We start from the raw sequence: 144179 nt of genomic DNA on the forward strand, positions 1-144179 counted from the left end.
ACTGGGACCCATCGGACGGGCCACTGTCTTTTCCGAAAAAACGTTCCCCCCGCTGTCAGCTCAGACACACTGGAAGTGCCTCCTTATTATGCAAAAAAATGAATACTCCCCCTGCTAGCTGGGACCCACCTTGGTGGGAGGCTGACTTGTGGGCCTACTAAGTTGACGGAGACGAATGGCTTTGTCAACTTAGTCAATATGAACGATTCTAGCTCCAGTGATCGTACGATGTCCATCCAACGGCCGTAGTGCTTCTTCAACCTCTGGTCTTGTTGCTCCAGCCGCCCAAACTAGCGCCGGTCGTGCCGTGTACTCCTGCCTCCCGTGGCCGGCTGTGATGCCGCGGAGGCCTCACCGCCCCCTACTACTCCCACCGCTGGCCAGACCATCCCTCTACTCACCCACAACCCCTGTTATTCTACGGCAACGGTAGCCTCACACCGTAGCCGAACCAGTGAACCCTCATACTCCTCTACGCGTGGGCATCCACTGCCGCGTCTTCCCCGTCTCCGCGTCATCCCCTTCCTAGGCCTCGTTGTCGTCCACCGCCCTGGTGCTCTCGGCGCGGCATGGTCAACGTGGTCAAGGAACAGCTTCCATCGGACGTGGACTATACGTGGAGAGGCTGACAGTTGGGTCCACGGCCGCAGCAAGGAAGTGCCTCCTTATTACACGGAAAATAATGATTCCTCCACCTGATAGCTGGGACCCACTAGACGGGCAACCGTATTTCACGAAAAAAAGTTTCCCCCCTGACTGCTGGGACCTACCAGCTACATCTTCGCATGCAAGGAAGTGCGTTCGGGCAAAAAAAAACGATTCGCCTCCCTGACTGTTGGGACCCACCAGCTACATCTTCGCACGCAAGGAAGTGCCTGACAGTCTGGACCCACCTGGTCGAAGCGTACATAGCGTTGTCATTCTGGTCACGAACGTGTACGTACATACTGGTCGATGTAGAGGCGCGCACGTGTCGTAGTAGAGGCACGCACGTAGCATGTACACGTACGTACAGCGACCAGTGTGCAAGAAAGAAAATACAGCCACGTACGTACATACGGGCGGGTCACGAACGCCTACTCGCGCATACGTACGACCAGGGCTCGTGTACATGGCTGGGTCGGAATGGAGAAACTGCGTCGTCGTCGTGTTCATGGGGAGGCAACGGAATGCGTCGTGTTCATTGGGAGGCAACAAAACGCGTGGGAGCCAACCGGCTTGGACGGAACAACCAATCGAAATGAGGCCTGGCGTACTGCACAACGGAGGAAACGACCTTGTGTTCGACCGGCCGCGTTTGAAACGGGATCCTATTCATCGGGAGGGGTCTGGCGTACCGCAAAACGGAGGAAACGGACCTCCTATGGTCAAAACAGGGGTCAGGTTCATCGAGAGGGGTGTTGCGTAATGCAAAACGGAGGAAGCAGACTTGTGTTGCAGCGCTATGGTCGAAGGGGGGGTCCTGTTCATCGGGAGGGGTGTGGCGTACCGCAAAATGGGACTCCACGGGATACTGTTCATCTCCACCGTCGACTCCCTCTAGCCTCCACGGGCTACTGTTCATCCACCGTCGACCTCCTCCAGTCTCCACCTGTGACTGTTCATCCACGGGCTCCTGTTCATCTAGCCTCCACCGCGCGCTATTCCACCAGCTACTGTTCAACCAGCCCTCTCCATGGGCTCCTGTTCAAACACCCCTCCACGAGCTACTGTTCATCCAGCCCTCCACCGACTACTGTTCATCTAGCCCTCCACGGGGTGGTCCCGTTCATCCAGCCCTCCACGGGGTCCTGTTCATCCAGCCCCAACCGGCTCAATCGACCGGGGTCCTGTTCATCCAGAGGCAACACCACGGGGTCCTGTTCATCTACCCCCACCGGGAACTGTTCATCCAAACCCCCTAGCAACACTCACTGTTCATCCAGAGGCAGCATCGATCGGCTTCAGTTAGCAGCAGTAGCGAAGGAATCGCTCGATCGGGTTCAGTTAACAGCCATCGATCGATCGCTCGGGTTCAGTAACGCGTAGCCTGCAGTGCAATCGCTTGGGTTCAGTAGGCGAGCGCCTCGCTCGGGTTCAGTTAGATCCCAACGCCTCACACCCATGCACGTGCGTGTACGAGAAAAACGCGCAAACCTCCGAGCATCACTCGGCCCCGACCACCCACCATAACCGGGAACACCCCGATATTTTCCTTGCCCTCGCTTCTACCACGGTTTCTGCTGTCATATATGGCCCAAGGAATGTCATGCAGCTGCGTCTCCGCCACGCCTCGGACGAAAAGCCCATTTTCTGTCATGACTTTTTGTCATAGAAGTTGGAGCCCACCACATCTATGATGATATCGGGTTTTGTCACAATTATCGTCATAGAAGTGTCATAAGTATGACAAAAAAATTCGTTTTGCCCAAAATATCACGGATGTGTCTTTTTTTTGTAGTGCTTCTGTTTGCCGGTATTTGCCCCCTCTCAGTAGACGTGGTTCCGACGATGAGTTCGATTACATAGATGAAGAGCTATACTATCTTGAGAAGTGCTAGGCAAGCAAAAACCCCTTGTTCATTCCTATACAATCCCACTCTCTCACTCCTGCTCTCTTTTACTGCATTAGGACAACAATGATTCAACTGTTACATGCTACGGTAGTTGAACCCCTTTCCTCTGCATGACCTGTCATTGCCACAGTAAATAGATGAAACCCACTAGCATGAGTAGGAGTTGTATGAGCCCTGATGTGCCTACTCATTCATGCTTGTTTGTCATGCCTGCTATTGCTTAGAGTTGTGTCAGGTTTGATTCATCGGGGATGAATTGGAAAGTTGTGAACATGTCATACTATTGAGAACTAAGTGTGTGAACACGATTTGGTAAAGGTAGCGGTGAGAGGCCATGTAGGAGTACATGGTCGGTTGTCTCATTGAAACCATCCTCAGGAACTGAGTTCTGTGTTTGTGATCCATGAACACCTACTACCACACACTGGGACCCTTAATTGACTCTCTCGACTTATTAACTGCCCCTGTCCTCTGTCCAGGAGTTGCATGTAGTTTCTGGTGTTTGTAGTATGCTGGAGGCCGTGCACAGCGCTGACCCGAGGGGTGGGCTGTGATGCCTAGGCACGTGGCACGGTGTACCAGGATGCTCATTTGGTGGCTAGGGAACCCTGCACAAATCGTTCGGGGCCGTATGTGGAAACTTCGGTCAGACTCCCTGCGGATGGAACCTGAATAGGTGATAAACCTGGACTAGGGACTTGTGTGGTTAGTCAGATCATGGTCTACACCCACGTCGGCTTTCACTTGAAGTCTGCCGAGCACATGTCGTGTGTAGAAGCTAGGCGGTGGAAACATGTGTGAAGAAGTACACCCCTGCAGGGTTATAAATGATCTATTCGAATAGCTGTGTCCACGGTAAAGGACCTCTGGGTTGCCTATACAATTCATGAGTGCTATGGATGGCCTTCTCGTAGGGAGACGGGAGCGGATCCATAGTGCTGTATTGATTGGGGAATATGTGGACTCGTGTGCGCCACCTCAAAAGAGTTACTTTCAGACGTAGTTCCGGATAGCCACTGAGTCAAAGCTGGCTTGCTGCAGTCAAACTCCACCACCCACTTTGTTGATACTGATGCATATGTAGCTAGTTCTGATGTAAGTCTTGCTGGGTACCTTTGTACTCAAGTTTTCCTAATTTTTGTTTTTGCAAAGAGACTTCAGTCTCACTAGCAGTTTCGCGTGGACTTTGATGTTTAGCTTGTTACCTCAACTACGATCTTGTGCCCTCGGCAGGGTTTTGTAGATAGTCAGGCTTCTCAGCCATTTTTATTTTGAGTTGTGTGCACTCATACAAGTTAAGCTTCCGCATGTGCTTACCGCTTGTATGACTTGAATGCTGGGTCATCAGACCCATGTTTGTAATATCTGGCTCCTCGGAGCCTAATGAATAAATACTTTGAGTTGTAGAGTTTTGTTGTGATGCCATGTTGTATTTGCACATATCGAGCATATTGTGTGTATGTTATTGAAATGCTTGGTATGTGTGGGATCCGACAACCTAGTTGTTTATTCTTGGTAGCCTCTCTTACCTGGAAATGTCTCCTAGTGCTTCCACTGAGCCATGGTAGCTTGCTACTGCTCCGGAACACTTAGGATGGCCGGCATGTGTCATTATTCGTTCATGTGTCTGTCCCTTCGGGGAAATGTCACGCGTTGTTCCTTTAAGTCCTTGTAGCTTGCTACGACTTGGGTTCATACGTTGATGACCGACACGTTCGTTTCAGGGTCATGTATGCCTGTCCCTGTAAGTTAGTGCCACTTTGGATTCACGACTAGTCATGTCGGCCCAGGTTCTTTGTCATATGGATGCTAGCAACACTATCATATACGTGAGCCAAAAGGCGCAAACGGTCCCAGGGCAGGTAAGGTGGCACCCGTGGGAATACTGTGCGTGAGGCCGCAAAGTCATATGGTGTGTTACATGCTAGATCGGTGTGACTTAAGATCGGGGACATGACAACTTGGATCCGACAACCTAGTTGTTTATTCTTGGTAGCCTCTCTTACCGGGAAATATCTCCTAGTGCTTCCACTGAGCCATGGTAGCTTGCTACTGCTCCGGAACACTTAGGCTGGCCGGCATGTGTCCTTCTTCGTTCCTGTGTCGGTCCCTTCAGGGAAATGTCACGTGTTGTTCCTTTAAGTCCTTGTAGCTTATTACGACTTGGGTTCATACGTTGATGACCGACACATTTGTTGCTGGGTCATGTATGCTTGTCCCTGTAAGTTAGTGCCACTTTGGATTCACGACTAGTCATGTCGGCCCAGGTTCTTTGTCATATGGATGCTAGCGACACTATCATATATGTGAGCCAAAAGGCGCAAACGGTCCCGGGCCAGGTAAGGTGGCACCCGTGGGAATACCGTGCGTGAGGCCGCAAAGTGATATGATGTGTTCCATGCTAGATCGGTGTGACTTAGGATCGGGGTCTTGACTGATTTGGTATCAGAGCCTGACTGCCTGTAGGATTACCAAGCCAAAATGGTCAAAGTTGAGTCTAGAAATGCTTTAGTTATATAAGGGAAATGATTGTGGAAGGGAACATAAGGCTATTTTTACTCCTTGTACCTTATGCCTTCTGATCTGGGTTATCCTGTCTTTCCTACGGGGTAAAGGAACTAGGCTTTCCCTTCTTTCTATAAGGATCACGTGTTACTAATCCGTAGACTTATAAGATTGATGGATTCAAGTCTCAGTTTAGTGCCTACTACTTCTGTGTGTTCATAGCTAGCCTCAGAACCTGGATATTGTGATGTTGAGTTGTTATGCAACCAATTTGTAGGATGTCTCAAATATTTTTGAGCATTTACATTCATTACGCTGTCCGAGTCATCCTAGGTTTCTAAATAGTCTGATGCATTTGCAACTCCCTTCTTTCCATTTCCGATGTTGTCAGGACCCCGATTCCAAGTCACATCGATCTAGTCGGTAACACCTCATATCACTTTGCGGCCTCACGCACGGTATCCCACGGGTGACGCCTTACCATGGCCCGGGACCGTTTGCGCCTTTTGGCTCATGTATATGACAGTGTCGCTAGCATCCATATGACAGAGAACCCGGGCCGACATGGCTAGTCGTGAACCCAAAGCGGCTCAGACCTATGGAGACAGGCATACATGAATCACATCGAACATGTCGGTCATCAACGAGTGATTCCGGGCTGTAGCACTGGGCTAACAGGACTCCGGGGAACCCCGGGCTGTAGCAGGCTAGGCAGGACTCCGGAAGTCACCGTGTGAAATTTCCCCGAAGGGACAGACATAGGGACGAAGTGAAACACATGCCGGCCAGTCAAGTGTCCTGAGCAGTAGTGCTGGGCTAGCAGGACTCCGGTGAACCGGGCTGTAGCGGACTACTATGGCTCGAGGAACACTAGACTACATTTCCCCATAAGAAAGGCTGTCAAGGATAAACAACTAGATTGTCAGATCCCACTCATACCAAGCATTTCAATCATACACACAATATGCCTGATATGAGTACATACAACATGGCATCAAAACAAAACTCTACAACTCAAGTACTTTATTTAAAGGCTCCAGAGAGCCATACATAACATGTTCATACAGATAGGGGTCACATGACCCGACACTCAAGTCATACAAACATACAAGCACATGCGGAAGCAACTAGTCTGGGTACAGACTCTAGAAAGAAAGAAGGCATCTCGAAGCCTGTCTATCTAGATAGGCCCTCCATGGCCAGGGTCACCACCTGGGTGGCTAGTCACTCGTCGACGTCAAGGTCTACATAGAACCCATCGGAGGGGGCAGTGTTGTCGTCTGAAAACAATAAATAAGAAAAACATGAGTACAAAGGTACTCAGCAAGTCTTACATCAGAACCTACTATACATGCTTATTCTCAAGAAGGCGGTGGGGTTGATGCAGCAAGCCAACTTTGACTCTTGGCTAAGCTATCCTACGGAACTTCACCAGTAAAATAGTTTTCGCACACGAGTCCACTACTCAACAACACAATACTCCACCGGGGATCCTCCCTCGTCATCCTATGAGAGGGCCATCCTCGGTACTCACACTTTATCTTGAGTCTTTTAGTAGTATCCATTAACTTGTCTATGAACTGTATATGCAACCAAGTAGTCCTTTACAGCGGACGCGGCTATTCGAATAGTTTTATACCCTGCAGGGGTGTACTTCGTCACACATGTTTCCACCACTTAGCGTCTGCACACGACATGTGCTCGGCAGACTTCAAGCGAAAACTGACATGGGTGTAGACCCGACCTGACTAACCTCACAAGTCTCTAGTCCAGGTTTATCGCCTATTCAGGTTCCATCCGCAAGGAAATCCGGCCGGGGTGTCCTCAACGGCCCCAAACGATGTGAACAGGGTTCCCGCGACACCAAACGGGTGACTCGGTACACCGTGCCACGGTGTATCTACCGCAACATAGCCCACCCCTAGGGTCAGCGCTACGCACGGCCGCCAACACGTGTCCTACAAACACCAGAAACTAGCTGCAACTCCTGGACAGAGGCGAGAGGGGTCAGTAAGTCGAGCGGGATCATATTTCAGGGCCCAATGTGTGGTAGTAGCTGAATCTTAAATCACGCATACAGATCTCAGTGCTTAGGGACGGCCTCAATGAAACAACCCACCATGTACTCCTACATGGCCTCTCATTGATACCTTTACCAAGACATGTTCAACGCATCCATCACATTACCGGCATAAGCATTTCACTCTAGCCCATCTCCCAGATGAACCAAACCTGACACAACTCTAAGCATAGCAGGCATAGCAAGGTAAGAATCACATACATGGCTCAATCAACTCCTACACATGCTAGTGGGTTTCATCTAGTTACTGTGGCAATGACAGGTCATGCAGAGGATAAGGTTTCAACTACCGTAGCACACAGCAGTTTGAATCGCGTTGTCTTAATGCAGTAAACAAGAGCAGAAGCGAGAACATGGGTTTGTATCAGAATGATCAATGGTTGCTTGCCTGATGGAGTGGTAGTGGGATACTGCCCTTCAGTTGGATACTCGTGGATATCATCGGAGGCAGAACCTACCACGAAGAACACATCGTAATACAATCGACACATGACGATATGCAACAATATGATGCATGCTATGACATGGCAATATGAATGTGTCTTGGCCTAATGCAAGTTATATTAGAAAGGAATGAACTCATCTGAATCAAAGATTCAAATATTAGCTCATTAAACATGGCCTTAATAGTGCTTTTCCTTATTCTGCCTAAATAGCAAGGTAACTTGTTTTGTCATGCATGAAACCATTACAGTTGGATAGATTGAATTTTCTGATAATTTTTCATATATAATTTATCTCATTTGGAGCTATGGTTGAATTTCTATGAATTTTTGAAGTTTGAACTATTTTCTGGAATTTCCTGAATAAGAATAAATCCAGAAAATCAATTACTACGTCAGCATTGCGTCAGGGTGACGTCAGCAGGTCAAAGGCGCCAGCCCAGGTCAAACCTGACTGGTGGGCCCCTTCTGTCAGCCTCTCAGCTAATTAGCAAAATTAGCTCAACACTAATTAGTTGTCAGTGGGGCCTGGGCCCACATGTCAGTGACTGATTTAATTAAAATTAATTAAGACTAATCCTAATTTAGTTAGCCGACCGGCCCCACCTGTCATAGGCTCAGGGGGGTCTTCCTGGGCCCACACAGGGGTCAAACTGGGTCAACTCGCCGGCGGCTCGACGCCGGCGAGGCCCGAGACGGCGGAGGGCTTCGGATTTGGTCCTCCGGTGACCAAATCGACGGCGGAGACGTGCTACGTGTAGCTGGGGCTCGTGCGCATCTAGTGGGGCAAGTGGGAGGAGCTGGGGTGGTGCGAGCTCGCCGGAATCGAGCTCGTGGCGGCGGCCGGAGTTCGGGCGAGGTCGGTTTCGAGGCTACGGTGCATGGGAGGAAGAACTGGTGGTGGCTACGGGTCCCTGGTGCTGCGCTGAGCACGGTGAGGCGCTCGGACGCGTGCTTGCACGGCCGTAGCCACGACGGCGGCATGGCCGGTGGCGAGGAGCGCTCGGGCTCGGAGGGGGCGGTGTCTACGAGGCGTAATCGAGCACGGGAACAAGGGGGAAAGGAAGAGGAGCTCACAGCGGAGTCGGAGAGGGGGTCAGCGGGCTCAGGGAGGTCCTGGCGGCGGCGAATTTGACCGGAGATGGCTCGGGTGCCCGAGGTTGAAGACGAGGGCAAAGGCGGCGATGCAGGGCCTCCGGCGATGCGTGGCTCGGTGGGGAGGACGAGGGAGTCGAGGCGGAGCTAATGGGCTCGTCGGAGGGGCGAGGGGGTGTCTGTGGTGGCAACTACGGTGATCGGCGGCGAGGTACGCGCTCGGCCGTCGCGGGAGAGAGAGAGGGAGACGAGGGGGAGAGTGAGTGAGTGCGAGAGGGAGACGTGGGGGGTCGCGTGGCACTTCAGGGCGTCTCCCGGGCGTCGGCGGAAGCAGGAGGTGGCCGGCGTGTGGCAGCGGGCGCCGGCCACGCGCTCCGCGTCCTTCTGGCGCGAGGAGGACGACGACTGGCAGCGCCAGCAGGCTGGGCCGAGCCAGGTGGCTGGGCCAACACAGGTAAGGCCCAGGTGGGCTTCTTTCTCCTCTTTTTTTATTTCGTTTCTGTTTTCTATTTAACTGCAACTGTTTAGCTTTAAATAAAATACTAAAAGATTTCCAAAAATCCTGAAAATAAATGTGGCCTCTGTTTAGATTATTTCCAACAGGAAACATTTATTCCCAGAATTATTTGAGCATTTAGATTATTTTATAGCATTTAAATGCCCAAATTCAAATACTTATGATTTAATTCAATGACCTTCTGTTGACCTAGAAAATTGTGCACCAATTTTGCCAGAGGTTCTAACCTAAGACAAAGAGGGTGAACTTTTTAGAAGGGCATTTCAGGTTCATTGAAAATATTTTTAGTAAACCCTAGTTGTTTCCAAGGGGGGTGTGTTGGGGGTTCTGTCTTCCCCAATTCAAATTTAAGAGGAATTTAAACATGATGCACATTCTAATGCTTGAACTAGCTATTGTGTGACAACTCACCCCCACTCAAAAGAATCTCGTCCCGAGATTTAGGATCCTCCGGGAAGAAGGTGGGGTACTCAAGTCGAAGACGATCCTCCCTTTCCCAAGTGGCTTCTTCCTCGGAATGGTGTGACCATTGAACCTTGAGAAACTTGATATTATGACGTCGAGTGGTACGCTCGGCTTGATCAAGGATACGAACGGGATATTCCCGATAAGAAAGGTTATCTTGTAGATCAAGCGTTTCGTGATCCACTCCACGGATAGGATCCGCGAAGCAACGCCTGAGTTTTGAAACGTGGAAGACATCGTGAACTCTGGAAAGATGCGGAGGTAGTTCCAATTGGTAGGCAACTTCTCCTCGTTTGGCAAGAATGCGAAAGGGTCCAATGTAACGAGGAGCCAATTTGCCTTTGATACCGAAACGATGGGTTCCCTTTAACGGAGTAACCCGAAGGTAGGCCTTCTCGTCGACTTCATAAGTCATAGGTTTATGTTTACGATCATATTGACTCTTTTGACGAGATTGGGCTGTTTTCAATTTCTCACGAATAACATGAACCTGCTCTTCTGCTTCCTGAATCATATCCGGGCCAAAGAGCTGTCTTTCCCCGGTTTCTGACCAGTTAAGAGGCGTTCGACATTTTCGTCCATAGAGAACTTCGAAAGGAGCTTTCCCCAAACTAGCTTGATAACTATTGTTATAGGCAAACTCCGCGAATGGAAGGCATTTCTCCCAACTCATTCCGAACGAGATAACAGAAGCTCGGAGCATATCTTCCAGAATTTGATTGACTCGCTCTACTTGACCACTTGATTGAGGATGGAAGGTGGTACTAAAAGAGAGACGAGTTCCCATAGTATTTTGGAAGCTTTCCCAAAATCGAAAGGTGAAGAGACTCCCACGGTCTGAGTTAATTTCCAATGGAACACCATGAAGAGATACTATTCGGGAGATGTATAGATCAGCTAGCTGGCTAGCAGTGATACTCTCACGAACAGGTAGAAAGTGGGCTACTTTGGAAAGTCAGTCGATCACAACAAAGATGGCATTATTCCCTCTCTTGGTCCTGGGAAACCCAGTGATGAAATCCATACTGATTTTATCCCATTTCCATTCAGGAATAGCCAAAGGTTGAAGGGTGCCAGCAGGCCGTTGATGCTCTGCTTTAACACGACGACAGACATCGCAGCTAGCAATGTATTGAGCGATTTCTCTCTTCATCCTAGTCCACCAAAACCTCTGGCATAGGTCTTGATACATTTTAGTACTACCGGGATGAATGGTGAGAGGGGATTCATGAGCTTCCTTAAGGATCAACTGGCGTAGATGTTGTTTCTTGGGAACCACCAAATGGTTCTTGAAAAAGACAGCACCTCGCTCATCCATGGAGAAACATTTAGCAACTCCGCTAGCGATGTTTTCCTTAATCTGGGATATGCCCTTATCACGCTTCTGGGCAGCTATGATTTGATCCATAAGGGTAGGTTTCGCCACCAGGGTGGATAGGAATCCTTGAGGAACAATGTGAAGATTAAGCTTATGAAATTCCTCATGGAGAAGTGGTTGACTTTGTTGTAACATCAGGTTGTTACAATAGGACTTACGGCTTAGCGCATCAGCCATGACATTGGCTTTGCTTGGGGTGTAAGTTATTCCTAAGTCGTAATCCGAGATCAACTCGACCCAACATCTTTGCCTGCAATTCAAATCTGGTTGGGTGAAGATATATTTCAAACTTTGGTGATCGGTGAAGATCTCGCAACGATTACCGTGAAGGTAATGTCGCCAGGTTTTAAGTGCATGGACTACAGCTGCAAGCTCTAGATCATGTGTGGGATAATTTTCCTCATGTGGGTGTAATTGCCGTGAAGCATAGGCAATTACCTGAAGATCTTGCATGAGTATGCAACCTAGTCCTTGTCGCGAGGCATCGCAATAGATAATAAAGTCCTTGGAGAAATCTGGTGGTACCAGTACGGGAGCAGATGTCAGGCGTCTTTTCAGTTCTTGAAAACTGAACTCGCACTGTGGAGTCCACTCGAACTTTTTATCCTTCTTGAGGAGTTCAGTTAGAGGTTTAGCAACCTTGGAGAAATTTTCGATGAAGCGGCGGCAATAGCTCGCTAAGCCAAGGAAGCTCCGAACTTGCTTAACCATCTCAGGTGGAGTCCAATCAAGGACGGCTTGAACTCGCTCGGGATTGACAGCAATACCCTTACCAGAAATTACATGGCCTAGATAGGTCACTTCTGGCAACCAAAATTCACACTTGGAGAATTTGGCATAAAGGCGATGCTCTCGAAGTTTCATCAATACCAGCCTTAGATGTTCGGCATGTTCTTCATTCTTGGAGTAGATGAGTATGTCATCGAGGTATACTACGACAAATTTGTCCAAGTACTCCATGAAAACCGAGTTCATTAACCGGGAAAAGGTGGCTGGGGCATTGGTTAAACCGAAGGACATTACGGTGTACTCGTATTGGCCATAATGAGTAACAAAGGCCGGTTTGGGAATGTCCCCGTTTCTGATTTTGATTTGATGGTAGCCCAACCTCAAATCCATCTTGGAAAAGACTGAGGATCCAGCGAGCTGATCATACAGATCGTTGATCCTGGGAAGCGGATATTTGTTCTTGATGGTGACCAAATTGACAGGTCGGTAATCCACAACCATTCGATCCGTTCCATCCTTCTTCTTGACGAAGAGGACGGGGCAAGCCCAAGGAGAGGAACTAGGACGGATGAAACCCTTTTTCAAGGACTCATCGAGTTGGTTCTTAAGCTCGGCTAGTTCTAAGGGTGCCATCTTGTAGGGTCTTCTAGAGATTGGAACGGTTCCTGGGACAAGGTCTATCACGAACTCAACATCCCTGTCAGGTGGAACACCTAGCAGTTCTTCTGGAAAAACATCCGGAAAGTCTCGGACTACCGGAACATCCTCAAGGTCTGGAAGAGGGTTAGAATTTAGAGAGTAAAGCTGGCGCTTGGCCACTCGAGTTAAGACATTGACTGTCTTGCCCGATGGGTGAGTAAGTTGAACGGTTCTAGTGGCACAATCGATCTTAGCATAATGAGATGACATCCAGTCCATACCCAAGATGATATTTATGTCGGAGGACTTGAGAGCTATTAAGGATGCAAGGAAGACAAGTCTGTCGACAAGAATTTCGTTCCCATGGCTTACTCTAGAAGTTTGCCATTTGGAACCCAGGGTTTGAATTACCATGGAAGTGGGCATGTCACAGAATGTCGTGTTATGCAATCGAGCATAGCTCTCGGATATGAATGAATGAGATGCTCCAGTATCGAAAAGAACGGATGCCGGATGGCAGTTAACAAGGAGCGTACCAAGGACGACGTTGGGATCCTCATGAGCCTCCTCGGCTGAAACATAGTTGACATGGCCACGTGTAGTGGTGGCCGGCTTGGCGTAAAATGTTTTCCCCGCTGGCTTACCACGGCCAATGGACCTCCCAGTTTGATTGGAGTTGTTGTTCTGGGGACACTCTCGGCTATAGTGACCCGGCTCTCCACACTTAAAGCATGTCACCACATTGGGGCGTGGAGCAGCATTAGCAGCGGGGCCACCATAGGGCTTGGGCGGTGAAAATTGCTGGTTGGGACGAGGCGCCTCAAAGGATGGCCTCGGGATGAACCTGGGTGGCAGTGCCGTGCTTGGGATCCACACCCGGCGCTTCTGAGCTCCCGAGCCAGATGAAGAGCCAAAATCATGGGAGTGCTTGTGTGAAGCGTCATAATCAGTCTGGCATGTCTCAGCGCTGATGGCTTTATTGACCAGCTTTTGAAAAGATGTGCAGACGGAGATCGCGGTGAAGCTCAGGGCTAAGTCCCTTGCGGAACCTTGCCTGTTTCTTAGCGTCAGTAGAAACCTCTTCAGGGGCATGGCGTGCCAGATTCCCAAATTCATGACTATATGCATCCACAGTCAGTCTTCCTTGGGTGAAGTTGCAGAACTCCTCCCTCTTGCGATCCATGAGACCTTCCGGAATGTGATGCTCACGGAAAGCCTCACTGAATTCAGCCCAAGAAGTGATTTGGCCGACCGGGCGCATAGCTTCGAAGTTTTCCCACCAAAGGCTAGCATGGCCTTTGAGGTGATAGGCAGCATAGGTAACCTTGTCGGCTTCGGCTACGTTGGCAGAACGTAGCTTGTGGGTGATGCTGCGAAGCCAGTCATCCGCGTCGAGGGGCTCGACGGAGTGATTAAACTTTGGCGGGTATAGCTTGATAAAGTCATTGATTGACACCAAGTCATTTCGCGGGTGGCATGCAGTGTTCTGCTCAATCCGCTCTAGCAGGCGGTTAGTCTCACGCTTGTTTCTTTCCGCCTCTAGCATCACTTCGGCCAGAGAAGGCGGGTGAGGAAGATTCTCACCTCTAGCTGCACTGGCTTCCCCCTGCTCCGGGGCAGCAGGGTTGCTGCGGGTGTTGACCATCCTAAGAGGAAACAAGACAACGGTTTAGACAAGGATGGCTCAAACTTAGCAAGGAAGTGCAGAATGTAATGGATAACACAGAATGCCGAGATGTTCATCCGTATGTCATGGTAATATAAAACTGCCATATATATACCAACGGTCATACACATCACACATAGTTCAGTACAAGCCCAGGCTACAGTACAACTATGATGAAAGACATTACATCTCATTAGAGGCATTCCAAGCTCCTATACATTATTTGTCTACACCTCCGGAATTGATTACACACAAAGTCATATTCCACAAGTCACACAGGACAGTGGAGATACAACTACTACAATACTAGTGGTACTACTACTAACTCAGACAGCTCCGTAGTAGTTCTCATAGAAGTCGCCTCCATAGCCTGGAAGTTCAACATGACCATCCGGGAACAGACAGTCCTGAGGAGCCTATGGACCAAAGGGGCTAGGATGAGGTCTTGGACCAACAAACGGTGGCCTGCGGGGACCACGGGGTGGGGTGATGCCTCCCACATCACGCCAATCCACCATGTCTGGCAGAGCTGATCTCACAGGATACAGATCCCTTGTATCCATACATCCAGCTTGCACCGCAGGTGCAAACCGAGTCAATGTGGCCCAATGATCAGCACGGGTATTAAAAAGCTCCAACCTCAAGGCCCGATTCTCTCGGTCCTTATCTTCGAGCATCTCGGCAGTGGTACGAGTTAATGAGTCCTCCTGAGTGGAGTCAGCATAGATAGCCTGAAGATACCCTTGCGCTCCCGGAAGTGAAGCTGGCATGTAACGGAAGTCGGTGTTCCGAAGCAGGCCAGTCCGGACTCGCAAGATGGTCATCATGGAATAGGCAACATCCTGCACAGCCATCTCAACAGTAACCCCGAGTCCATAGGAACAGTGAAGGGGCTCGGTAGATCCAGGATAAGAAGGAAATATCCTGACGGTGCAGAGATATTGGCTTTGATTAAAGTCGCGGAACTGCTCTTCGACGGTGTATTCGGGATACCAACGGTAGCCCGTCTCGATCATTACGCGGACTAACATAGCAGTATGACCGGGCACGTCGAGGCACCGGGTCAGGCGAACCACTTGATTTTGAACATGGTTGGCCATCTGAAAGCACAACCACAATGCAAAGGCATCAGAATTTCTAGGGAAAATTGGACAGCATAACAGCTGTAAATGCTCAGAAAAAGATTTGAGTCATCCACAACAGTTCGCAATACCACTCAACAACATCATATCAAGATTCTGATCCAATTAGCAACATACTAAAGTAGTAGAACTGAACTGGGGCTTGTAACAACAATCCTATAAGCTACTACGGATTAGTAACACGTGAACCTGATAGAAGAAGAGAGCCTAGTCCTTAACCCACGTTGAATGAGAAGAGAATGAATCAGATTAGAGGCATAGGTAAAGGAGTAAAAGAACCTTACGTTCCCTCCCACAATCAATTCCCCTACATATAACTAGAGCATTTCTAGACTCGACATCGACCAGTTTGGCTCAACGAACCTACAGGCAGTCCGGCTCTGATACCAACGCTGTCAGGACCCCGATTCCAAGTCACATCGATCTAGCCGGTAACACCTCATATCACTTTGCGGCCTCACGCACGGTATCCCACGGGTGACGCCTTACCATGGCCCGGGACCGTTTGCGCCTTTTGGCTCACGTATATGACAGTGTCACTAGCATCCATATGACAGAGAACCCAGGCCGACATGGCTAGTCGTGAACCCAAAGCGGCTCAGACCTATGGAGACAGGCATACATGAATCACATCGAACATGTCGGTCATCAACGAGTGATTCCGGGCTGTAGCACTGGGCTAACAGGACTCCGGGGAACTCCGGGCTGTAGCAGGCTAGGCAGGACTCCGGAAGTCATCGTGTGACATTTCCTCGAAGGGACAGACATAGGGACGAAGTGAAACACATGCCGGCTAGTCAAGTGTCCTGAGCAGTAGTGCTGGGCTAGCAGGACTCCGGTGAACCGGGCTGTAGCGGACTACTATAGCTCGAGGAACACTATACTACATTTCCCCATAAGAAAGGATGTCAAGGATAAACAACTAGATTGTCAGATCCCACTCATACCAAGCATTTCAATCATACACACAATATGCCTGATATGAGTACATACAACATGGCATCACAAAAAAACTCTACAACTCAAGTACTTTATTTAAAGGCTCTAGAGAGCCATACATAACATGTTCATACAGATAGGGGTCACATGACCCGACACTCAAGTCATACAAACATACAAGCACATGCGGAAGCAACTAGTCTGGGTATAGACTCTAGAAAGAAAGAAGGCATCTCGAAGCCTGTCTATCTACATAGGCCCTCCATGGCCAGGGTCACCACCTAGGTGGCTAGTCACTCGTCGACGTCAAGGTCTACATAGAACCCATCGGAGGGGACAGTGTTGTCGTCTGAAAACAATAAATAAGCAAAACATGAGTACAAAGGTACTCAGCAAATCTTACATCAGAACCTACTATACATGCTTATTCTCAAGAAGGCGGTGGGGTTGATGCAGCAAGCCAGCTTTGACTCTTGGCTAAGCTATCCTACGGAACTTCACCAGTAAAATAGTTTTCACACACGAGTCCACTACTCACCAACACAATACTCCACCGGGGATCCTCCCTCGTCATCCTACGAGAGGGCCATCCTCGGTACTCACACTTTATCTTGAGTCTTTTAGTAGTATCCATTAACTTGTCTATGAACTGTATATGCAACCAAGTAGTCCTTTACCGCTGACGCGGCTATTCGAATAGTTTTATACCCTACAGGGGTGTACTTCGTCACACATGTTTCCACCACTTAGCGTCTGCACACGACATGTGCTCGGCAGACTTCAAGCGAAAACCGACGTGGGTGTAGACCACGACCTGACTAACCTCACAAGTCTCTAGTCCAGGTTTATCGCCTATTCAGGTTCCATCCGCAAGGAAATCCGGCCGGGGTGTCCTCAACGGCCCCAAACGATGTGAACAGGGTTCCCGCGACACCAAACGGGTGACTCGGTACACCGTGCCACGGTGTATCTACCGCAACATAGCCCACCCCTAGGGTCAGCGCTACGCACGGCCGCCAACACGTGTCCTACAAACACCAGAAACTAGCTGCAACTCCTGGACAGAGGCGAGAGGGGTCAGTAAGTCGAGCGGGGTCATATTTCAGGGCCCAATGTGTGGTAGTAGCTGAATCTTAAATCACGCATACAGATCTCAGTGCTTAGGGACGGCCTCAATGAAACAACCCACCATATACTCCTACATGGCCTCTCATCGATACCTTTACCAAGACATGTTCAACGCATCCCTCACATTACCGGCATAAGCATTTCACTCTAGCCCATCTCCCAGAAGAACCAGACCTGACACAACTCTAAGCATAGCAGGCATAGCAAGGTAAGAATCACATACATGGCTCAATCAACTCCTACACATGCTAGTGGGTTTCATCTAGTTACTATGGCAATGACAGGTCAAGCAGAGGATAAGGTTTCAACTACCGTAGCACACAACAGTTTGAATCGCGTTGTCTTAATGCAGTAAACAAGAGCAGAAGCGAGAACATGGGTTTGTATCGGAATGATCAATGGTTGCTTGCCTGATGGAGTGGTAGTGGGATACTGCCCTTCAGTTGGATACACGTGGATATCCTCAGAGGCAGAACCTACCACGAAGAACACATCGTAATACAATCAACACATGACGATATGCAACAATATGATGCATGCTATGACATGGCAATATGAATGTGTCTTGGCCTAATGCAAGTTATATTAGAAAGGAATAAACTCATTTGAATCAAAGATTCAAATATTAGCTCATTAAACATGGCCTTAATAGTGCTTTTCCTTATTCTTCCTAAACAGCAAGGTAACTTGTTTTGTCATGCATGAAACCATTACAGTTGGATAGATTGAATTTTTCCGATAATTTTTCATATATAATTTATCTCATTTGGAGCTATGGTTGAATTTCTATGAATTTTTGAAGTTTGAACTATTTTCTGGAATTTCCTGAATAAGAATAAATCCAGAAAATCAATTACTGCGTCAGGGTGACGTCAGCAGGTCAAAGGCGCCAACCGAGGTCAAACCTGACTGGTGGGCCCCTTCTGTCAGCCTCTCAGCTAATTAGCAAAATTAGATTAACACTAATTAGTTGTCAATGGGGCCTGGGCCCACATGTCAGTGACTGATTTAATTAAAATTAATTAAGACTAATCCTAATTTAGTTAGCCGACCGGCCCCACCTGTCATAGACTCAGGGGGGGTCTTCCTGGGCCCACCCAGGGGTCAAACTGGGTCAACTCGTCGGCGGCTCGACGCCGGCGAGGCCCGAGACGGTGGATGGCTTCGGATTTGGTCCTCCGGTGACCAAATCGATGGCGGAGACGTGCTATGCGTAGCTGGGGCTCGTGCGCATCTAGTGGGGCAAGTGGGAGGAGCTGGGGTGGAGCGAGCTCGCCGGAATCGAGCTCGTGGCGGCGGCCGGAGTTCGGGCGAGGTCGGTTTCGAGGCTACGGTGCATGGGAGGAAGAACTGGTGGTGGCTACGGGTCCCTGGTGCTGCCCTAAGCACGGTGAGGCGCTCGGACGCGTGCTTGCACGGCCGTAGCCACGACGGCGGCATGGCCGTCGGCGAGGAGCGCTCGGGCTCGGAGGGGGCGGTGGCTACGAGGCGTAATCGAGCACGGGAACTAGGGGGAAAGGAAGAGGAGCTCACAGCAGAGTCGAAGAGGGGGTCAGCGGGCTCGGGGAGGTCCTGGCGGCGGCGAATTCGACCGGAGATGGCTCGGGTGCCTGAGGTTGAAGACGAGGGCGAAGGCGGCGATGCAGGGCCTCCGGCGATGCGTGGCTCGGTGGGGAGGACGAGGGAGTCGAGGCGGAGCTAATGGGCTCGTCGGAGGGGCGAGGGGTGTCTGTGGTGGCAACTACGGCGATCGGCGGCGAGGTACGCGCTCGGCCATCCCGGGAGAGAGAGAGGGAGACGAGGGGGAGAGTGAGCGAGTGCGAGAGGGAGACGTGGGGGGTCGCGTGGCACTTCAGGGCGTCTCCCGGGCGTCGGCGGAAGCAGGAGGTGGCCGGCGTGTGGCCGCGGGCGCTGGCCACGCGCTCCGCGTCCTTCTGGCGCGAGGAGGACGACGACTGGCAGCGCCAGCAGGCTGGGCTGAGCCAGGTGGCTGGGCCAGCACAGGTAAGGCCCAGGTGGGCTTCTTTCTCCTCTTTTTTTATTTAGTTTCTGTTTTCTATTTAACTGCAACTATTTAGCTTTAAATAAAATACTAAAAGATTTCCAAAAATCCTGAAAATAAATGTGGCCTCTGTTTAGATTATTTCCAACAGGAAACATTTATTCCCAGAATTATTTGAGCATTTAGATTATTTTATAGCATTTAAATGCCCAAATTCAAATACTTATGATTTAATTCAATGACCTTCTATTGACCTTGAAAATCGTGCACCAATTTTGCCAGAGGTTCTAACCTAAGACAAAGAGGGTGAACTTTTTAGAAGGGCATTTCAGGTTCATTGAAAATATTTTTAGTAAACCCTAGTTGTTTCCATGGGGGGGTGTGTTGGGGGTTCTGTCTTCCCCAATTCAAATTTAAGAGGAATTTAAACATGATGCACATTCTAATGCTTGAACTAGCTAGGGTGTGACAGATGTTCCTTTGGGTCAGATTAACCACACTAACCAGTGAGTTGAGGTACTTCATTGCCTCAGTGTATATGTTGGAGCTATTATTATGACCCTAGGTATCTTAGAGAACCACCTAGCAATCTAGCCATGTTTCCTGTTCCCAGTGTGATGATTCTAGCCGTCATTCTTGCAAGCATCCCGTGATGCCTGTCGGTGTCAAAACCGGCGGATCTCGGGTAGGGGGTCCCGAACTATGCATCTAAGGTCGATGGTAACAGGAGACAAGGGACACGATGTTTACCCAGGTTAGGGCCCTCTCTATGGAGGTAATACCCTACGTCCTGCTTGATTGATATTGATGAATATGAGTATTACAAGAGTAGATCTACCTCGAGATCGTAATGGCTAAACCCTAGAGGTATAGCTTGTATGGCTATGATAATGAATCTCCCCTATCCGAACTAAGTCCTCCGGTTTATATAGACACCGGAAGGATCTAGGGTTACACTAGGTCGGTTACAAAGAAAGGAATCTACATATCCGGTCACCAAGCTTGCCTTCCACGCCAAGGAGAATCCCATCCGGACACGGGTACAGTCTTCGGTATTCATATCTTCATAGCCCATCAGTCCGGCCCACGGCTAACAGGACGGACGCCCGAGGACCCCTTAGTCCAGGACTCCCTCAGTAGCCCCTGAACCTGGCTTCAATGACGAGGAGTCCGGCGCGTAGATTTGTCTTCGGCGTTGCAAGGAGGGCTCCCTTCTTTCCGAACTTCAAAACAGTCTTCGGTCGTACCGATGTATTCGGACCTGTAACTCACACCACACACAATCGTAGAGAGAATATAATATTTTACGAATCCAATCTGCTGATAATTTTTTACAATATGATATCACGTCTGCCCGGTCACTATATTGAACTGTTTTGTCTGCCATCCCGTGTTTCGAGATGTGGTTTCCATTGGCACGTCTTGTCAAAGCATAGATCGTGTCCCCTTATTATGGGATTCTCATCAATACAGGCGTGGGTAACCCAACCGTGCCGTTTACCCAGCCCTCGAGAATAGGCGAGTTTTAAGGCGAGCAGGAAGGCATTTGATATTCGCGGATTTTATAAGGGGATAATGATTCATCCTCACTCACCCCTGCCTTCTCCTTCCTCCGCCCATCCATTCGAGAACTCCAACACCCAAGCCTTAACTTCCCGCGCCAGAGAAAACACTCCAACCATGTCCTGATCCGGAGCTTGTGGCAAGTGGATGGCTTCTTCTGTCAAGAAGAAAGACATCAAGGAGGTTTGAGAGGCCGGATACCTGTCCAAGGAGATCGTTCACCGTCTCCCGGCCGAAGGACAGATCGTCCATAACCCAGAGCCCCATGAGAGGGTTGTATTTCTCGCACATTTCGTCCATGGGCTGGGATTCCCTCTCCACCCGTTTGTCCGTGGACTGATGTTTTACTACGGCCTGGACTTCCATGATCTAGCCCCCAACTTTATCCTCAACATCTCGGCATTTATAGTCATTTGCGAGGCCTTCCTCCGTATCCCACCTCACTTCGGACTATGGCTGAAGACTTTCAATGTAAAGCCGAAGGTGGTGAGAGGCCAACAAGTAGAGTGCGGAGGCGCCATGGTGGGCAATATTCCCAACGTTACATGGCCCGAAGGCTCCATCGTGAAGACGGTGAAGGGGTGGCAGTCGGGGTGGTTCTACATCACCGAGCCACGCGACACCAACTGCGCGGCGACCCCCGAATTTCGATCCAGAGCTCCGCTGCGGCTTTCCTCCTAGCAAGAGAAGGGCCTCGCCTGGGGTCTTCGAGCGAGCTGACCGGGCTCCAGACATGCGTTCAGAACATGATAACCAAGAGGATCAAACTCGTCAACATGATCCAGGTTATGCTCATTCACCGGATCCTTCCATGCCAACACCGGACTTGCTATTTGTGGGAGTTCGATCCGGCCAAGCACCAGACGCAACTAGAGCTCTTAGGCACAATGCACGAAGATATCTGGAAAGTGCTCTTTAAGGCCGGCGAGACACCACCGTCGACGACCGAAGATTGTGGGCTTAGCTTAAAGTGCCAGGACAATTCGGTAAGTTCTTTCATGTATTCAAGGTATAGCCTTAATGACATATTTTGAGAAGGAGTCTAAGCCTTCCTATCAATTTTCAGGCCTGTATCGACATAGCGGGGCGGATTAATTGTCCAGCTCCACTTCCCGAAGATGAGGAAACCTCACTCCTAACGAAGATTCTATTTCCGGCGCCTTATGATGTAACGGAGAAGAAGGCCAAGAAGACGGCAAAAGGGAGCAGGAGTGGCCTTCGCCGAAAGGGTGCTTCAGACATGTCGTCCAAAGACGGGACTGACTCTTCGGTCGCTGAAGACGACGGCGAGGAGGAAGAAGAAAGCGGCTTCCCCCCGGAGGGGGGAAAGAAGAAAAGAGAAGCCTCCATGAATCTGGAGGCGAAGGCACCCAAGAGGGGGAAAGGCCCCCTTGAGGATAAACCCGCATGAGATGTCGAAAGCAGTCCGGAGCGAATGCCCTGGACCAAGCCTTGGGCTGGCTCGTAAGTACCAAAACCCTATGCACCTCCCAATACCTGGCCTCTCCAATTTATAATATTAATATGTTTAAACTATGCCATTACAGTTCGGCCCGCGATGGCTCCCCGTGATCCTCGAAAGAGGGTTCGCTAGACTCAAAGGAGATGGTTAGCATGTCTCTGCTGCCCGCTCACTCTGCCTCACCCAAGTGTGATGATGAGGTGGCGTCCCAAAGGACCTTCCCAGACCAGGGGGAGATTCCAGAAATCATCAAGGCGACGCCCCAGGATGACTCATCGGTTGTCGGACACATGGGGGAAAAAGGCCCCATGGGGACTGCTACCTCTTGAGCACTGCGTTGGATTTCCCCGAAGAGGAAGGATGATGCAGCAAAGTAGCGTAAGTATTTCCATCAGTTTTTGAGAACCAAGGTATCAATCCAGTAGGAGGCTACGCTCGAGTCCCTCATACCTACAAAAAAACAATAGCTCAACGCAACCAACGCGCTTAGGGGTTGTCAATCCCTTCACGATCACTTACGAAAGTGAGATCTGATAGAGATGATAAATAATATTTTTGGTATTTTTGATATAGAGATGCAAAGTAAAAAGTAAAAACAAAGTAAAAGCCGAAGGTGGTGAGAGGCCAACAAGTAGAGTGCGGAGGCGCCATGGTGGGCAAGATTCCCAATGTTACATGGCCCGAAGGCTCCATCGTGAAGACGGTGAAGGGGTGGCAGTCGGGGTGGTTCTACATCACCGAGCCACGCGACACCAACTGCGCGGCGGCCCCCGAATTTCGATCCAGAGCTCCGCTGCGGATTTCCTCCTAGCAAGAGAAGGGCCTCGCCTGGGGTCTTCGAGCGAGCTGACCGGGCTCCAGACATGCGTTCAGAACATGATAACCAAGAGGATCAAACTCGTCAACGTGATCCAGGTTATGCTCATTCACCGGATCCTTCCATGCCAACACCGGACTTGCTATTTGTGGGAGTTCGATCCGGCCAAGCACCAGACGCAACTAGAGCTCTTAGGCACAATGCATGAAGATATCTGGAAAGTGCTCTTTAAGGCCGGTGAGACATCACCGTCGACGACCGAAGATCGTGGGCTTCGCTTAAAGTGCCAGGACAATTCGGTAAGTTCTTTCATGTATTCAAGGTATAGCCTTAATGACATATTTTGAGAAGGAGTCTAAGCCTTCGTATCAATTTTCAGGCCTATATCGACATAGCGGGGCGGATTAATTGTCCAGCTCCACTTCCCGAAGATGAGGAAACCTCACTCCTAACGAAGATTCTATTTCCGGCGCCTTATGATGTAACGGAGAAGAAGGCCAAGAAGATGGCAAAAGGGAGCAGGAGTGGCCTTCGCCGAAAGGGTGCTTTAGACATGTCGTCCAAAGACGGGACTGACTCTTCGGTCGCCGAAGACGACGGCGAGGAGGAAGAAGAAAGCGGCTTCCCCCCGGAGGGGGGAAAGAAGAAAAGAGAAGCCTCCATGAATCTGGAGGCGAAGGCACCCAAGAGGGGGAAAGGCCCCCTTGAGGATAAACCCGCATGAGATGTCGAAAGCAGTCCGGAGCGAATGCCCTGGACCAAGCCTCGGGCTGGCTTGTAAGTACCAAAACCCTATGCACCTCCCAATACCTGGCCTCTCCAATTTATAATATTAATATGTTTAAACTATGCCATTACAGTTTGGCCCGCAATGGCTCCCCGTGATCCTCGAAAGAGGGTTCGCTAGACTCAAAGGAGATGGTTAGCATGTCTCTGCTGCCCGCTCACTCTGCCTCACCCAAGTGTGATGATGAGGTGGCGTCCCAAAGGACCTTCCCAGACCAGGGGAGATTCCAGAAATCGTCAAGGCGACGCCCTAGGATGACTCATCGGCTGTCGGACACATGGGGGAAAAAGGCCCCATGGGGACTGCTACCTCTTGAGCACTGCGTTGGATTTCCCCGAAGAGGAAGGATGATGCAGCAAAGTAGCGTAAGTATTTCCATCAGTTTTTGAGAACCAAGGTATCAATCCAGTAGGAGGCTACGCTCGAGTCCCTCATACCTACAAAAAAACAATAGCTCAACGCAACCAACGCGCTTAGGGGTTGTCAATCCCTTCACGGTCACTTACGAAAGTGAGATCTGATAGAGATGATAAATAATATTTTTGGTATTTTTGACATAGAGATGCAAAGTAAAAAGTAAAAACAAAGTAAAAGCAAAGCAATAATAAAGTAATGGAGATTGATATGATGAGAAAGAGACCCGGGGGCCATAGGTTTCACTAGTGGCTTCTCTCAAGAGCATAAGTATTCTACGGTGGGTGAACAAATTACTGTTGAGCAATTGACAGAATTGAGCATAGTTATGAGAATATCTAGGTATGATCATGTATATAGGCATCACGTCTGAGACAAGTAGACCGAAATGATTCTGCATCTACTACTATTACTCCACTCATCGATCGCTATCCAGCATGCATCTAGAGTATTAAGTTAAAAAACAGAGTAACGCCTTAAGCAAGATGACATGATGTAGAGGGATAGTTTCATGCAATATGATAAAAAAACCATCTTGTTATCCTCGATGGCAACAATACAATACGTGCCTTGCTGCCCCTTCTGTCACTGGGAAAGGACACCGCAAGATTGAACCCAAAGCTAAGCACTTCTCCCATGGCAAGAACAACCAATCTAGTAGGCCAAACCAAACTGATAATTCGAAGAGACTTGCAAAGATAACCAATCATACATAAAAGAATTCAGAGAAGATTCAAATATTATTCATAGATAGACTGGATCATAAACCCACAATTCATCGGTCTCAACAAACACACCGCAAAAAGAAGATTATATCGAATAGATCTCCACAAGAGAGGGGGAGAACATTGTATTGAGATCCAAAAAGAGAGAAGAAGCCATCTAGCTACTAGCTATGGACCCTTAGGTTTGAAGTAAACTACTCACACTTCATCGGAGGAGCTTGGATGATGATGTAGAAGCCCTCCGTGATCGATGCCCCCTCCGGCGGAGCTCCGAAACAGGCCCCAAGATGGGATCTCATGGATACAGAAAGTTGTGGCGGTGGAATTAGGTTTTTGGCTCCCCTTCTGATCGTTTGGGGATAAGTGGATATATATGGGAGGAAGAAGTACGTCGGTGGAGCTTCGAGGGGCCCACGAGGCAGGGGGCGCGTCCTAGGGGGGAGCCCTCCACCCTCGTGACCACCTCGTGGCTTTCTTGACGGAGGGTCCAAGTCTCATGGATCTTATCTGATGAGAAAATCACGTTTCCAAAGGTTTCATTCCGTTTGGACTCCGTTTGATATTCCTTTTCTTCGAAACCCTAAAACAGGCAAAAATAGCAATTCTGAGCTGGGCCTCCGGTTAATAGGTCAGTCTGAAAAATAATATAAAAGTGGATAATAAAACCCAATAATGTCTAAAACAGTAGATAATATAGCATGGACCAATCAAAATTATAGATACGTTGGAGACATATCAAGCATCCCCAAGCTTAATTCATGCTCGTCCTCGAGTAGGTAAATGATAAAAATAGAATTTTTGATGCGGAGTGCTACTTGGCATAATTTTAATGTAATTCTTCTTAATTGTGGAATGAATATTCAGATCCGAAAGATTCAAGACAAAATTTCATATTGACATAAAAATGATAATACTTCAAGCATACTGACTAAGCAATTATGTCTTCTCAAAATAACATGGCCAAAGAAAGTTCATCCCTACAAAATCATATGGTTTAGTCATGTTTCATTTTCGTCACACAAGAATGCTATCATCATGCACAACCCCGATGACAAGACAAGCAATTGTTTCATACTTTAGTAATCTCAAACCTATAAACTTTTACGCAATATATGAGCGCGAGCCATGGACATAGCACTATGGGTGGAATAGAATATAATTAAGGGGGGTTATGTGGAGAAGACAAAAAAGGATAAAGTCTCACATCAACGAGGCTAATCAATGGACTATGGAGATGCCCACCGATTGATGTTAATGCAAGGAGTAGGGATTGCCATGCAACGGATGCACTAGAGCTATAAATGTATGAAAGCTCAACAAAAGAAACTAGTGGGTGTGCATCCAACTTGCTTGCTCACGAAGACCTAGGGAACATGAGGAGGCCCATTGTTGGAATATACAAGCCAAGTTCTATAATGAAAAATTCCCACTAGTATATGAAAGTGATAACATGAGAGACTCTCTACTATGAAGATCATGGTGCTACTTTGAAGCACAAGTGTGGTAAAAGGATAGATACATTGTCCCTTCTCTCTTTTTCTCTCATTTTTTTGGGCCTTTTCTTTTTTATGGCCTTTCTTTTTTTGGGCCTTCTCTTTTTTTGGCCTTTATTTTTTTATATATACCTCACTTGGGACAATGCTCTAATAATGATGATCATCACACTTCTACTTATTTACAACTCAATGATTACAACTCGATACTAGAACAAAGATGACTCTATATGAATGCCTCTGGAGGTGTAACGGGATATGCAATGAACCAAGAGTGACATGTATGAAAGAATTATGAACGGTGGCTTTGCCACAAATACTATGTCAACTACATGATCGTGCTAAGCAATATGGCAATGATGAATGTGTCATGATAAACAGAAATGGTGGAAAGTTGCATGGCAATATATCTCGGTATGGCTATGGAAATGCCATGATAGGTAGGTATGGTGGCTGTTTTGAGGAAGATATAAGGAGGTTTATGTGTGAAAGAGCGTATCATATCACGGGGTTTGGATGCACCGGCGAAGTTTGCACCGACTCTTAATGTGAGAAAGGGTAATGCACGGTACCAAAGAGGCTAGCAAGGTTGGAAGGGTGAGAGTGCGTATAATCCATGGACTCAACATTAGTCATAAAGAACTCACATACTTATTGCAAAAATCTACAAGTCATCAAAAACCTCGGCACTACGCTTGCTCCTAGGGGGATAGATTGGTAGGAAAAGACCATCGCTCGTCCCCGACCACCACTCATAAGGAAGACTATCAAATAACACCTGATGTTTCAAATTTGTTGCATAAAGTTTACCATATGTGCATGCTACGGGAATTGCATACCTCAACACAAGTATTTTCTCAATTTCACAACTACTCAACTAGCATGACTTTGATATTATTACCTCCATATCTCAAAACAATCATCAAGCATCAAACTTTTCTTAGTATTCAACACACTCATAAGAAAGTTTTATTATTAATCTTGCATACCAAGCATATTAGGATTTTAAGCAAATTACCATGCTATTAAGACTCTCAAAATAATCTAAGTGAAGCATGATAGAACAATAGTTTCTATAAAACAAATCCACCACCGTGCTCTAAAAGATATAAGTGAAGCACTAGAGCAAAACTATAAAGCTCAAAAGATATAAGTGAAGCACATAGAGTATTCTATCAAATTCCAAATCATGTATGGCTCTCTCAAAAGGTGTGTACAGCAAGGATGATTGTGGTAAACTAATAAGCAAAGACTCAAATCGTAAAATATGCTCCAAGCAAAACACATATCATGTGGTGAATAAAAATATAGCTCCAAGTAAACTTTACCGATAGAAGTAGACGAAAGAGGGAATGCCTTCCAGGGCATCCCCAAGCTTTGGCTTTTAGGTGTCCTTAGATTATCTTGGGGGTGCCACGGGCATCCCCAGGATTAGGCTCTTGCCACTCCTTGTTCCGTAATCCATCAAATCTTTACCCAAAACTTGAAAACTTCACAACACAAAACTTAAAGTAGAAAACTCGTGAGCTCCGTTAGCGAAAGAAAACAAAAGACCACTTCAAGGTAATGTAATGAACTCATTATTTATTTATATTGGTGTTAAACCTACTGTATTCCAACTTCTCTATGGATTATAAACTATTTTACTAGCCATAGATTCATCAAAATAAGCAAACAACACACGAAAAACAGAATCTGTCAAAAACAGAACAGTCTGTAGTAATCTGTAGCTAGCGCAATATCTGGAACCCCAAAAATTCTAAAATAAATTGCTGGACATGAGGAATTTATCTATTAATCATCTGCAAAAATAATTAACTAAATAGAACTTTCCAAATAAAAATGACAGCAGTTCTCCTGAGCGCTAAAGTTTCTGTTTTTTACAGCAAGTTCAACAAGACTTTCCCCAAGTCTTCCCAACGGTTCTACTTGGAACAAACACTAATTAAACACAAAAAACACAAAAAAACAGAGTCTAGATGATTTATTTATTACTAAACAGGAGCAAAAAGCAAGGAATAAAAATAAAATTGGGCTGCCTCCCAACAAGCGCTATCGTTTAACGCCCCTAGTTAGGCATAACAAGCAAGAATAGATCTAGGTATTGCCATCTTTGGTAGGCAATCCATAGGTGTCTCTCATGATAGATTCATATGGTAATTTTATTTTCTTTCTAGGAAAGTGTTCCATGCCCTTTTTTAATGGAAATTGGAATCTAATATTCCCTTCCTTCATATCAATAGTTGCACCAACCGTTCTAAGGAAAGGTCTACCAAGAATAATAGGGCAAGAAGGATTGCAATCTATATCAAGAACGATAAAATCTACGGGCACATAGTTCCTATTTGCAACAATAAGAATATCATTAATTCTTCTCATAGGTTTCTTAATAGTGGAATCCGCAAGATATAAGTTTAGAGAGCAATCATCAAAATCAGGGAAATCTAGTAAATCACACAAAGTTTTGGGAATAGTAGAGACACTAGCACCCAAATCACACAAATCATAAAACTCATAATTTTTAATTTTAATTTTAATAGTAGGTTCCCACTCATCATAAAGTTTTCTAGGGATAGAAATTTCCAATTCAAGTTTTTCTTCATAAGATTGCATCAAGGCATCAACGATATGTTTAGTAAACGCTTTATTTTGACTATAAGTGTGAGGAGATTTTAGCACGGATTGCAACAAGGAAATAAAATCAATTAAAGAGCAATTTTCATAGTTAAATTCCTTGAAATCCATAATAGTGGGTTTAGCAACATCTAGGGTTTTAATTTCTTCAATCCCACTTTTATCATATTTAGCATCAAGATCAACAAATTCCAAATTCTTAGAACGCCTTCTAGGTAAAGGTGGATCATATTCAGTCCCATCATTATCAAGATTCATATTGCAAAACAAAGATTTAATAGGGGATACATCAATAACTTTTAGATCTTCATCATTATTTTCATAGGAACTAGAAGAACACGCTTTTCTAAAGGCATCTTTCTTAGCACGGATCCTAGCGGTTCTTTATTTGCACTCGTCAATGGAAATTCTCATGGCTTTGAGATACTCATTGATATCATGCTTAGGTGGAATAGATCTAAGTTTCAAAGAATCAACATCAAGAGCAATTCTATCAACGTTCCTAGCCAAATCATCAATCTTAAGCAATTTTTCTTCAATCATAGCATTACAATTCTTTTGCGAAGAAATAAATTCTTTAATATTAGATTCAAAATCAGAGGGCATCTTATTATAATTTCCATAAGAATTGTTGTAGGAATTACCATAATTATTAGAGGGATTACTAGGATAAGGCCTAGGATTTAAATTTCCTCTATACGCGTTGTTACCAAAATTGTTCCTACCAACAAAATTCAAATCCATAGATTCGTTATTATTCTCAATCAAAGTAGACAAGGGCACATAATTAGGATCAGAAGAAACACTCTTATTAGCAAATAATTTCATAAGTTCATCCATCTTTCCACTCAAAACATTAATTTCTTCTATCGCATGCACCTTTTTAGTAGATCTTTCAGTATGCCATTGAGAATAACTAACCATAATATTATCTATGAGTTTAGTAGCTTCTCCCAAAGTGATTTCCATAAAAGTGCCTCCCGCGGCCGAATCTAAAAGATTTCTAGAAGCAAAATTCAATCCGGCATAAAAATTATGAACAATCATCCACAAATTTAAAACATTAGTAGGGCAATTACGTATCATTAATTTCATTCTCTCCCAAGCTTGTGCAACATGTTCATGATCAAGTTGTTTAAAATTCATAATATCGTTTCTAAGAGAGAGGATCTTAGTGGGAGGAAAATACTTAGAGATAAAAGCATCTTTGCACTTGTTCCATGAATCAATACTATTTTTAGGCAAAGACGAAACCAAGCTTTAACACGATCTCTAAGCGAAAAAGGAAATAGCTTCAATTTAACAATATCATTATCGACATATTTTTCTTTTGCATGTCACACAAATCAACGAAGCTATTAAGATGTGCAGCGGCATCTTCACTAGGAAGGTCGGAGAACGGATCTTTCATGACAAGATTCAACAAGGCAGTATTAATTTCACAAGATTCAGCATCGGTAAGAGGAGCAATTAGAGTGCTAAGGAAATCATTATTATTGGTATTGCTGAAGTCACACAACATAGTATTATCTTGAGCCATCGCGACGAACAAGCAATCCAACACACGAGCAAACAAAAAGCAAACGGGCAAAAAGAGGCAAATAGAGAAAGAGAGGGAGGATAGAGAGAGAGGGCGAATAAAATGGCAAGGGTGAAGTGGGGAAGAGGAAAACGAGAGGCAAATGGCAAATAATGTAATGCGGGAGATAGGGATTGTGATGGGTACTTGGTATGTTGACTTTTGCGCAGACTCCCCGGCAACGGCGCCAGAAATCCTTCTTGCTACCTCTTGAGCACTGCGTTGGATTTCCCCGAAGAGGAAGGGATGATGCAGCAAAGTAGCGTAAGTATTTCCCTCAGTTTTTGAGAAACAAGGTATCAATCCAGTAGGAGGCTACGCTCGAGTCCCTCGTACCTACACAAAAACAATATCTCAACGCAACCAACGCGCTTAGGGATAGTCAATCCCTTCACGGTCACTTACGAAAGTGAGATCTGATAGAGATGATAAATAATATTTTTGGTATTTTTGATATGGAGATGCAAAGTAAAAAGTAAAAGCAAAGCAATAATAAAGTAATGGAGATTGATATGATGAGAAAGAGACCCGGGGCCATAGGTTTCACTAGTGGCTTCTCTCAAGAGCATAAGTATTCTACGGTGGGTGAACAAATTACTATTAAGCAATTGACAGAATTGAGCATAGTTATGAGAATATCTAGGTATGATCATGTATATAGGCATCACGTCCGAGACAAGTAGACCAAAACGATTCTGCATCTACTACTATTACTCCACTCATCGACCGCTATCCAGCATGCATCTAGAGTATTAAGTTAAAAACAGAGTAACGCCTTAAGCAAGATGACATGATGTAGAGGGATAGTTTCATGCAATATGATAAAAAAACCATCTTGTTATCCTCGATGGCAACAATAAAATACGTGCCTTGCTGCCCCTTCTGTCACTGGGAAAGGACACCGCAAGATTGAACCCAAAGCTAAGCACTTCTCCCATGGCAAGAACAACCAATCTTGTAGGCCAAACCAAACTGATAATTCGAAGAGACTTGCAAAGATAACCAATCGTACATAAAAGAATTCAGAGAAGATTCAAATATTATTCATATATAGACTGGATCATAAACCCACAATTCATCGGTCTCAACAAACACACCGTAAAAAGAAGATTACATCGAATAGATCTCCACAAGAGAGGGGGAGAACATTGTATTGAGATCCAAAAAGCGAGAAGAAGCCATCTAGCTACTAGCTATGGACCCGTAGGTCTGAAGTAAACTACTCACACTTCATCGGAGGGGCTTGGATGATGATGTAGAAGCCATCCGTGATCGATGCCCCCTCCGGTGGAGCTCCGGAACTGGCCCCAAGATGGGATCTCGTGGATACAGAAAGTTGCGGCGGTGGAATTAGGTTTTTGGCTCCCCTTCTGATTGTTTGGGGATAAGTGGATATATATGGGAGCAAGAAGTACATCGGTGGAGCTTCGAGGGCCCACGAGGTAGGGGGCACACCCTAGGGGGGCGCCCTCCACCCTCGTGACCACCTCGTGGCTTTCTTGACGGAAGGTCCAAGTCTCCTGGATCTTATCTGATGAGAAAATCATGCTTCCGAAGGTTTCATTCCGTTTGGACTCCGTTTGATATACCTTTTCTTCGAAACCCTAAAACAGGCAAAAACAGCAATTTTGGGCTGGGCCTCCGGTTAATAGGTTAGTCCCAAAAATAATATAAAAGTGGATAATAAAGCCCAATAGTGTCTAAAACAATAGATAATATAGCATGGAGCAATCAAAAATTATAGATTCGTTGGAGACGTATCAGGGACTGGCAATGGAGGCCCAGTTCCCTTCGGCCCTCGGTTGGATACCATTCCAGAGACCTACATGGCTCCGGAGTCCAGCGAACGGCCTTCCACGAAAGGAGGAGGTGTGCCTGTTCCATCGGTGACCTCTGTCCAACCAGAGGCACCAGACAATCTGCTGGAAGCGCTGCGAGGCGCCTCCATTGTGGATGAGCACTGTGTCCTTATGGGTACGGTGATCGAAAAGGTTATGTCCGCCAAAAGCGGACTGACCGAGGCCTGCACTAGCCTTTTAACAGGCTTTGAGGTAACAATTGTAGAAAAAAAATATCACAATGTGGACAACAGCCCATGATGCTCTGTTCGGTGTCCGGAAAGGAAAAGCCGAACAGGGGATCAAAATAATTTTCGCAGGAGTCTAACATAATATGTCTATGTGAATAAGCAGGCGTCGCTGCTGGCTGCTGCCACTCACACTGCGGAGGTCTCCGGACTGAAGCAGAACCTGGAGTGGGCCGAGAAAGAGCTCAGCCTCGTGAAGAAGCAGCTAGAGGGTAGCAAAGGTATGCAGTAACCTGTGTGTATTTTTAGGAAGGATGAATGGTTCGTGCTGACTAAAGTGCCATGAACTTTAGTAGGGGCCACGACCGAGGTGGCGGCCCTCAAGAAGGCATTAGAGAAGGCCGAGGACAAAGCATCCATGGAACGCGCCGCGCGCGAGAAGCACGAGGCCCGGGTCGGCGAGGTTCAGCAAGAGCTCCAGGACGCCGTCAAGAAGTGCGAGTCCTTGGAGCGTGATTCTAAGATGCAAGCGTCCGAACTTGCGAAGGCCCTCCAGAGCGCGCAAGAGGCTCGAGCCGAAGCCCAGAGCACCCTTAAGGAAATCCAAGCGGCCTGGAAGATCGCGGCGGGTAAGGCTTTCATTATGCAAAGCAAGTTTGTGAAGGAAGCGTTCTTTTTACTGACCCGAATTTGGAGCTCTCCAAGGGCGTTTACGGATTTGCCGCGCAGCGTATCAGACGCTGCCGAGTTCTATCGAGCCAAGGAAGGGAGTTCTACGGAGAAGCTGTTCTGGTCTCAATATGTTGGACCCGAACATCCGGTGTCCTTCAATGACTAGCTGAAATAGTTGGTCGAGCTGCACAAGGCGGATGAGCTAGCCATGAAAGAGCTGATAGTCCAACTATGGCCTGCTGCGCCGATACCGAGCAGCTACTTTGGACTTGTGAAGCGGCTTGTTGATGCCTGCCCCCGGCTTGAGGTTATAAAGTGGTCGATCTGTATCGAAGGTGCACGGATGGCCTTTGCTCGTGTCAAAACGCACTAGGCGAAGATGGATGCCAAGAAGCTAATGACCGAGGGGCCACCTGAGGGTAAGGAGCACCGCCGACCCGAGTTGTATTTTGATGGTGTCCTGGAGGGATCCCGCATTGTTGCTGATTACTGTGTGAAAAACACTACCTTTGAATGAATCTATGCGAGCTCCCCCTGCCTTGTATGATGAAACAAAGAGTTTATGCAATATAATGCTTATTATGTTTTTAAATTTTTACTTCCTGTGCGGCCGTGTTGTATGAAATCTGAGGGTTAACCAGTCATTGGCTTCTGCCCCCATGTAGGTAGTACGGGGGTGTTCGGGGTGGAAACTAAACAATCTTGATCCAATTAGATGGTCCTTGAAGGAGTTGTTTAGCGCAACGAACCAGACAACCAGACTATGCGGCTGTAACGCCCTCACTTAGCCATAGGAGTGCGACAATGAAAACATGGGCGTAGCCCCTAGTATCCGAACTAGAGTGCTATAAGCGTATGATCAGGAAGTACCAATCCTTCACATAATGCGGAAGAAATCTCTAACGATTTGCAACCTCCGAACAGCTGACCGGCTCTCGCCGCATCATGGCAGTCAGTTTTCGGCTTTCTCTACTGAGGTGCTCCTTTGGATAAACCAAGGCACAATCGCAATAGTTCTCCCTTTACTACCTTAGCCGATATAGCGGAACGTAAGGTAGCAAGCACAGGAGCCGGGAACCCAACTATTGACCAAAGACATGATTCGGAGCCAATGCAAATAATGCTAAATTCGGGGTGCTGAACTATACTTATAAAAAGTGTTCGGACTTTTGTTGCCGTGATGTGGGGTGCTATGAAGCCCCTGGCAGACATCAAGCGTACCAAAGTGTACGGGTGCTACCTGATAGGATTATCCACAGGGGAGCTGAAGAAAAAAAAGAAAATAGAAGGGGTGCGAAGGTAAAAAGATGGAGTCATACAACTCCAGCCGCAAACTATTCTCATTGTAATTTAATTAGTATGTCAGGGCGCATTGATACAGGTAGTGCGATAAGCAACATGTTATTTGACATGCCGAAACCAAGGGAGAGCTGAATGTGGGTCCTGAAAAATAGGTAAAGTTATCGTTAATGGAATCACCTAAAAAGTCCCCCATATGTCTGCGTTTCTCGCCGTCTTGGTGTGTTTATCCTTCAAGAGGACCGATGACCAGACCAACAGATGGTGCCTGTGGGATTGAGACCTGAAAAGGAAACAAGTAAAAGTGAAAGTATGTGTGTATCCGATGTCAGTTGAGCCGTACTACGGACCATGATCTAGCTATGCCTCCATCGATGCCCATGGGATTTTGAGTGTGTAGTTATGTACGCGCAGCACAAGTGCCATCACTTGATCGGAACTGTGACGGAGGCCGGATTGCTAGTCGAGCTCCTGACGAGCCGAGCTCTCCTACTGCAGAGTAGTTCAGACCCTCTTAACGGTCTCCGTGGGCTCGGCACCCGAATTAAGGTTCTGCTTGAGAAGGCCGCTCTGTACTTCTGCTGCTAAGGCAGCGGTGTGCTCTTCTGTACGAAGGGAGCATTCCGTATTTCCGTTGACTGTTATGACGCGGCGTGGACCGGGCATCTTGAGCTTGAGATAAGCATAGTGTGGCACTGCGTTGAATCGAGTGAACGCGGTTCGTCCGAGCAGTGCTTGATAGCCGCTACGAAAGGGGACGATATCGAAGATTAACTCCTCGCTTCGGAAGTTGTCCGGAGATCCAAAGACAACCTCTAGTGTGATTGAGCCCGTACAGCAGGCCTCTACACCTAGTATGACTCCTTTGAAGGTAGTCCTGGTGGGCTTGATCCGAGATTGGTTAATGCCCATTTTTTGCGCTATATCCTGATAGAGCATATTGAGGATGATACCTCCGTCCATAAGGACGCGAGTCAGGTGGAACCCATCAATTATTGGGTCTAGGACCAATGCGGCTGAGCCACCGTGACGAATACTGGTCGGATGATCCCGGCGATCAAAAGTGATCGGGCATGGCGACCATGGATTAAATTTTGGGGCGACTGGCTCTATCGCGTAGACGTCCCTAAGCGCATGCTTGCGCTCCCTCTTGGGTTTGTGGGTAGCGTATATCATGTTCACCGTTTTGACCTGAGGGGGAAACTTCTTCTGTCCCCCTGTGTTCGGTTGCTGGGGCTCTTTGTCATCATCCTCGCTTTGTGATCCCTTTCCCTGTTTTCGGCATTTAATTTGCCGGCCTGTTTAAAAACCCAGCAATCTCTATTTGTATGATTGGGTGGTTTGTCTGGGGTGCCATGAATCTGGCACGGACGATCAAGTATGTGGTCCAAGATGGATGGGCCTGAATTGTTCTTTTGGAACGGCTTCTTACGCTGACCGGACTTAGAGCCCCTGAATCCGGCATTGACTATCGTGTCCTCGGTGTTATCACTATTGCTTCAACGGTTGTATCTGTTGCGTCGAGACTTGTCTTTGCTAGTTTTAGCTTCAGGGGTGCCGGCATCGCTTGCATTGTTTTTGCTATGGGCCAACCAACTGTCCTCGCCCGCACAAAAGCGGGTCATGAGGGCCGTGAGGGCCGCCATGGATTTTGGCTTTTCTTGGCCGAGGTGGCGAGCGAGCCATTCATCGCGGATGATGTGTTTGAAGGCTGCTAGGGCTTCGGCATCCGGACAATCGACGATTTGGTTCTTCTTAGTTAAGAACCTAGTCCAGAATTTCCTGGCGGACTCTCCGGGCTATTGAACTATATGTCTTAAGTCATTAGTGTCCGGAGGTCGAACATATGTACCTTGGAAGTTATCGAGGAAGGCCTCTTCCAAGTCGTCCCAGGTGCCAATAGAATTTGCAGGCAGACTGTTGAGCTAGTGTCGAGCTGGCCCCTTGAGTTTTAAAGGGAGGTATTTGATGGCGTGGAGAATGAAGTCTCCGATCCACACCACAGGGTCCGTGGTTCCATCGTATGATTCTATATTCACGGGTTTGAACCCTTCTGGGAATTCATGATCCAGGACCTCATCAGTGAAGCAATGAGGGTGTGCGGCACCTCTATATCGGGCTGTATCATGACATAGCTCTGATGGAGTCCATATGCATTTTTCAGCCCGCGCATGACCTAATTTGTCACGTCCGAATTGGTGGCCATCGTCGCGTGTCAAGGCACGTCCTCGCGCTCCATAGATTGATCTAGTATGTCCTGTTCAGGTTTTGCCGGAGGTCATATGTATGACCGTGGGCTAATTTACCTCTGCCCGTGCGATGAGGCAGTGCCGGCTGGTGCTCGGCGTGAGGTGTCATTTTTTCCCGACCACGTGGTGGTCGGTCAGCCACATTGTACGATGGAGGTATGTATTCCGGTGCCTCCTTGTCAAACTGAGGTAGCAATTTGCACTTTGGGTAGCTTTTGGTTGGCCGCTTGAGGCCGTATTCTTCGGCTGCTAGGACATCGGTCCATTTATCATTGAGCAGACCTTGGTCAGCTTGAAGCTGCTGCTTCTTTTTCAGGCTCCTTGCCATGGCGATTAGTTGGCACTTGAAGCGCTCCTACTCCAGAGGTTCCTCAGGCACGATAAAATCATCGGTGCCGAGGCTCACCTCATCCTCGGAGAGTGGGAGATAACTTCCGTCCTATGAGTCTTCGTGCATGGCCTGCTTGCCAGGGCTAGCCTGCCCATCTTCCTGTTCATCTTGTTCATTAGCTATTTCAACGGGGTCTTCATTGTCTTTGGTACCTTCTGGAGTATTATCTTCTCCTGTGCCGGTGTTGGTGTCTTTACTACGGCGTGACTTAGAGCGGCGCCACTGACGCCGATGCTTGGATTGTATTTCGGAAGGTTTATCATCGGCTGGATCTTCCTTGTCATCACCGCTGTTCTCCTTTGGTGCATCCACCATGTATACATCATACGAGGAAGTGGCCATCCAGCGTCCGGTGAATGACGGGTTCTGGGCCCCTTCTTCTCCAGCATCGTCGTCCAAACCGTCGATGTCCTCAGAGTCATAATCAAGTGTGTCGGTCAGATCCTCGACCGCGACAATGAAGTGGGTGGCAGGTGGGAAGCAAAATTCTCCACCATCGGCCCCTAGTTCGAATCGAATATAGTTCGGTTGTGAGTCATCTGCCAAGGACAGGTTCTTTAACGAGTTTAGCACATCGCCCAAAGGCGAGTGCCAGAAGATGTATGCGGCGCTGAACTCGAAGATCGATAAATGATCAAGTTCGGCATACGCGGGCTCACGTGGTTCGGAACTTACAACCGGAGACGAGTCCTGAGTTTCGGTGACAAAAATGTCGTGAGAGGTTAAGTCTATGTGCGGCTCCAACACCATGGAATCCATGGCCTCTGTGGTGGGGTTTATCCTCCCATCCTCAAATGGCGAAGTCCGCTCCGGCTCTAAGGCCAGAGCGGCTATAGGAGCGATCTCCTGGATGCGATCTGATGATAGGTTTAGGTCATGATCATCGGGGTGACCGGGGGTGGCAGCCGCGGTCTCGAATCCGGCGACGATCAAGTCTCCACGGATGTCTGCAACGTAGTTCAAGCTCCCAAATATGACCTGATGGCCAGGGGCGTAGCTTTCGATCTGCTCCAGATGGCCAAGCAAATTGGCCCGCAATGCGAAGCCGCCGAACCCGAAGATTTGTCCAGGGAGGAAGGTTTCTCCTTGGACAGCGTCATTATTGACGATTGAACGGGCCATCAAACCTTTTGGCGACAGCATAGTGGAACTTTCAATGAAAGCACCAATGTCGGTGTCAAAACAGGTGGATCTCGGGTAGGGGGTCCCGAACTGTGCGTCTAAGGTCGATGGTAATAGGAGATAAGGGACACGATGTTTACCCAGGTTCAGGCCCTCTCTATGGAGGTAATACCCTACGTCCTGCTTGATTGATATTGATGAATATGAGTATTACAAGAGTTGATCTACCTCGAGATCGTAATGGCTAAACCCTAGAGGTATAGCTTGTATGGCTATGATAATGAATCTCCCCTATCCGAACTAAGTCCTCTGGTTTATATAGACACTGGAAGGATCTAGGGTTACACAAGGTCGGTTACAAAGAAAGGATTCTACATATCGGGTTGCCAAGCTTGCCTTCCACACCAAGGAGAATCCCCTCCGGACACGGGTACAGTCTTCGGTCTTCGTATCTTCATAGCCCATCAGTCCGGCCCATGGCTAACAGGCCAGACGCCCGAGGACCCCTTAGTCCAGGACTCCCTCAATGCCTTTTAGTTGGTAGGTATTCTACTCATGGGTTTTTGAACCCGAGAATCACTCTACTTCATGTTGATAGTGTTTGCTCGTTCCTTTAGGATGTTAGTAACCTTTGTGATAGTCTTCGAGGTCTGTGGTATATCGTTCTTCCAATAACATGAACCATTAAGGCAGAAGTTCTTTGAACCAAAAGATCACAACTATTGTCCTCTTGATGAGTTCTCCATTAAATTTGTGACTCTGCCAGTCCTACCTTTCTGCATGGGTTATCCGGAAGAAATGTTGAGCCTTGTTCGACATACTAATCTATGCATCCACAACTCAGAAAACCATATGTTCCTTTGAGTTGTCCCTCTTTAATTGTATTCCGACCTCCGTCTATCAATTGATAGTTAGGAGTAGTTGTGCATTCGTGTTCGTCGATGCCTATTATTTTTATGGTCCGTCGGTCCGTTCTATTCCAGAATGACTAGGAGCAACAAACTCCAGTACCTTATCCATTTCTAGGATTGGGTCAAAGTAGTTGTATTCCATAGATCAAATGCCAAACCAGCTTTTGTTCTGTTCTACCTTGGAGTATTACCCTATTTATGTCAAGAATATCATTGGAATTGCACCATCTCTTATGAATTCTTGATGCAGTGATACTTCTCACCATCATCATTCATTCCTCGGTCCTCTTGTTGTTGTAACCAGAATGTCGACAAGTGAATTGTGATGTGTGAAATCAATACTCCGAGCAACTCGTTGCTTGGTAGTAAATGGACATTATTCTTATTCGTAGCGTGTTGGTTGTTGAATCATCATCCTAAGATAGGTTATGCTACCTAGTCCTTATTTCTGGTGCACTCTCTGATCAATGAGTTAGGATTATTCAATCCCTTGCTTATTTGATCATATCGTCTTGCTCTTAAAATCAAGATTCTTCTCGAGCTTAGCAACATATCGGTGGTTTGTGATGTTTCGAATATCTTCTCGGAAGTATTACAAGGTTGTCACCTGACCGCTATGTTGAGTTCGTGATCATGTTGGTTTTCCTCCAAACCACCCATTCTCCAAGATTCTGTATTGGATACCCTGAACTAGTCGGTTGAGCTAAACAACAACTTGGAGAGTTGGAAGATGGAAGCTTTGTCTGACTTAGTTCATTATTAAGGGATATCTTTATGTGTGTATGTTGAAGAAAGATGATATCTTTATCGATTGGTCCTCGTGATCAGTTCTTGGATCTATTGTCTTGTCATACTTTGATTTGAGTGTGGGCTAACGTCAAATCAAATAAGAATGAACGGTGTTCGTAATGTTGTCTTACTCGTGGTTGATCCCTCGAGCATATACCATCATATCCTTTGGTCTGACCAATGCAATCGCCTTGTTCACATAGTTATGGAATTCCATCTATATGGAAAACCCTGGTGACTTGTTGTTGAGCCCCTCAACAACATTTTATCTCCTCCAAGATTCGTGTTGAACATCAAATTAGTTTTGGAAACTTCTGTAGGCATTATCTTCATGTCCCGTTCATGAAGTATATGTTTGGTGTAAGAAGTGACTTTCTCCAGTTCACATGCATTAGGTGAAAATTGCCGTCGTGAAGTTGAGAAATATTGTTTTTGCTTCCTCCGGAATCATCCCAAGTCAGTTAAGCATGTGTGAATGTACTCTATGGTTTGGTAGATTAATTGCCTCCACTCCATACGTATTCCCCAGCACACCAAGCCACTGCCTGATTTGTTCAAGGAGACAAAGTTCCTTGTTAAGAGCAAGACTTATGTAAGGACTTCAATATCCTCGATGGTGGTTCCCCACCTGAACTCGATAGTGTTTTATTATAAGGCCTCTACGTGGCATGCATGTCTTGGACAGTGTGTTCACATGTATGTAGCAGAACCAGCTCATGTTTTGGAGCTTGCTATCGTAGCTCATTTCCCGAGAATCTCGCAATGTCATCTCGTCAGTTTGTGTTGCAAACTTTCTTTTCCAGACATGTTGTCTGAAATATCCTGTTACCAACCAGATCTGAATCTCAAGCAGATATGATGGTTGGACCTTTTCCAAGATCTATGATGTAGGTCCCGGTAAGGTTGATGTTCTGGCCGGCACACCTAGCCGGAAGATCTATCATTGTAGTATCTTGATTGAGATATTTGACCATCTTCTCAATGACGATTTCATGTGACTTATTCTAGAAGTTGTTTCTTATGGATCCTTTGTATCCCGAAGTCCAACCTTTACTTGATCGCTATATTGATGCTTTTAAACATGATCGTGGTATCTAGTACATCAAGGAGAACATTAGAAGCGGAATGCGAAATGTCTCTCGGTAGATCATCTAGATTTCGTTTCCTTGGCGTCGCTAAGGTGAAACCTGAGAAAGTGTTGTCTTCCTCTGTACCTGCATCATCCACCCCTATTCATCATGGTAGTATGGAGTGTTGCCAAGTTCTTGTTCTAGATGTTGGTAAACCCCTGATGGATATGGAAATGCTCAAGTTCTTGAAAGCACACTCAGTCACTAGGTTATATCATCGACATCATCTGGAATGTGCTTTCCGTTTGCTGAGTTGTCTTATAACTCTAGTTTCTTTCCAAACTAAGTATTCCATTTCTCCAAACTCCTGCAAACGATCGTTTGTGATTTCCTTGGGTTGGTTTAGAGAGTTTCAATGATTTCTATATCAAAAGTAATTCTTTTGCCACTTAAGGGAATATTTATATGAGTCACCTCCCCCAAGGTGTCCCATTATGGAGTCATGGCAATTGACTCCCCGCTACCTTGAAACCGCTCACCATCTTACTTTACTGTGGAATTGTTGCTTACCAAATTAAACTTTTGACATCTGTTACCTTCCATCTCTCTCGATGTGTGTTTCGACTCTCAACTCAAGAGGTGTCCCTACGTCTCATTCCGTGACTTGATCGTGAGTTGCTCGATCTCCAAGAAGATAGATTCATGTAGAGTTTCCTTTTGTCACCATAGTGTTGGCATGAATCTCTCGAAAGCAAAGATGTTAAGATCAAGATGATGCAATGAATCAACATCTACGAGGAGAGCAATTGGATTATGAAGATTGTGTTAGCTTTGTGTCCCCTCTGTCTTCTTACCTCACGTCTTGAATATCGGGACGAGATTCTTGTTTAGTGTGGGTGAGTTGTCACAGCCCTAGCTCAGCCCCTGTTGTCTTTGCTTGATCATCATGTCATCATGTTTAAAATTCAAATGGTTTGAATTGGGGATGATCAAACCCTAGCAGATAATTATGTCAACTCGGTTCAAGTTTAAATATTTTCAATGAACCTAGAATGCCATTTAGAAAAGTTCATGGTTTTTGATAAAGGTTAGAACCTCTACCAAAAATGGTGCACATTTTTCTAGGCCATTCTGGATTTTTGAGCTAAATCATATTGTATTTGAATTGGAGCATTTAATGACTATAAATATTTTAAATGCTTCAATAATTCTAAAAATAATTGAGGGTTGTTGGAAATAATTCAAAAGATGTCCACAATTATTTTCAGGAGTTATGGAAATGGTTTAGTATTTTTGCTAAATCGGAAAACAAAGACAGAAAATAGGAAATAGAAACAGAATTAACAAAGAGAGAGAGAGAGAGGCCACTTGGGCCAGCTTACCTGGCACAGCCACCTGGCCCAGCACAGGAGGCCCAACCCACAAGGGCATCATCGTCTTCATCCCCTACCAGATGGCAGAGGCGAACCAGCGCACGACGCTGGTCGTGCCAGCTCCTGCTTCGCGCTGGCGAGCTCCCCTTCATTCCAACCGCGCCTGGAGAACGCCCTGGCCCCTCTCATTTTCCCCCCTCTCTCTGGACCTCCCTCCCCTCTCTGCTCTCGCTCCCATGCAACCACTGAGAGGCTGCCGTTGCCGTCGTTTGTCGTTGCCGTAGCCAGAGCCACCTCCTCGCCCTCCATCCGTATCCAGAAGCGCCGCCTCGTCTGCCCCATCCTCTCCGTTGACGCACGCGACGCCGAATGCCCCCAAGCGAAGATCCCGAGCTCTCCTTCATCCTCGGGTCACCGAGATCTATCTCGCCGCCCCGCTTGCTCCGACGCCACCCCTGAGCTGCTGACCTACTCCTCGACCCCGCTGTGAGATTCTACTCCGGACCCCTCTTCTCCCTCTCTCGTTTGCGCCTGCTAGCCTCATCCCCAACCATGGCTGAAGCTCGCCTCCGCCCGAGCTCATCGCCGGCGTTACTCTGGTGACCTATTGGTCACACCACCGTGTCCAACGGATTCGTGAGCACGTGTACGTCATGTATCTGCCATTAGCTAGTCGATCTGCACGCTATAGAAACGAAAGCGCCATCAACCGAACCACGGCAGCCGCAAACCTCGTCGTCGGCGTTGATTCCGGCGACCCCCGCGTCCAACTCCACTACTCCTTGATGTGGCGGAGCAAGGGCTATGCCATGGTAGCCTCAGCACTTGAACCTGCCACTTGTAGCGCGTTCCCGAGCGATGTCGCCGCGTTTGTGTTCTCGCCGGTGTTCAACTCCGGTGTGCTGACGTGGGAACGTCATTAGCCACTAAGAGCCCCGCTAATTAACCCTGGCCACACTGACAGCTGGTCCCCACTTCCTAACTAACCACAGTTTAGTTCCTATTTAGTTTTAATTAACCACAGTGGCCCCACGCGTCAGCTTTGACTGTGCTGACGTGTCCGTTGACCCGACCCCACCTGTCTGTGACCCTAGGCAGCACTGAGTCACTGACTAGTGGGCCCGACTGGTCAGGTTTGACCTGGGCCGGCTTCTGTTGACTTGTTGATGTCACACCGACGTCATGCTGATGTAGTAAATAATCTATATATTTAAAATAATTCAGAAATTCCAGAAAATAGCTAAAACTACTAAAATTCATAGAAAATAATCTATAACTTAGATTGAAAAGTTTTATATATGAAAAATGATCATAAAAATCCAATCTATCCATCTGTACCATTTCCATGCATGTTACAACTTATGACCACTGTTTAGGACAAATTAAATGAATGGCATTTGAATATTAACATATGGAGTTTGAATTTGAACCTAGGGTTCAAACCAACTGCATTTAACTTGTTTCTAGTTGCATTAGCTCAAACCACAGCATATTGCCATGTCATGATCATGCATCATATTGTTGCATTTCATTGATTGTGTATCCTTTTATTTGCCGGTATTTGTCCCCTCTCAGTAGACGTGGTTCCGACGATGAGTTTGATGACACCGATGAAGAGCTATACTATCTCCAGAAGTGCCAGGCAAGCAAAACCCCGTTGCTCATTCTGATACAATCCCTCCCGCTCTCTTTTACTACATTAGAACAACAACGATTCAACTGTTACATGTTGCGGTAGTTGAACCCCTTTCCTCTGCATGACCTGTCATTGCTACAGTAAATAGATGAATCCCACTAGCATGAGTAGGAGTTGTTTTAGCCCTGATGTGCCTGCTCATTCATGCTTGTTTGTCATGCCTTCTATTGCTTAGAGTTGTGTCAGGTCTGATTCATAAGGGATGAATTGGAAAGTTGTGAACATGTCATACTATTGAGAACTAAGTGTATGAACACGATTTGGTAAAGGTAGCGGTGAGAGGCCATGTAGGAGTACATGGTGGGTTGTCTCATTGAAACCGTCCTCAGGAACTGAGTTCTGTGTTTGCAATCCATGAACAGCCACTACCACACATTGGGACCCTTAATTGACTCTCTCGACTTATTAACCGCCCCTGTCCTCTGTCCAGGAGTTGCAAGTAGTTTTTGGTGTTTGTAGTATGTTGGAGCCCATGCGCAGCGCTGACCCGAGGGGTGGGCTGTGACCTGTGATGCGGTAGGCACGTGGAACGGTGTACCGGGACGCCCATTTGGTGCCTCGGGAACCCTGCACACATCGTTCGGGGCCATATGTGGAAACATCGGCCGGACTCCCTGCGGATGGAACCTGAATAGGCGATAAACCTGGACTAGGGACTTGTGTGCTTAGTCAGGTCATGGTCTACACCCACGTCGGCTTTCGGTTGAAGTCTGCCGAGCACATGTCGTGTGCAGACGCTAAGTGGTGGAAACATGTGTGAAGGACTACACCCTTTTAGGTTATAAATGATCTATTCGAATAGCCACGTCCGCGGTAAAGGACCTCTGGGTTGCCTATACAGTTCATAGACAAGTGAAAGTGGATACTCAAAAATGCGCAAGATAAGCGTGAGTGCTATGGATGGCCTTCTCGTAGGGAGACGGGAGCAGATCCATAGTGGTGTATTGATTGGTGAATATGTGGACTCATGTGAGCCACTTCAAAAGAGTTCTTGCAGATGTAGTTCAGGATAGCCACTGAGTCAAAGCTGGCTTGCTGTAGTTAAACTCCACCACCCCCTTTGTTGATACTGATGCATATGTAGCTAGTTCTGATGTAAGTCTTTTTGGGTACCTTTGTACTCACGTTTGCCTAATTTATGTTTTTGCAGAGAGACTTCAGTCTCACTAGTAGTTCGGCGTGGACTTCGACGTTTAGCTTGTTACCTCAGCTACGATCTTGTGCCCTCGACAGGGTTTTGTAGATAGCGAGGCTTCTCAGCCTTTTTCATTTGTAGTTGTCTGTACTCAGATAAGTTAAGCTTCCACATGTGCTTATCGCTTGTATGACTTGAATGTTGGGTCACCAGACCCATGTTTGTAATATCTGGCTCCTCGGAGCCTAATGAATAAATACTTTGAGTTGTAGAGTTTTGTTGTGATGCCATGTTGTATTTGCACATATCGAGCATATTGTGTGTATGTTATTAAAATGCTTGGTATGTGTGGGATCCGACAACCTAGTTGTTTATTCTTGGTAGCCTCTCTTACCAGGAAATGTCTCCTAGTGCTTCCACTGAGCCATGGTCGCTTGCTACTGCTCCGGAACACTTAGGCTGGCCGACATGTGTCCTTCTTTGTTCCTGTGTCTATCCCTTTGGGGAAATGTCACGCGTTGTTCCTTTAAGTCCTTGTAGCTTGCTATGACTTGGGTTCATACGTTGATGACTGACACTTTCATTGCTGGGTCATGTATGCATGTCCCTGGAAGTTAGTGCCACTTCGGATTCATGACTAGTCATGTCAGCCCACTTTGGATTCACGACTAGTCATGTCGGCCCACTTTGGATTCACGACTAGTCATGTCGGCCAGGTTCTTTGTCATATGGATGCTAGCGACACTATCATATACGTGAGCCAAAAGGCGCAAACGGTCCTGGGCCAGGTAAGGTGGCACCCATGGGAATACCGTGCGTGAGGCCGCAAAGTGATATGATGTGTTACATGCTAGATCGGTGTGACTTAGGATCGGGGTCCTGACATCAGCTATGTTGTTTTCCGCATGGGGTACATGCTTTGTTTGTGTTGGAAATATGCCCTAGAGGCAATAATAAAATGGTTATTATTATATTTCCTTGTTCATGATAATTGTCTATTGTTCAGGCTATAGTTGTTTTATCCGGAAATCGTAATACATGTGTGAATACATAGAACACAACATGTCCCTAGTGACCCTCTAGTTGACTAGCTCGTTGATCGATAGATGGTTACGGTTTCCTGACCATGGACATTGGATGTCATTGATAACGGGATCACATAATTAGGGGAATGATGTGATGGACAAGACCAAATCCTAAGCATAGCGCAAGATCGTGTAGTTCGTCTGCTAAAGCTTTTCTAATGTCGAGTATCTTTTCCTTAGACCATGAGATTGTGCAACTCCCGGATACTGTAGGAATACTTTAGGTGTTCCAAATGTCACAACGTAACTGGGTGACTATAAAGGTGCACTACGGGTATCTCTGAAAGTGTCTGTTGGGTTGGCACGAATCGAGACTGGGATTTGTCACTCCGTATGACGGAGGGGTATCTCTGGGCCCACTTGGTAAGACATCATCGTAATGAGCTCAATGTGACTAAGGATTGGTCACGGGATGATTTGTTATGGAACGAGTAAAGTGACTTGCCGGTAACGAGATTGAACGAGGTATTGGGATGCCGACGATCAAATCTCGGGCAAGTAACGTACCAATTGACAAAGGGAATTGTATACGGGATTGCTTGAATCCTCGACATCGTGGTTCATCTGATGAGATCATCATGGAACATGTGGGATCCAACATGGGTATCCAGATCCCGCTGTTGGTTATTGGCCGGAGAGTTGTCTCGATCATGTCTACATGGTTCCCGAAACCGTAGGGTCTACACACTTAAGGTTCGATGACGCTAGGGTTATTAGGAAGTTTTGTATGTGATTACCGAATGTTGATCGGAGTCCCGGACGTCACGAGGAGTTCCGGAATAGTCCGGAGGTGAAGATTTATATATGGGAAGTCATCATACGGTCACCGGAAATATTCGGGGGTATAACGGTATTGTACCGAGACCACCGGAGGGGTTCCGGGGGTCCACCGGGAGGGTCCACCTGTCCCGGAGGGACTTATGGGCTGTAGGTGGAAGGGAACCAGCCCCTAGTGGTCTGGGCGCCATCCCCCCTAGGGCCCATGCGCCTAGGGTTTGGGGGAACCCGAAAGGGGGGCGCCCCCTTGCTTGGGGAGCAAGCCCCCTCCCCCTTGGCCGCCACCCCCCCTCTAGATATCATCTAGAGGGGCCGGCCCCCTTCCCCCTTCTCCCTATAAATAGAGGGGTGAGGGGAGGGCTGCAACACAACATCCAAGGTGCAGCCCCTCCCCTCCCCAACACCTCTCCTCCTCCGCGTGAGCTTGGCGAAGTCCTGCCGGAGAACTGGCACTGCATCACCACCGCGCCGGCATGCTGCTGTTGGAGCCTTCTTCCTCAACCCCTCCCTCCTCCTTGATGGATCAAGGCACGGGAGACGTCACCGGGCTGCACATGTGTTGAACACGGAGGCACCGTTGTTCGGTGCTTAGATCGGATTCGGCCGCGATCTGAATCGCTACGTGTATGACTCCTCCAACCGCGTTCTTGCAACGCTTCCGACTCGCGATCTTCAAGGGTATGAAGATGCACTCCCTTCTCTCTCGTTTTAGTTACTCCATAGATTGATCTTGGTGATGCGTATAAAAAAATTAAATTTCTGCAAGGATCCCCAACAGTGGCATCATGAGCTAGGTCTATGCGTAGTTTCTATGCACGAGTAGAACACAAGTTGTTGTGGGTGTCTATTTTTTCAATTTACTTGTAGTTACTAGTCTTATCTTGATTCAGCCGCATCATGGGATGAAGCGGCCCGGACCGACCTTACACGTACGCTTACGTGAGACTGGTTCCACCGACTGACATGCACTAGTTGCATAAGGTGGCTAGCGGGTGTCTGTCTCTCCCACTTTAGTCGGATCGGATTCGATGAAAAGGGTCCTTATGAAGGGTAAATAGAAATTGGCATATCACGTTGTGGTTTTGGCGTAGGTAAGAAACGTTCTTGCTAGAAACCTATAGCAACCACGTAAAAAACATGCAACAACAATTAGAGAACGTCTAACTTGTTTTTGCAGCATATGCCGTGTGATGTGATATGGCCAAAAGGATGTGATGAATGATATATGTGATGTATGAGATTGATCATGTTCTTGTAATAGGAATCATGACTTGCATGTCGATGACTATGACAACCGGCAGGAGCCATAGGAGTTGTCTTAATTTATTTATGACATGCGTGTCAACATAAACGTCATGTAATTACTTTACTTTATCGCTAACCGTTAGCCATAGCAGTAGAAGTAATAGTTGGCGAGACAACTTCATGAAGACACGATGATGGAGACCATGATGATGGAGGTCATAGTGTCATGCCGGTGATGATGATGATCATGGCGCCCCGAAGATGGAGATCAAAAGGAGCAAAATGATATTGGCCATATCATGTCACTATTTGATTGCATGTGATGTTTATCATGTTTTACATCTTATTTGCTTAGAACGATGGTAGCATAAATAAGATGATCCCTCATTAAAATATCAAGAATGGTGTTCCCCCTAACTGTGCACCGTTGCTAAGGTCTGTTGTTCCGAAGCACCACGTGATGATCGGGTGTGATACGTTCTAACGTTCGCATACAACGGGTGTAAGCCAGATTTACACACGCAACACACTTAGGTTAACTTGACGAGCCTAGCATGTACAGACATGGCCTCGGAACACGGAAGACCGAAAGGTCAAACATGAGTCGTATAGAAGATGCGATCAACATGAAGATGTTCACCGATGATGAATAGTCCGTCTTACGTGATGATAGGACATGACCTAGTTGACTCGGATCATGTATCACTTAGATGACTAGAGGGATGTCTATCCGATTGGGAGTTCATTAAATAATTTGATTAGATGAACTTAATTATCATGAACATAGTCTAAAAATCTTTGCAATATGTCTTGTAGATCAAATGGCCCATGCTAATGTTGCCCTCAACTTGAACGCGTTCCTAGAGAAAACCAAGCTGAAAGACGATGACAGCAACTACACGGACTGGGTCCGTAACCTGAGGATTATCCTCATAGATGCCAGGAAAGCATATGTCCTTGATGCACCGCTAGGTCAAGCACCTGTTTTCCTAGCAGAACAAGATGTTATGAATGCTTGGCAGACGCGTAGTGATGATTACTCCCTAGTTCAGTGCGGCATGCTTTACAGCTTAGAATCGGGGCTCCAAAAGCGTTTTGAGCAACACGGAGCATATGAGATGTTCCAAGAGCTGAAAATGGTTTTCCAAGCTCATGCCCGGGTCGAGAGATATGAAGTCTCCGACAAGTTCTACAGTTGCAAGATGGAGGAGAATAGTTCCGTCAGCGAGCACATACTCAAAATGTCTGGGTTGCACAACCGCTTATCTTAGCTGGGAGTTAATCTCCCGGATGATGCGGTCGTTGACAGAATCCTTCAGTCGCTCCCACCTAGCTACAAGAGCTTTGTGATGAACTTCAATATGCAGGGGATGGAAAAGACCATTCCTGAGGTATATTCAATGCTGAAATCAGCGGATGTGGGAATCAAAAAGGAACATCAAGTGTTGATGGTGAATAAAACCACTAAGTTCAATAAAGGCAAGCGTAAAAACAACTTCAAGAAGGATGGCAAGGGAGTTGCCGTGCCCGGTAAACAAGCTTCCGGGAAGAAGCCAAAGAATGGACCCAAGCCAGAGACTGAGTGCTTTTATTGCAAGGGAAACTATCACTGGAAGCGGAACTGCCCCCAAGTACTTAGCGGATAAGAAGGCCGGCAATGCCAAAGGTATATGTGATATACATGTTATTGATGTGTACCTAACCAGCGCTCGTAGTAGCGCCTGGGTAGTTGATACCGGTGCAGTTGCTCATATTTGGAACTCAAAACAGGAACTGCAGAATAAATGGAGACTGGCGAAGGACGAGGTGACGATGCGCGTCGGGAATGGTTCCAAGGTCGATGTGATCGCCGTCGGCATGCTACCTCTATATTTACCTACGGGATTAGTTTAAACCTCAATAATTGTTATTTAGTACCAGCTTTGAGCATGAACATTGTATCTGGACCTCGTTTAATGCGAGATGGCTACTCATTTAAATCTGAGAATAATGGTTGTTCTATTTATATGGGAGACATGTTTTATGGTCATGCCCCGCTGGTCAATGGTTTATTCTTATTTAATCTCGAACATGATGTTACACATATTCATAGTGTGAATGCCAAAAGATGTAAGGTTGATAATGATAGTCCCACATACTTGTGGCACTGCCGCCTTGGTCACATTGGTGTCAAACGCATGAAGAAACTCCATGCAGATGGACTTTTGGAGTCTCTTGATTATGAATCATTTGACACGTGCGAACCATGCCTCATGGGCAAAATGACCAAGACTCCATTCTCCGAAACAATGGAGCGAGCAACCAACTTATTGGAAATCATACATACTGATGTGTGCGGTCCAATGAGTGTTAAGCCTCGCGGTGGCTATCGTTATGTTCTCACCCTCACTGATGACTTGAGTAGATATGGGTATGTCTACTTAATGAAACACAAGTCTGAGACCTTTGAAAAGTTCAAGGAATTTCAGAGTGAGGTTGAGAATCAATGTGACAGGAAAATCAAGTTCTTACGATCAGATCGTGGGGGAGAATATTTGAGTCATGAATTTGGCACACACTTAAGGAAATGCGGAATTGTTTCACAACTCACGCCGCCTGGAACACCTTAGCGTAATGGTGTGTCCGAACGTCGTAATCGCACTCTATTGGATATGGTACGATCTATGATGTCTCTTACCGATCTACCGCTATCATTTTGGGGTTATGCTATAGAGACTGCCGCATTCACTTTAAATAGGGCTCCGTCGAGATCCGTTGGGACGACACCGTATGAATTGTGGTTTGGTAAAAAACCTAAGTTGTCGTTTCTGAAAGTTTGGGGATGCGATGCTTATGTCAAGAAACTTCATCCTGAAAAGCTCGAACCCAAATTGGAAAAATGTGTCTTCATAGGATACCCTAAAGAAACTATTGGGTATACCTTCTACCTCAGATCCGAAGGGAAGATCTTTGTTGCCAAGAATGGATCCTTTCTAGAGAAAGAGTTTCTCTCGAAAGAAGTAAGTGGGAGGAAAGTAGAACTTGATGACGTATTGCTGTAACGCCCTCGATGCGGCTATATCTCCCACGTGTCGAAGCACGACTTAGAGGCATAACCGCATTGAAAGCAATGTCGCAAGTGAGGTAATCTTCACACATCCCATGTAATACATAAGGGAAAGACATACATAGTTGGCTTACAATCGCCACTTCACACAATTACATGAATAAAGCATTACATCATCCAGATACAATCAAAGGTCCGACTACGGAACCAAAATAAAAAGAAGACTACCCCAAATGCTACACAGATCCCCGATCGACCCCACCTGGGCTCCACTACTGATCAACAAGAATGAAACAACACAAAGGACAAGATCTTCATCGAGCTCCTCCTTGAGCTTGGTTGCGTCATCTGCACGGTTCAACGGCACCTGCAAGCTGGTTTTGGAAGTATCAATGAGTCACGGGGACTCGGCAATCTCACACCCTCGCGATCAAGACTATTTAAGATTATAGGAAGGGTAAAAGGTATGAGGTGGAGCTGCAGCAAGCGACTAGCATATTTGGTGGCTAACATATACGCAAAAGAGAGCGAGAAGAGAAGGCAAAGCACGTTCGAGAAATCTATGATCAAGAAGTGATCCTAGAACAACCTACGTCAAGCATAACTCCAACACCGTGTTCACTTCCCGGACTCCGCCGAGAAGAGACCATCACGGTTACACACGTGATTGGTGCATTTTAATTATGGTCAACTTCAGGTTTTCTACAGCCGGACATTAACAAATTCCCATCTGCCCATAACCGCGGGCACGGCTTTCGAAAGTTCAAATCCCTGTAGGGTGTCCCAACTTAGCCCATCAGAAGCTCTCACGGTCAACGAAGGATATTCCTTCTAGAGGGAAGACACGATCAGACTCGGAATCCCGGTTACAAGACATTTCGACAATGGTAAAACAAGACCAGCAACACCGCCCGAATGTGCCGATAAATCCCGATAGGAGCTGCACATATCTCGTTCTCAGGGCACACTCAGATGAGCACTACCTAAAACCAAAACCAACCCTCAAGTTTCCCCAAGGTGGCGCTGCAAGTGGCTCTGTTTGGACCAACACTCAGAGGAGCACTGGCCCGGGGGGTTAAAATAATGATGACCCTTGAGTCTGCAGAACCCAAGGGAAAGAAAAGGCTAGGTGGCGAATGGTAAAACCAATGTTGGGCATTGCTGGAGGAGTTTTATTCAAAGCGAACTGTCAAGGGGTTCCCATTATAACCCAACCGCGTAAGGAACGCAAAATCCGGGAACATAACACCGATATGACAGAAACTAGGGCGGCAAGAGTGGAACAAAACACCAGGCATAAGGCCGAGCCTTCCACCCTTTACCAAGTATATAGATGCATTAATTAAATAAGAGATATTGTGATATCCCAACAAAATATCCATGTTCCAACATGGAACAAACTCCAATCTTCACCTGCAACTAACAACGCTATAAGAGGGGCTGAGCAAAGCGGTAACATAGCCACACAACGGTTTGCTAGGACAAGGTGGGTTAGAGGCTTGGCTTAACAATATGGGAGGCATGATAAGCAAGTGGTAGGTATCGCAGCATAGGCATAGCAAAAGAGCGAGCATCTAGCAAGCAAAGATAGAAGTGATTTCGAGGGTATGGTCATCTTGCCTGAAATCCCGCAAGTCAGAAGAACGAGTCCATGAAGAAGACAAACGTACGTAGTAAACAACTCCGGAACCAAGTATGATCCTCACAACTCCGGAACGAAACCGAAGCTAACACGAGAAGCAACCCAGAAAGAAGCAAACAACATAGTAAACAAACATCACATAAGCATGGCACGATGCACAACCAAGTATGATGCATGTCCGGTTTAAAGAGGGCATGACATGGCAAAGTGCACAAGCAAAGCTACAAGTTAAGTGGAGCTCAATATGCAATGAGTTTCATATTGACGAAACACCACGGGACTTATTTAGTTCTCTCTCGTTTAGGTACCCAACAATATTAAATGTTGTTAAACATGGCAAGAGGTGAGGCATAACAAAACTATACCATCTAAACAATTTAAATGGGGCCGGATATAAGAAACAACAAACCCGGTAAATCCCCATATGCATTAGTAATTTAATGCAAACAACAATTTTAAACATTTAAATGTTATTATCATGATGCGAATGACATGTGCAAGTTTTATGCAGTATTTATGGAAACATGAATAAGAGCATATTAAGAAGCATTTGTCATCGTGGCGGAAAAGAAAAGGAGTGCCACGGCAACGATAACGAAACGGTGTCACGGCAACGTCCCGGTTTCCGGTAACTCGATTGAGATGCCGGTGCAAAAGGAAAAGTGACGGGTGTGTCATGCAAGGATGGTGGGGTGCTCCCGGATACCGGGTCCCCACGGGTTAGCGGCAAAAGAGGAGGACCGAGCAAGTGACAACTCGGACACGGTGCAGACAACGGGTGCATCTCATACAACACATGCAAACGTTCTCGGACGGTCGTCTCGGGGTTATACCTTCGAAGCGTGCATTATCGGAGGGGTTCGAGTTCGAAGCGGTGTAGGGGAAGTAGACGTTCTCGGACGTCGAGGGAAGTAGTGGTTCACGCGACGGTAGCCGAAGTAGTCGTTTCAGGGTCATCGGTAGTAGAACTTGACGGAAAGCACGTCGATGGTAGCAGTACAGACGTTCTGAGGGTACTTGTCGGTCTGGTCTTGGTGTATGATGTACATGGCAAACGTAGTGGTACTCGGTGTCTTGTCGAACACAAGTGACAGTAGTCATACACATATCGACGAGGTACTTGACGTTTCGTTCTGTAGTTGTTCGAGCATCCGTGTGGTCTTGCCGGTGGTGTACTTGGCGCTTGCGGTCCGACTCCGAGGTCATAGCCATGTAGTCGAACTTGACGAAAACGGATCTCGCTGGGGACTTGGCGCATCCATCAGGAACTTGGTGGTACTTGGCGCCTTCGAACTTGCCGGTTTCGTCAACTCGAAGGGGTACTTGGCGTTCTTAGCGATTCCGAAGACGGCGGTAGAGGTACACTTGTTGCAGGGGTACTCGACCATGGGGTCGAACTTAACAATTCCACACGCTTCGAGGTCACCAACAGTTTTGCGATTACACGTCGATGTATTAGTGCTTGTGGTCTTCGAAACCAGCGATCGTCGAGGTACTTGCAACAAAACGACAACGGTGACCCAAAGGCCAAAATGAACCAATTACACCAGAAAGCCACAGAGTTGTGGTCATCTTGCTCCGGGTGTTTCAACGATGGTGGTGGTCATCCATGGAGGGGTGCTAGTTGCCGAAGAAGGGCCACGCCACGAGGCTCAGCAAGGAAGACAGCGCGCAGGGAGAGCAGCTGCAGCAGCACAATGTCGCTGGAAACACAGGAGGAGGAAAGCCATGGCAGAGGAGGGGCTTGTGCACGGGAGGGAGCAGCAAGGCGGCGCTGGAGGGAGGAGGCGCTGGACTTGGGCTCCGGCGGGAGGGAGGAGGAGGCACAAGAGCGCGGCGGACGAGCGGGAGGTTCGCGGGGTCTCGAGCGCGGCTTGCAGAGGAGGCAGCGACGCGGAGGATGTAGGAGGGAAGGACGAGGCGTGATGGAGGAGGAACTAGAGGCGGGGATGGGGTCCTGTCGACGAGGTTCGACCGGAAACGGGCAGGGCGGTGGAGGCTGGCCTGATCTGGTGGTGGAAGAGGCAGCAGGAGGTCGCCGGCGCGAGGGAAGGAGAGCAGGGGAATGAAGGGAGAGGGAGGTGGATCGAAGAAGGGAGCGGCGCTGCTCTCCCTCTTTGATGGCGCGTCGAGGGATGACTTGGTCTCTGGCGCTGCGGCGGGAGAGATGGGATCGAGGGAGAGATCGAGAGGACATGGGTCGAGCAGATGGCATCGGGCACGGGCGCTCCTGGCGGCGTGAGGAGGGAGACGAGGGAAGGGAACGAAGGAGATGGAGACGGAGCGGCTGGGCCTAGGTTAGATCAGGGGAGAGACTGGGCCTTGGAGGCCGGCCCAGGGAGAGGGAAGTGGCCAGAGGCCGGCTGGAGCTGTTGGGCTCCTTTCACCCTCTCTCTTCTCCCTCCTAATTCTCATATTCTGTCTTTTAAAAAAGCAGATGTTACAAGAAAAAATTAGGGGGTTAAGGAGAAGGGTATGGAGTATATAAGAACGTCCCTCGGATCCTGGGTTTCTTAGATATTAGAATAAAATGCTTTGGCAAATTTTTTAGAGGTAGAAAAATGATCCAAGTTTGAATTAATTCAAACTTGACGCAATTTTGACCAAACCAAAACAACTCGGAAAAAGATGAGATTTGGCAGAGAGGTAAATGGCATGGTCCAATAATTATAGGAAAAGAATGAACATTTTTAGTTGAGAGAAAATTTTCATTTGCAATAAATGGGTGAGAATTGAAAGGAAGAAACTAGTGATTGGGTGTTGCACTTGATGAGGGATTGCTGACAAGAGAAAGATGCAAGTGTGTTTTGGTTGATTCCATAAGAATGGAATATTTATTATAGCTCCTTAATGTATTGGGAGGATATGTTATATAGAGAAATCACCATGCGAGTTCCCTCAATTTAAATGGATCGAAGATCCATACGATTTGATTGTTGAGAAATAATGGCATGATGACATGATGCAATGCAAATGATGCAAAGAAGAAAGCAACGAACCAAACAAATCACATGATGAAACTCGAAAACCATGGAAGCCATCTGAGGCTCCGGTCTTGGGGCTTTACAACACTCCACCACTACGAGAGGATCTCGTCCCGAGATCTAGGATGGCACCGGAGAGAAAACGAAATAGGAAGAGAAGAGCTAAAACTAAGTTGCTTCTTTGACCAATGATTGAAACCACGAACCTTGAGAGGTTGAACAAATTTGAAAGAAAGAATACAACGAAGATGAACAGAGTTGAAAACACTCCGTTAAGAAAGAGGAATAAGAAAGAACTGATTTGGGTAACACTCCAGTTGAAAGGATAAGCACGAAAAGAATAAGGTCCTGACAAGAACAGGAAGAAGGGTTGAAGAGAGCAACATCACAATGCCTCCGGAAGAAAAGAGAGAATGAAATGGAATGAACGGAGGAGAAAAACAATATCTTTTATCTCGAATGAGCTTGAAAGCATCTTAGGAGAAGGGTCGAACGTAATTGTTAGAAAACCAACAACGAAAAGAGTAAGCTTGTAGTGGGCTTATGGAGAATATCTCAAAATTATGAGGTGAAATTCTGCCACAAACGGAAATAATGGATTGGATTGATATCAACAAGGAGACGGGAAACTTATTCCACCGGAAGGATAAATGAAGAACTTGGGTCATTTATAAGCACCATAAATAGCAAGAGTCCTTAGGGAAAGCTTTAGGTGAAATATAACCCAAGATAAATCCAAAGAAGAAATTGATGGGTTTAAATATCTCATTCCTGACAACTTTTGAATCATGAAACATGAAGGGAAATTGTCAAGAAAGACATAACACCATCTCAAAAAAAAGTTAAAAAGAATTGCACTCCAGAATGCAAGAAGAAGAATGATTGAGATCCTTAGAAAAGAATCTCAATGAACACTTGGAGAAGGGATTATTTCCTTGATGAACCATCATGTAGAACATCCATGAAGAACTCCGGTAACAAAAGGATGATCAAATGGAAGGAAAAAGAGGTTGAAAACACAAGGTGAATCCTTGTACCGATTTAGATGAATCTCCGTGGTGAAATAGTTGAAAAAGATTGGAACTCCGTGAAAAAGAGAAGATGAACAATTGAAATCAGGAATTTGATGAACCTCCGGAATAAGGAATTAATCATTTGGGTGAATCAAGAATAATAATTTGTTATGCTCCTCCTTCACCAATTAAATTGATGACGAGCAAACGGATTGCATACAACTTATTCTCGTTGAAAAGGATTAGGAGAGATATCGATAACTTGATAAGATCTTCAACGAAACACCGGTAGGATTGAAAATGAATGAAGTAAAGATAAAGAAAGATCGGGAAAAATTAGCAAATGAACGAAGATACATGAGAGGGTTTAGATCCATGAGAACGAAGAGATCATGAACTGATTAGAGGATATTCGAACGATGCACCGGTAAGATTTGGAGAATGTGAGCTGCCAGCTGAAATGAATAATAATGAGATGATGGCCTCCGGAGAATCAAACTGAAAAGACTCCTGAATTTGCACCGGATGGGTGAAAAGAAATCTCACAATCGAAAACAACTATGAGAGGATGGCAACAAGCTTGAACTACGCATCTCTGAGAGAATGGTTAAGATTTTGAGGAAAACTCTTCTTCGGTCATCGAAATCTGAGAATTACGACGAGAAACACCACCAAATTGTTGAGATACTCCGGAATAAAGAAGAATGGAAAAGTTGAACCAACGATGAAAAGATTTTGAAAGATCTTGGAGAAATACATATGACTGATGATGAATCATTCTTACGTCAAACATCGAAAAGAAATTTGAGGATAGCTCCGGGAAAATAAGAAGAGTCAGGTAAGATCCTGGGAAAAGACCTGTGGGTTAGGGCCCACTCAAAAGAAACACCGTTGAAATGATTTAAAGAAAGATATTGCACCGGTTGAATTAAAAGACTTGAATGAGATAACAATCTCAAAGGAGCTTGAATGAATGAGAATAAGCACTAGCATCTTCTGAGATATCTTCCGCACTACAGAACAATTGAATAGCGAGAGGTGAATGCTTATGAGGTGCAACGGCATGGGAAAGCATTTGAAACGAGGGAAAAGGGATATGATCAACAAAGCTTGAATTGGTTCCACCGGAGAAGAAAAAGAATGAGGAATGACGAACTTGAGGTTCCATTAGGATCTTCATGAGAATCACCGGATAAGAATATTGACGGAAAAGGATGGAGAGACTTCACAAGAATAAAAGGATACTTGAATAAGAAATATGAGTCCTTGAAGAAAAAGGGTGGGAGGGAGGGAAAAACAATGGTAACTTGGAGTCAGATGAAACAAACACCGTTGAGAAGAACTGATAATTGATATTGCTGATGTTGAAATGATCGGAACCACTTGAAGAGAAAACACGCCAGTTGAAAAGGATTGACATGACAATCTCGATTATCATGAGGGATTAGTATTCACATAGGAATATGAGAACACCACTTGGCAAAGGCATGGAATCAACACTTGACATTGAAGCAACTCGAATACCACAACTGAAAACAAAACAAAGGATTGGCATGCAAAATAAGCCGGAACAAACATATGATAGAGATTTCGTCCGAAGTTTTCGTGGTGGGGCCTACACGGGCTCGATCATACAGTACCATCATGTACAAGGCAGTGCACATGACATACGAAGCGTCCCCGAGTCGGCATAGCCAATGACTCTTTAAGACACAACGAGACCACTGTAAAACCAACCGTGAATAGGCGGACCACTAGACGTTGAACCCCAATTTCATATCATACATCTGTCGGAAAGATATCCTAAGAGCTACTTGAATTCCCACTTATAAACTCCCGAAATTTTCCGGTTATGCAATCAGGTGTTGGGGATACAGGGGAAGCATAAAATCTCACCCAAAACTAGCAAATCCTACATCCAGTTGTATCCATCCTTCAACACATAACCAAGAAACCTTCGGAAATCATTTACCTCAACCTTCGAAAAGCATCCGGTATACGAGTTATGGCAATACTCCCGAACTCCCGCCCCAGTACTGGGTGGCGTCGAGGTTATCTCACCAACAACTGCATAAAAGAGATTTTTGATGTCGGCAAAACTAATCTCAGGTATTCCAGAACTGCAACGATAAAATTGTGACGACAACACCTCGGAGCTCAACTCCCCAGGACACTGCCACAACCCCTAAATGACAGGAGGCACCAAGAACAATGTTCTCGTCACAAAACCATCGGAACGATTCCAAGATACCCGCATGATCCTAAAAAAAATTTAGTGAAGTTTGAGAAGAGAAGAGTCAAAACTCTACGTCAGGATGCCTCACCAGAGTGACGAAGGGACTCCCTTCAGTAAAAAGAATTTCTAACTCTCTGATATATATAATCCTAAATGACTCAAAACATTTTTTCTAGACGAAATAACGCCATCGATTTGATCAAGCAGGGGGCTCCTAAGGTCGGGGCAGGCTCTGATACCAACTTGTAACGCCCTCGATGCGGCTATATCTCTCACGTGTCGAAGCACGACTTGGAGGCATAACCGCATTGAAAGCAATGTCGCAAGTGAGGTAATCTTCACACATCCCATGTAATACATAAGGGAAAGAGATACATAGTTGGCTTACAATCACCATTTCACACAATTACATGAATACAGCATTACATCATCCAGATACAATCAAAGGTCTGACTACGGAACCAAAATAAAAAGAAGAATACCCCAAATGCTACACAAATCCCCGATCGACCCCAACTGGGCTCCACTACTGATCAACTAGAACGAAACAACACAAAGGACAAGATCTTCATCGAGCTCCTCCTTGAGCTTGGTTGCGTCATATGCACGATTCAACGGCACCTGCAAGCTGGTTTTGGAAGTATCTGTGAGTCACGGGGACTCAACAATCTCACACCCTCGCGATCAAGACTATTTAAGCTTATAGGAAGGGTAAAAGGTATGAGGTGGAGCTGCAGCAAGCGACTAGCATATTTGGTGGCTAACATATACGCAAAAGAGAGCGAGAAGAGAAGGCAAAGCACGTTCGAGAAATCTATGATCAAGAAGTGATCCTAGAACAACCTACGTCAAGCATAACTCCAACACCGTGTTCACTTCCCAGACTCCGCCGAGAAGAGACCATCACGGTTACACACGCGGTTGGTGCATTTTAATTAAGGTCAACTTCAGGTTTTCTACAACCGAACATTAACAAATTCCCATCTGCCCATAACCGCGGGCATGGCTTTCAAAAGTTCAAATCCCTGCAGGGGTGTCCCAACTTAGCACGTCACAAGCTCTCACGATCAACGAAGGATATTCCTTCTAGCGGGAAGACCCGATCAGACTCAGAATCTCGGTTACAAGACATTTCAACAATGGTAAAACAAGACCAGCAACACCGCCCGAATGTGCCGACAAATCCCGATAGGAGCTACACATATCTCGTTCTCAGGGCACACTCAGATGAGCACTACGTACAACTAAAACCAACCCTCAAGTTTCCCCGAGGTGGCGCTGCAAGTGGCTCTGTTTGGACCAACACTCAGAGGAGCACTGGCCCGGGGGGTTAAAATAATGATGACCCTTGAGTCTGCAGAACCCAAGGGAAAGAAAAGGCTAGGTGGCGAATGGTAAAACCAATGTTGGGCATTGCTGGAGTAGTTTTATTCAAAGCGAAGTGTCAAGGGGTTCCCATTATAACCCAACCGCTTAAGGAACACAAAATCCAGGAACATAACACCGATATGATGGAAACTAGGGCGGCAAGAGTGGAACAAAACACCAGGCATAAGGCCGAGCCTTCCACCCTTTACCAAGTATATAGATGCATTAATTAAATAAGAGATATTGTGATATCCCAACAAAATATCCATGTTCCAACATGGAACAAACTCCAATCTTCACCTGCAACTAACAACGCTATAAGAGGGGCTGAGCAAAGCGGTAACATAGCCACACAATGGTTTGCTAGGACAAGGTGGGTTAGAGGCTTGGCTTAACAATATGGGAGGCATGATAAGCAAGTGGTAGGTATCGCAGCATAGGCATAGCAAAAGAGCGAGCATCTAGCAAGCAAAGATAGAAGTGATTTCGAGGGTATGGTCATCTTGCCTGAAATCCCGCAAGTCAGAAGAACGAGTCCATGAAGAAGACAAACGGACGTAGTCGAACGGATCTCCACAACTCTGGAACGAAACCGAAGCTAACACGAGAAGCAACCCGGAAAGAAGCAAACAACATAGTAAACAAACATCACATAAGCATGGCACGATGCACAACCAAGTATGATGCATGTCCGGTTTAAAGAGGGCATGACATGGCAAAGTGCACAAGCAAAGCTACAAGTTAAGTGGAGCTCAATATGCAACGAGTTTCATATTGACGAAACACCACGGGACTTATTTAGTTCTCTCTCGTTTAGGTACCCAGCAATATTAAATGTTGTTGAACATGGCAAGAGGTGAGGCATAACAAAACTATACCATCTAAACAATTTAAATGGAGCCGGATATAAGAAACAACAAACCCGGTAAATCCCCATATGCATTAGTAATTTAATGCAAACAACAATTTTAAACATTTAAATGTTATTATCATGATGCGAATGACATGTGCAAGTTTTATGCAGTATTTATGGAAACATGAATAAGAGCATATTAAGAAGCATTTGTCATCGTGGCGGAAAAGAAAAGGAGTGCCACGGCAACGATAACGAAACGGTGTCACGGCAACGTCCCGGTTTCCGGCAACTCGATTGAGATGCCGGTGCAAAAGGAAAAGTGACGGGCGTGTCATGCAAGGATGGTGGGGTGCTCCCGGATACCGGGTCCCCACGGGTTAGCGGCAAAAGAGGAGGACCGAGCAAGTGACAACTCGGACACGGTGCAGACAACGGGTGCATCTCATACAACACATGCAAACGTTCTCGGACGGTCGTCTCGGGGTTATACCTTCGAAGCGTGCATTATCGGAGGGGTTCGAGTTCGAAGTGGTGTAGGGGAAGTAGACGTTCTCGGACGTCGAGGGAAGTAGTGGTTCACGCGACGGTAGTCGAAGTAGTCGTTTCAGGGTCATCGGTAGTAGAACTTGACGGAAAGCACGTCGATGGTAGCAGTACAGACGTTCTCAGGGTACTTGTCGGTCCGGTCTTGGTGTATGATGTACATGGAAAACGTAGTGGTACTCGATGTCTTGTCGAACCCAAGTGACGGTAGTCATACACGTATCGACGAGGTACTTGACGTTTCGTTCTGTAGTTGTTCGAGCATCCGTGTGGTCTTGCCGGTGGTGTACTTGGCGCTTGCGGTCCGACTCCAAGGTCATAGCCGTGTAGTCGAACTTGACGAAAACGGATCTCGCTGGGGACTTGGCGCATCCATCAGGAACTTGGTGGTACTTGGCGCCTTCGAACTTGCCGGTTTCATCAACTCGAAGGGGTACTTGGCGTTCTTAGCGATTCCGAAGACGACGGTAGAGGTACACTTGTTGCAGGGGTACTCGACCATGGGGTCGAACTTAACAATTCCACACGCTTCGAGGTCACCAACAGTTTTGCGATTACACGTCGATGTATTGGTGCTTGTGGTCTTCGAAACTAGCGATCGTCGAGGTACTTGCAACAAAATGACAACGGTGACCCAAAGGCCAAAATGAGCCAATTACACCCGAAAGCCACAGAGTTGTGGTTGTCTTACTCCGGGTGTTTCAACGATGGTGGTGGTCATCCATGGAGGGGTGCTAGTTGCCGAAGAAGGGCCACGCCACGAGGCTCAGCAAGGAAGGCAGCGCACAGGGAGAGCAGCTGCAGCAGCACAACATCGCTGCAGACACAGGAGGAGGAAAGCCATGGCAGAGGAGGGGTTGTGCACGGGAGGGAGAAGCAAGGTGGCGCTGGAGGGAGGAGGCACTGGACTTGGGCTCCGCTGGGAGGGAGGAGGAGGCACAAGAGCGCGGCGGACGAGCGGGAGGTTCGCGGGGTCTCGGGCGCGGCGTGCAGAGGAGGCAGCGGTGCGGAGGATGTAGGAGGGAAGGACGAGGCGTGATGGAGGAGGAACCAGAGGCGGGAATGGGGTCCTGTCGACGAGGTTTGACCGGAAACGGGCAGGGCGGTGGAGGCTGGCCTGATCTGGTGGTGGAAGAGGCAGCAGGAGGTCGCCGGCGCGAGGGAAGGAGAGCAGGGGAACAAAGGGAGAGGGAGGTGGATCGAAGAAGGGAGCGGCGCTGCTCTCCCTCTCTGATGGCGCGTCGAGGGATGACTCGGTCTCTGGTGCTGCGGCGGGAGAGATGGGATCGAGGGAGAGATCGAGAGGACAGGGGTCGAGCAGATGGCATCGGGCACGGGCGCTCCTGGCGGCGTGAGGAGGGAGACGAGGGAAGGGAACGAAGGAGATGGAGAGCGAGTGGCTGGGCCTAGGTTAGATCAGGGGAGAGACTGGGCCTTGGAGGCCGGCCCAGGGAGAGGGAAGTGGCCAGAGGCCGGCTAGAGCTGTTGGGCTCCTTTCACCCTCTCTTCTCCCTCCTAATTCTCATATTCTGTCTTTAAAAAAACAGATGTTACAAGAAAAGATTAGGGGGTTAAGGAGAAGGGTATGGAGTATATAAGAACGTCCCTCGGATCCTGGGTTTCTTAGATATTAGAATAAAATGCTTTGGCAAATTTTTTAGAGGTAGAAAAATGATCCAAGTTTGAATTAATTCAAACTTGACGCATTTTTGACCCAACCAAAACAACTCAGAAAAAGATGAGATTTGGCAGAGAGGTAAATGGCATGGTCCAATAATTATAGGAAAAGAATGAACATTTTTAGGTGACAGAAAAATGTCATTTGCAATAAATGGGTGAGAATTGAAAGGAAGAAACTAGTGATTGGGTGTTGCACTTGATGAGGGATTGCTGACAAGAGAAAGATGCAAGTGTGTTTTGGTTGATTCCATAAGAATGGAATATTTATTATAGCTCCCTAATATATTGGGAGGATATGTTATATAGAGAAATCACCATGCGAGTTCCCTCAATTTAAATGGATCGATGATCCATACGATTTGATTGTTGAGAAAAAATGGCATGATGACATGATGCAATGCAAATGATGCAAATAAGAAAGAAACGAACGAAACAAATCACACGATGAAACTCGGAAACCATGGAAGCCATCTGAAGCTCCGGTCTTGGGGCGTTACAATTGCCTCATGAACCGGAGAGTGGCGCAGCTCAAGAAAATGTTCCTGAGGTGCCTGCACCGACTAGAGAGGAAGTTGATGATGATGATCATGAAACTTCAGATCAAGTTGCTACTGAACTTCGTAGGTCCACAAGGACACGTTCCGCACCAGAGTGGTACGGCAACCCTGTCCTGGAAATCATGTTGTTAGACAATGGTGAACCTTCCAACTATGAAGAAGCGATGGCGGGCCCAGATTCCGACAAATGGCTGGAAGCCATGAAATCCGAGATAGGATCCATGTATGAAAACAAAGTATGGACTTTGACTAACTTACCCGATGATCGGCGATCCATAGAAAATAAATGGATCTTTAAGAAGAAGGCAGACGCAGATGGTAATGTGACCATCTATAAGGCTCGGCTTGTCGCTAAGGGTTATCGACAAGTTCAAGGGGTTGACTACGATGAGACTTTCTCACCCGTAGCGAAGCTGAAGTCCGTCCGAATCATGTTATCAATTGCCGCATTCTATGATTATGAGATATGGCAAGTGGACGTCAAAACGTCATTCCTTAATGGTTTCCTTAAGGAAGAATTGTATATGATGCAGCCGGAAGGTTTTGTCGATCCTATGAATGCTAATAAGGTGTGCAAGCTCCAACACTCAATCTATGGGCTGGTGCAAGCCTCTCGGAGTTGGAACATTCGATTTGATGAGATGATCAAAGAATTTGGGTTTATGCAGACTTATGGAGAAGCCCGTGTTTACAAGAAAGTGAGTGGGAGCTCTATAGCATTTCTCATATTATAAGTGGATGACATACTATTGATGGGAAATGATATAGAATTCTTGGAAAGCATAAAGGCCTACTTGAACAAGTGTTTTTCAATGAAGGACCTTGGAGAAGCTGCTTATATATTAGGCATCAAGATCTATAGAGATAGATCGAGACGCCTCATTGGTCTTTCACAAAGTATGTACCTTGACAAGATATTGAAGAACTTCAATATGGATCAGTCCAAGAAGGGGTTCTTACCTGTATTGCAAGGTATGAGATTGAGCACGGCTCAATGCCCGACCACGGCAGAAGATAGAGAAAAGATGAGTGTCGTCCCCTATGCCTCGGCCATAGGGTCTATTATGTATGCCATGCTGTGTACCAGACCTGATGTAAACCTTGCCGTGAGTTTGGTAGGAAGGTACCAAAGTAATCCCAGCATGGAACACTGGACAGCGGTCAAGAATATCCTGAAGTACCTGAAAAGGACTAAGGATATGTTTCTCGTTTATGGAGGTGATGAAGAGCTCGTCGTAAAGGGTTACGTCGATGCTAGCTTCGACACAGATCTGGATGACTCCAAGTCACAAACCGGATACATGTATATTTTGAATGGTGGGGCAGTCAGCTGGTGTAGTTGCAAGTAAAGCGTCGTGGTGGGATCTACATGTGAAGCGGAGTACATGGCAGCCTCGGAGGAAGCACAAGAAGCAATCTGGTTGAAGGAGTTCATTACCGACCTAGGAGTTATTCCCAAAGCGTCAGGCCCGATGACTCTCTTCTGTGACAACACTGGAGCTATTGCCCTTGACAAGGAGCCCAGGTTTCACAGGAAGACTAGGCATATCAAGCGTCGCTTCAACTCCATTCGTGAAAATGTTCAAAATGGAGACATAGATATTTGTAAAGTGTATACAGACATGAATGTCGCAGATCCTTGACTAAACCTCTTCCTCGGGCAAAACATGATCAACACCAGAACTCTATGGGTGTTCGATTCATCATAATGTAACTAGATTATTGACTCTAGTGCAAGTGGGAAAATGTTGGAAATATGCCCTAGAGGCAATAATAAAATGGTTATTATTATATTTCCTTGTTCATGATAATTGTCTATTGTTCATGTTATAGTTGTCTTATCCGGAAATCGTAATACATGTGTGAATACAAAGACCACAACATGTCCCTAGTGAGCCTCTAGTTGACTAGCTCGTTGATCAATAGATGGTTACGGTTTCCTGACCATGGACATTGGATGTCATTGATAACGGGATCACATCATTAGGAGAATGATGTGATGGACAAGACCCAATCCTAATCATAGCGCAAGATCGTGTAGTTCGTCTGCTAAAGCTTTTCTAATGTCAAGTATCTTTTCCTTATACCATGAGATTGTGCAACTCCCGGATACTGTAGGAATACTTTGGGTGTGCCAAACGTCACAACGTAACTGGGTGACTATAAAGGTGCACTACGGGTATCTCTGAAAGTGTCTGTTGGGTTGGCACGAATCGAGACTGGGATTTGTCACTCCGTATGATGGAGAGGTATCTCTGGGCCCACTCAGTAAGACATCATCGTAATGAGCTCAATGTGACTAAGGGTTGGTCATGGGATGATGTGTTACGGAACGAGTAAAGTGACTTGCCGGTAACGAGATTGAATGAGGTATTGGGATGCCAACGATCGAATCTCGGGCAAGTAACGTACAGATTGACAAAGGGAATTGTATACGGGATTGCTTGAATCCTCGACATCGTGGTTCATCCGATGAGATCATCGTGGAACATGTGGGAGCCAACATGGGTATCTAGATCCCACTGTTGGTTATTGGCCGGAGAGTTGTCTCGGTCATGTCTGCATGGTTCCCGAACCCGTAGGGTCTACACACTTAAGGTTCGATGATGCTAGGGTTATTAGGAAGTTTTGTATGTGATTACCGAATGTTGTTCGGAGTCCCGGATGAGATCCCGGACGTCACGAGGAGTTCCGGAATAGTCCGGAGGTGAAGATTTATATATGGGAAGTCATCATACGGTCACCGGAAATATTCGGGGGTATACCCGTATTGTACTGGGACCACCAGAGGGGTTCCGGGGGTCCACCGGGAGGGTCCACCTGCCCCGGAGGGCCTTATGGGTTGTAGGTGGAAGGGAACCAGCCCCTAGTGGGCTGGGCGCCATCCCCCCTAGGGCCCATGCGCCTAGGGTTTGGGGGGAACCCTAAAGGGAGGCGCCCCCCTTGCTTGGGGAGCAAGCCCCCTCCCTCTTGGCCGCCGCCCCCTCTAGATCTCATCTAGAGGGGCCGGCCCCCTTCCCCCTTCTCCCTATAAATAGAGGGGTGAGGGGAGGGCTGCAACAACATATCCAAGGCGCAACCCCTCCCCTTCCCAACACCTCTCCTCCTTCGCGTGTGCTTGGCGAAGCCCTGCCAGAGAACTGCCACTCCATCACCACCACGCCGTCATGCTGCAGTTGGAGCCTTCTTCCTCAACCTCTCCCTCCTCCTTGCTGGATCAAGGCGCGGGAGACGTCACCGGGCTGCACGTGTGTTAAACGCGGAGGCATCGTCGTTCGGTGCTTAGATCGGATTCGGCCGCGATCTGAATCGCTACATGTACGACTCCTCCAACCGCGTTCTTGCAACGCTTCTGACTCGCGATCTTCAAGGGTATGAAGATGCACTCCCTTCTCTCTCGTTTCTAGTTACTCCATAGATTGATCTTGGTGATGTGTAGAAAAAAAATTTAAATTTCTGCAACGATCCCCAACAGTTTGCAGCCCATCAAAGCGCTCCTCCAATCTCGTCACTTCCTCGACGTATGCCTCCATCAATGGACTTTGGTAATCCTTGTTGACTTTTCTCGCCACAAGCTGCAAATCTCCTCGAATGATCAACTTCTTAATTCCTAATTGAACTGCAATCCTGAGCCCGGCAAGGAGCCCTTCATATTCTGAAGTGTTGTTGGTTGCTTCTTCCCGGGCAAAATGCATTTGGACGACGTACTTCAAGTGCTCCCAGGAGGGGGCGACAAGAAGCATGCCAGCTCCTGCACCTTGTAGGGAAAAAGCACCGTCAAAATACATAATCCATTCTTGGGGTGATTCCTTGCCGGGGATAACTGTCTCTGTCACTTCCTCGTCAGATGTTGGCATCCATTCTGCAATAAACTCTGCCAATGCCCTGCTCTGAATAGTTGATGTGCTCTCAAACTTCAAACCAAAACTGGATAACTCCAAAGCCCACTCCACTATTCTGCCGGTAGCCTCAGGGTTTCGGAGTATCCTTTGCAACGGGAAACGAGTGACAACCGTGATCTCATGGGCTTGGAAGTAGTGGCACAGTTTCCTTGAGGCCATGATGAGACCCAAGATCAACTTTCGCACGCTAGAGTACCTCGACCTAGCCCCCTGTAACAAGGAGCTGACGAAGTACACTGGGCGCTGCAACACTCTCTTCCTTGCCATGTCCTTGGGGTTGCTCTCGTTGCCGTGCTCATTGCTGTCCTGATCCTTCTCTGACTCTGTCGGTCCTTGCTCACTCTCGGCCTCGTCCACTTCTCGTTGCGCCACCAAGGCTGCACTAACCACTTGGTTGGTTGCCGCTAAGTATAGCAGCAACAGCTCCTGGGTTTGGGAGCAACCAGGGCAGGCACAGAGGACAAGTAGGCCTTCAACTCTTGCAAAGCTGCATCTGCTTCTGTGGTCCACTTCATGGGCCCTGCCTTATCCAAAATTTTGAAGAACGATAGGGCATGCTCGGCAGACTTGGAGATGAACCTTCTTAGTGCGGCAATGCATCCTATCAAACGCCTCACATCCTTAACTATCCTTGGTTCTTGGATCTGCTCGATAGCTTTGATCTTGTCGGGGTTGGCTTCAATCCCGTGATAGGACACAAAGAACCCAAGCAACTTACCGGAGGGAACACCAAATACACACTTCTCTGCATTGAGCTTCAAATTGATCTTGCGCAAAATAGCAAATGTCTGCTCCAAATCTTGGATAAGGGTGGCCCTATCCTTGGTCTTGACCACAATATCATCCATATAGGCTTCTATGTTTCTGTGCAACTGTGGCTCAAAACCAATCTGGACTGCCCTTGCAAAAGTGGACTTGGCACTCTTTAATCCGAATGGCATGCGGACAAAACAGTATGTACCACATGGAGTGATAAACAACGTCTTCATCTTCCTTGGACATCATATTTGGTGATACCCAGAATATGCATTCAGAAAGGAGAGAAAATCACAACATGAAGTGGAATCCGCAAACTGGTCAATACGCGGCAAGGGAAACGGGTCCTTCGGGCAAGCCTTGTTGAGATCTGTGAAATCTATGCAAAGCCTCCACTTCCTGTTAGCCTTCCGGACTACCACTGGATTTGCCAACCACGTGGGATGCAGCACTCCTCTGACCAAACCAGTTGCCTCAAGTTTCTTGATCTCTTCCGCAATGAACTGCTGCCTCTCCAAGGCCTGCTTCCGAGCTTTCTGCTTGACAGGTCGGGCATATGGGCAGACATCAAGGTGGTGCTCGATTACCTCCCTGGGAACACCGGGGATATCAAATGGTTGCCAGGAAAACGCATCGATATTCTCCTGCATGAATGCAACGAGCGCCCTTTCCTATTTGTCATCAAGGGTGGCACTGATCGTGAAGGTACCATCAACGCCAGCCAGCCCTGCTGGGATCCTTCTTCACTTGGGGTGCAGCAGCCTTGGATCTCTTGTTGTTGGAACACTCCAGCACGTCGTCAACGGGTGTCGTGCACTCGGTGGGGGCACACTTCCCGGACTCCTTGTCGGAGGCCCTACAATCCCTCTTCTTTCCTTTGCTTTCCTTAGCGGGAGCTGCTGCTGCCCCTGCCTCTGCCTTTGCGTCCCAGTACATCTTGTCCACACAAATGATTGCATCCTTCTCATCTGATGGGATGGTGATGACTCCTAGTGGCCTAGGCATCTTCAAGGTGTTGTAGGCATAGTGGGATGCCACCATGAACTTAGCCAGGGCCGGGCGTCCAAGAATCCCATTGTATGGCAGGGGGAGATCGACCACATCAAACACAGTCCTCTCAGTCCGGTAGTTCTGTTCTCCCCCAAACGTTACCAGCAACATGATCTTTCCCTTAGGATGGCTCCTGTCGGGATTAATTCCTTGAAACGTGCCGGTAACCTCTAGCTCTTCCTATGCTATCTGAAGCTTGCTAATAACCGCTGGGGAGATCAGGTTCAACCCAGCCCCACCGTCCACCAACATCTTTATGACCTTGAGGTGGAGAATTGTTGGGGAGACCAACAATGGCAAACACCCTACCATAGTGGTACGGCTAGGATGATCCTCCTCGTCAAAGATGATGGGCGTACGAGACCATTTGAGCGGCTTTCGGGCCTCTGGCACTCGTTCCACGGCATTGACTTCTCGCACCCACCGCTTGAGTTGGCGGCGAGAGGTGTGCAGAGATGCACTCCCGTCAATGCACAAGGCATCAGTGGCCTTCTGAAACTCTTGATCAATGGTTTACTCTTCATCCCCTCCATCACTCTCATCATCACAGGCTTCCTTCTCTCAACCTCTCGCGGGCTTTCCTTGGTTTCGAAAGGGTTTGATGGGGCGATTTACTTCACCACCTCGGCCCTTTCTGCCAGCAACATTCTGACCCTTTTCCTTGTCACGCTTGTCATACTCTGCTCTCAATCTCTTGACAAGCTGCTCAACCTGATAACACTCTTGAAGGTCGTGGCCCTTGGTCCGATGAATCTTGCAGTACGGCCCATCACCTTTCCCGGCTTTCTTGGCAGCAGCGGCTTCCCGGCAGTCAGTACACATGGCAGCTTCCTTACCGGGGGCCTCAACTTTGGCCTTCTTGCCAGTACTAGGCGTACCCGATCCTTCAATAGTCATCACTGCCTTATCCCTCCGCTTCTTACTACGCTTCTTGCTCTTCTTCTGACTGGTTGATTCATCATCATCCTATGAATCAATATTGGTGCAATCTTCCTCTCCGGGCAACTTTCCTCCCACCACCATCCGAGGACACTTATCCACCAACGTGTAGAGCTCCTTCACAGTCTTGGGAAACTGCACGTTCATCTTAGAACGAATCCGGGGATTGCGCACATTGGACTAGAAGGCAGCTATTACGGCTGCTGGATGTATATTTGGGATGTTTATATGAACTTTGCTGAATCTCTATAAATACTTACGGAAGGTTTCTCCTTCCTTCTGCTGGAGAAGTTTCAAGTCGCTGGGCCTGCCAGGCTCTTGATGACTGCCAGTGAAGGCGCCGATGAACTCATGGCACAGGTTTGCCCATGACAAAATGGAGTTCTCCGGCAAATGCATCAGCCAAGACCTCACATTGGACTTGAGAGCCAAATGGAAGTAGTTGGCAAACACCTTCTCATCTCTTCCCCCGGCAGCCTGAACAACGATGGTGTAGATGCTCAGGAACTCTACCGGGTTCAGCCTCCCATCATATTTCTCATGTATCTCTGGCTTGAACGTGCGAACAGACGACCAACAGACTTGCCGCAACTCATGAGTAAAGGCAGGGCAGCCAACCTTGAAAGGTAGGAACCCGCCAATACCGAGCGCGGGCTCGTCGATGTCAGGGCCGTCGCACCCATCGGTCCGGCGGAGGTTGTCGCGGCATCGCTCGACAACGACGGGTGTGTCTCCTCTCTTCCTATTCTCCGAGGCTCGTCGTTGATCTAGACGCGCTCGAGGGTCAAAAGAGGCCATCGAGACGTCTTCGGGGCCTTGATTCTGTTGCGCTCGCACTGGCAGCCATGGCGGGGACAGCACCATGGGGATGGCCCCTTCCGTACGGTCAGCAGCATGAGGCATTGCTGTCGCTTGGGGAGGCCGTGGCGGGCCAGCTCACCGTGAGCCCCCAGCTTCGGTGAAACCGAGCAGACTTTGGATGGTGGCACGCCATTCGTCCATCTGCTCGGCCGTAGACAAAAAGCTCAGCAGCAGCTGAGCACGCACCATGGCCTCCGAGGCTATACTCGGCATGGGTGATGATGAAGTCGATCGCACCGTCACTCCACTCCTGACGGTGCCAGCGGCGGCAGCACTGTGCCCCGGCTGCCACGGGGCGACCACCTGGATGGCAGGGTGGTGCGGTGAAGGCGCTCGAGGGCTAGTGGCTCCATCGGGCACATCGGCTTGGTCGACCCGTCCTGGGGGAGGTGCACGTGCTGCGACCGCACCCGTGGTGGGAGCAGCCGGAGGGCGATGATTCATCCTGGTCCGAGCGCCGTTGTTGCGGCTGTACCCGTTAGTGGGAGAAAGGGGCGCATATGGAGTAACCCCTTCACCCAGACCTTGTGGTGCATGGCCGTCGGCGTGTTGCTGATGCTGCTCTCCTCCGATGTCTCCTGCTCCTGCGTCGCCCGTGGGGGAAGTGGTGACGGTGCCGCCTGCTCCAGCCACGTCCCCAGCAGCGTCCGCGTCCTCGCATGTCTCCGTGCCCCCTGTAGCGTTAGAGCCCGCGGGCGGCGGAGCCTTCGAAGTGGATGGATGAGTCAAAGAACCGGGTTTCTTCTTGGGCACCATGGTCGATGGCGCCATCGAATATGAAGATGGTGATGGAGATGACGCACTGCACATGCCTTCAGGTTAGCGCAAGCGATCCCCTACCTGGCGCGCCAAAGATGTCGCGGGAAACCATGGCCACCTATGGGACCAGAAGGCCCCTTGTTGGTTCGACAGGGGGGCGTCCCGTTGCACAAAGAGCAGACGAGTGAGGGGTGGCACGACAAAGATCACGCAGGCATTTTTACCCAGGTTCGGGTCTCCGCGAGGCATAAAACCCTACTCCTACTTTGGTGGATTGATTGTGGTTGCGCATGGTGTACTTGCCCGGCAGGGGCTGCCTCAGGGCGGTAGTGGCTATGCGCGTATGGGGGTGTGAGTTCTCCAACCTTCTAACCCTTTCTACGGTTGCTATGGGCATCCTTTTATAGATCAAGGGGTTACCACAATGGCAAAGTAGTCATTATGCACTAATAAGATAGCAAATGGTGCTATCATACCTAACTCTGATGGCTGACAGGGCGCATTAAATGCACCGCTCAACGTCACATCGTTGGTTTCCCGGCAAGTCTTGCCGGGCTATCTCGCTAGCTCCAGCCTACTCGCTTGACACGACGCGGGACGAGTGTCATCTGCAGGTATTTCCCATAGGGAGAGGTTGCCATGTGGCGAATGGCTGCCACTTAGTCACTTCGCGGCTCGACACCGCACTGATTGACGACGTGGGTCATGGCGGAGTAGTTGGTGAGGTGGTTTTGCTTCCGTGTGTCCCGGCAGGCCCTTCCGGGACGTCTTGGACGTCTTCTTCCGGGGGTGGCCTCGCCCCTTGCCGAGCTCGCCTGCCCGGCAAAGGAGGCCCTTCTCCTGATGGTGTCTTGCTTCTCTGGCTTGATCTTGGTCCCTCTGATCTGCATGTTGGTCCTTTCAAGATCTTGGTCTCTTGTACTCTGACTTGGGTTGGTGCTTCAATCTCGTCCCCGTGCTTGTGCATAGTCTGGTCAACAGACCCAGGGTTTGTTGCATGGAGAAGAACCTCCTAGTAATGATCACTGCAGTGTTCCGTGGCTTTATGCAAGACCTCAAATAGAAAAACCAAAGTATAACCCTCAAGGAAAACCTCCTTTACTTGATGACACTATCAATTTTGCTTTGTGGAGAGTTGCTATGCAGGATCATCTTCGATATGGAAATGATGAGATGTTGGATATCTTGTAGTATGGCTACAAAGTTGTTGACCCGAAGAATCTTACACCAAGAGAAATATATGACAAGAATATCAATGACATGGCAACCATGTGCATAAGGAGAGGTATTACTGACAAGCAAAGGAGACCATACATACAGATCACAAGTGCCAAGGAATTGTGGGATAGCGTTGTGAGGACCAAGACTGGTACCTCCACTCTCCGACTTGCTCAATATGAAATTGCCAAGGGTCAATTGCAAAACTTTTGTATGGAGAAAGGTGAATCCCCCAAGCAGCTCCTTGAGCGTCTCATGACTCTCACCGTCGACATCGAGTCTTGTGATTGTGACAACACACAAGATGGATTCAACTTGACTAAGCGATTTCTTGTGGAGAAGTTGCTTCATGCTCTTGCTCCGTATCATCACCAAATGGTGTGGGACATAAGACAACACCATGGATTCAAGGAAATGACTCCGGATGACATCATACCCAGTTTCCAACTATTTGAAGAGTCAAAGGCAAATGCTACAAAACATCTTGCCATGCATGGTACCTCAACATCAAAAATCAATCTTGCATTGAAGGCCAAGCATGAATATGAAGAAGAGCAAAGTGAATAAGAAGAAGATGATGAGGATGAAGATGGTGATGAGATTGACTCCGATGAGACCCCTTCATATGAAGACATTGCCCTCTTTGTTAAGAAGTTTAGCGCGGGAAAATTCAAGGGAAGATTCTAGAAGAAGAAAGTGAGAAAATGCTACAACTGTGAAGAAACCAACCACTTCTCAAATGATTGCCCTTATGAGAAGAGAGGAGATAAACCAAGGTTTCCCAAGACCTTTCCCAAGAAGAAGGTACCAAATCCTTTGAACTCCAAGCTCAAGAAGAGAGATGGGAAAGCAATGGTTGCTCATCAAGAATCCGATCCGGATGATGTTAGTGGTGTTGCCGGAGTAGCTCAAGATTCTCAAAACACTCTGAGGCTAGTCAACAAGAGTGGTGATGTTGTCACCTACAACTATATGAAAGACTACAAGGCCAATGCTCACAAGCGCCTAATGGCAAAGGCGATGGTATAAGATGGAGAGGACCCAAACTCTCCTGACAAGGTCAAGGTAACCCCACGATCAAACCCTCCTCTTTTCACCCATTCTAGTCCTTGTGATGAGTTTCTTGATGCGGAGGATAATTATGATGATGATGATATAGATGATCCTATGCTTGCTAAACTAAATAAGTTCATGTGCTCCCTCAAAGGAAAGAAGCTCACTATGTTTCGTATGCTTATGGAGATGGTGAGTAAGCAGACCATTACCATTAAGGAACTCAAAACCCTAATCACCGAGGAAAAGGAAAAATATGGAATCCTTGAGAGGAAAGTCCAATATGAGGAAGCACAAAATGATGAACTATGCTTGAAATTTGGTGCGAACATTGATGCTCATGCTAAAGAACTTGCCTCCTTGAAAAAGGCTAAGGACTCTTGCGAGGAGTCGATGAATGATAAAAGTAAGCTTGTGAAGTCTCATGCTTCTCTCTCTAAGGATTGTGAGCTTCTATCCGTGTCCCTCGAGACTAAGGAAGAAGAGCTCACTCTTCTTACAAAGAGTTTTGAGACACTCAAGCTTACTTATCTTGAAACTGTAGCCAAGGCTTACTCTTCTCCTATTATCAATGGTGATGCTTGTACTGCTAACTCTAGTGGTGACCTAGCATCTATTCTCGAGGAGAATCATTTTCTCAAAGCTCAAATTGAGAAAGGACTCATGACATGTGTGCTCAAGGACAAAAGAACATTAATGAGGTATTGAGCCAACACAATGAGGTGTTTGTCAAAGTTTGACCCAAGCACAAGCAAGAAGAAGATGGCTTCTCAAAAGTACAGCACTCCTCTGAAAGAAACGCTTGTACAAGAAGGGCACAAGGTAAAAGGTAAGGTTGTGAGTAGGAAGGCCACATGGGGCATGCCCACTCTCAACAAGCTGAAAGAGTTCAGGCATCCATCCTATGTACTTCATAAAACTAAGGATGGAGAAGTTTATGCAAAATTTGTTGGTCCTCAAAATGCATTCTGGTTTTATGCTATTTGGGTTCCTAAGACCCTTGTGACTAACTTGAGAGGTCCCATTGCAAAATGGGTGCCTCTAACCAAGTCATAATTGTGTGTAGGTTGCTTTCTCTGGTGGAGTAAAATGGGTGATCGATAGTGGATGTACCAATCATATGACTGAAGATAGCAAATTGCTCTACAATGTCATGGAAGCTATTCAACCATTTACGAGCATTATGTTTGGTGGTGGATCAAAAGGACATGTACTCGGGTTGGGAAAGGTGGCTATCACAAATGACATGTCTCTTGCAAATGTCCTACTTTTCCAATCCCTTAAATACCATTTGCTTTTCATTTGCCAATTGGCTTTTGTTAGTTATGATAAACTCTTTGGACTAACGGATGTGAAAGTCTTTAAGAGATATACTCTCGAAGTGGCCTTTGTTGGAGAGTTGGATGGCAACCTTTACATGGTTGATTTCTTGAAAGAAAGTACATTCCATGCAACTTGTCTAATGGCCAAGGCAGACAAGGGGTGGCTATGGCATCGCCGGCTAGCCCACGTCGACCTGAGAAATCTTCAAGATCTCTTAAAGGGTAATCACTCCTTGGACTAACCAATGTCTCTTTTGAGAAAGATCGTGTGTGTAGTGCATGCATAGCCGGGAAGCAACATCAATCAAAGCACCCACCCGAGAATATCACGTCTACTTCAAGGCCTTTGGAGCTCCTTCATGTGGATCCTTTTGGGCCTCCTTCATGGGATAGTCTTGGTGGGAAAAAGTATGGACTTGTCATTGTTGATGATTACTCAAGATATACATGGGTGTTTTTCCTCAAGTCCAAGGACGAGACGGAGATCACCTTCTTTGATTTTGCCAAGCAAGCACAACGCAAGTTTGATAAAGAAATCTTGGCAATAAGAAGTGATAATGGCTCCGAGTTAAAGAACTGCCCCTTGGAAGGATTTCTTAGTGATGAAGGGATTGAGCATCAATATTCCGCACCATACACGCCTCAACAAAATGGTGTTGCCGAAAGGAAAAATCGTACACTTGTGGAGATGGCAAGGTCCATGTTGGATGAATACAAGTCGCCACATAGTTTTTGGGCCGAGGCTGTCAACACCGCATGCCATGCATCAAACCGGCTCTTACTCCGCACAATATTGGAAAAGACTCTATGTGAGCTCCTAACCGGGAACAAGCCAAACGTCAAGTACTTTCGTGTATTTGGGTGCAAATGTTTCATCCTCAACAAAAGAGAACGGTTTGGAAAATTTCAATCCAAAACAACTGAGGGCATATTTGTTGGCTATGGATCAAACTCTCACGCCTATAGAGTCTACAACAAATCCAATGGATGTGTTGTAGAAACTTGTGACGTGGTGTTTGATGAATTTAATGGCTCCCATGGGGAGCAAGTTGATCTAAGTGATGTAGGTGAAGAAGATTCGTCTCAAGATATTTTGACCATGGGTGTTGGTGCTCTCCTTCCATTGGAATAAGAATCTCATGATGATGATGAAGAAGATGGCAGTTTCACACATCATCAAACCACTTCAACACTGATACCACCACAAGCTCCTATTTCTCAACCGATGCCCATAGTTCAAGTGCAAGAAGATGATCAAGTCCCTCGTCATGATCATTTTCAAGAACAACATCATCACCAAGAGCAAGAACAATAAAGTGCAATCATTGATGATGAACCTCAACAAATGCAATATGAAGAAGAAGATCTTCCACCACACATTAATGACCCATATGTTGAGGATGTGGATGATGGACATGAAGTTGAACCTCGCGAAACCATAACCTCCATCATGCCCCGAGTGGCCGGTCGTGTTGATGTTGATAAAATTCTTACCGGCATATCAGAAGGTAGAGTCACTCGTAAACAATTGACAAACTTTTGTGCTCACTTCTTGTTTGTTTCTAGTGTTGAGCCACTCAAGGTACAAGATGCATTGATGGACAACAATTGGCTTGTTTCTATGCAAGAAGAGTTAAACAGTTTTGAGCGCAACCAAGTGTGGTCATTAGTTAAGAGACCAACTACGGAACACAATGTCATTGGAACAAAATGGATTTTCAAGAACAAGCAAGATGAGAATGGTATAATCATCTGTAACAAGGCAAGGTTAGTGGCACAAGGGTACTCACAAGTTGAAGGTTTGTACTTTGGTGAGACATTTGCTCCTGTTGCCCGTCTTGAATCTATTCGCATCTTACTTGCCTATGCTACTTTCAATGGTTTTACAGTACATCAAATGGATGTGAATAGTGCTTTCCTTAATGGTCCTCTACAAGAGGAAGTATATGTATCACAACCACCTGGGTTCATTGATCCCAATCGCAAAGAATATGTGTATAAACTTCACAAGGCTTTGTATGGCCTCAAACAAGCACCTCGTGCTTTGTATGATCATCTTAAGAAGTTTCTACTTGATGATGGTTTTGTGAGAGGGGTGATCGATCACACTCTTTTTACTAAGAGGCATAAGGGTGATTTGATCCTATGCCAAATCTATGTAGACGACATCATTTTTGGTTCTCCTAACATTCATTTGTGCAAGAAGTTTGCAGCCTCCATGACCCAGAATTTTGAAATGTCACTCAATGCGGACTTGAAGTTCTTTCTCAGATTCCAAATTCAACAATTTCAAGAAGGAATTTTCTTGTCTCAAGCAAAATACCTCAAGGATATTCTAGAGAAGTTTGGCATGTCTGATGCTAGTCCATGTAAGACACCCATGCCAACAAAAAATATACTCACTAAAGACACAAACGGTATCCCTTTTGACCCATCTATTTACCTCTCAATGATTGGTTCATTACTTTATCTTTGTGCATCTAGACCAGACATCATGTTCAGTGTATGCATGTGTGCTATATTTCAAGCTTCCCCTAGGGAAAGTCATCGTAAGGCGGTTAAGCATATTCTTAGATACCTTGTTCACACCCCAAAGTTGGGTCTACGGTGCCCCAAGGATGCTAAGTTTGATCTCATTGGGTACACGGATGCAGATTGGGCTAGAGACAAAGTGGGATGGAAGTCCACCTCCGGTGCATGTCAATTTCTTGGACGCTCCTTGGTAAGTTGGTCCTCGAAGAAACAAAATTGTGTTACCATCTCCACTGCCGAAGCCGAATACATTGCAACCACCGGCTGTGCAACTTAATTACTATGGATGAGGTAAACTCTAAAGGATTACGGTATCATGCTCATGTTGGTATAGATATGCAATTTGCAGACATTTTCACCAAGCCATTGGATGAAGCAAGGTTTTGTCAACTTAGGCGTGAACTTGGTATCTTGGAGCTTGACAACATTATGTGAAATCTAGTACCCATCCATTCATTTAATTCATGTCTTGTTTAGATGTAGGCATATGTTTAGGGGGAGACACTCAACTCATGAGTACTCTCACCCTATATAATGCATAAATAGAACAAATACTCTCAAAGTTACCATGTTATTTGAACTACAGTACTTTAAATGATGGAGTAGTGTTATTGAGCCCAAGGACAATATCTTCGCGGCATCACGACACTTATAATCACACATGGTGGCCCTTGGCCACCGACTCTCCAAAGGAGGGGATGTCCAATCATGCTTGGGGTTCATAACATGTGTGTCTAGTTGCTAATCTTGTGGTATCCTCTATGACTGTTTGTTGATATACTTTTGTCATTTACCCATTCCTGCATATATTAGTTCATCTAGATTTGTCTCAATGCTTTCTGTCAAAACTTCTTGCCATCGGTCGTCCAACACTTATCAGACGTCCGATGACTCATAGTTTCCGATCGTCCGATGACACTGCTCGGATGTCCGGACGTTGTGTAGCATTCGTGTCTAGCCCAATTACTCCCCGGGTCTCGGACGTCCGAGGTTCTCCGGTCGTCCGTCGCCTGGCAAGTCCACCAGTACCCGACGTCCGACCTCTATCAATTGTCCGATGACGTTTGCGGCCCATATAAATTCGTCGGGGTCGGGTCTGTTTGGGCGGTTGCCCTATCCTATTTTCCCCACCCTGTGACTGTGAGTGCCACCGCACCGCCAGGGGGCAATTTTTCCTCGCCGTTGCCGGGGGAGCCACTTCACCGCGCCCCCAGCCTCCTCTCCATCGCCCCTCGTCCTGATCTGGTACCCCTCCTGCCTGGTTCCTCTTGTTCTCTCATCTTCATCGTTCGTTCTCGTACATGGTAGTGATCCCATTTATATCTGGGAAAATCTCTCAGGTGAGGATCATCCCATGATGGTGAAAACCAAACACACCGCTCACAAGGATACCGGGGGTACCTCTATCCACGGTAAATTATCCTTTCAGTTCCAATTTTCATCATCTCCATCTCCGTTCCTTCCAATGGCTCATCATGATATTTCCATGTCCTTATCTCCGTGGTTTCAGCCTCTCGTCGAGGTGGTTCTGATGACTCTCAAGAGGAGCAGCGTCCATGCAAGCGTCCTAGGAAATGTCCTGTGATCGAGGAGTCCTCTTCTTCTAAGGGATCTGACTATGAAGAAGAGATGGAAGAAGAGGAGTGTGGTGTGCACGTGGTTTTTTCATCCCGCCCCCGCGGTTCTCGAAGGGTGTAATGTCCATGGTGCGGCTATATCTCCCGCGTGTCGAGGCACGACTTAGAGGGATAACCGCATTGCGGTTTTGTCGCAAGACGGGTCATCTTCACACAATCCCATGTAATGAACAAGAAAGGGGTAAATAGAAGGTTGGCTTACAATCGCCACTTCACACAATACGTAAATAAAACATACATCATTCAGAGTACACACATAGACCGACTATGGTCAAATCCAAATGAAAAGAAGATAACCCCAAATGCTAGATCCCCGATCGTCCCAACTGGGCTCCACTACTGATCATCAGGAAACGAAAGATAGTAACGGCCAAGGTCCTTGTCGAACTCCCACTTGAGTTCGGTAGCATCACCTGCACTGGTATCATCGGCACCTGCAACTATTTTGGTACTATCTGTGAGTCACGAGGACTCAGCAATCTCAAAACCCGCGAGATCAAGACTATTTAAGCTTATGGGTAGGATGTGGTAATGAGGTGGATTGCAGCAAGCGCTAAGCAAATATGGTGGCTAACATATGAATACAAGAGTGAGATGAGAAGCTACGCAACAGTCGTGAAGCTCGAGGTGATCAAGAAGTGATCCTGAACTACTTAAGTTCAAACATAACATAAACCGTGTTCACTTCCCGGACTCCTCCGAAAAGAGACCATCATGGCTACACACGTGGTTGATGCATTTTAATTAAGTCAAGTGTCAATTTCTCTACAACCGGATATTAACAAATTCCCATGTACCACATAACCGCAGGCAAGGCTCTAGAAAGTTTATACCCTGCAGGGGTGTCCCAACTTAGCCCATCACAAGCTCTCATGATCAACGAAGGATATTCCTTCTCCCGAGAAGACCCGATCAGACCCGATCAGACTCGGAATCCCGGTTACAAGACATTTCGACAATGGTAAAACAAGTCCAGTAAGACCACCCGAATGTGCCGACAAATCCCGATGGGAGCTGCACATATCTCGTTCTCAGGGCACACCAGATAGGTCAAGCTAGGAGTAAAACCAACCCTCAAGTTTCCTCAAGGTGGCCCCGTAGGTTGCCCGGTTCGGACAACACTCAGAGGAGCACTGACCTGGGGGGTTAAAAATAAAGATGACCCTCGGGTCAGCAGAACCCAAGGGAAAAGTCTTAGGTACGCAAATGTAAAACCAAGGTTGGGCCTTGCTGGAGGAGTTTTATTCAATGTGAACTGTCAAGGGGGTCCCATAACCCAACCGCGTAAGGAACACAAAAATCAAGGAACATAACACCGGTATGACGGAAACTAAGGCGGCAAGAGTGGAACAAAACATCGAGCAAAAGGCCAAGCCTTCCACCCTTTACCAAGTATATAGATGCATTAATTAAAATAAGAGATATTGTGATATCCCAAGATAATCATGTTCCAACATGGAGCAATCTTCAACTTCACCTACAACTAACAACGCTATAAGAGGGACTAAGCAAAAGCGGTAACATAGCCAAACAACGGTTTGCTAGGAAGGTGGGTTAGAAGCTTGACATGGCAATATGGGAGGCATGATAAACAAGTGGTAGGTAGCGTGACATAGCGATAGAGCGAACAACTAGCAAGCAAAGATAGAAGTGATATCGAGGGTAATGGTCATCTTGCCTGCAAAGTTCTCAGAGTTGTCGAAAGCTTGCTCCTCGTTAGTGTACTCAACAGGTTCCTCGTTCACGAACTTGTATCCCAGCTCTACCCAAAGCAAGAACACAAGCAACGGAAAAACAATTAATCACGGTGCAATGCACAAGCAACATGATGCAAGACATGGCATGGAATGCAAGGTATGATGTGCAATGCATATGGGTACTCCGGAAGGGAAAAGATGATCAAGGCATCAACTTGGCAAACCAAGTATGCCGCTAGAAAGATGGGGCGATGTCGGTCGAATCGATATAAGGATCAGCGGAAACGGATGCACAGTTTGCAAATGACAAGCAAAACAATAACGATGCAAATCTACGCTTAACAGCATCATAGCACTTCAAATGCGTCACAAAACTATGCTACGGCACTCCAAAATAGCAACAAAGCACATTGAGTGAAGCACACATGAAGCTCTACAAATCATGAACACTAAGCTCCTGCTAGAACTCACTATAATAAGCCTGAAATAGCATGGAAAAAATGCAAATGATAACAGATTCACAGACTTGGAGAAAATACTAAACATGTCAAAACAACATCAGGTAGCAATGTTTAGAGCTAGTAAACAACATGATGCAGGAACATATCATGGAAAACAAAGGCATGGCATGCTAGTACTAAAGGCATAGAACAAAACTCCCTTACTGAACTTTACTCAAATATGCATGGAAAATATGGTAGCACCCATGCAAACATGGCAAGTTATATGATCAGTTTCAGACTTAGAAGAAAAACATGACATGGCAGGAACAGATTCATGATACCACTCACCACAAATCATTTCATGGCATCACAAGGTAACAAATAGTAAGTAGACATATCCAACAAGCTAAGCATGGCAAGGGCAAGTTCATAGGGTACATGCATCACTAGCAAAACACATGGCAATATTGAATATCATGTTAACAGTCTGCCAGGAACAATATTTAGCAAACATAGAGAAAGTAAATGACATGCTAGAGTACTCCATAATTACAACCAGAGACATGAATGTATAGAGCAATACCACATCTACAAAACATGCTTACTGAACTATCTCAAAATGTGCATGGATCGCATGGTAGCAACAAGTTTACATAGTATCAAAATGTAACAGGAAAAGGACATGGCAAAACCACTAAGTTTCTGAAAACAGTAATATTATGAAGCCTACTTCGCATGCTTGTGCTAGTCACCACATAACTCACAAAAATACAAGACTTTCACCTCTGTAAAGATGGCATGATGGATCTCATAAAACATGTAGACATCAAGCTCATAAGATGCACACACAAAATGCAACGAAAATGACAAATCATCAAGTTCTATTAAATTCCAGCAGACAACATCATATAGCACTCTTGCAATGATGATACATGCATAAATATGGACAGTAACATGCATGCAAATTCCACTAACGTGAATAGCATCACGAGACGAACATTTTGATATATCATATGCATGAATCAGAGCACCGAACACGGAGATATGGCATGATGAAGAGGTGCACGTGAAGTTGGATCTCAGGGACTTAGAGAGAACAACCTCGCAGATCTAGGGTTCATCTGGGCGCACGTGAACCGAGGTGGCAGTGCGAGCACTCCGGCGAGGTCGGGATACGGTGGCGAGGCTCCTCCGGGCCGGATCTCGCCGGATCCAGCCGGCAGCGAGCGGGAGAGGCGGCGGAGGCCTGCGGGCGCGGCGGATCGGCGACCGGCGATGGGCGCGAGGCGGCGCTGGCAGCGGGCGGTGCAGGCGGGCGCGGCCAGAGTGGACGGTGGGGGGCGGCGAGGCGGCGCTGGCGGCGGGGTGCGGGAGGCGCGCGTGAGCGGGGCGGCGTTGATCGGGCGGAGGCGGCACGCGCGGGCCGAGAGGGCCCCGCGCGGGCCTGGCGGGCTGGCGGTGGTGGGAGCGGCGCGGGGACTCGATTCACGCGGGGACAGCAGTGGATGGTGTCCGGCGAGGTCGGAAATGTCCGGTGGCGGCGGAAGAGATGGATCTAGGGTTTCATCTGCGAATTTGGTAGGGGGTGCATATATATAGGTAGGGGGAGCTAGGAGAGTCCAAATGAGGTGCAGTTTTCGCCCACATGATCGTGATCCAACGACGGAGAGCATGAAGGGGGTTTAGATGGGCTAGTAGGCTGTTTTGGAGGGTTGTTGGGCTGCAACAAGAGAGGGCTTTTTCAGTTACCCGGTTAACCGTTGGGGCATCAAACGACCTCCAAATGGAACAAAATTTGACAGGCGGCCTACTAGTGATGTACCAAGGCCACTCGACAAATCTTGGCCCATTCTGAGAACATTTTTCTCCCACTCACGAAACGAGGTTACAGAGGAGCAACGGGTGCATGCGGGAGTGTCGGATTGCGAAACGGACAACAGGGAAAAAGACCCGATGCATGAGACAAACATGAATGCAAATGAGATGCACATGATGACATGAGATGAAATGCATGACATGAACAAAATGCAAAACAAAGACAAAAACCCAACCACGGAGGGAATATCATATCACATAGCCGGAAATGGCAAGAGTTGGAGTTACAAATATGGAAAGTTACATCCGGGGTGTTACAACACTCCACCACTACAAGAGGATCTCGTCTCAAGATCTAGGGAAGGCACCGGAGAGAAATAGAAGAGGAAAAGAAGAGGTAAATTTAAGTTGCTTCTTGTACAAACAAGTGAAGCCAAAGAACCTTGAGAGGTTAAACAATTTTGAGAAAAGAATACAATAGAGATGAACGAGATTACAAACACTCCGTTAGAAAAAGGGGAACAAGGAACATTGCGAAAACCTTGTAGGTTGAAAGACATGAAAGAAGAGCTTAGGAGACAAGATCGATTTTAAAGCCACTCTGGTTAAAATTAGCTGGGCAAGGAATAAGAATAAAAGAATTCGAGCGGCACTCCGATTAAATGGATATAAGCAAGAAAAAGAACATGATCTTGGCAAACCGAGATGATGGGATGAAGAGAGCAACCTTATTATGCCTCCGGAAAGAAAGAATAGTAGCTAGGTTGTTGGGATAAAGGGACGGAGAAGAAAATGACAACTTCCACCACAATTGAATTTCAAAAGCATCCTTGCAAGGAATGATTGAACGGAGTTCTTGGAAAAATCATCAACGAAAAGAATAAGATTGTTATGGACTTATTGGAAACATCTCAAAACTCTGAGGTGAAATCCTGCCACAAACAGAAACAATTTCTTGCATTAGATCGACGAGGAGATGAAAAGCTTCTTCCGCCGAGAGGAGAGGAGAAAACTTGGATCATAGATAAGCACCTCAATAACAACATTCCTTAGGGAAGGCTGTAGGTGAAATATAACCCAAGATAACTCCAACGAAGAGATTAATGGATTTAAAAATACCTCATTCTTGACAACATGTGGATCACGAAACATGAATGGCAGTTGTCAAGAGTGATATAACGCCATCTCGAAGATAAGGTAGAAGGAATTGCACTTTGTAATGCAAGATGAAGAATACTTGAACTCCTCAAAACAAAACATGTGTTAAGCACCCTGTTTAATTTTTGGTATAGCTTGGCGAATCATAACTTCGAGAAAAATCTTGAAGATCAATTGAAGAATGAAAAGAATCCTTGATGAACCACCATGTAGAGCCTCCATGAAGAACTCTGGTAATAAAAGGATGATAAAAAGAAAGAGAAGTTGAGAACACAAGGTGAAGCCTTGCGATGATTTAGATGGAGCTTCGTGACGAGATAATGCGGAAAACTTGGAACTCCGGAAGAACATGAACACATATAATTAAGAAATTGATATCACTACGAACTTCGGAAGAAGGGATTAATCACTTGGATGAAACAAGAACAAGAATTATGTTATGTGTATCCTTCACTAATTTAGATTGAAGACAAGCAATTGATTTGTCATACTACTTATTCTCGTAGTAAGGATTAAGATAGATATAGCGCAAACTTGGGAAGGTCTTCAATGAACCACGAGTAGGATTGAAATAACGAATAAATTAATATGAGAACATAGGAAGAGGAATCTTGAACAAACCGCCGTAAGAATTAAAAACGAACAAAGAAAAGATAGCAAAACATCGGGAAGAATTAGAAAATGAATGAAGATACTTGAGAGAATTTAGATACAAGTGAATGAAGAGATCCCGAGCTGATTAGAGAATACTTGAATGATGGCCCGGTAAGATTTGGAGAACAAGAGCTAAAAGCTGGAATGAATAATTCTGAGATGATGGGCTCCGAAGAATCAAACTGAAAGACTCCTGAATTTCTCCAGATGGGTGAAAAAAAATTCTCACAATCGAAAACAATTATGAGAGGACGGCATGAACCTAGAACCATGAATCTTCAAGAGAACAGACCAAGACTTCCGGAGAAATCTCTTCCTCGATCTTCAAATGTTGAGAATGGTGACAAGAAACACCACCATGAATTGTTGAGGCACTCCGGAATGACAATTAGAAAGATTGAACGAATGATGAAAGGAATTTGAAAGATCTTGGAGAAAGACATTGGACTGATGATAATTCATTCTTACGTCAAACTTTGAAATGAAATTGAGAATAACTCCGGAAAAGTTAGAAGAGTCAGGTAAGATCCTAGGAAAAGACCTGTGGGTTAGGGGCCACTCAAAAGAAACACCATTGAACGATTTAAAAGATAGATTGCGCCGGTTGAATTAAATGGCTTGAATAAGGTAAGACCTCGAAATAGCTTGAGCAGATTAGGAATGAAAACACGAATCTCCTAAGATATCTTCAGAACTCCAGAACAAATGAATGTCGAGAAGTGGATTATTAAGTGGTGCACCGGCATGAGAAAACATTTGAACCGAGCAAAGGATATGATCAACAAAGGTTGAATTGAATCCACCGTAGAAGAAGAGAGAACAAGGAATGATAAAGTTGAAGCTCCGTTAGTATCATCCTGAGAATCACCGGATAAGAACATTGACGAAAAAGAATGGAGATTTAGAAAACAAAGGCAACTTGGGATGAATGAAACAGACATGATTGAGAAAACATAGAATTGATCTTGCGGATGGGGATAATGATGGGATCATCTTCAAGAGAAGCACACCGGTTGGAAATAGAATTGGGATGACACTCTTGATAACCAAGAAGGATTAGCACTCCCATAGAAACATGAGAACACCACTTGGAAAAGGTATGGAATCAACACTTGACATTGAAGCAACTCGGATACCACAACAAAAACAATACAAGGATTTGGCTCGCAGAATAAGCCAGAACAAATACATATGATAGAGATTTACCCAATCCCATATCCTACATTTGTCGGAAAGATATTCTAGGAGCTACTTGAATTCCCACCTATACACTCCGGAAACTTTCTGGTTATGCACTCTGGTTTTGGGGATATAGGGGAAGCACAATGTGTCACCCAAACTAACAATCCCTACATCCAGCTGTATCCATTCGTCAACACATAACCAAGAAAACTTCGGAAATCGTGTACCTCAACATCTGAAAAGCATCCGTTATACGAGCTATGGCAATACTCCCGAACTCCCGCCCCAGTACTGGGTGGCGTCGAGGTTATCTCACCAACAGCTGCATAAAATAGATTTTCGATGTCGGCGAACTCAGGTATTCCAGAACTGCAACGATAAAATTGTGACGACAACACCTCGGAGCTCAACTCCCCGGGACACTGCCACAACCCCTAAATGTTAGGAGGCACCAAGAACAATGTTCTCGTCACAAGAATATCGAATGATTCCAAGATACCCGCGTGATCCTAAAAAATCCGTGAAATTTGAGGACAGGAAAGACAAAACATCTACGTCAGGAGGCCTCACCAGAGCGACGAAGGGACCGATGAGTAAAAAGAATCCTACTCTCCGATATATATAATCCTAAGACTCAAAACATTTTTTTCTAGACTCAACAACGTCAACGATTCGATCAAGCAGGGGGCTCCTAAGTCAGGGATGGCTCTGATTACCAACTTGTAACATCCATGATGCGGCTATGCCTCTAAGTCGTGCCTCGACACGTGGGAGATATAGCCGCATCGTGGGATTTACAAGTTGGTATCAGAGCCGACTCTCGTGGTTACATGGATGTTTGCGGACAGGTGCGCAGTCATGTTGTTCATGACATTTGTGACCCATCATGGCACACGACATGGCACATTTACCGAACTGGAAGCACACACGTATGTGCCAACAGGGAACGTTCCTGTGGCCCGACGAGGACGTCGGTTCCTTTGAGTGGGGGTGTATGTGATGGCCTGGCTTATTAGGGATGATAGACTACTCATATCAATAAGGAATTCCTTTTTGTTCGGGAGCCCATTCGGAAAGAACTCCAAAGTTAAGCATGCTCAACTTGGAGTAGTTTTAGGATGGGTGACCGACTGAGAAGTTGCTCCCGGGTGCGCATGAGTGAGGACAAAGTGCATAGAAAAGACTAGCATTGATCTGTGGGGCCAGTCTAGATCCCGCAAGGAGTAACGGCCACTGGCGGGTGTGTCCGGGGCGTTACAAAGGGCTACCCACATGCCTGCTCCTCCCGATCAGCCGCATGCTGATGGTCGTCACATACCTCTTAAGGCTCCTCAACTTCATGGGCGTGTCTGATGTCGCTTGAAGCTACATCGGTATTTCCCCAAAGAGGAAGGGATAATGCAGCACAGTGGTGGTAGGTATTTCCCTGATATATGAAACCAAGGTTATCGAACCAGTAGGAGAACCAAGCAACAAAACGTAAACAGCACCTGCACACAAATAACAACTACTCGCAACCCAACGTGTAAAAGGGGTTGTCGATCCCTTTCGGGTAGTGGCGCCAAAATTGGCAAATGGATGTGAGATAAAATTGTACATATTGATAGATCGAGCGCCAAGTAAAATAAATAATAATAAATTGCAGCAAGGTATTTTTGTGTTTTTGGTTTAGTATATCTGAAAATAAAAGCAAAGGAAAATAGATCGCAAAGGCAAATAATATGTGAAAGAGACCCGGGGGGGCGTAGGTTTCAATAGTGGCTTCTCTCGAGAAAAATAACAAACGGTGGGTAAAAAAATTACTGTTGGGAAATTGATAGAACTTCAAATACTCATGACAATATCCAGACAATGATCATTATATTGGCATCACGTCCATGATTATTAGGCCGACTCCTGCCTGCATCTACTACTATTACTCCACACATCTACCGCTATCCAGCATGCCTCTAGTGTATTAAGTTCATGGAGAAACGAAGTAATGCAATAAGAACGATGACATGATGTAGACAAGATCTATCTATGTAGAGATAGACCCCATCGTTTTATCCTTAGTAGCAACGATACATACGTGTCGGTTCCCTTTCTGTCACTGGGATCAAGCACCGTAAGATCGAACCCACTATAAAGCACCTCTTCCCATTGCAATATAAACAGATCAAGTTGGCCAAACAAAACACAAATATCGGAGAATAAATATGAGGCTATAAGCAATCATGCATAAAAGATATCAAAGAAACTCAAATACTTTCATGGATATAAAAAGATACATTTGATAATAAACTCAAAGTTCATCCGACCCCAACAAACACACCGCAAAAGAGTTACATCATATGGATCTCCAAGAGACCATTGTATTGGGAATCAAACGAGAGAGAGGAAGCCATGTAGCTACTAACTACGGACCCGAAGGTCTACAGAGAACTACTCACGCATCATCGGAGAGGCACCAATGGAGGTGGTGAACCCCATTCGTGATGGTGTCTAGATTGGATCTGGTGGGTCTGGAGTCTGCGGCGGCTAGAATTTATTTTCGTCGACTCCCCTAGGGTTTTGAAATATTGGGGTATTTATAGAGCAAACAGGCGGTCCGGGGGACACCCAAGGTGGGCACAATCCACCAGGGGCGCCTGGGCCTCCTGGCGCGCCTTGGTGGGTTGTGCTCTCCTTGGAGCACTCCCAGGCGCACCCTTGGCCCATTAGGTGTCTTTTGGTCCATCAAAAATCTCCGAAAAGTTTCGTTGCGTTTGAACTCCGTTTGGTATTGATTTTCTGCAATGTAAAAAACATGCAAAAAACAACAACTGGCACGTGGCACTATGTCAATAGGTCAGTACCAAAAAATGATATAAAATGACTATAAAATGATTATAAAACATCCAAGATTGATAATATAACATCATGGAACAATAAAAAATTATAGATACTTTGGAGACATATCAACATCCCCAAGCTTAACTCCTACTCGTCCTCGAGTAGGTAAGTGATAAAAACAGAATTTTTGATGTGGAATGCTACCTATCATGTCATATCATATTCTTTTCTTTATAGCATGGACATTTGGATTTTTATATTGTTCAAAGCAATAGTTTAGTTTTGACATGATAACTTAAATACTCAAGCATATCAACAAGCAACCATGTCTTTCAAAATATCAATGCTAAAATAAGCTATCCCTAGCCCATCATGCTCAATCATTGATCCATTCATGAAACACACTCACATATTAACTACACCCAATGCTCAAGTGCGATCATAGTGCCTCCTAGTTGGTGCTTCTATAAGAGAAGATGGTGACTTAAATTCAAAAAGAATTGCATAAAGTAAAAGAAAGGGCCCTCGCAGAGGGAAATAGGGATTTGTACAGGTGCCAGAGCTCAAAAAAAAATTAGAGATAAAAAAATTTGGGAGGTGTGTCCTTCTCACCAACGAAAATGACTTAGAGTTCCCAACACTTTGCATGCTAGATATATCATAGGCGGTTCCCAAACAGAAAATAAAGTTTATTCCTTTTTCAACCATACTTTCACTTTCCATGGCTAGCCATATCCACGGTTGCCCTCCATACTAACACTTTCCAAGGAATTTATTATTTGACAACATAAATAAATTCATTTTTCATTTTGGGATTGGGCATCCCTAATACCTTTGCCTTGCTCTCGTGCAATGATAAGTGAATAAACACTCAAAGTGAGAATAACACATCTAGCATGGAAAATATTAGCCACCCCTCACCGCTCCGCGAGTGAAATGAACACACAAACGAGAAGTTTATTTTGAAAATTAGAGATGGACATACAAATTTGCTTAGAACGGCAAAAGAATACCGCATATAGGTAGGTATAGTGGACTCATGTGGCAAAACTGGTTTAAAGGTTTTTTGGATGCACAAGTAGAAATCATACTTAGTGCAAAATGAAGGCTAGCAAAAGATTGAGAAGCGACCAACCAAGAAACAAATAATATCATAAGCGAGCATTAAGCATAATTAACACCGAATAATGCACCACAAGTAGGATATAATTTCATTAAATAATTATTGACTTTCATGCTTGCATAGGGAATCACAAACCTTAACGCCAATATTCTTACTAAAGTATAATTACTCATCAAGATGACTCACATATCACATCATCATATCTCGAAACTATTACCAAGAATCAAGTTTATTTTTTCCAATGATCTTCATGAAAGTTTTTATTATATCCTTCTTGGATATCTATCACTTTGGAACAAATTTTCATGTATTGCTTTTGAAAAGCTCAAACAAATATAAGTGAAGATCATGAGCATAATATTTCTTTCTCTCAAATTAATTTAAGTGAAGCAAGAGAGAATTTCTTCAAAAATACTAAGCACACCGTGCTCAAAAATATATAAGTGAAGCACTAGAGCAAGTCCATAGCTCATAAAAAAATTAAGTGAAGCATAGAGAGCAATTCTAACAAGTCATGGCATAATTTTGGCTCTCTCAAATAGGTGTGTCCAGGAAGGAATCAAGACTTAAAACACAAAATAAAACAAGCAAAGACTCATATCATACAACACGCTCCAAGGAAAACACATAGTATGTGACGAATAAAAATATAGCTTCGAGTAAATACGGATGGTCGTTAGAGGAAAGAGGGGATGCCACTCGGGGGCATACCCAAGCTTAGTTGCTTGCTCTCTTTTGGATAATAGCTTGGGATGCTGGGGCATCCCCAAGATTAGGATCTTCTTACTCCTTATTCCTTCATCCATCGTAAGATAACCCAAAACTTGAAAACTTCAATCACACAAAACTCAACAAAGGCCTTCGTGAGATCCGTTAATATAAGAACATAAATCACTACTATAAGTACTGTATCAAACCAATTCATATTTTGTTCTTTCATTATATATACTGTATTCCAACTTTTCTATGGCCAAAACTCATCAAAGAAAACCATAGAGCCATCAAAATGAGCACACATCTCAAAGAAAACAGAATTTGTCAAAAACAGAATAGTCTGTAGCAATCTGGGTGTTTCGAATACTTCTCTAACTCCAAAAACTCTGAAAAATTAGGAAGACCTGAGAAATTTGTATATTGATCTACTTCAAATGGAAAGGGTATTTTATCGCTCTCTGGTTAAAAATAAGAATTACTTTCGCGAATGCAAAAGTTTCTGTTTTTCAGCAAGATCAAACAACTATCACCCAAGAAGATCCTAAAGGCCTTACTTGGCACAAACACTAATTAAAACATACAAACACAATCATAACAGTAGCATAATTGTGCAAACACTCAATAACAGAAAGAAAAAAGCAAAAATAAATTTTATTCATTGGGTTGCCTCCCAACAAGCGCTACAATTTTATACCCTTAGCTAGGCATAAAGCAAGGATCTAAGTTTTGTCATCTTTGTTTCGAGATCCATAAGATGCCCTCATGATTGATTCATATGGTGGCCTAATTCTTGTTCTAGGAAAATGTTCCATACCCTTCCTCAAAGGAAATTGGAACTTAATATTGCCTTCTTTCATATCAATCACGGCACCGATAGTGCGTAAAAACGGTCTACCAAGAATAATTGGACATGACGGATTGCAATCAATATCAAGAACAATAAAATCTATGGGCACATAATTCCTATTTGAAAAAATAATAACATCATTAATTCTTCCCATAGGCTTTTAATAATAGAATCTGCCAAGTGCAAATTCAAAGAACATGATTCAATATCGGTAAGACCAAGCACATCACATAAAGATTTCGAAATTGTAGAAACACTAGCACCCAAGTCACACAAAGAAAAACACTCATAATTTTTAATCTCGAATTTGATAGTAGGTTCCCACTCATCATGCAGTTTTCTAGGAATTGAAACTTCTAATTCCAACTTTTCTTCAAGAGCTTTCATCATAGCATCAACAATATGTTCAGTAAAAGCTTTATTTTCTTCATAAGCATGGGGTCAATTTATCATGGATTGCAACAAAGAAATAAAATCAATGAAAGAGAAACTATCATACTTAAAGTCTTTGTAATCCAAAAGAGTGGGCACATCACTAGCTAAAGTTGTGACCTCTTCAAACCCACTTTTACCAATTTTCTCAACAAGATTTTCACCCTCCGAATTATCGGGACGCCTTCTCACTAAAGCTGACTCTTTTCCAATCCTTTTTTCATCAATCTTAACTTTACTAAACAAGGAATCAATAGAAGAAACACCAATCATTTTAAGATCTTCATCACTTTTGCGAAAATAATCACTAGAAAATGTTTTTTCTAAAATTTTGCTTTTAGCTCTAAGCATAGCGGTTCTTTTCTTACTTTCATCCCCTGTTCAAGAATTCATCCGATTAACCAGTTAACTTGTCGATTAATCCCTACTCATAGGGTCACCGAGTAGCCGATAAACTAATAAATCGTCCGATTAATTGATTAAATGGCCGATTAACTTGCCGATTAGCCTATTAATCCCCTACTCGCCAGCCAACCGAGCAGTTACCAGTTAACGATTTCCTCAACAATGCTTTCATCCATGGAAACATAAAGAGCTTTAATTGATTCATCAACCTTAGGCACACAAATTTTCATATTGAGATTTTCCACATCATGAGAAATTCTATCAACACTTCTAGACAAATCATCAATCTTATTCAACTTTTCTTATATGGAAGTGTTGAAATTTTTTTGCGTGTTGATAAATTCTTTAATATTATTCTCAATATCACAGGTGTTCCTATTATTATTATAAGAAGGATTTTCATAGGAATTACCATAATTATTAGAGGAATTACTAGGAAATGGCCTAGGATTAAAATTACCTCTATAAGCATTGTTATTGAAATTATTTCGCGAGATAAAGTTAACATATACGACATCACTATTTTGCTCAATCAAAGTAGACAAAGGAATATCATTGAAATCAATAGGAGCACTTTTACTAGCAACCAATTTCATAAGAGCATCAACTTTTTCACTCAAAGAAGAAATTTCTTCAACCAAATTAACTTTTTTACTAGTAGGAGCTCTTTGGGTATGCCATTGTGAATAATTTGCCATGATATTATCAAGCAATTTGGTGGCTTCACCCATAGTAATTTCCATAAAAGTACCAACTGCTGTGGAATCTAAAAGATTTTGAGAAACAAAATTCAACCCCACATTAAAATTTTGTATGATCATCCAAAGTTTTAACCCATGAGTTAGGCAATTCCTCAGCAATGTTTTCATCCTTTCCCAAGATTGTGCAACATGCTCATGTTCAAGTTGCTTGAAATTCATGATCTGGGTTCTAAGGAAAGTAATTTTTGCGGGTGGAAAATACTTAGTGATAAAGCATCTTTCACTATTCCAAGAATCATTACTATTGCAAGGCAAAGAAGAGAACCAAATTTTTGCAGAATCACACAAAGAAAACAGAAATAATTTCATCTTCATAACATCATTGTCCACATATTTTTTCTTTTGTATATCACATAATTCCATGAAGGTATTAAGATGGGACGCGGCATCCTCATTAGGAGTACCGGAAAATTGATATTTCATAACAAGATTCAACAAAGAAGTATTGATATCACAAGACTCCGCACTAGTGGCGGGAGGAGCAAGCGGAGTGCCAATAAAATCATTGTTGTTGGTATTTGAGAAATCACACAACTTGGTGTTCTCTTGAGTCATGATGACTACACAAAAAGATTGCACTCAAAAACAGATCCGACAAGGTGGCGGACGAAAAAGAGGGCGAACAAAAACGACAAATTTTTGTAAAGTGGGGGAGAGGAAAATGAGAGGCAAATGGCAAATAATGTAAATTGCGAGGAGATGAGATTTGTGATTAGGAACCTGGTATATGTTGAAGATCCTCACCGGCAACGGCGCCAGAAATTCCTTTTGATGTCGCTTGAAGCTACGTCTGTATTTCCCCAAAGAGGAAGGGATGATGCGGCACATCGGTGGTAGGTATTTCCCTCAGATATGAAACCAAGGTTATCGAACCAGTAGGAGAACCAAGCAACACAACGTAAACAGCACATACACACAAATAACAACTACTCGCAACCCGACGTGTAAAAGGGGTTGTCATTCCTTTTTGGGTAGCGGCGCCAGAAATTGCCAAATGGACATGAGATAAAATTATAGATATTGATAGATCGAACGCCAAATAAAATAAATAAGAATAAATTGCTGCAAGGTATGTTTGTGTTTTTGGTTTAGTAGATATAAAAATAAAAGCAAAGGAAAATAGATCGCAAAGGCAAATAATATGAGAAAGAGACCCGGGGCCATACGTTTCACAAGTGCCTTCTCTCGAGAAAAATAGAAAATGGTGGGTAAAAAAATTTACTGTTGGGCAATTGATAGAACTTCAAATACTCATGACGATATCCAGGCAATGATCATTATATAGGCATCATGTCCAAGATTAGTAGACCGACTCCTGCCTGCATCTACTACTATTAAATCACACATCGACCGCTATCCAGCATGCATCTAGTGTATTAAGTTCATTAAGAAACAGAGTAATGCAATAAGAATGATGACATGATGTATATAAGATCTATCTATGTAGAGATAGACCCCATCGTTTTATCCTTAGTAGCAACGATACATGCGTGTCGGTTTGTGACGCCCCAAGACCGGAGCTTCAGATGCCTTCCATGATTTCCGGGTTTCGTCATGTGTTTTAGTTGGTTCATTGCATTCATCATTGCATCATGTGCATTGCATCATGTCATCATGCAACCCGTTTTAAAACTCAACTGAATAAATTGCATTGATCTTGGGTCCATTTAAACCGAGGGAATTCACATGGTGATTCTCTTTATAACATATCCTCCCAATATTAGGGAGCTATATCAAATATTCCATAATTTGGAATTTATCACAACACACTTGCAAAAATAACCCCATGCCTTTTCTGCTTCGAGTTGATCCCCAAACCTTGCCGACAATTCCTTCTCCATTTATTGAGGCTCCTCCGAAAATCTTAACATATTTTGACACTTCTAATTCCTAGTCCTTGTTCAAACCTTTTGAATTAAATTCAAATGACTTTGAATTTAATTCTTGCAATCATGTCCACTCCTATTTTTCATGGACCGTGCACATTTTTGTGAGTCCGGAGAAATTATCCCCGTGCCCAAATTCCTTCACCAACCTTTTCTTTATCTTATTTCTTTCTTTGCTATTTGCTGGTTTTGGCAAATAAAGAGAAATGAGAAAGATAGTAGGAGAGAGAAGCCCAGCCCAGGCCAGCCTCCCTGGGCCTCCCTATGCCAAACTCCAGTGCCGGCCCATCCCTCTCCTAGGCCCAGCCACTCCTAAACCTAACCCCCTGGTCGATCCCCTCTCTCCCCGTTGTTCCTCCCACACCGCCGCCAGCACCCACACGCATGGACTCACAGGGCGTGCCCGATCCCTTTCCTCCTCCCGTCGACCCTCGCTGATGCTTTCCGCAACCCCCGCTGATGCTTTCTTCCAGCGTCGCCGGATGCCATCCAGGGAACCAATCCCCATGGCGCAGTCATCTCAAGGCCACGCCGCCGACGGGATCCTGCGTGCCTCCGCCCGGATCGGCCTGCGCGTCCGTTCCCGCCGGCCTCGACCTCCTCCCCGAGCTGGAGCCTCCGGCCTCGTCCAGGCCACCCTGCCGTCGCCCCTGATACCCTCACCCATGACCTGCTCCCTCCATGTTCGGCCTCATCTGGCGCTAGCCTCCCTGTCTCCCTGGCCTTGCTGTTGCTGCTTCGTCCGACCATCGACGACCTCCGTTGAGCTTGTCCCGCCGCCTCCGCCCTTGCTCCGGCCAGATCGAGCTGGCCCCGACCTCCTCCGTTCGGGATCTTGTCGTTCCCCGTCGTCTCGTCGCCGGAGTTCACGCCCAAGGCCTACTGCAACCTCACCATCGGCCATGTTGTTGCCTTCCTGTACTACTGTCGCTGGACGCCAAGACCACCGCTACACCTGTACATCGCACTAGTTGTTCGTTGCACGCCAAGCCCGCCTCATGGAATTTGCCAAGTACCACTACGACTACGTGGATTCGCCAAGTACCCCACCGGCAAGATTGACGCCCAACCAAGCACACCGGCTCTGTGGATTTCGTCAAGTCCCTCGACGACAAGTGCATGACTACGCGGATTGTACCAAGTACCCCTTCGTTTTGTCGAGACCAGCAAGTCCGAAGACCCCAAGTACCACGACAACCCCAAAGGGATTCAAATCTGTCAAGTTCCTCTACCGATGACTCGAACGGCTACGAAATATGTACCACTACCATCGACCCGCGAAGACCCCGTGGACGTTAAGTTCCGTGTCGTGACCCCGAACATCTACGGACATGAACGACTACTTCCTCTTGCGCCTCGTGAACCACTACTTTCACTACCGTCGCAAGAACATCTACTTTCGTCGACATCCCATCGAACCCGAACCGTCCGGAGATGCATGCTCCAAAGGTATAACGTCGAGACGACCGCCGTGGACGAATGTTGTGTGATGTAAGAGTTGAAACGTGTGTTTGCACCGAGCCCGGTTGTTTCGTGCACGTCCCTCGTTTGCCATGCCACCCACATATAGGACACCCGGTGGCCGGGATCACTCCCCGTCACTCTTGCATGTTTCGCACATCCACCTTCTTTTGCACCAACATCTCAATTGAGTTGCCAGATCACCGGAATGTTGCCATGGTAACTTTTCCGTTTCGCCTCCGCGACACCCCTTTTCCTTCCGCCATGGCGACAAATGCCTCATATATTATCATGTCAACATTTTCATAAAACTTGTATTTGTCATCCGTATCATGATAACAACATCAAGAATTTTTAAATTGTTGTTTGCTTCAATTTCTAAATGCACATGGGGATTTTTCCGGAATGGTCGTTGTTATTTCCGGCCTCATTTAAACTTGCCTAAATGTGTAGTTTACTTATGCTTCACCTCTTGCCATGTTTAACGACATTTAATATTGTTGGGTACAAAACGTGATCGAACTAAATAACTTGAATGTGGTGTTCCGTCAATATGCAGCTCGCTGCATATTGAACTCCACTTAACTTGTAGTTTTGTTTGTGCATTTTGCCATGCCATGCCTCATAAAATCGGACATGCATCATCCTTGGTTGTGCATCATGCCATGTTTGTGTGATGGTTGTTTACTATGTTGTTTGCTTCTTTCCGGGTTGCTTCTCTCGTTGGCTTCGATTTTGTTCCGGAGTTGTAAGGATTCGTTCGACTATGTCTGTTTGTCTTCTTCATGGACTCATTCTTCTTCCTTGCGGGATCTCAGGCAGGATGACCATACCCTCGAAATCACTTCTATCTTTGCTTGCTAGTCGTTCGCTCTATCGCTATGATGTGCTACCTACCACTTGTTATATCATGCCTCCCATATTGCCATGTCAAGCCTCTAAACCTCCTTCCTAACAAACCGTTGTTTGGCTAAGTTACTACTTTTGCTCAGCCTCTCTTATAGCGTTGCCAGTTGCAGGTGAAGTTGAACATTGTTCCATGTTGGAACATGGATATGTTGGGATATCAATATATCTATTGTTTAATTAATGCATCTATATACTTGGTAAAGGGTGGAAGGCTCGGCCTTATGCCTGGTGTTTTGTTCCACTCTTGCCGCCCTAGTTTCCTTCATACCGGAGTTATGTTCCTTGATTTTGCGTTCCTTACGCTGTTGAGTGTTATGGGAACCCCTTGACAGTTTGCTTTGAATAAAACTCCTCCAGCAAGGCCCAACCTTGGTTTTAACATTTGCCACCTAAGCCTTTTTCCCTTGGGTTCTGCAGACTCAAGGGTCATCTTTATTTTAACCCCCCGGGCCAGTGCTCCTCTGGGTGTTGGTCCAAACTAGAGCCCCTTGCAGCGCCACCTCGGGGGAACTTGAGGGTTGGTTTTAGTTGTACGGCCTGCTCATCTGGTGTGCCCTAAGAACGAGATATGTGCAGCTCCTATCGGGATTTGTCGGCACATTCGGGCGGCTTTGCTTGTCTTGTTTTACCATTGTCGAAATGTCTTGTAACCGGGATTCCGAGACTGATCGGGTCTTCCTGGGAGAAGGAATATCCTTCGTTGACCGTGAGAGCTTGTGATGGGCTAAGTTGGGACACCCCTGCAGGGTATAAACTTTCGAGAGCCGTGCCCGTGGTTATGTGGCAGATGGGAATTTCTTAATATCCGGTTGTAGAGAACTTGACACTTAACTTAATTAAAATGCATCAACCGCGCGTGTAGCCGTGATGGTCTCTTTTCGGCGGGGTCCGGGAAGTGAACACGGTTCTTGTGTTATGCTTGAACGTAAGTAGCTTTGGGATCACTTCTTGATCACTTCTAGTTTCTCGACCGTTGCGTTGCTTCTCTTCTTGCTCTCATTTGCGTATGTTAGCCACCATATATGCTTAGTGCTTGCTGCAGCTCCACCTCATTACCTTACCCTACCCAGAAGCTTAAATAGTCTTGATCTCGCGGGTGTGAGATTGCTGAGTCCTTGTGACTCACATATACTTCCAAACAGTTGTAGGTGCTGATGATACCAGTGCAGGTGGCGCAACCTAGCTCAAGTGGGAGCTCTATGAAGATCTTGTTCGTTGTTTTTGTCTTTGCCGGTTGATCAGTAGTGGAGCCCAGTTGGGACGATCGGGGATCAAGCGTTTGGGGTTGTCTTCTTTTATTTTGGTTCCGTAGTCGAACCTCTGTTTGTACTTTGGATGATGTATGGATTATTTATGTATTTGTGAAGTGGCGATTGTAAGCCGACTCTTTATCCCTTTCTTATTCAGTACATGGGATCTGTAAAGATTACCCCTCTTGCGACAAACCTACCATGCGGCTATGCCTCTAAGTCGTTCCCCGACACGTGGGAGATATCGCATTGTGGGTGTTACACGGTTCCCCTTCTGTCACTAGGATCAAACACCGTAAGATCGAACCCACTACAAAGCACCTCTTTCCATTGCAAGATAAATATATCAAGTTGGCCAAACAAAACCTAAATATCGGAGAAGAAATATGAGGCTATAAACAATCATGCATAAAAGAGATCAAAGAAACTCAAATACTTTCATGGATATAAAAAGAGATAGATTTGATCATAAACTCAAAGTTCATCCGATCCCAACAAACACACTGCCAAAAGAGTTACATCATATGGATCTATAAGAGACAATTGTATTGAGAATCAAACGAGAGAGTGGAAGCCATCTAGCTACTAATTACGGACCCAAAGGCCTACAAAAAACTACTCACGCATCATCGGAGAGGCACCAATGGAGGTGGTGAATGATACGTCTCCAATGTATCTACAATTTTTGATTGCTCCATGCTATATTATCTACTGGTTTGGACATTATTGGGCTTTGTTATCCACTTTTATATTATTTTTGGGACTACCCTATTAACCGGAGGCCCAGCCCAGAATTGCTGTTTTTTTTGCCTATTTTAGGGTTTCGAAGAAAAGGAATATCAAACGGAGTCCAAACGGAATGAAACCTTCGGGAACGTGATTTTCTCAACGAACAAGACCCGGGAGACTTGGACCCTACGTCAAGACACAAAAGAGGAGGCCATGAGGTAGGGGCGCGCCTACCCTCCCCAGGCGTGCCCTCCACCCTCGTGGGCCCCCCTATTGCTCCACCAACGTACTCCTTCCTCCTATATATACCTACGTACCCCCAAACGATGAGATACGGAGCAAAAACCCTAATTCCACCGCCGTAACTTTCTGTATCCACGAGATCCCATCTTGGGGCCTGTTCCGGAGCTCCGCCGGAGGGGGCATCGATCACGGAGGGCTTCTACATCAACACCATAGCCCCTCCGATGAAGTGTGAGTAGTTCACCTCAGACCTACGAGTCCATAGTTATTAGCTAGATGTCTTCTTCTCTCTTTTTGGATCTTAATACAATGTTCTCCCCCTCTCTTGTGGAGAACTATTTGATGTAATCTTCTTTTTGAGGTGTGTTTGTTGAGACCGATGAATTGTGGGTTTATGTTCAAGTCTATCTATGAACAATATTTGAATCTTCTCTGAACTCTTTTGTGTATGATTGGTTATCTTTGCAAGTCTCTTCGAATTATCAGTTTGGTTTGGCCTACTAGATTGATCTTTCTTGCAATGGGAGAAGTGCTTAGCTTTGGGTTCAATCTTGCGGTGTCCTTTCCCAGTGACAGTAGGGGCAGCAAGGCATGTATTGTATTGTTGCCATCGAGGATAACAAGATGGGGTTTTCATCATATTGCATGAGTTTATCCCTCTACTTCATGTCATCTTGCTTAAGGCGTTACTCTGTTTTTAACTTAATACTCTAGATGCATGCTGGATAGCGGTCGATGAGTGGAGTAATAGTAGTAGATGCAGGCAGGAGTCAGTCTACTTGTCTCAGACGTGATTCCTGCATACATGATCATGCCTAGATACTCTCATAACTATGCTCAATTCTGTCAATTGCTCAACAGTAATTTGTTCACCCACCGTAGAATACTTATGCTCTTGAGAGAAGCCACTAGTGAAACCTATGGCCCCCGGGTCTATCTTCATCATATTAATCTCCTACTACTTACTTATTTCCTTCGCTTTTTTACTTTGCTTTTACTTTACTTTGCGTCTTAATCACAAAAATACCAAAAATATTATCTTATCATATCTATCAGATCCCACTCTCTTAAGTGGCCGTGTAGGGATTGACAACCCCTTATCGTGTTGGTTGCGAGGATTTATTTGTTTTGTGCAGGTGCGAGGGACTCGCGCGTAGCCTCCTACTGGATTGATACCTTGGTTCTCAAAAACTGAGGGAAATACTTACGCTACTTTGCTGCATCATCCCTTCCTCTTCAGGGAAAACCAACGCAGTGCTCAAGAGGTAGCAAGAAGGATTTCTGGCGCCGTTGCCGGGGAGGTCTACGCAAAAGTCAACATACCAAGTACCCATGACATACAATTATCTCCCGCATTACATTATTTGCCATTTGCCTCTCGTTTTCCTCTCCCCCACTTCACCCTTGCCGTTTTATTCGCCCTCTCTCTCTATCCTCCCTCTCCTTCTCTATTTGCCTCTTTTTGCCCGCTTGCTTTTTGTTTGCTTGTGTGTTAGTTTGCTTGCTTGTCACAATGGCTCAAGATAACACTAAATTGTGTGACTTCACCAATACCAACAACAATGATTTTATTAGCACTCTGATTGCTCCTCTTACCGATGCTGAATCTTGTGCAATTAATACTGCTTTGCTGAATCTTGTCATGAAAGATCCATTTTTCGGCCTTCCTAGTGAAGATGCCGCTACACATCTAAATAGCTTCGTTGATTTGTGTGATAGGCAAAAGAAGAAAAATGTGGATAATGATATTGTTAAATTGAAGCTATTTCCTTTTTCGCTTAGAGATCGTGCTAAAGCTTGGTTTTCGTCTTTGCCTAAAAATAGTATTGATTCATGGAACAAATGCAAAGATGTTTTTATCTCTAAGTATTTTCCTCCCGCTAAGATCATCTCTCTTAGAAACTATATTATGAATTTTAAGCAACTTGATCATGAATATGTTGCACAAGCTTGGGAGAGAATGAATCTAATGATACGTAATTGCCCTACTCATGGTTTAAATTTGTGGATGATTATACAAAAATTTTATGCCGGATTGAATTTTGCTTCTAGAAATCTTTTACATTCAGCCGTGGGAGGCACTTTTATGGAAATCACTTTAGGATAAGCTACTAAACTCCTAGATAATATTATGGTTAATTATTCTCAATGGCATACTGAAAGATCTACTAATAAAAAGGTGCATGCGATAGAAGAAATTAATGTTTTGAGTGGAAAGATGGATGAACTTATGAAATTATTTGCTAGTAAGAGTGTTTCTTTTGACCCTAATTATATGTCCTTGTCTACTTTGATTGAGAATAATAATGAATCTATGGATGTGAATTTTGTTGGTAGGAACAATTTTGGTAACAACGCATATAGAGGAAATTTCAATCCTAGGCCTTATCCTAGTAACCCCTCTAATAATTATGGTAATTCCTACAACAATTCTTATGGAAATTATAATAAGATGCCCTCTGATTTTGAATCTAATATTAAAGAATTTATTACTTCGCAAAAGAATTTTAATGCTTTGATTGAAGAAAAATTGCTTAAGATTGATGAGTTGGCTAGGAACGTTGATAGAATTTCTCTTGATGTTGATTCTTTGAAACTTAGATCTATTCCACCTAAGCATGATATCAATGAGTCTCTCAAAGCCATGAGAATTTCCATTGATGAGTGCAAAGAAAGAACCGCTAGGATGCGTGCTAAGAAAGATGCCTTTATAAGAGCGTGTTCTTCTAGTTCCTATGAAATAAAGATGAAGATCCAAAAGTTATTGATGTGTACCCTATTGAATCTTTGTTTTGCAATATGAATCTTGATAATGATGGGACTGAATATGATCCACCTTTACCTAGAAGGCGTTCCAAGAATTCGGAATTTTTTTTATCTTGATGCTAAAATTGATAAAAGTGGGATGGAAGAAATTAAAACCCTAGATGTTGCTAAACCCACTATTATGGATTTCAAGGAATTTAACTATGAAAATTGTGCTTTGATTGATTGTATTTCCTTGTTGCAATCCGTGCTAAATTCTCCTCACGCTTATAGTCAAAATAAAGCGTTTACTAAACATATCGTTGATGCCTTGATGCAATCTTATGAAGAAAACCTTGAATTGCAAGTTTCTATCCCTAGAAAACATTATGATGAGTGGGAACCAACTATTAAAATTAAAATTAAAGATCATGAATGCTATGCTTTATGTGATTTGGGTGCTAGTGTTTCCACGATTCCAAAGACTTTGTGTGATTTGTTAGGTTTCCGTGATTTTGATGATTGCTCTCTAAACTTGCACCTTGCGAATTCCACTATTAAGAAACCTATGGGAAGAATTAACGATGTTCTTATTGTTGCAAATAGGAAATATGTGCCCGTAGATTTTATTGTTCTTGACATAGATTGCAATCCTTCATGTCCTATTATTCTTGGTAGACCTTTCCTTAGAACGATTGGTGCAATTATTGATATGAAGGAAGGAAATATTAGATTCCAATTTCCATTAAGGAAAGGCATGGAACACTTTACTAGAAAGAAAATGAAATTACCTTATGAATCTATTATGAGAGCCACTTATGGATTGCCTACGAAAGATGGCAATACCTAGATATATCCTTGCTTGTTATGCCTAGCTAGGGGCGTTAAACGATAGCGCTTGTTGGGAGGCAACCCAATTTTATTTTTATTCATTGCTTTTTGCTCCTGTTTAGTAATAAATAAATTATCTAGCCTCTGTTTTGGTTGTGTTTTTTGTGTTTAATTAGTGTTTGTGCCAAGTAGAACCGTTGGGAAGACTTGGGGAAAGTCTTGTTACACTTGCTGTAAAAAACATACACTTGCTATAAAAAACAGAAACTATAGCGCTCACGAGAACTGCTGCCATTTTTTGGAACGTCTTATTTAGTTAATTATTTTTGCATATGATTAATAGATAGATTCCTCACGTCCAGCAATTTATTTTATAATTTTTGGGGTTCCAGATCTTGCGCTAGCTACAGGTTACTACAGGCTGTTCTGTTTTTGACAGATTCTGTTTTTCGTGTGTTGTTTGCTTATTTTGATGAATCTATGGCTAGTAAAATAGTTTATAAACCATAGAGAAGTTACCATACAGGAGGTTTAATAAAGAATGAGTTCATTACAGTACCTTGGAGTGGTCTTCTGTTTTCTTTCGCTAACGGAGCTCACGAGATTTTCTACTTTATGTTTTGTGTTGTGAAGTTTTCAAGTTTTGGGTAAAGATTTGATGGATTATGGAACAAGGAGTGGCAAGAGCCTAAGCTTGGGGATGCCCATGGCACCCCCAAGATAATCTAAGGACACCTAAAAGCCAAAGCTTGGGGATGCCCCGGAACGCATTGATGTCTACTACACAACATTCTTCTTGTAGACGTTGTTGGGCCTCCAAGTGCAGAGGTTTGTAGGACAGTAGCAAATTTCCCTCAAGTGGATGACCTAAGGTTTATCAATCCGTAGGAGGCGTAGGATAAAGATGGTCTCTCTCAAGCAACCCTGCAACCAAATAACAAAGAGTCTCTTGTGTCCCCAACACACCCAATACAATGGTAAATTGTATAGGTGCACTAGTTCGGCGAAGAGATGGTGATACAAGTGGTATATGGATGATAGATAATAGTTTTTGTAATCTGAAAATATAAAAACAGCAAGGTAACTGATGATAAAAGTGAGCACGAACGGTATTGCAATGCGTTGAAACAAGGCCTAGGGTTCATACTTTCACTAGTGCAAGTCCTCTCAACAATAATAACATAATTGGATCACATAACTATCCCTCAACATGCAACAAAGAGTCACTCCAAAGTCACTAATAGCGGAGAACAAACAAAGAGATTATGGTAGGGTACAAAACCACCTCAAAGTTATTCTTTCCAATCAATCCACTGGGCTATTCCTATAAGTGTCGCAAACAGCCCTAGAGTTTGTACAAGAATAACACCTTAAGACACAAATCAACCAAAACCCTAATGTCACCTAGATACTCCAATGTCACCTGAAGTATCCGTGGGTATGATTATACGATATGTATCACACAATCTCAGATTCATCTATTCAACCAACACATAGAAGCTCAAAGAGTGCCCTAAAGTTTCTACCGGAGAATCACGACGAAAACATGTGCCAACCCCTATGCATAGGTTCATGGGCGGAACCCGCAAGTTGATCACCAAAACATACATCAAGTGAATCATGTGTTATCCCATTGTCACCACAGATACGCACGGCAAGACATACATCAAGTGTTCTCAAATATTTAAAGACTCAATCCGATAAGATAACTTCAAAGGGGAAACTCGATCTATTACAAGAGAGTAGAGGGGGGAGAAAACATCATAAGATCCAACTATAATAGCAAAGCTCGCGATACATCAAGATCGTATCACCTCAAGAACACGAGACAGAGAGAGAGAGAGAGAGAGATCAAACACATAGCTACTGGTACATACCCTCAGCCCTGAGGGAGAACTACTCCCTCCTTGTCATGGAGAGCACCGGGATGATGAAGATGGCCACCGGAGAGGGGTTGCCCCCTCTGGCAGGGTGCCGGAACGGGTCTAGATTGGCTTTCGATGGCTACAGAGGCTTCTGGCGGCGGAACTCCCGATCTATTGTGCTCCCCGATTGTTTTAGGGTATATCGAGATATATAGGAAGAAAAAGTACATCAGGGGGGCCACAAGGGGCCTACGAGGGTGGAGGGCGCGCCCTAGGGGGGTGGGCATGCCCCCTACATCGTGGCTCCCTCGTTTCTTTCCTGGCGTGCACTCCAAGTCTATCAGGTTTCTTTCCTTCCAAAAATAAGTTCCGTGAAGTTTCAGGTCAATTGGACTCCGTTTGATTTTCCTTTTCTGCGATATTCTAAAACAAGGAAAAAACATAAATTGGCACTAGGCTCTGGGTTAATAGGTTAGTCCCAAAAATAATATAAAAGTGCATAATAAAGCCCATAAACATCCAAAGTTGATAATATAATAGCATGGAACAATCAAAAATTATAGATACGTTGGAGATGTATCAGCATCCCCAAGCTTAATTCCTGCTCATCCTCGAGTATGTAAATGATAAAAACAGAATTTTTGATGTGGAATGCTACCTAACATATTCATCATTTACTTCTCTTTATTGTGGCAAAGATATTTAGATCCATAATATTAAAGACAAAAGTTTAATATTGACATAAAAATAATAATACTTCAAGCATACTAACTAAGAAATTATGTCTCTTCAAAATAACATGGCCAAAGAAAGCTATCCCTACAAAATCATATAGTCTGGCTATGCTCCATCTTCACCACACAAAGTATTTAAATCATGCATAACCCCGATGACAAGCCAAGCAATTGTTTCATACTTTTGATGTTCTCAAACCTTTTCAATCTTCACGCAATACATGAGCGTGAGCCATGGACATAGCACTATAGGTGGAATAGAATGGTGGCTGTGGAGAAGACAAAAAGGGAGAAGATAGTCTCACTTCAACTAGGCGTATCAACGGGCTATGGAGATGCCCATCAATAGATATCAATGTTAGTGAGTAGGGATTGCCATGCAACGGATGTACTAGAGCTATAAATGTATGAAAGCTCAACAAAACAAACTAGTGGGTGTGCATCCAACTTGCTTGCTCACGAAGCCCTAGGGCATTTTGAGGAAGCCCATCATTGGAATATACAAGCCAAGTTCTATAATGAAATATTCCCACTAGTATATGAAGGTGACAACATAGGAGACTCTCTATCATGGAGATCATAGTGCTACTTTGAAGCACAAGTGTGGTAAAAGGATAGTAGCATTGCCCCTTCTCTCTTTTTCTCTCATTTTTTTAATTTTTTTATTTTTTTATTTGGGCCTTCTCTTTTTTATGGCCTCTTTTCTCTTCTTTTTTTATTTGGGATTCTTTGGCCTCTTTTATTTATTTATTTTCGTCCGGAATCTCATCCCGACTTGTGGGGGAATCATAGTCTCCATCATCCTTTCCTCACTGGGACAATGCTCTAATAATGATGATCATCACACTTTTATTTACTTACAACTCAAGAATTACAACTCGATACTTAGGACAAAATATGACTCTATATGAATACCTCCGGCGGTGTACCAGGATGTGCAATGACTCATGAGTGACATGTATGAAAGAATTATGAACGGTGGCTTTGCCACAAATACAATGTCAACTACATGATCATCCAAAGCAATATGACAATGATGGAGCGTGTCATAGTAAATGGAACGGTGGAAAGTTGCATGGGAATATATCTCGGAATGGCTATGGAAATGCCATAATAGGTAGGTATGGTGGCTGTTTTGAGGAAGGTATATGGTGGGTTTAAGGTACCGGCGAAAGTTGCACGGCACTAGAGAGGCTAGCAACGGTTGAAGGGTGAGAGTGCATATAATCCATGGACTCAACATTAGTCATAAAGAACTCACATACTTATTGCAAAAATCTATTAGTTATCGAAACAAAGTACTACGCGCATGATCCAAGGGGGATAGATTGGTAGGAAAAGACCATCGCTCGTCCCCGACCGCCACTCATAAGGAAGGCAATCAATAAATAAATCATGCTCCGACTTCATCACATAACGGTTCACCATACGTGCATGCTACGAGAATCACAAACTTTAACACAAGTATCTCTCAAATTCACAACTACTCACTAGCATGACTCTAATATTATCATCCTCATATCTCAAAACAACCATCAAGTATCAAACTTCTCATAGTATTCAATGCACTCTATATGAAAGTTTTTATTATATCCCTCTTGGATGCCCATCATATTAGGACTAAATTCATAACCAAAGCAAACTACCATGCTGTTCTAAAGACTCTCAAAATAATATAAGTGAAGCATGAGAGTTCATATATTTCTATAAAATAAAACCACCACCGTGCTCTAAAAGATATAAGTGAAGCACTAGAGCAAATGACAAACTACTCTGAAAGATATAAGTGAAGATCAATGCATAGTCGAATAATTATGCAACTATGTGAAGACTCTCTAACATTTAGGAATTTCAGATCTTGGTATTTTATTCAAATAGCAAGAAAAACAAAATAAAATGACATATAAGAATAGCAAACGTCATGTGAAGAAGCAAACACTTAGGATCAACCGAAACTAACCGATAATTGTTGAAGAAGAAAGGTGGGATGCCAACCGGGGCATCCCCAAGCTTAGACGCTTGAGACTTCTTGAAATATTATCTTGGGATGCCTTGGGCATCCCCAATCTTGAGCTTTTGTGTCTCCTTAATTCCTCTCATATCACGGTCTCCCTAAATCTCAAAAGCTTCATCCACACAAAACTCAACAAGGACTCGTGAGATAAGTTAGTATAAACCATTGCAAAAACATTATCATACTCTACTGTAGAAAATCACTAAAATTATTATTCAACATTTCATACTAAATTCCTCTCCATATTTAATAGTCATATCCTCAAATAGAATCATTAAAGAAGAAAACATATGCAAACAATGCAAACATAACAGCAATCTGCCTAAACAGGACGGTCTGTAAAGAATGCACCAACATCCATACTTCCCTAGCTCCAAAAATTATGAAATAAAATTCCCAGTGTAGTAAATTTATCAGAGATTAATATTCAAAAGGTTTCAACATTTTATCACATTCTTAATTTTCTAGGGAATTATTGCAACAGCGGTAAACTTTCTGTTTTCAAACAGCAACATGTGGACTTCTAAAATAGGCAGAGTAAAGGCTATAAATGCCACTTTTATTGAAATAAAAGATGCAAACAATTGTTCTAAATAACAGAAATCAAGTTCTAACAAAATAAATTGATGCTCCAAGCAAAACACATATCATGTGATGAATAAAAATATAGCTCCAAGTAAAGTTACCGATGAACGAAGACGAAAGAGGGGATGCCTTCCGGGGCATCCCCAAGCTTAGGCTCTTGGTTGTCCTTGAATATTACCTTGGGGTTCCTGGGGCATCCCCAAGCTTAGGCTCTTGCCACTCCTTATTCCATAGTCCATCGAATCTTTACCCAAAACTTGAAAACTTCACAACACAAAACTTAACAGAAAACTCGTAAGCTCCGTTAGTATAAGAAAATAAATAACCACTTAGGTACTGTAATGAACTCATTCTTTATTTATATTAGTGTAATATATACTGTATTCCAACTTATCTATGGTTCATACCCTCCGATACTACTCATAGATTCATCAAAATAAGCAAACAACACATAGAAAACAGAATCTGTCAAAAACAGAACAGTCTGTAGTAATCTGTAGGTCTAGACCACTTCTGGAACTCATAAAATTCTCAAATAAATTGGTGGAACTGAGGAATTTGTCTATTAATCATCTGCAAAAATAATTAACTAAATAGCACTCTCCAATAAAAAATGGCAGCAATTATCGTGAGCGCTAAAGTTTCTGTTTTTTACAGCAGGATATCAAGACTTTCCCCAAGTCTTCCCAACGGTTCTACTTGGCACAAACACTAATTAAAACATAAAACCACATCTAAACAGAGGCTAGATGAATTATTTATTACTAAACAGGAGCAAAAAGCAAGGAACAAAAATAAAGTTGGGTTGCCTCCCAACAAGCGCTATCGTTTAACGCCCCTAGCTAGGCATGATGATTTCAATGATGCTCATATAGTAGATAAGAATTGTAACATAAAGAGAGCATCATAAAGAATACGACTAGAAAATTTAAGTCTAACCCACTTCCTATGCATAGGAATTTTGTGAGCAAAAAACTTGTGGGAATAAGAATCAACTTGCATAGGAAGGTAAAACAAGCATAACTTCAAAACTTTAAGCACATAGAGAGGAAACTTGATATTATAGCAATTCCTACAAGCATATATTCCTCCCTCATAATAATTTTCAGTAGCATCATGAATGAATTCAACAATATAACCAGCACCTAAAGCATTCTTTTCATGATCTACAAGCATAGAAATTTTATTACTCTCCACATAAGCAAATTTCTTCTCATGAATAATAGTGGGAGCAAACTCAACAAAATAATTATCATGTGAGGCATAATCCAATTGAAAAATAAAATCATGATGAAAAGTTGCATGGATATCATTATTCTTTATAGCATACAAGTCATCACAATAATCATCATAGATAGCAACTTTATTCTCATAATCAATTGGAACCTCTTCCGGAATAGTGGAATCATCACAAACTAAAGTCATGACCTCTCCAAATCCACTTTCATCAATATAATCATCATAAATAGGAGGCATGCTTTCATCATAATAAATTTGCTCATCAAAACTTGGGGGACAAAAAATATCATAGTCATCAAACATAGCTTCCCCAAGCTTGTGGCTTTGCATATCATTAGCATCATGGATATTCAAGGAATTCACACTAACAACATTGCAATCATGCTCATCATTCAAATATTTAGTGCCAAACATTTTAATGCATTCTTATTCTAACACTTTGGCACAATTTTCCTTTCCATCATACTCACGAAAGATATTAAAAAGATGAAGTGTATGAGGTAAACTTAATTCCATTTTTTTGTAATTTTCTTTTATAAACTAAACTAGTGATAAAACAAGAAACTAAAAGACTTGATTGCAAGATCTAAAGATATACCTTAAAGCACTCACCTCCCCGGCAACGGCGCCAGAAAAGAGCTTGATGTCTACTACACAACCTTCTTCTTGTAGACATTATTGGGCCTCCAAGTGCAGAGGTTTGTAGGATAGTAGCAAATTTCCCTCAAGTGGATGACCTAAGGTTTATCAATCCGTAGTAGGTATAGGATGAAGATGGTCTCTCTCAAGCAACCCTGCAACCAAATAACAAAGAGTCTCTTGTCTCCCCAACACACCCAATACAATGGTAAATTGTATAGGTGCACTAGTTCGGCGAAGATATGGTGATACAAGTGGTATATGGATGATAGATAATAGTTTTTGTAATATGAAAATATAAAAACAGCAAGGTAACTAATGATAAAAGTGAGTACAAACGGTATTGCAATGCGTTGAAACAAGGCCTAGGGTTCATACTTTCACTAGTGCAAGTCCTCTCAACAATAATAACATAATTGGATCACATAACTATCCCTCAACATGCAACAAAGAGTCACTCCAAAGTCACTAATAGCGGATAACGAACGAAGAGATTATGGTAGGGTACGACACCACTTCAAAGTTATTCTTTCCAATCAATCCGTTGGGCTATTCCTATAAGTGTCACAAACAGCCCTATAGTTCGTACTAGAATAACACCTTAAGACACAAATCAACCAAAACCCTAATGTCACCTAGATACTCCAATGTCACCTCAAGTATCCGTGGGTATGATTATACGATATGCATCACACAATCTCAGATTCATCTATTCAACCAACACATAGAACCTCAAAGAGTGCCCCAAAGTTTCTACCGGAGAATCACGACAAAAACGTGTGCCAACCCCTATGCATTGGTTCATGGGCGGAACCCGCAAGTTGATCACCAAAACATACATCAAGTGAATCATGTGGTATCCCATTGTCACCACAGATACGCACGGCAAGACATACATCAAGTGTTCTCAAATCTTTAAAGACTCAATCCGATAAGATAACTTCCAAGGGGAAACTCATCCATTACAAGAGAGTAGAGGGGGAGAAAACATCATAAGATCCAACTATCATAGCAAAGCTCGCGATACATCAAGATTGCATCACCTGAAGAACACGAGAGAGAGAGAGAGAGAGAGATCAAACACATAGCTACTGGTACATACCCTCAGCCCCGAGGGAGAACTACTCCCTCCTCGTCATGGAGAGCACCGGGATGATGAAGATGGCCACCGGAGAGGGGTTGCCCCCTCCGGCAGGGTGCCGGAACGGGTCTAGATTGGATTTTGGTGGCTACGGAGGCTTCTGGCGGCGGAACTCCCGATCTATTGTGCTCCCCAATCGTTTTAGGGTATATGGAGATATATAGGAGGAAAAAGTACGTCAGGGGGGCCACGAGGGGCCCACGAGGGTGGAGGGTGTGCCCTAGGGGGGTGGGCGCGCCCCCTACCTCATGGATCCCTCGTTTCTTTCCTGGCGTGCACTCCAAGTCTATCAGGATGCTTTCCTTCCAAAAATAAGTTCCGTGAAGTTTCAGGTCAATTGGACTCCGTTTGATTTTCCTTTTCTGCGATATTCTAAAACAAGGAAAAACAGAAACTGGCACTGGGCTCTGGGTTAATAGGTTAGTCCCAAAAATAATATAAAAGTGCATAATAAAGCCCATAAACATCCAAAGTTGATAATATAATAGCATGGAACAATCAAAAATTATAGATACGTTGGAGACATATCAGGCATCCCCTCTTTCGTCTACTTCTATCGACAACTTTACTTTGAGCTATATTTTTATTCGCCATGTGATATGTGTTTTTCTTGGAGCGTCTTGTATGATTTGAGTCTTTACTTTTTAGTTTACCACAATCATCCTTGCTGTACACACCTTTTGAGAGAGCCATACATTATTTGGAATTTGTTAGAATACTCTATGTGCTTCGCTTATATCTTTTGAGTTATATAGTTTTGCTCTAGTACTTCACTTATATCTTTTAGAGCACAGTGGTGGATTAGTTTTATAGAAACTATAGATCTCTCATGCTTCACTTAGATTATTTTGAGAGTCTTAAATAGCATGGTAATTTGCTTAAAATCCTAATATGCTTGGAATACAAGATTAATAATAAAACTTTCTTATGAGTGTGTTGAATATTATGAGAAGTTTGATGCTTGATAATTGTTTTGAGATATGAAGATGGTGATATTTGTGCTAATTGAGTAGTTGTGAATTTGAAGAATACTTGTGTTAAAGTTTGTCATTCCCGTAGCATGCACGTATGGTGAACCGTTATGTGATGAAGTCGGAGCATGATTTATTTTTTTGGGTCCATGGATCATACGCACTCTCACCCTTCCACCATTGCTAGCCTCTCTAATACCGCGCACCTTTCATCGTATCATACACCCACCATATAGCTTCCTCAAAACAGCCACCATACCTACCTATTATGGCATTTCCATAGCCATTCTGAGATATATTGCCATGCAACTTTCCACCGTTCCGTTTATTATGACACACTCCATCATTGTCATATTGCTTAGCATGATCATCTAGTTGACATAGTATTTGTGGCAAAGCCACCATTCATAATTCTTCCATACATGTCACTCATAAGTCATTGCATATCCCGGTACACTGCCGGAGGCATTCATATAGAGTCATATTTTGTTCTTAGTATCGAGTTGTAATTGTTGAGTTGTAAGAAAACAAAAGTGTGATGATCATCATTATTAGAGCATTGTCCTAGTGAGGAAAGGATGATGCAGACTATGATTCCACCACAAGTCAGGATGAGACTCCAGACGAAAAATAAAAAAAAAGAGAAAGAAAAGAGGCCATAAAAAAAAGAAAAGGCCCAAATAAAAAAATGAGAGAAAAAGAGAGAAGGAGCAATGCTACTATCCTTTTACCACACTTGTGCTTTAAAGTAGCACCATGATACTCATAGTAGAGAGTATCTCATGGGAATTTTTCATTATAGAACTTGGCTTGTATAATCCAATGATGGGCTTCCTCAAAATGCCCTAGGTCTTCATGAGCAAGCAAGTTGGATGCACACCCTCTTAGTTTCTTTTTGAGCTTTCATATACTTATAGCTCTAGTGCATCCATTGCATGGCAATCCCTACTCACTCACATTGATATCTATTGATGGGCATCTCCATAGCCCGTTGATACGCCTAGTTGATGTGAGACTATCTTCTCCCTTTTTGTCTTCTCCACAACCACCATTCTATTCCACCTATAATGTTATACCCATGGCTCACGCTCATGTATTGCGTGAAGATTAAAAAAATTTTGAGAATGTCAAAAGTATGAAACAATTGCTTGGCTTGTCATCGGGGTTGTGCATGATTTAAATATTTTGTGTGGTGAAGATAGAGCATAGCCAGACTATATCATTTTGTAGGGATAAGTTTCTTTGGCCATGTTATTTTGAGAAGACATAATTGCTTTGTTAGTATGCTTGAAGTATTATTATTTTTATGTCAATATGAACTTTTGTCTTGAATCTTTTGGATCTGGATATTCAGACCACAATTAAGAAGAATTACATTAAAATTATGCCAAGTAGCACTCCGCATCAAAAATTCTGTTTTTATCATTTACCTACTGGAGGACAAGCAGGAATTAAGCTTGGGGATGCTTGATACATCTCCAACGTATCTATAATTTTTTATTGCTCGATGCTATATTATCTACTGTTTTGGACATTATTGGGCTTTATTATCCACTTTTATATTATTTTTGGGACTAACCTATTAACCGGAGGCCCAGCCCAGAATGCTGTTTTTTGCCTGTTTTCAGGTTTCGAAGAAAATGAATATCAAACGGAGTCCAAACGGAATGAAACCTTTGGGAACGTGATTTTCTCAACGAACAAGACCCAGGAGACTTGGACCCTACGTCAAGACACAAAAGAGGAGACCACGAGGTAGGGGGCGTGCCTACGCTCCCCAGGCGCGCCCTCCACCCTCGTGGGCCCCTTGTTGCTCCACCGACGTACTCCTTCCTCCTATATATACCTACGTACCCCCAAACAATTAGATATGGAGCCAAAACCCTAATTCCACCATTGTAACTTTCTGTATCCACGAGATCCCATCTTGGGGCATGTTCCGGAGCTCCGTCGGAGGGGCATCGATCACGGAGGGCTTCTACATCAACACCATAGCCCCTCCGATGAAGTGTGAGTAGTTCACCTCAGACCTACGGGTCCATAGTTATTAGCTAGATAGCTTCTTCTCTCTTTTTGGATCTCAATACAATGTTCTCCCCCTCTCTTGTGGAGAACTATTCGATGTAATCTTCTTTTTGCGATGTGTTTGTTGAGACCGATGAATTGTGGGTTTATGATCAAGTCTATCTATGAGCAATATTTGAATCTTCTCTGAATTCTTTTATGTATGATTGGTTATCTTTGCAAGTCTCTTCGAATTATCAGTTTGGTTTGGTCTACTAGATTGATCTTTCTTGCAATGGGAGAAGTGCTTAGCTTTGGGTTCAATCTTAAGGTGTCCTTTCCTAGTGACAGTAGGGGCAGCAAGGTACGTATTGTATTGTTGCCATCGAGGATAACAAGATGGGGTTTTCATCATATTGCATGAGTTTATCCCTCTACTTCATGTCATCTTGCTTACGGCCTTACTCTTTTTTTAACTTAATACTCTAGATGCATGCTGGATAGCGGTCGATGAGTGGAGTAATAGTAGTAGATGCAGGCAGGAGTCGGTCTACTTGTCTCGGACGTGATGCCTATATACATGATCATTCCTAGATATTCTCATAACTATGCTCAATTATGTCAATTGCTCAACAGTAATTTGTTCACCCACCGTAGAATACTTATGCTCTCGAGAGAAGCCACTAGTGAAACCTATGGCCCCCGGGTCTATCTTCATCATATTAATCTCCTGCTACTTAGTTATTTCCTTTGCTTTTTTACTTTGCTTTTACTTTACTTTGCATCTTTATCACAAAAATACCAAAAATATTATCTTATCATATCTATTAGATCTCACTCTCGTAAGTGGCCGTGTAAGGATTGACAACCCCTTATCGCGTTGGTTGCGAGGATTTATTTGTTTTGTGCAGGTGCAAGGGACTCGCGCATAGCCTCCTACTGGATCGATACCTTGGTTCTCAAAAACTGAGGGAAATACTTACGCTACTTTGCTGCATCATCCCTTCCTCTTCAGGGAAAACCAACGCAGTGCTCAAGAGTTAGCAGTGAACCCCATCCGTGATGGTGTCTAGATTGGATCTGGTGGTTCTGGACTTTGCGGCGGCTGGAATTGATTTTGGTCGAATCCCCTAGGGTTTCTGGAATATTGGGGTATTTATAGAGCAAAGAGGCGGTCCGGGCGGCACCCGAGGTGGGCACAACCCACCAGGGCGCGCCTGGGCCCCCTGGCGCACCCTGGTGGGTTGTGCTCTCCTCAGAGTACCCCTAGGCGCAGCCTTGGCCCACTAGGTGTCTTATGGACCATAAAAAATCTCCGTAAAGTTTCGTTGCATTTGGACTCCGTTTGGTATTGATTTTCTGCGATGTAAAAAACATGCAAAAAATAGCAACTAGCACTTGGCACTATGTCAATAAGTTAGTACCAAAAATGATATAAAATGATTATAAAACATCCAATATTGATAATATAACAGCATGGAACAATAAAAAATTATAGATACGTTGGAGACGTATCAGTGTCCTCATGGATTTCACCAAAGTGCCCAAGCCTGGATATCTTAAGTTTTGGCGCGATGTTGATCAATTCGAGGTGGTTCAAGACTCTCTAGATCAATGTTTTCGCACAAATTTCCAAGCAGATATCTACACCTCCGTTGTCCTCCCAAAGGGTCTCTCTCTGCACCACTTCATTGACTTGGAGCACATTCGGGCTCATCCCGTGAAGTATCCGGGCGCCATTGATCTCATTGAGTCATCCGGTCTTGCTGCTCCATTTGCCTTTCAGCACGATTTAACCAGGCTGCTATACATCAGTTTTATGCCACATGCTTCTTTGCTCCTAACAAGAGCGTCACCTGGATGACCTCTGACACCGAGCTCACTGCCACTTATGGTCACTTTGTCGCTGCACTTGGGTTTCCTGACATTGGATTCAAGGTCCATAAAGATGACACCAATCACAAACCCAAAGTCGTTGAGGCTTGTGGCTATCTTCTTAAGGAGCTAGATGATCATACTAAGGAGGAAAAGATGAAGGATCTGAATCAAGTTTCTATTTGGAGATCTCCTTACTACATCATTTACCAATGCGTCATCTGCACCATCTATCCCAAGATGGGTGACAAGGGATCTTGCAGCAGCTATGGCATTGATCTTATGTCACACCTCTGTGAATCTCCCAGAGGGAAGATAAATATTCCTCATTTTCTATGGCATGAAATACGTCTTGCTACCTTTCAGTATAAGCGTGCCTTCCCTCATGCTCCATTCATTCAGGCTCTTATTGAGAGTGTGGCTTCTTTCTCTCTTGTCCGCACTCATGTGCATGAGAAGTGGATTATTCCTCCTCACATGGCCAACAATTTTGCTCCAAAGGGTTCCTCCAAGTCTGCCCCTGCTAGTAGGTCTGCTACTCAGTCGCATCCCTCCACTTCCAACTCTGCGTCAGTTGGGCGTCTTGCCCGTTTTCTTGGGAAGGCCCACTCTGCCATGATGAAGGCCCTCAACTTCTCCTGCACTCAAAACCATGATGTTGTCACATGGTTGATCACCTCCAAGAATGCCTTGAAGTCTCATCTGTGTGACTTTGGGGCTCTCGATGTTAGTGAGGATGAGCGTCTTCCGGTGGCTCCTCCTTCAGATTTTGGTTTTCCTTCATGGCCTGGGTAGGCTGATTTCTTCGACGATGCTGGTGGTAGTGGAGCTCCTAACGATGATGATGATGATGATGATGATGACCTGTGACTGTCCATTCGGTTCTATCGGTCTCTTTTGGGTACTTGATGCTAAGGGGGAGAACTAGTACTATGATCTATTTGTGTTAAGACTACTATGATCTATTTGTGTTAAGACTTGTCTTATGTTGAACCATTATTCTTTGAGTGGGTATGACTTTATCTATGTCTTATGTATGAAGAGATATTATGATATTGTGTTGATGGTTATGTTAGAGATTTTGCGATATTTTGCTCATATGTTTTTAATGGTTGTCACTGTGAGGGGGGGCTCACCATATAATGTTAGCAATGATTATCATTGAGAGGGGGAGTGCTACTTCTTGAGCTTGCGTTGGTTTTTCCCTTGAAGAGGAAAGGGTCATGCAGCAAATTAGAATAAGTATTTCCCTTAGTTTGAGAACCAAAGTATCAATCCAGTAGGAGACAACGCACAAGTCACCCAATACCTACACAAACAAACACTAACTTGCACCCAACGCGATAAAGGGGTTGTCAATCCCTTCACGGTTATTTGCAAAGTGAGATATGATAGAGATGGATAAATGGTAAAGTAATATTTTTCGTATTTTTGGTTTATGGAACGGAAAGTAAAAGATTGCAAAGGAAGTAAATAGGAAACTAAAATAGTAGATCGGAAACTTATATGATGGAAAGTAGATCCGGGGGCCATAGGTTTCACTAGAGGCTTCTCTAAAGATAGAAAATATTACGGTGGGTGAACAAATTACTGTCGAGCAATTGATAGAAAAGCGCAAAGTTATGACAATATCTAAGGCAATGATCATGAATATAGGCATCACATCCGTATCAAGTAGACCGACTCCTGCCTGCATCTATTACTATTACTCCACACATCGACCGCCTCGTTCATGCAATTACATCACTGCCGCTCGTTCATGCTGGCTCTCCCCTGTGATGCCACTACACCACGGTCTCCACGGACGCCACCACCATGGCCATCACAATCCCTCCCAAGAAGAAGATCGAGGCATGGAAAAAAACATTGGCTAACTTGGCATCAGTTTTGTAGGGGCAAACTCCGGCTTTCCCAAGGATCTTAGGCCATGAGGCTGGAGGGTATGCATCTTCTCTGTCTCTATCTTATTCACTTACAGTTTTGCTGATTAATTTGGTGGAATCTTAGTAAGTACAACAAGTATCTGTTTGTTTATTCATGTTAGCTTTCTAATAACTATAGGCATATTGAATCCTTTTTTAGTGGTAGCTAACTATATACAATAATTGTCCATATTTTATTGCCATGGTATAAAAACAACGTCTTAAGAATGATGGGACGACATTGTCACACAAGTTGCCTCCAAGTGCTTTGTTTTATAGAATAATTATTTTCATGTTCTGTAGGAAATTAGTGCATGCATCTACTCTCCAAGACAACGACAAGCACATACTACATATTTTGTAGTTTATTTAGAGTGACCCTTTGCTGCCGTCCATTCACTCTTTAGTTGGAAATTTAATTAATATTGCCTTTCTCTTAACAGTGAGAGCGTGGGAGAGGGCACGACCGAGCTTGTGCCAGGTAACCATGTCCCGCGGGTGTTTACTGGCGAGTGCATGGATTGTGCTCACTGCAAGTCAGAGGAGAGCAACCTTTGTGACCTCCTCAGGATATGTCGACCAGGGCGTGATGATCGGCGATAGGCAGTCCCGCTTTCCATCGGCGGGAAACCGATAATCCACTTCGTCGGAACCCCTACCTTCAGCGAGTACACAGTGATCCATGTTGGGTGCCTAGCGAAGATCAACCCCGAGGCACCTATGGACAAAGTTTGTGTTCTCAACTGTGGTATCTCAACTGGTAAGAGATTGTTATGATTGATATTTCCCAATGAAATACCATATTCATAATGTCTCAATGATAAGTTACACAAAAGTATTTTTTTCTTCAGGCCTTGGTATGACTCTCAATGTCGCTAAACCGAAAAGGGTTCGACGGTGGCAATTTTCGGTCTTGGAGCTGTAGGCCTTGCTGTAAGTGGCGAACGGTATTTATCTTCCACACAATGTACTACTGCAGGTTGATGAGAATTATTATCTATAACCATGATTGGTTGATGTATGTGTTCACACGATCAGCCCATGGAAGGGGCCACGGTGGCTGGGGCATCAAGGGTCATCGGTGTGGACTTGAACCCTGCAAACTACGAACAAGGTACAATATGCTTCTATCTTCAAAAAGAAAAAGAAATCCATTCTGGTGGACCTTGGTTTATGGACAACAGACTGAACCTTAGTAGCATGTAAATTTTAAGCTAAGAAGTTTGGTTGCACTAACTTTGTAAACCCAAAGGACCACACCAAGCCAGTGCAAGTTGTTGCTCCTGCCCCTCCTACCCCGCACCTCCTGCTAAACTTGGCTCTCTAGCCACACGCCGGGTTCAGCCACGACCGCTGATCTGTATGCGGGTATCATGGTGCTCTTCATCTGCCTACTGGACGGCCCCACCGAGTTGCCGTCACCATACATAGTGCCCATTGCTCTGCTCATTTTTACTATGGCAACCAGCGCTCCATCGTTGCGGCAACACGTTTAAGTCACCACCTGTGCCACCCAGGCCCCATTTTTGTTGTCGCCCACAGAGCAAGATGTTAGGGTTTAGGGTTTTAGGGGCTGGCTGAGGAGAATGGAAAGCAGCTGAAGGATGGTGAGGTGGCTGGCATGTGCTCATTTCCAGGGATCACAATTTCATAAGAATATTTATTTCACCGGCTAGGCATATAGCATATTGGATATTTGAGTTTTCTTTCAGAACATACAGCTAAGTCACAAGTAGAATCTTGAACTATCGAACCATGTCTTGATTAGTACTAAAGCCAACCTTTCCCTCTCCGGCCTTAATAGGTAAGAAATCTACTAAAGAGATTTCCTTCTCTGAAATGCAAGACAAAGTAGCCACAAAAGTAACACGTCTCCGAACGACTAAATGAAGGTTGTGCAGCTCAACCTAAGTATAATGGAATTGTTACTTTTTCCACCAGAGTCATATGATAGCTCTGAGAATCTCTTCCATAAATGGGAGAAAATAATTATAGAACAGCCCAAGTTATATGTTATAGAAACAATATCTACTCCCTCTATTCCTAAATAAATGCATTTTTAGAGATTTAAATATGGACTACATACGGAGCAAAACGAGTGAGTCTACACTCTAAACTACGTCTATATACATCTGTATGACGTCCTTATTGAAATTTGTAGAAAGACTTATATTTAGGAACAGAGGGAGTATTTCTATCCTATGGGGAATTCTCCAAATTCAAAGCATCTGGCACATGGATGTCTTACAAATACGTTGTACATTCAGTTGTCAAGGCAAATAACCATCTTCTTTGGTTGTTACATTACATCCAGGACAAGATCGCTTCAGATTATAACCATTTCACACTGCAATGATTCCCTTATGTCTATCGTATATTACCTATTTTAGGAAGAACGAAAAGATAGAATATACTGGTAGAGTTCATTGTATGCCTTTTAGGCATTCATTGGTTTAAGTTCATCACACTTTATGTAATATCAGGTAGCTCGTAATCTTGCTTTATTATTTATAGGTTCGGTCGAACGAGTAAAACATAGACTTGGTGACCCTCAAAGGAGAACATATTTCCATAATCAGTAAATCATGATGTCCTTCAATATTTTGTTTGTTAGACTAAAATTACATATGGTTTTCTTACAAGTATTTCTTCTTTTCTATGAAAAAGTTGCATCATAATATAATCAAGTATGATTATCAGGACAAAAATGCTCGTTGCCTCCATCGCTTGTCATTGTGCCACACTCACGAACTACCCTCCATGTCCGTCCCATATGTGGGATGGATATGGGGCTATGGTGAGGCTGTTTGGGTGGCATTTTTGGCCAATTTCTTTTAAATAATACATCTTTTTTATTAAATTTCAGAAATATTACGCCGTAATTATATTTTTCAAAAATAATATCCTGTCGGCCTACTGTTGGCTGATTGGATCCAGTCGGCCTGCTGCTGGCCGATTGCACCCCAGTCGGCCCACTGTACGCTGATTGGATCCAGTCGGCCCACTGCTGGCCGATTGGCTCCCAGTCTGTTTCCTCTAGGTCGACAGGTGCATGCACCCATTTATCTTTGGAATGAGTATTTGAAAAATGTTGAATAAGTACTTAAAAAAATGTTGATCATGCATATAAAAATGTTAGTCAAGCATTTGAAAAAAAATGTTGAACAAGTATTTAAAAAATGTTGAATAGGTATTTGAGAAATGTTAAAGAAGTATTTTAAAAAACCGTTGATCATGTATATAAAAATATTAAACAAGTATTTTTAAAAAATGTTGATCATGTATATAAAAATGTTAAAAAAGTATTTTAAAAAATGTTGATCATGTATATAAAAATGTTGAACAAGTATTTGATAAAATGTTAAACAAGTATTTAAAAAAATTGAACAAGTATTTGAAAAAATGTTTAACATCCGTATAATATACATGATCAATATTTTTATATTGATCAACATTTTTACAAATACTTGTTCAACATTTTTATATACATGATCAATATTTTTTCAAATACTTGTTTAGCCTTTTTTCAAATAATTGTTTAATATTTTTTGCAAATGCTAGATTAATATTTTTTTTATACATGGTCAACATTTTTGAAAATACTTCTTCAACATTTTTCAAATACCTATTCAACAGTTTCAAGTATTTTTTTCAACATTTTTCAAATACTTGTTCAATATTGTTTTTTCAAATGCTTGATTAACATTTTTATATGCATGATCAACATTTTTTTAAATACTTCTTCAACATTTTTCAAATATTCATTTCAAAGATAAATGGCTGCATGCACCTGTCGGCCTAGAGGAAACGGACTGGGAGCCAATCGGCCGGCAGTGGGCCGACTGGATCCAATCAGCGTACAGTGGGCCGACTGGGGTCCAATTGGCCAGCAGCAGGCCGACTGGATCCAATCGGCCAACAGTAGACCGACTGGATATTATTTTTGAAAAATATAATTACGGTGTAATATTTCTGAAATTTAATAAAAAAGATGTATTATTTTAAAAAATCTGGCGCATTTTTGCGTCCGTATAGTGACCGGGCAGCCCGTCTGGGCATTTGGGGATGGTATGAGTGGTCCGGTTGTAGATGCTCTAAGAAACCTGTTGGAAACCCTAAGGACGCAACCCAATCCCGCTTCACGCCTCCTACCAGACCCCTTTTCTCTCATGCGTAGTCACCTCTCTCCATCCTCGGCCACCACCTTGTCGTCGTGCTCGCCTCCTCCAACCGTTGGTCTGCCACCGGACTTCACTTCCCCATCGCTGTAGAGCTCTAGCTACCTGTGTGTGGGTCTGGAGCTCCAACGGGAGGTCAGGGAAGACGACGAGGAGAACTAACCATATACTTCATTTGGTTTTGTGTACTTTTGTTGTTTTGTCATCTAGCTCAACACAAGTTTCGCTGTGAGATCATCTGTCCTCCCAATTTTTCATCCGTTTGTGCACATCTTTTGTGTTTTTTCTTCTACCTTGGAGTTCAATGCGAGATTCGTGTTAGAGTTCCAACTATGAACCATACATTTTCTTCTTGAACCATACAATTTTCCTTTTTTATCAATTCACGATGCAAGTGAAGTGGGCTTCAATTATTACGTGATTGTGCCTATACTATCTTGTCTCTACATGTGAATTTTAACATGTAATATGTTTACATAACTCCATCAAAATATTTCAAAAACCCATAGCAACGCACAGGCATTCTACTAGTTAAAACATAAAACCACATCTAACCAGAGGCTAGATGAATTATTTATTGCAAAACATAACGTAAAAAGCAAAAACAAAATAAAATAAAATTGGGTTGCCTCCCAACAAGCGCTATTGTTTAACGCCCTTAGCTAGGCATAAAACATGAATAGATCTAAGTATCATCATCTTTGGCATGGAATATATAAGTGGCTCTCATAATAGATTCATAAGGCAATTTAATTTTCTTTCTTGGGAAGTGTTCCATGCCTTTCTTTAACGGAAATTGAAATCTAATGTTTCCTTCTTCCATATCAATAATTGCACCAATCGTTCTAAGGAAAGGTCTACCAAGAATAATAGGACATGTAGGATTGCAATCTATATCAAGAACAATGTAATCTACGGGCAGATAATTCCTATTTTCAACAATAAGAACATCATTAATCCTTCCCATAGGTTTCTTAATAGTGGAATCCGCAAGATGCAAATTTAAGGAACAATCATCAAATTCACGGAAACCTAACACATCACATAAAGTTTTTGGAATCGTGGAAACACTAGCACCCAAATCACACAAAGCATAGCACTCATAATCTTTAATCTTAATCTTAATAGAAGGTTCCCACTCATCATTAAGTTTTCTAGGGATAGAAACTTCCAATTCAATCTTTTCTGCAAAGGATTGCATCATAGCATCAACGATATGTTTAGTAAAAGCTTTGTTTTGATTATAAGAATGAGGAGAATTCAACATGGATTGCAACAAGAAAATACAATCTATTAAAGAACAATTATCATAATTAAATCCCTTGAAATCCAAAAGAGTGGGTTCATTGCTACCTAATGTTTTGACCTCTACAATCCCACTTTTATCAATTTTTGTATCAAGATCTAAAAACTCCGAATCATTGGGACACCTTCTAACTAAAGTTGAATCATCTCCAGGCCCATATTTATCAAGATTTATATTGGAAAACAAAGATTCAATAGGAGTCACATCAATCACTTTAAGATCTTCATCATTATTTTCACGGAAACTAGAAGAACACGCTTTTATAAACCAATCTTTTTTAGCACGCATCTTAGCAGTTCTCTCTTTGCACTCATCAATGGAAGTTCTCATAGCTTTGAGATACTCATTGATATCATGCTTATGTGGAATATATCTAATTTTCAAGGAATCAACATCAAGAGAAATTCTATCCACATTCCTAGCCAAATCATCAATCTTAAGCAATTTTTCTTCAATCAAAGCATTGAAATTCTTTTGTGAACTCATAAATTATTTAACACTATTCTCAAATTCAGAGGGAATCTTATTATAATTTCCATAAGAGTTGTTGTAGGAATTACCATAATTATTAGAGGAATTACTAGGGAACGGTCTAGGATTAAAATTACCTCTATACGCGTTATTACCAAAATTGTTCCTACCAAGAACATTCACATCCATAGATTCATTATTATTATCAATCAAAGTAGACAATGGCATATCATTAGGATCAATAGGAGCACTCTTGCAAGCAAACAATTTCATAAGCTCATCCATCTTTCCACTCAAAACATTAATCTCTTCAATTACATGCACTTGTTTACTAATGGAAGATCTTTCGGTATGGCATTAAGAATAATTAACCATAATATTATCTAGGATTTTTGTAGCTTATCCTAAAGTAATTTCCATAAAAGTACCTCCCACGGCCGAATCTAAAAGATTTCTAGAAGCAAAATTCAATCCAGCATAAAAAATTGTATAATCATCCACGGATTCAAACCATGCATAGGGCAATTTCATATCATTAATTTCATCCTCTCCCAAGATTGTGCAACATGTTCATGATCAAGTTGCTTAAAATTCATAATATCATTCTGCCGGGGTTTCTGATCCACGGGCACCTATGGGACCGGCGGACCGGGTCCCTTTTTGGTTCGGCGGGGGGCGGAGGTCGCGCAAAGAGCAGATCGAGGCGAAGCACGCGAGCGATTTACCCAGGTTCGGGCCGCACGGATGCGTAAAACCCTACTCCTGCTTTGTGGATTGGTATTGATTTCTAGCTCGGGAATGAGCATGGGTGTGTGGAATTGCTGAACCTCGCGAGAGCTCTCGAGGTGGCCGACCCCCATCTACGTTGCCCCGGGCCTCCTTTTATATGCTCAAGGGGTTACCGACATAGGGCAAAGGAGGGAAAAAGTGGGAAAGGTGCCGTGGATAGGCACAGCTAGGTGTTGTAGTAGGCACAGCTAGCTGCTACAGTGTTATCATACCTAACCCTGACGGCAGGGGACAAGGGCATTAAATGCCCATCTGTGTCGCCTAGACAGCACCGAAAGGGACCGCTAGGGACGCCACCGTCTTGCCACGATGGTTGTCTTGTCAGCGCCTGCGTGCCACCGCACGCCCCTAGCTGCACAGCCTCCTGCCACGTGCGCTCGGGAGGGGCCCCGGAGCGACACGTGGGTGGATGTGCTGGAGCGCGGGCGTGGAGTGGGGGCTTGCCGCGGCAAGCGCCTTGCCGCGGCCATCGTCTTGTCGCTTTCGGGAGCTTGTCGCTCACCGGGCCTTGTCGGGGCGCGTAGAGCTCCGCGGCAAGTTCCTTGGAATGCCTTGGATGGCCTTCCCGGCAAGCGCCTCTTGCCGGGGCCTTGGGACGCTTCTGATGGCCTTCCCGGCAAGCTCCTCTTGCCGGGGCCTTGCCTTCTTCCCGGCAAGCTCCTCTTGCCGAGGTCTTGTCTTGAGTACTTTGTTCTTGAATGGTCTTCAAAGGGACCACGGAGGATCTTGGCGGTGACCTGGCAGGCCTTGCCGCGGGACGCTGCGACTGCCCGTGCACAAGTTCGGGGTACTAAAGGTACCCCTACTTTAGTACACCGACAGGAGCCCCCGGGCCTGGGCCAGACACGGTGCCGAGCGCTGTTGGGCCAGGCCCAAAACGGTGCACGGGCACACGCGGCCTAGGTCACGCCACATATCTCTCCGCTTCCATCGCGCACGCTCGGAACGGCGCGCGTCAAACGCGGCGTCGTGGGTGACGCGAGTGGCGCGCGCGCGTGGGGCTGAGCCCCGCGAGCATGCGTCAAGCCATGATGAAGGGGAATGGCCCACGCCCTCTTCTCCAAACGGAGGTAGGCGTGGGGGCGTGGCGCATTTACTGGACGGGGCCGGTGCGCGGTTTCCGAAGCGCCCACTCCCCGAGATCACGGGGTAGGGCGAGGCCGCCCCATCCGTCGCCTCAGTTCTGCATCTCCGCCACGCGGCTCCCATGCACTTGGGATCGCGGACGGCGGGAGCGGGAACCTGGGCCGTTGCGAGCAGAGGGGGCGGGTCGGCCCGCCTCCCTGCTCTTCCTGTGCCTTGATTCGCTGAGCGGGGTGGCTGGGCTCCCACGTCGCTCCTTTATAAGGAGCGGGAAGGGAGCACCGAAGCCTGCACTCTCCCGTCTCCTCCTTTCTTCAGCTTCTGCTCCCCTTTCTCTCATTCGCCATGGAGAAAGGGAATCCTGGGCCTTCATCGGTGGCGGCGAGGGTCGCCGCCAGACAGCGCACCCTCCCCTTTTCCTCGCTCGTGGTGGCAGAGCCAGCCATAAGGGGAAGAGGGAGGGGGCGAGGTCGTGGACGAGGTCGAGGCGCTCGGGGAAGAGGCGGACGGGGCGACGCGCCAGCTTCGCCCCCGCCGGCGGCTCCTCCCCTCGCGGCGGTCCATATAGGGGACAACCCTTGCGAGTTCTTCGTCAAGCTACGCCAGGCGCCTCGTCGTCGCCTCGGGCTTCCAGCTCCGTTCGCGAGCGCGATGGAGTCGGACCCGCCCGAAACTCTGAGATTACACATGAGGGGCTGTGGGATCAGCGGCACGCGAGTCCGCGTGGTGTTCCCAGCCCCTAGTGTGATGTATCTCGATCGAGGGTGGAAGACGTTCGCCCGCATCCACAGCTTGACGGGGGGACTCACCCTCCATTTTAAGCTGGTGGAGGGCGATCTCCTCTCCGTCAAGGTCTTCGGGTGCTTCGGCACCCGGGCGAAGTGCTGCGTGGACAGCTCCTCCGATAGCGAAGGCTCCTCCTCGAGCGAGAGTGACGAGGAGGAGAGCGGCAGTGATGGTGAGGGTGGCGGGCGGTAGGACGGCGGCTCCGACTAGGTGTCGGGCGCCGTCTCGTGCGGCACCGGCGACCCTATCATCCGCCGCGCCGGCTTCTTGAACTCCCCGGGGGCGTCTCCTTGGGCGGCTAGCGTAGGGAGGTCGCAGAAGGGGAAGAGGGCTGGCGACAAGGCCGTCAGGTCGGAGTACGAGGGCGTGGTGCCCTCGACAGCGTGCTGACGTCCTGCCGCCCCTCCTTCGCACCCTTCTCCCGTCGTCGCCATCACTGTCCGGCCCCCGGGATGTTCTCTTGGTGTCTTCTGGCACCTGTAGCTCGCCTTGGCGCCCCTTTCCCCTTTTCGCCTGCTTGTTCTACCTCCTGAAGAGAGGGACAGGAAAGGGATTACGGGCACCTTATCTTTTTAATTGTAAGCCTTCGGGCCTAAGCTGTATCTAAAACTTGTAATCCTCTCTTTCATGTTTTTCATCCTCTATGGACTGTACCTGTATGGGATGTTTTTTAATGAAAAGGGGAAGTTTGCCAGGTTATTTGCCTCGCGGGTTGAACCCACGCCAAGGAACAGATCCTTGGTGTCTCTCGGACAGACGTCCCCGGCAACAGGCCCTGCCGCCTTCCCACGTCGCTTCGACCGCTCTCACGCCTTTGACGGAGGCGGGAACGAGGTGGGTGCGGCCCCATCGTTTCATCCCTTTGCTGCCGCGGCTACGACCAAACTTGGCCCCGGGAACGCGCTCCAGGGCCTAGAGTCAGGGGAGCACGGCAGTTTACGGGAAGAAACGCGGTTTCACACTCCCCAGTCCATAAGAGGATGCATGAAGAGGGATGAAAACTTATCTGATATCGCAGCCCCCGGCAACTCTGGCTTGCCGGGGGTGACATCTTGGCATTCGCAGCCCCCGGCGTTCTTGCCGGCGCCCAGGTGCCGGCGCGCCCTTCTTCTCCTTTTCGTCTCCAGGTGGTCTGGCCAGGACGTGCGAGCCCTGCGAACGAAGGAAAAGCAAAGGGACGGACACTCGACCTCTAAGCTAGGGGTTAGCCGCTGTTAGGGACTATCGACCCTAACCAAGGACGAGACTCAGACTCAATCTAGCATGCATGCTATAGCCCCCGGGGTATGCAGCGCTTCATTTTCTGGTGCTCAGGGTCTGCGCCTGGCTCTGTACAGAGGTTTACATGCAACAGCGGCAAGACTCGTACAGAAAGGTGGTTGCCGGACGGGGTCCGACAACCGCGTCTTACGGGTAAAACTTACGAAGATGCTCGATGTTCCAGGAGTTGCTCACTGGAAAGCCATCTTCGGTCTCAAGGCGGACAGCGCCAGGCCTTGTGACTCGTTTCACCCGGTAAGGGCCTTCCCACTTCGGCGTCAACTTGTTGGAATTCTTGGCCGACTGAACGCGCCGAAGAACAAGGTCGCCTTCCTCGAGACTCCTGGCATTGACTCTGCGGCTGTGGTAGCGACGCAGAGCTTGCTGGTAGCGAGCAGCTCGCACAGCAGCCTGGAGACGATCTTCCTCAAGGAGCAGCGCGTCATCTTGCCGCAGCCGCTCTTGCTCAAGCTCATCGTAAGCGAGCACTCGAGGTGACCCGTATATGAGTTCCGTGGGGGTAACTGCCTCTGCTCCATAGACTAGAGCAAAGGGTGTCTGTCCAGTGGCTCGATTTGGCGTCGTTCTGATCGACCAAAGAACCACCGGTAGCTCCTCGATCCAGTTTCTTCCGCACTTGCGCAGCCTGTCGAAAGTTCTGGTCTTGAGCCCGCGCAGCACCTCAGCATTTGCCCTCTTCGCTTGACCGTTGCTCCTTGGGTGAGCAACAGAAGCGAAGCAGACTTTGGCGCCAAGATCTTGGATGTACTGCATGAAGGCGTGGCTCGTGAACTGTGTGCCGTTGTCGGTGATTATCCGGTTAGGGATCCCGAAGTGGCAAACAATCAACCTGAAGAACTTGACGGCTGAGTGTGCGGTCACCTTCCTCACTGGTTCCACTTCCGGCCACTTTGTGAACTTGTCGATTGCGACGTACAAGTACTCAAAGCCCCCGATAGCTCGGGGGAAGGGGCCGAGGATGTCGAGCCCCCAGACCGAAAAGGGCCAGGATAAAGGGATCGTCTGGAGAGCTTGAGCTGGCTGGTGTATCTGCTTGGAATGGAACTGGCACGCTTCACACTTGGTTACTTGTGCAGTTGCATCCTGGAGGGCTGTTGGCCAGAAGAAACCTTGCCGGAATGCTTTGCCGACGAGTGCTCTTGCGCCAATGTGGTGACCACATATGCCTCCGTGTATCTCTGCCAACAGCTTCTGTCCGTCTTCCCAGGAAATGCACCTCAATTTCACACCGTTGAGTCTTCTTCTGTACAACATCTTGTCGACGAACTGGTACATACTTGACTACCGGGCTACTCTTTCGGCTTCTTCTTGCTCTTCGGGAAGTTCTCCTGTCTGAAGGAAACGGACAATCTGCTGCGCCCATGTTGGAGCCTGTGGCTCGACAACAAGGACTAAAGGCAACTCTGCTGCTGCGGGAACGTCCGCTTCTACGGCGAGAAGCTGTGTCTCTGCTGGAGCTTGACGTTCCGCGACAAGCTTGCCGGGAGCTTCAGCTTCAACGAAACAAACCCTAGGGCTTGCCGGAGCATCTGGCTCACCGGCGCTCTTGGCGTTGATCTTGGAGGTTGCTGCGGGAATATCTGCTTCTACGGCGAGGAGTTGTGTCTCTGCCGGAGCGTGACATCCCGCGACAAACTTGCCGGGAGCTTCTGCTTCAACGGAACAAACCCTGGGGTTTGCCGGAGCATCTCGCTCCTCAGCGCCTTCGGTGTTGATCTTGGGGACCTTCTTGGCGGCGGCTTCGGGAAGCTCTGCCGGCATGTAGTCGCCAGGAATCAACTTCCTCTTCTTGCTTTGTCCAGTTGATGGTGTTACGGACGGTTGAGTCAGCTTGAGCACAAAGGTCCCTGGTTCCACAGGTAACTTAAGTGCGGCGCACTTTGACAGGCCATCAGCAATGGCGTTCTGAGTTCTCGGAATGTGCTCCATTTGCAGGCCGTCAAAGCGCTCTTCTAGCTTTCTCACTTCATCGATGTAAGCTTCCATCAACGGACTCTGATAATTCTTGCTTACTTGGGGGACGACAAGCTGTGAGTCACCCCTGACAATGAGCTTCTTAATCCCAAGGTCCGCCGCGATCCTGAGACCGGCAAGCAATCCCTCATACTCTGCAGTATTGTTTGTTGCTTGCTCCTTGGGAAAGTGCATCTGGACTATGTACTTGAGGTGCTCTCCGGTGGGCGTGATAAGCAGCACACCAGCGCCGGCGCCTTGCAGCGAGAAAGCACCATCAAAGTACATCAGCCACTCTTTGCTCGCTTCTTTGTCGGGGATGCTCGTCTCCGGGATTTCTTCGTCCGGAGTTGGCGTCCATTCCGCTATGAATTCTGCCAATTCTCTGCTCCGGATAGTTGAAGTGCTTTCAAACTTGAGACCAAAGCTTGACAGTTCCAGTGCCCACTCAACAATCCTGCCTGTCGCTTCAGGATTCTGCAGTATCCTCTTCAGCGGAAAGCGAGTGACCACTGTGATCTCATGTGCTTGGAAGTAATGGCGCAGCTTTCTCGAGGCCATGAGAAGGCCGAAAAGCAGTTTCTGCACACCAGAGTACCTTGACCTAGCCCCCTGCAAGAGGGAACTGACAAAGTAAACTGGGCGCTGCACCGTTTTCTTCCGTATCTCCTCGTGTATCAGCGCGGGTTCATCTTTGTCGGGACCAGAGCTTGTCGGGGAAGCCCCCTGCTTGTCGCTGGATGCGCTTGCCACGGTTGCTGGCTCATCATCCGCCTCCCTCTCTGCTACTAACGTAGCACTAACCACTTGATTGGTTGCCGCTATGTACAGCAGCAACTTCTCTTGTGGCTTAGGCGCGACAAGTATTGGAGGGGAGGACAGGTATCTCTTCAGGTCTTGCAGCGCAGCCTCCGCGTCCGGAGTCCATTTCATTGGACCTGCCTTTTTCAATAGTTTGAAAAACGGCAGGGCGCGCTCAGCAGACCGAGAGATAAACCTGCTGAGAGCAGCCACGCAACCGGCAAGTTTCTGAACATCTTTGACGCGCTTCGGGGCTTCAATCTGCTCAATGGCCCTGATCTTGTCCGCCGCCGGAGGGTAGTCTAGGAGCAGCTGAGCTCGCGCCAGAGCTTCGGCTGTGGTGGCGGGCGGCGGTAGCGAGCGGTGCGAGGAGCGGGATACGCTCGGACTCCTAACCACGTTAGAAGGAGCAGTATCCCGTCCAGGCGACCGCGTCTCGCTCGCACCGGCTTGTTGACGCGCATGGTGGTCCTGGGCGCTCCGGGATCCACCAGCTCGATCTTGGTCCAGCGAGCGCATGGTACCGTGAGTACCATGACGCTGCCGGTTCCGCGCCTCCTGAGATGGGCGCGGTGCATGCACGGACGCCGAGGTCTTGGAGTGCGCCCGGTCGTTGTGGGAGCCGGCCACGCCGCCGATGGGCAGCGCAGCCTTGCCCTGGGACCTGGCAGCACCAAGAGTTCCCTCGTCGGTGCGTGCCCTTCCGCCGGCGCCTGCCCCACCATCCGTTTGCTCCGGCGGTGGGTGGCTCGGCGCGGACGGAGCAGCTGCCTCCGAAACCTTCTTCTTCGGCGGCATGTTGATGAAGATGGTGAAGATCGATGAAGAAGATGAAGATCTAGCCCGCAAGAACGCCAGATCTGATTCACACAACTTCGACGCCCCCTACCTGGCGCGCCAGAGATGCCGGGGTTTCTGATCCACGGGCACCTATGGGACCGGCGGACCGGGTCCCTTTTTGGTTCGGCGGGGGGCGGAGGTCGCGCAAAGAGCAGATCGAGGCGAAGCACGCGAGCGATTTACCCAGGTTCGGGCCGCACGGATGCGTAAAACCCTACTCCTGCTTTGTGGATTGGTATTGATTTCTAGCTCGGGAATGAGCGTGGGTGTGTGGAATTGCTGAACCTCGCGAGAGCTCTCGAGGTGGCCGACCCCCATCTACGTTGCCCCGGGCCTCCTTTTATATGCTCAAGGGGTTACCGACATAGGGCAACGGAGGGCAAAAGTGGGAAAGGTGCCGTGGATAGGCACAGCTAGGTGCTGTAGTAGGCACAGCTAGCTGCTACAGTGTTATCATACCTAACCCTGACGGCAGGGGACAAGGGCATTAAATGCCCGTCTGTGTCGCCTAGACAGCACCGAAAGGGACCGCTAGGGACGCCACCGTCTTGCCACGATGGTTGTCTTGTCAGCGCCTGCGTGCCACCGCACGCCCCTAGCTGGACAGCCTCCTGCCACGTGCGCTCGGGAGGGGCCCCGGAGCGACACGTGGGTGGATGTGCTGGAGCGCGGGCGTGGAGTGGGGGCTTGCCGCGGCAAGCGCCTTGCCACGGCCGTCGTCTTGTCGCTTCCGGGAGCTTGTCGCTCACCGGGCCTTGTCGGGGCGCGTAGCGCTCCGCGGCAAGTTCCTTGGAATGCCTTCGATGGCCTTCCCGGCAAGCGCCTCTTGCCGGGGCCTTGGGACGCTTCTGATGGCCTTCCCGGCAAGCTCCTCTTGCCGGGGCCTTGCCTTCTTCCCGGCAAGCTCCTCTTGCCGGGGTCTTGTCTTGAGTACTTTGTTCTTGAATGGTCTTCAAAGGGACCACGGAGGATCTTGGCGGTGACCTGGCAGGCCTTGCCACGGGACGCTGCGACTGCCCGTGCACAAGTTCGGGGTACTAAAGGTACCCCTACTTTAGTACACCGACACATTCCTAAGGGAGATGATCTTAGCGGGAGGAAAATACTTGGAAATAAAAGCATCTTTACACTTATTCCATGAATCGATACTATTTTTAGGTGAAGATGAAAACCAAGTTTTAGCACGATCTCAAAGTGAGAATGAAAATAGCTTCAATTTAACAATATCATTATCCACATCTTTTTTCTTTTGAATATCACATAAATCAACGAAATTGTTTAGATGGGATGCGGCATCTTCACTAGGAAGGTCGGTAAATTGATCTTTCATAACAAGATTCAACAAAGCAGCATAATGTCACAAGATTCCTCATTAGTAGCGGGAGCAATCGGAGTACTAATAAAATCATTGTTATTGGTGTTGCAAAAATCACATAGTTTGGTATTCTCTTGAGTCATCGTGACAAGCAAGCAATCCAACAGACGAGCACACAAAAAGGCAAGCAAAGAAGACGGGCGGAAGAGGGGTGAAGAAAAGGCAAATATTTTCAAAAATCATTTTAGAAGTGGGGGAGAGGAAAATGAGAGGCAAATGGTGAATAATGTAATGCCATGGATGAAATTTTATGATGGGTACTTGGTATGTCTTGACTTGGTGTAGATCTCCCCGGCAACAGTGCCAGAAATTCTTGCTGCTACTTCTTGAGCTTGCGTTGGTTTTCCCATTGAAGAGGAAAGGGTGATGCAGAAAAGTAGAGTAAGTATTTCCCTCAGTTTTGAGAACCAAGGTATCAATCCAGTAGGAGACAATGCACAAGTCACCGAATACCTGCACAAACAAACACCAACTTGCACCCAACGCGATAAAGGGGTTGTCAATCCCTTCGCGGTTATTTGCAAAATGAGATCTGATAGAGATGGATAAATGGTAAAGTAATATTTTTGGTATTTTTGGTTTATGGAACAGAAAGTAAAACATTGCAAAGGAAGTAAATAGGAAACTAAAATAGTAGATCGAAAACTTATATGATGGAAAGTAGACCCGAGGGCCATAGGTTTCACTAGAGGCTTCTCTCAAGATAGAAAATATTATGGTGGGTGAACAAATTACTGCCGAGCAATTGATAGAAAAACGCAAAGTTACGATGATATCTAAGGCAATGATCATGAATATAGGCATCACATCCGTATCAAGTAGACCGACTCCTGCCTGCATCTACTACTATTACTCCACACATCGACCGACTCCTTCCTGCATCTAGATTATTAAGTTCATGAAGAATAGAGTAACACATTAAGCAATATGACATGATGTGGCGGGATAAACTCAAGAAATTGATGAAAACCCCATCTTGTTATCCTCGATGGCAACAATACAATACGTGCCTTGCAGCCCCTACTATCACTAGGAAAGGACACTGCAAGATTGAACCCAAAGCTAAGCACTTCTCCCATTGCAAGAAAAACCAATCTAGTTGGCCAAACCAAATTGATAGTTCGACGAGACTTGCAAATATATAAAATCATGCATATAAGAATTCAGAGGAAATTCAAATAATATTCATAGATAAGCTGATCATAAATCCACAATTCACTGGATCTCGGCAAACACACCACAAAAAGGTATTACAACGAATAGATCTCCAAGAACATCGAGGAGAACATGGTATTGAGAATCAAAGAGAGAGAAGAAGCCATCTAGCTACTAGCTATGGGCCTGTGGGTCTGTGGTAAACTATTCACGCTTCATCGGAGAGGAAATGGTGTTGATGTAGAAGCCCTCCGTGATCGAATTCCCCTCTGGCAGGATGCCAAAAAAGGCCCCTAGATGGGATCTCATGGGTACATAAGGTTGTGGTGGTGGAAAAATGTTTTCTTGGCTCTCCTAGTTGGTTTGGGAATATTTGAGAATATATAGGCAGAAGAAATAGGTCGGTGGAGTCACGAGGGCCCCACAAGGGTTGGCGGTGCACCCTCGGTCCTTGTGGCCGCCTTATGGCTTTCCTGACGTTTACTCCAAGTCCTCTGGATGTCTTTTGGTCCAAGAAAAATCATCGCAAAAGTTTCATTCCGCTTGGACTCCGTTTGATATTCCTTTTCTGCGAAACTCTAAAACAAGGAAAAAAAAGGAACTGACACTAAGCTCTAGGTTAATAGGTTAGTCCCCAAAATAATATAAAATAGCATAACAATGCATATAAACCATCCAAAATAGATAATATAATAGCATGGAACAATAAAAAAATTATAGATACGTTGGAGACGTGTCAAGGAGCTCTTCAATAAATCTGTCTTAAGCATAGAACAACCTTATTTCTTTTGTACTATGTCTATATTGTCATCAACTACCAAAAAGGGGGAGACTGAAAGTGCAATCATGCCTTTAGTCTTATTTTGATGTTGATGATAATATACTCATAGGGGACAAACAAAGTTTGTCAAGTATATCTCAAGTTTAACTCCCCTCGGGCTTGTGTGTGTGGATTATGACTTCAGAAATATTTTTCTTCCTCAAGAAAGAAGAAACAAGTATACTGGCTTAGGCACCTTTTTATGCTTGTTTTTTAGAATAGGGATCCCGCACTATTAAGAGTGGAACATGGGGTCTCGCTAAAGTCTTGCTCAAATGATCTTCTTTAGGATCTCATCTTCTGTGCCTTGCTTTTGTCGGACACCGACGCGTGTCACATGACCGGTATTCACCGGACATCCCGCACCTCCTTTCCAGAACCAAAACATCGGATTTCCGGTTTCCACCGGACGTTCGACTCCTCATGAGAACCAAAACTTCGAACGTGGATCCTCCGGTCGTCCGGTAGCTTGTCCATAGAACCAAAACATCGGACGTCCGGGATCCTCCGGTCATCCGATACCTTATATACCGTGCCAAAACATCGGACGCCCGGTGTCTGCCGAGCCCTTGAACGTCCGGTGAGTATCGGATATCCGATGATGCTGTGTTGTTTTGGTTCCAACGGCCACTTATTGAGGCACACTATAAATATCTCTCTCCTATCCAGTGGGAGGGTTGACCATTCATTTCAAACATCCTCAAGAACACTTTTCACTCTCTCTCTCTCTCACTCTCCTGCACCAAATCTTAGATCCCTAAGGTATTTGAGAGCATTTGAGAGAAGTTGTCCACCCAAGTGATAGATCCACTCCTTCCCCTTCTTTGCACCAAAGGAATTCGTGATTTGAGCAAGTCTTGAGCTTTTCTCCATCGTTCTTGTTACTCCTGGAGGTTGGAGACTCCTAGGCGGTAGGAGTCTTTCCGAGAGAAATCGACCATTATGATCTCCCTCAGAAAGTTTGTGAGGGTTTGGAGACCACCCCAAGGTCTACCACGAGTGGTTGAGTGATGACCCACAAGTATAGGGGATCTACTGTAGTCCTTTCGATAAGTAAGAGTGTCGAACCAACGAGGAGCAGAAGGAAATGATAAGCGGTTTCCAGCAAGGTATTTTCTGCAAGTACTGAAATAAGTGGTAACAGATAGTTTTGTGATAGGATAATTTGTAACGAGCAATAGGTAACAAAAGTAAATAAAGTGCAGCAAGGTGGCCCAATCCTTTTGTAGCAAAGGACAAGCCTGGACAAACTCTTATATGATGTAAAGCTCTCCCAAGGACACATGGGAATATCGTCAAGCTAGTTTTCATCACGTTCATATGATTCACGTTCGGTACTTTGATAATTTGGTATGTGGGTGGACCGGTGCTTGGGTGCTTCCCTTACTTGGACAAACATCCCACTTATGATTAACCTCTATTGCAAGCATCCGCAAATACAACAAAAGTATTAAGGTAAACCTAACCATAGCATGAAACATATGGATCCAAATCAGCCCCTTACGAAGCAACGCATAAACTAGGGTTTAAGCTTCTATCACTCTAGCAACCCATCATCTACTTATTACTTCCCAATGCCTTCCCCTAGGCCCAAATAATGGTGAAGTGTCATGTAGTCGACGTTCACATAACACCACTAGAGGAGAGACAACATACATCTCATCAAAATATCAAACGAATACCAAATTCACATGACTACTAATAGCAAGACTTCTCCCATGTCCTCAGGAACAAAAGTAACTACTCACAAAGCATAAACATGTTCATAATCAGAGGGGTATTAATATGCATATAGGATCTGAACATATGATCTTCCACCAATTAAACCAACTAGCATCAACTACAAGGAGTAATTAACACTACTAGCAACCTACTAGCACCAATCCCGGACTTGGAGACAAGAATTGGATATAAGAGATGAACTAGGGTTTTGAGAGGAGATGGTGTTGATGAAGATGTTGATGGAGATTGCCCTCTCCCGATGAGAGGAGCGTTGGTGATGACGATGGCGATGATTTCCCCCTCCGGGAGAGAAGTTTCCCCGGCAGAACAGCTCCGCCGGAGCTCTAGATTGGTTCCGCCTCGTGGCGGCTGAGTTTCGTCCGAGAAGATGGCTTATTAATTTTTTCCCATAGAAAGACTCCATATAGCAGAAGATGGCCACCGGAGGGCCACCAGGGGGCCCACGAGGTAGGGGGCGCGCCCAGGGGGGTAGGGCGCGCCCCCACCCTTGTGGGAAGGGTGTGGCCCCCCTGGTGAGGTTCTTGTGCTCAGTATTTTTTATATATTTGGAAAACATCATCCGTGAAGTTTCACTGCTTTTGGAGCTGTGCAGAATAGGTCTCTAATATTTGCTCCTTTTCCAGCCCAGAATCCCAGCTGCCGGCATTCTCCGTCTTTATGTAAACCTTGTAAAATAAGAGAGAATAGGCATAAGTATTGTGAAATAATGTGTAATAACAGCCCATAATGCAATAAATATTGATATAAAAGCATGATGCAAAATGGATGTATCAACTCCCCCAAGCTTAGACCTCGCTTGTCCTCAAGCGAAAAGCCGAAATCGAAAAATATGTCCACATGTTTAGAGATAGAGGTGTTGATAAAAATAAAATATGGACATGAGGTCATCATGATCATTCTTAGAACAGCAACTTATATAATTCTTGTCATATAATCTCTTATGCTAGAGTAATAATTTAATCACAATATCAAGTATGAATCGTAAACTTCATTGTAAACTAACAAACTACAATCTCAGTCATTGAAGCAATTGCAATTTATCATAACATAGGAAAGAGTTAATGTATAAGAGCTTTTCAGCAAGTCCACATACTCAACTATCATATAGTCTTTCACAATTGCTGACACTCACGCAATACTTATGGGTATGGAGTTTCAATCGGACACAGAGAAAGATAGGGGCTTATAGTGTTGCCTCCCAACGTTTTACCTCAAGGGTAATGTCAACAGTAATAGTTCATGAAAACTCACATCCAATTAGCCATATATACCTAGATCTTTCCAACATATTGTGCTTGCCAAAGGATAAAATGTAAAAAGCAAGGGTGAAGATTGAAAGTGCATTATATCGACTAGAGGGGGGGTGAATAGGCGATTTTTATGAAAGTCTTCAAAACGTGGAAGTTATGAAGACAAACAGTAGAGATATGCCTATTACTATGCAGCGGAAGTTAGACTACACTAGGCAAGCCATGGTCAAGTATCAACAGAGTGAAAGCACAGTGACAAATAGCTGTAGTGTAATAAGGATCAGGTAGGAAGATATTATGAAGCCAAACAGATCATACACTCACGTTGTGAAGACAAAAGATAGAACAGACATGCAATGACTTCACAATGAGTAATCAGTAAGTAAAAGGAAGTGAAGATGAAACCAGTGACTCGTTTAAGACAATGATGTGTTGGACCAGTTCCAGTTGTTGTGACAACTGTACGTCTGGTTGGAGCGGCTAGGTATTTAAACCTTAGGACACACAGTCCCGGACACCCAGTCCTGAACACGCAGCTCAGGACACCCAGTCCTCACCGTATTCTCCTTGAGATAAGGTCACATAGACCTCGCCCAATCACTCTGGTAAGTCTTCAAGGTAGACTCCCAAACCTTCACAGACTTTGTTCACTGGCAATCCACAATGTCTCTTGGAAGCTCAGAACGCGACGCCTAACCGGCTGGAGGATGCACAGTCCTCAAGTGTAAAAAGTCTTCAGATCACACAGACAAGAAGACTTAAGTGATGCCCAATTCTCTCTGGCTCTGGTGTTTAGGGTTTTTATCCTCACAAGGAATTCTCTCTCAAAGGCTTCGAGGTGGGTTGCTCTCAAACGACAAAAGCCGTACTTTCTATCTGAGCAGCCAACCGTTTATGGTTGTAGGGGGTGGGCTATTTATAGCCACTTGGCAACCCGACCTGATTTGTCCGAAATGACCCTGGGTCACTAAGGAACTGACACGTGTCCCAACAGTCAGATTTCAAACTCACGCGGCAACTTTACTTGGGCTACAAGAAAAGCTGACTTGTCCGACTCTGGACAAGATTCGCTTTCATAGTCTTCACTCGAAGACATAGGTTTTTGATTTAGGCATCACTTCAGTCATTCTGACTGGTTCTCCTGGACCCCACTTAACAGTACGGTGGTTCCTATGACTCAACACAAAAGAAAAAGAACTACGAAAGATCTAAGTCTTCGAGCTCCATAGGCTTCATATCGTGTCTTCTCTTGTCATAGTCTTCAATGTGAATATCTTCATATACCACCTTTGACTTCAATGTCTTCATACATTTTTAGGGGTCATCTTTGGTAGTAAAACCGAATCAATGAGGGACTTCTACCTGTGTTATCCTGCAATTCTCACAAACACATTAGTCCCTCAACTAGGTTTGTTGTCAATACTCCAAAACCAACTAGGGGTGGCACTAGATGCACTTACAATCTCCCCCTTTTTGGTGATTGATGACAAACTAGTTGAAGTTTTCAACGGGGAATATAATCTGTGAAATTGTTAAAGAATAAGGAATTGTCTTCATAGGTTGCAAGGGCTCCCCCTGAAGATGTGCATATGAGTTAATTTGCTTTTGGAATGCAAATGCACATGGAAGGTTGTACTTGTGGAGATCCACCTCAACTTATGATGACAATCCACTATGCATGTGAAAGTATATGAAGATAATGACATGCATAATGGAAAATGGATGTCTGCAGAATGAGCTAAGTGCGGAATTTATCGTCGCACATGCGGAATTTATCTTCGCAAAACAAGGTGGCAAATAAGTAGCAGACGACCATCTAGTTTAAGTGTTACAACTCATAAGAACCAAATGTAGCAAAAACGAGAGTTGTAAGCACGAAGCAAAATATAAAGCACCCGCCCATATGGACCCGCTTGAAGACTATCAATCTCATATGCTTCTCCCCCTTTTTGTCAGTAATGACCAAAAAGGTTTGAAGACATAGAGCCTCTACTCGTTCCCATGAGGAGTAGGTGAAGTAGCAGGGTTGTTGGTGTTGTTTGGTGGTGCAGAAGAGTTTGGAGGTGCTGAAGGATATGGCGGTGAAGTAGCATCGTCTTCTTCCTCAATAATTCTAGCAGTGACTGTGGCAGCAGAGGAAGAGAACTCAGAGTCTTCAAGGGATGGAGTTCCTAGCAGCACAGCCCTTCGAGGAGGTGTGGAGTCAAACTTGAATCTCTCAGTGAAGCCATCCTCTTGAAGATCGGCTTCAGAAAGCATCATCGTTAGCCCTTTCCATGTGCGGCGACAGGTTTCATGGGCAACGAAAGCATTCTTGGTGGCAAGATTTCGAGTGCGATTAACATCCACCAAGAGGCTTTTCATCTGACGCTTCAGCCAGTCATGATGCCTATCTTGTTTCTGATGTAGGGCCACAAGAAGCTCTCGGTCGTTGAGAACACGAGTGCGCTTCTTGGGTCTTGATGCAGTGGCACTGTCAGTGGCTTCAGTTGAAGCAGGGTGTGGTGCACGTGTAGTGCCAGCCAAAGGATACACCCGAGAAACTGCTTCAATGCCTTCAACGTTCTGCGTAAAACTATGATGTTCTGCATTCTGAAGACATAGAGGTTGCTTGGCAGGCTCAGAATATATGGCTTCAGTTGACATGTCCATGTCAGGCAAGAAGATCCGATGGTTGCAGGCTGAGGGCTGATACTTGATGGCGGAGTGTAGCTTGATCAGCCGCATGACCCAAGGGGCGTAGAACTTCAAACCAAACAGATCCATGCCTGATGCAGCAAGTTGACGTATGAAGAAGTCCTGTGCATTGAAGCATTTGCCATGAAGTATATAGAAGACCAAAGTCTTCATTGCACCCTGAAGCTTGGCATTTGGAATGTGTCCTTTGATAGGCCAGAGAGTTCGCCTGATGATGTGATAGATGGTTCTGGGCAGGTACTCAAGGTCTTCAACGAAGAACTCTGTGGGATACGCAGCATCTGGGGGCATTGGCTTCGTGATGAACGTTGCCAGTCATCCACTCCAGGACCCAAGTCTTCGGATCTCTGCTATACCCTTTGATGTGAAGTGTGGCATAGAATTGTAGCAGCAGCTCTTCATTCCAATGCTCTTCATCAGTGACAAACTGCAGCAGACCCACTTGCTTGAAGCAATCCAACGCTTCTTCTAGACAGGGCAGACCAGCTACAGCTTCAACGTCAAGGCGCTTGTGTGGGAAGATGCGACCTTGGTTGTAAAGAATGCAAGAGTAATAGCTTCGCTGAGGATAGCTCCAGAACCGATCAGATGATATCCGTTCCCTTGAGTAGGGGTTCCTGGAGCTATCGAAGAACGTGTTGTCTGCCCTGAAGCCATTGATGTTGAAGGAGCCAGGTGCTGATGTAGGACCTAGAAACCTTGGTAGTCTTGGGATTGGCTTCTGGACCTGAGGCCTGTGCTCAACATGATAGTTGAATTGGGGACCGGCAGCAGACTCAGGAATAGAAGTGGCGGGTTCAGTGGCTTCGCTGTCTTCTGAAGCTTTTGCTGGGGAGGGCTCCACATTAGCTTCGTTGTTGGTTGTGGCAGCCTCAAGATTTTCATCCTCCACTTGACGAGCTGGAGGGTCGGTCACAGGCACGTTCTCCTGGAGAACTGCTTCTTGGTGGAGCAGAGGAGTGGGCTCTTGTGGTACTTCTTCTTATGCGGCTGATGCAGCCGGAATGTCTTCAGCATAGACTTGAGGCCTTGGACCTTTGCGAAGCCTGCGGAATGCAGACGACGCCTGTGGGGTTGGAGTGGGCTGGGCCTCATAGTCTTCTTCCTCTTGAGGGCGATCCGCCCATGAAGCATCCTGTGCAATTGGCGTCAGTGGACGACCAACGCTGATGAGTTCGTTGTGTTCTAATTGAGGAAGGGCTGCATCATCTTCTACATTGTCATGATGACCAATGTCTTCAGCAGCGATGGGATCAGCTGCTGGAATGTCTTCAGCTTCAGGAGCCTCTGTGGAAGCAGGCTCATGAACCGTCAGTTGACGTTCTGCGTCAGGGTGAACCATAGAAATGGGTTCAACTATCAAGGGCTCTGTGGGAGCAGCCCGAGCTTTATTGGTCTTTCTCTTTTTCTTGCTGGGGGCAGTAGGAGAGGCTTCAGAGCTTTTCCTCTTCCTGGCTTCAGCCTCAGCAGTTCTTGTCTTCTTGAGCTCTGAAGCTGTTGACCGGCTCTTTGGCTTCGAGCCAGTCATTCTTGTTGGGAAGACAATCGGAACTGCTTCTTGCCTTGGTGCATCAGATTCAGCCGTAGTAGGCTTCTTCTTCTTCTTTGCGGCCATCCTGGGTCGATGCCAGGACGCCCAAGTGCCTTGCGCTTCTCAGCCTCATTATAGGCTTGCACACATCTGTCAGCCAGAGTCTTCATGCGCTCACGCGAGCCCTGAGCTTCTGCACGCTTCTTCACAAAGGCTTCCTTGAGCTCGTGCATCATTGTCTTGAAGTTCTTCACTTCTTGCACGCTGAGCTTGGCCATATGCTTCTTGAACTGAGCCTTTTCATAGTCAATTTTCTGCTTCAGTTCAACTATGCACTGGGCAATAGCAAGTTCTGAAGTAATGGCGCCTTGGAAGGCAACACTGAGGCCAATAGGTAGCTGCAGATCTTCAAAGCTGATGTTTGGCATGTCAAACCACTCGTCAATGAAGCTGTGGATGATGGTGACATCAAAGAGAGGCA

The 144179-nt window shown here is 45.5% G+C and overlaps 1 pseudogene; it reads left to right on the plus strand.

Moving 5' to 3' along the window:
* The first annotated feature begins 72784 nt into the window (after positions 1 to 72784).
* Positions 72785 to 120966, plus strand: LOC147964870 (alcohol dehydrogenase 3-like; annotated as a pseudogene).
* Positions 120967 to 144179: the final 23213 nt, after the last annotated feature.

Source organism: Triticum urartu, chromosome 6A (assembly GCF_056163025.1).
Source record: "Triticum urartu cultivar PI428250 chromosome 6A, HENAU_Tu73, whole genome shotgun sequence".
NCBI lineage: Eukaryota > Viridiplantae > Streptophyta > Magnoliopsida > Poales > Poaceae > Triticum > Triticum urartu.